The sequence below is a fragment of the Dysidea avara genome, chromosome 7, assembly GCF_963678975.1.
Source record: "Dysidea avara chromosome 7, odDysAvar1.4, whole genome shotgun sequence".
Taxonomy (NCBI): domain Eukaryota; kingdom Metazoa; phylum Porifera; class Demospongiae; order Dictyoceratida; family Dysideidae; genus Dysidea; species Dysidea avara.
Genome location: NC_089278.1, coordinates 38,327,761 through 38,443,703, shown reverse-complemented (window position 1 = coordinate 38,443,703; position 115,943 = coordinate 38,327,761). Strand labels below are relative to the sequence as shown.

Genomic DNA, 115,943 nt, shown 5'->3' with positions numbered 1-115,943 from the left:
GTACTGTAGGTATATGTATATGTATGTTTGTTTTTTGTAGGCGGACACCTTGTACAGGCTTTGCCTTTTGTGTATGCCTTCCTTTTTGGTAAATTGATAATAATAATAGCTAATAATTATATTGGATGATATGTGACCTGAAACATTTCTAGTGCTTACAAACATATCTGAAACTGTATTTTGATGGAATCTGAAACTAATTCTGTATTTTGTGCCCTTTGTGTAACCTTGGTTACCGGGGAGTGACAGTTGGCCTCGCAGTTGGCCACATCACTTGTTGACACAGACTCTAAAACATTCAATTACTACCATCAATAACATGTGATCCTCTGACAATTGCTACTGACCACACATTTACCACTAACCCCTTCAGGTGATATACAACAAAGATGTTGTAGCTAGTACACTAGGAATGATCGTGACATCCACAAATGCAAAGAAGTGTCAGGCATGCACCAAGTTGGCTGTACACAAATAGTACAGGATGAAAACAGCAATTGACCACGGGCAACAAACTTATGGTCACATTGCTACCAACCGCCAAACAAGGAATAATCTGACTCAGAGCACTATACTGAGTTAGCTAAGGCCACTCCAATTGGTAATTATGTTTCTGGTCCTTTGAAAATCAGTTGTAGGTGCAGGCGGGTGGAATTCAGCAACAAAGCAACAATGAAGTGACTGATCAATTAGAGTATTGCCAATATATGAAGTACTATTGTGACTAATTACTTATAATATAATTAATTTTGTTTTTGTAGTGAGTCACTGGCAGCACTTGCCAGTGGCTTTCAGTATAATTTTATGTACTGAAAAACAATAATAAATAAATAAAATTTTTGTGATTTACTGACTGTTCTATTAGAGCATATCGATCCGTACTATGCACTCTGCCCATTTCTTGCAGGTTTTCACTGATAAAATACAAATTATGACACTTACTAGTAGATAGTTAGACTTAGCATACTTGTTGCAGCTCAATGTTTGTTTCTGAAATCCAGGCCGGTTTTTCAAAAAGCTGATGCGGGCATTTTACTCATGTAGCTATTTCTGAAATTTCACATTCTCCAAAAAAGGATGTGGGCGGTGGACCAGAAACATAATTACCAATTGGAGTGGCCTAACCCGCACCCGGCATACTTTTCAGTGGCTTGAGAAAACTCTTTCAGGTGATTGTAGCTACAATGCTGAAGGTTTAAGTTTTGTAGATATTCCTTATGGCCATAGCTGCTCTGCCATAGATACTATAGCCTTTAGCTCTGCCCCTTCTATGTTGGACTGATGTAACGTATGCACTCTTTAAATTTGCACAAACTACACTGATGAGCTACCAGCTACTGTGTTGTATACAGTATTAAATACTTGGAACAATATCTATTTAATAAAGCTTCCAAGAACTGAATCAAGGACGAGATCAAGGATCTAGCAATCAGTTTCTTGCAAGATAACACCTTTGATCAGTGTTTGATATCACGCGATGAACGTGTTACAATTTCCGGCCAGTGCCCATCCCATATTTGCAGACATTTTAACCATCCAACCAGAAAAGAAGATTTCATCGTCTCAAAATGGGTCAGGCCGAGACTAGGGCCCGAGATGGAAAAAAGCTGGGGAAACTTACCAAAGTAAGTTTATCGTATGTCACGTGATTCGGTGCATGCCTTAGAGAATAATTAATTGTAATGGAAATTTTGGATAGAGGCGTAAACCATTGATATAGCTACTTCTGACACCTGCAAATATGCTGCACAGTACAGGATGGATCAGTCCGTCTGTAACCAAACTATTCACTATGTAACTGTGTGTATCCTCAGTTGAGCTTGATGCTACCAGATTTATGCATATGGCCACTCCAAATACTATTTCCCGTCCTGCACTCAGACAAATTTGCATGCGGGCAGGCAGTTCATTTCCATTATAAGATTAGTAGCTTTTCAAGCCATTATCATTTAGTACGATAGTACTGTATAGTAAGGACCACAAAGGAGTAGGTGTGGCCCACAAAATAACATCACCCAAAAACCAGCCTCGATTTTTCCTGATGACGATGAGGCAGTATTGATTAGGTAAAACTAAGCCCAAACAAGGTTTCAAATCGACCCGAAACGCTTTCAATAAGTTGCTACAGAATTTTAAAAATAATTTATTTAATTAATGTAATTTTCTACTGACTGCCTGACTGACTGACTGATGCCTTCAGACAAGCATAACTCAATAGCAGCTAAGGCTACGGGCTTGATTTTTTCACTGTTTGACTTCGCTTCGGCCTGAGAGGTGCCTTTTGGCATACCCCAGTACATACAATGCATTCTTCATGGACTTACCAGTGTCCTCCTTTGTGTCCTATTCATCTTGGCTGACCGTAACTTATAATTACCAGAATAGAAATCAGAAACAAAACGGAATGAAACAAAATGAAACTGGTCTATAGCTCAGTCTATAGCTCAGTCTATAGCTCAGTCTATAGCTCAGTCTATAGCTCAGTCTATAGCTCAGTCTATAGCTCAGTCTATAGCATCTACCCCCACTGAAGTTGCACTTGTAGTTGTACATATTATGTCTCTGTAAGGGGAGAACGATTGCAGGCTTTGCCTTTTGTGTAACCCTTGTCTTTTTACAAAACCAATCAATAATCTTATCTAATGCACATGCAGACTCAGCCTCTGAATCTAAAATCATAATTGTATAGCTTACATCAGCACCACAGGGTCACTGATCATAACAATTTACATGAAGAAAATTTGTTCCCTGCATTTGTGGCAATCCATGAAAATTAAACCATGAAAATCTCTTGGTAGCTAGCTAGTTAAAGTAATCAAGGCCCCAAGCTACTGTCAAGCTATAATTTAAAAATCTTGATTTACAGATGGACTAGCTATTGGTAGTGATAATCAGTGACCCTGTCAGGCTTGGACCCTGTGGTGATGATGTAAGCAATACAATTATGGTTATAGATTCATTGTTACCTGAGGCTGGGTCTGTGCATTAGATTAGATTATCAATTGGTTTTATCAAAAGACAAGGGTTATACAAAGGACAAAGCCTGCGATCGTTCTCCCCTTACAGAGACATAATATGTACAACTACAAGTGCAACTTCAGTGGGGGTAGATGCTATAGACCGGTTTCGTTTTGTTCCATTTCGTTTCCAGTTTCTATTCCGGTAATTATAACTTGCCTTTGCTGACAGTGAAAAGTGTTGATTTGGCGATAGCAATGGAAATCGTCCATATTTTTCATAGTAATTGTTTTGATTGCAGAGGTGCTTTTCGAACAGTTCTCGATTCGTACTGCTATGTAACAGGTTGAACATAGCCAACAACAAAGCGTAATGGATACTTCACTTTTCAGACAATAATTGATATAGCTGGGGTGCACGGCGCCATTTCAGATGCGGTATGCGTGGGTTCACCAGTCATAATAATAATATTTACAAAAAAGTTGACAAACAAGTACACAGAAAAATTTGGAATTTTCAACTAGAGTAGGGACCATAGCACATTGATAAAAAGTATTGAAACAAGCTGGAGTAGCACACGATATTAAATCACAGTAAAACAATAAGAAGTGTTATATCCCTACTGTGCTCAAGATACCATAACAGTAGGGATATAACACTTCTTATTGTTTTACTGTGATTTAATATCATGCGCTACTCCAGCTTGTTTCAGTACTTTTTATCGATGAGCTATGGTCCCTACTCTAGTTGAAAATTCCAAAAAATTTTGTGTACTTGTTTATCTGGCACAACCATGGCAAGCTGATGGAGGTTCCCAGAAGCTTTATTTGTAGCCTCTTCCAGAGATGCATCTTAGTGTTATCCTGTCACATACTGCTGGCAACTGTATGTGGATGACTACATGACACTAAGCCATGCTGCCATGTCATAGTGGTGACTGTTCCATTAAAGTATTTGACTGACTGCTCCATTAGAGTATGTTTTGTTAGTATTTTTGAAAGGTGGGGTCGAAAGGGACACTGGTGCCCACAATGCGTACACGAATTAAAAACCACGTGCAAATGCAAAACAATGCAATGTTTAGAATTATATGTTTATATAATTCTAAACATTGCATTCTAATTCTGAACATTCTAGAACTTTATATGTGGATTGTACTAAGTTTCTGGGTCGCATTATTGGTGTTTCTCCAACTATTGCTCAATCGGTAGCTTCTGCTAACATGAAGCGACAAATTAAAAAATTTTTACAATCCATCGATAAGTGTTCTATTCGGGGAGAATATAAGATATGGATCTTAAAAAACTTTGTGTCTTCTGTTCTACATTTTCATTTAGCTGTTGAGAGGCTTACCGTGTCTTCTATTATTTCAGCACAGTCATCAGTATTGAAATTTGTGAAAAATTGGTTGAACCTCCCCAGAAATTGTACTCCTGGAACTGTTTTCCACCCGGATGTGTTGGATCTCCCCTTTTTACCACACCTGAAGTAATCAGCCAAGTTTTCATAAATTCTGGCTATTGAACGGTCAGTTGATCCACTGATTATAGAGCTGCGACATTCTATTTTAGCTAACAGATTCGATATCTCTTCCACTGTCCTTGACTGCATGTTTATCTGCTGCTAAGGCTTCAGTTGCCAACATTCACTCAGCAACTTTCAAGAACCATGCTCGCCACAACTTACGTTCTGCTCACATTGAATATTGGAAGTCAAAACTGGAACCATTAACTATTCAAAATAAATTTTTAGATATTGTAACTCTGGAGCAAGCTTGCCCTCTATGGAAGAGATTGATGTATAGCCTCCCTGAAAAACAACTGTCCTTCCTGCTACGTGCTGGTTGTGACACTCTACCATCCCCTATGAACCTGGCCAGATGGAACATCATTACTGATCCTAGATATGCTCTTTGTCAAGCTCCTCAACCCACAACAAACCATATTTTGACTGGCTGTCCTACTGCTCTAGATCAAGGCAGGTATACCTGGAGACATGATTCAGTTTTACAGGTCCTTGTTCATGGGCTCCAACAACATTTACCTGAAACATTCAAACTTTATGCTGACCTTCCAGGTTATCTAGCTAGTTCCAGCCCCCCTAGTACCATCCCAACCAATCTTTCCTCCACCTCAGCAGGCCTGACTTGGTATTGGTTTCTAATGATTCCATTTGTTTGTTCGAATTGACAGTACCAACTAATACCCAGCAACATCTTCTTGCTGCTAGAGTTAGAAAGGAAGATCGATATAGCTCCTTGCAATATGACCTCCAACTTTCTGGGTTAACTGTCAATCTTGTTCCCATTGAAATTGGTTGTTTAGGTCACTTTTTGTCAGAAACAATTGCTCAAATGGTTACTGCCTGTCAAGTGCCAAAGAAAACCATAAGATCCTTGTTTGAGCAGGCAGCTCACATTGCTGTGTCCTGTTCTTACAGAATTTTTAATTCTAGAGCCTCCCCAGGCTGGGATCTTTTAGACCACCTTAGGTAAACTTTAAGTATTACATATATGTAGATATAGATTTTTTTTTTTTGGTGTATTGTAATTTAATTTACTTTTAGTTAATGTAAGTCTTGCCAGGGCTCCTGTACTGATCCATCAGCACATGTGTCTAGGCCCCTGTATGCTTGTAATGTATATTTTGTCTTAATCATTAAGACGTTTATTCTCTCTCTCATTACTCGAATTTGTGCCACTTGAGTGTTAACAAAGCCTGTGGCCCTGATAATATTACTTCATTTCTACTGAAAAATGCTGCAGATTATATTTCCATTCCTCTTTGTCACTTATTCAACAAATCACTATCAACAGGTACTCTTCCCTTTGACTGGGTTTCAGGAAATATTGTTCCGATACACAAGCGTAATGACAAGCATAATCCTAGTAACTACAGACCAATCAGTCTCACTTCTGTTGTAATCAAAGTTTTTGAGCGTATTTTGCACCGACACTTAGTTTCTGCTTTGGAGCGTCACCAACTGCTTAGTCCTTCTCAATCTGGCTTCAGAAATAAAAGATCTACTGTAACTCTTCTGACTGAGGCTGTTGATGATTGGTCTCAATGTTTAGAACAACAAAGCACTGTACATTGTCTACTGCTTGACTTTGCGAAGGCTTTTGATTCTGTACCACATGAACGCCTTCTGATTAAGTTAAGCTATCTAGGAATTCATGGTAAAGTACTGTCATGGCTTAGATTTTTTCTAACTAAAAGAAAACAAAGAGTGGTAATCAATGGTACTTTTTCAGATTGGGCCATTGTTACTTCTGGGGTTCCACAGGGAACTGTCTTGGGTCCACTTTTGTTTTTGATTTACATAAATGATTTGGCTTCTGTTGTAAAACACTCCACTGTTAAAATGTTTGCTGATGATGTTTTACTTTATGCTCCAGCTAACACTCTCAAGGAATGTTCTTCCCTACAAAATGACCTCACTGCCATTTCTTCCTGGGCTAGTCGCTGGCAATTAAAGTTAAATCCCACCAAATGTGAAGCTTTGATGATAACTAACAAACGCAAACCAATTCCATTTACATACTCCATTAACCATCAACCTATTTCATGGAGTAATCCTGTGAAGTATCTTGGTGTGCAGGTAGATTCCAAGTTAAACTGGTCTAAGCATTGCAAGTATGTTGTCAGTAAGGGCACCAAATCTTTGAACTATTTACGTAGATCAATGTTTGGTTGCAGCCGTGCAGCTAAGTGTGCCGCATACAAAGCTATCATCTGGCCAACGCTAGAGTATGTTGCAGTCGTATGGAATCCCCATAATTTGGGAGATATCCAACTACTAGAGTCCCTACAAAAGCGGGCAGCTCGATGGATCTGTGGGAGTCGCTGGAGTCCATCTACCAGCTCTTGGACCATTTCTTCGAATGATTGTTGCTCCCAACTTCACCTTCCTTCTCTCCAGTCAAGACGAAGTTTCCTTTCGGTCAGTTTCCTCAATGACATATATCACCAGCAAACATCTATTACATTTAATAGTCACTGTTGATTTAATTCCATAGCATCTACCAGAAGTCACCATCTTTCACTAGTCCCTCCACAGTCCACCATTAATTCTAGGAGATATTCTTTTTTTGTCAATACAACTTTCTTCTGGAACACTGTGCCATTACATATCCTTGAAGACAGTAATCGAAAGTCTTTCCGGCATCACCTTTATAATTACTTATGTGTCAAGTAACTTCTTAATCACTGTTTTGTGTTTTGTTGTGTACTGTTTTGTTTGTAGTGTACTGTAGGTATATGTATATGTATGTTTGTTTTTTTGTAGGCGGACACCTTGTACAGGCTTTGCCTTTTGTGTATGCCTTCCTTTTTGGTAAATTGATAATAATAATAATAATTTCGCTTCCAGGACTCGTATTTCGTGGAGGGCAGTGCGTTTTGATCAAGGCGTTGAGCTAGTACTGACTGGGAAGCTGATAGTGGAGATTTCATTGGGGGAACCAGCTGCAGCAGGGCGGACCATCTGCAGCGACTTTACATGGTCCAGCCGGACTACTTGAGGCGCGGTAGTTAGTCCGGCTGGACCACTTGCGGCGAGGGGCCATCTGCAGCGTAACAGACCACACCCATCGCGAATGGCGTAGTAGAGTTTGGAATGTTGCTGGAGAGGCTGTAGAGGAAGAATCATTGCCTTATGAAGAGTTGTTTACTACTGTTGTACTTGAACAAGTTCTTGTAGCATCTGCTACATCATGTTTTCGTGTTTCCTCCAGCTGCCATTCTTGTTACAGACGAATTCTATTGCAAAACCGACGAACAAACCGGATGAATTCAATTGCAAAAGCAACGAACTCAATTGCAAACGGGACGAATTCAATTGCAAAGTCACCAAATTCAATTGCAAAAACCTGTAAGAAGTTATAAGTTTTGAGAAAAATGTAAATTTAGTTAGTTTCACTCAGCAGGTCACTAAATAGTACTGTTCTATACCATATGCGTATTTTGTACCGTACCATACGCGTACGGTATAGCCATATGCGTATGGTACGTACCATATGCGTATTGTGCCTTTTCTCAGTGTCTTCTAGCCTAGCTACAATGGGTCTACCTTTACAGGTATTTCTAGCTGAGTAAACTTAGAACACAACAAAATAATCTGCAACTAAAAATTTATTCATCAGCATGTTGCACACATGCATTTTATCCTTATACCTTGCCCATGCAGTTCCCACTATAGTCCTACTGATGTATCTAAATCTTATGTACATGATCACATGTTGTCTGCAGAACTTCACATGAATGGTGGTACTATGTATGCTACTTTAGCTATCAGATGGTCTCAATTATAAGTGTGGATAACTGACAATTTACAACACAATTGCGTAAATAAGCAAGGAGAGCAATTACAATGTGCATGGTAGCTAGTAAGTTCAAACTGAATTACACATAATTATACTGCTTCTGCAAAGCTAACAACTTAAAAAATGAACTTCAGAAGTGTCATCAGTTGTGCAACATGGCCCCTAACTGTCTTTGCATCTTTATCTATTATATACACTCTTCTTCTTTTGAGGATCCAATTTCTTGTTTACATACTTTTCTTTTTTACATACTGTAAATAGTACCACCACTCACATTCATCACAATGGACCTGCAGCACAAATTAATGTGGATGTTGTTAACTTTAAAGAGTACACTGACATTCAAATAAGAGTAGCTAAACACATTGTCTTCCTATCCACAAGCATGACAGTAACTGAGTATAGTGAGTGGCTACAACACACTTAACAATTAAACAATATACTAGATAATATACATTCATTACTGAATTATTCATTAGAACTCATAAACTCACCATAAAATCTCTGTCATGGTATGTTTTTCTACTTCATCTCAGTAGGCAATACCTCATTTATAGCAAAGATTCAGCAAACTACAGTTTTAAAAGAATTTATTGCACAATTAATTACCATACACATCATCAGTCTTAGAGTATCATGTCTAATAGTGCTATAAGTTACAGCCAGATTTACATTAAGTTGCAAACCGGAACATTGCTTTCTATACAATTAAATCTCTTTGCTATACCTCCCTCAATGTTATTGTATCAGCATTCTACAGATCTTCCTCTGTTTGAGCAATCATTTCATTGTACTTCTTGAGCTCATCTAATTGAAATTACACTCCTTTAGTATCACCAGGCATAAATATCCATTTTTTAAGTATAGGTGTACTAAAACAATAGATTATCTAGCAACAATAGAATAAAATATTAATGAATTAATATATACCTGAAAAAATTGGCTCGATTTGGATGCAAATTAATATGGTCGCTATGTTTTAGCCAATCAGAATGCAGTATTTTTAATGTGTATTTATATGGAATTGTGGATACTGAATTATATCAAAATCTATAATATGTTTATGTTGAGCTACAACGCTACCTCTACTGGCTTAGTGTTTATATCACTTAAAACCATGCATTCAATGACATTCATTGAAAAAATAATCATGAATATCAGTATGCTGGAAACAGTTCTACAGCCTTACAGAAATCAATGTCTTTTGTCCTCAAATAATGCTTTAGAAGATCAAACTTCAAGATTTCTGAGTAAGGCAAGGAGCATACTGTTCTGGTTTTATGTTGAAAGGATGATTGGGCACCATAAACACAAGCACATTATTTTTACAAAGTTCGTACAAGTATAGAGAAGCGCCTAGTAGAGTTTTTGGGTAATATCGCTCTATAGCTTTGTTGTACTAATCTTTGACTATCTTCAGGTATCAATTAAACAATGGGTCATGGATCCAATAGGAAGCAATATATGTGTAGCAATTGCAACCACAATTATGTACTGTGTGGAAGAAGGAACAAAAATTAAAATTTACCATACATTTTCAGTGTATGCAGTTGCTATGCAACAGCTAGATAATTTTAACTCAACTATTCTAAAGAACATGCATTATACCAGCTTGTGTAGTTTAAAAGCAATAGCATTTTCCACTGTGGAGAAATGAAGTCATTTATTATAAAAATGCAAGCTGGGAATTCATGGGTGTATGGTGGCACTATTGTATTGAATTAACTGCCAGATACTTCTCTGAAATGAAATACATTTGTTAAGCAGACAACGAGATACATTCGTTATAGATTACACCAATGACTATAGAAATCAAGACTTATGATATTTAATCTCCTTCCTTTGATATATACTTTTATTACTTACTGTACATAGGTGATATCATTTTTTTTGTGAAGTTTCCAACCCAGTTGATTATTATTATTTCATCTTTATTAATTTTCACTATGTAGAATTCTTATCAGATCCTACTAGATCAGCATGACTTAACACAATTCAAGACTGGATCTGCCAGAATTATTGTTTTTATCATATAGCTACCGAGACTGTGGAACAGTACACCAATAATTGATCTATCCCATCAAATAAATTTATATTGAAAAATTATTATTTGGAATGTTCCGTTAATAAATTTGCCAGCATTAAATTTTGTACTTAGTAGTCCCTGCTGCAAATTAATGCTTTGGCATGATTCCTGTTTATATGAACTATTTCATTATTTAACTATATAGGTTTCTTCCTATATACCCTTTAAATTTTTACCTACTAGTAATTTTATATGTCCAGCTCGAGGTGCAGCTACCAGTGCTAGACACTGGTGACACCGGTAGACCCGCAGTTCTGAAAGTATTATTCAATAGCTATTGTAATTAAACTTTTTGCACAATTCTGTAAAGCATTAATTTAAATAGCCATTTATCTTTGCATCAAATACATCATGATCAAGTCATTTGATGACTAGTAGAATGCTGCAGATGGTCTCAAGCAAATGTCTGGTCCAATTCATTCATTCGGCAGTAGCTATCAGTGCTTATGCTATGATTTGGCAGAAGTGCATGGTACCAGTACATGCTACCCTTGAGTCTAGACCCTTGCAGTTATGTTGTAGCTATATATTGTCCTAACAAAATAAGATGTCAGTTTCATCACTTATATCATGCCATCAATATTCTTTTATTTTAAATTGCATAATATAGCTACTGTAGGTATGCATCATACAGTAAAGAAAATCAATTAAGTTATATCTTAATCACAGTAAAGCAAAGTACATCTTAGCTCTATAGATTAGAATAATCAGATCAAAATATGACTGCTCTATTAGAGTATCTCGATCTTCACTGAACAGAAACCACTAAGCGAGTCTCGGAGACTAGCCCCTTCCCCCTCCCTAAAAGGAAATGAAAGCAGAGTGCCATCCAGCATAGTCAATAGGTATGGCAGTGCAAAACCCTTCTGCTTGATATTATATGCATAGCTACCATGTAGGTTAGCTATACTCACATGGTACGAATTGCTGTACCATACGCGTATGGTACATACCATATGGTATAGAACAGTACCACTGTAGCAGGCTAGTTGTTCCTCAAGTTATTTATGATCAGAAATTTTTAGTAGAGACTGTGGGCTAATAGGTTACCATATATGTACAAATTTTTGAGGTACGTAATTATTGTGGATTGACAAATGTCAGGATTTTTGCAGTTTTGTTTTCAAGGATCACACTGAGATCTATTGTAATTGTTAATTTTGAGAATAAAAATTTTGTGGAAAGCCGAGCAACCGCAAAATACCAAAAATTACGTCCTTGAAAATTTTGTACATTTACAGTATGGCAAAACTGAGTGATTGAGTTATTCAGTATAAAATACATTCAATGTTCATATTATCCAAGTCATTTGATCATGTGTACATTTCATGGTTCATATCACGTTGTTGAGGTGTATGTTTGAAGTAGTAATGAAAATAGTTTATAATAAGTACTCATGTTACCATGGTGATGTCATTGTAGGAGGAGAAGGATAAGATATGGACAGCAGCTAGTACTGGTGATGTTAGTGTTCTTCAACAGTTGTTCACCAGTGGGGTGAATGTCACTGGTGATCTTGATGAGGTGAGTGTAATCAGTATGTGTGTGTGTGTATTGGTATTGTATAGTTGATGTATAGAATTCCTGTCTGTAACAATTATATAACAGCTGGGCATTAAGTACAAATGTGTTGATTATAGTGTGGCATCTTAAAGTATACATTAACACGTTGCTACACCTTGGTACACTAGTACAAACAACACAACACACAGGTGGCGACACACACAGGTGGTGGCGACACACACAGGTGGTGGCGACACACACACTCAATGACACATCTGTGGTACAATGACCCACCATTCTGTAGTACTCAATGAAGACTTGAATTTTTTGTGTATTAAGGGAAATACTTGAATTGATTGTAATACCAGTATTAGTTAAACCAGTCTAGCCAGCACTTCTGTAGTTTGTCTTTAGTTACTGTGTGTGTACCTTACCCTCAAAATAGTTATGTGTGTACAAGACATGTGCCATATCCTGCTATGTAGCTGTATGTTATGTGTTAAGTTAATCTGCTACCCATTACACCATAAATTGTGTACTGAATTATTATCAATAGTGATATCACACAATTGTCCTAACACCCAATAGTTTACAGTATGTGTAATCCTACCATTATTATCATATGATAACATGTACAGTAAATAATTGATGTTGTTGAGTGAGCAGTGTTAGTGTGTTAGTGTAGTTGTGTCTTCCTACAGGATGGGTGGACTGGACTACATGTAGCAGCTGGTAATGGTCACTACAATGTGGCCTCAGCTCTCCTCAATTGGGGAGCTGAGGTGGATGCTGTTTATAAGGTGAGTCAATATGTGGTGTATAGGTTGTGTGTGGTAGTATGGCTTCCTTGTCCATATAAGGTGACATATTCACATGTTGTACAGTTTTTTTGTCATCTCATCAACTGGAACTAGTAGTTATTTACTGATTCTATAGTGACTCTGTTGTATGTGAATTAGAGTAGTCCAAATTTGTTGGGATCGATCATGTAATTTTGTTATGAAAATTACTGACAGTTGGCAAGAAATAACAGTCTATATATTATCCTGTTGGTGTAGTAGTTTGTGGTTGAAGTGTTATATTGTGTTGTTATACCAAATCACAATCCCACCAATAATAGGGAATTATGTGTTGTTTGTGTATGTACCGGTGAAGCCATATAATATCACTTGTATTATACAGGGGAACAAGTATACACCACTACACTATGCTGCTACTAATAACCATACTGATGTGACAGCCCTACTGGTAGATCATGGGGCTAATGTTAATATGAAGAATAAGGTGGGCTAGTGTGAATACAGTGTGATGATAAATGAATTATATGGCTTTGTAGAATCGGCTTGTATGGCTTCTGTCAATATATGTACGAATTATAGTTAATTAATACTGAAAATGGAGTAGTGTAATGAACAGTTTACTACTGTACATTACGTATATGTTAAAGCATAGCCGCGAGTATTACCGTATAGCGGGTTATTTTCAAAACAGAAATTTCCGCACAAGAAGCAAAAATCTGAATTTCGAAAGATTTTAATTTCGAAGAGTGCATATTTCGAAGTCCGGATGGATTTCAAATAAACGGAAATTCGTGTCACAAATTATGAAGATGAGTGAATGTTTGCCGAAAACTGACTTACTGATGGAATAATCCCCATTCCTGTGCACTGGAGAGAAGACTGAGGGAGTCTCGGGTGGAGTGAATTCACTGGCACGATCACGCTCGATCATAGCTAGCTATCCTACCATAGATTCTAGAGCAGACGGCATCAATTCCCATTCTGGATCACCTGTTTTCTGGTTATTGGTAGTCAGTAATGATACAGTTTACCCATTATCATCAGCAATACGGAGCTAAAACTCGAGGAATACACGAACGAATCGCCGAAAGTTGGACGGTTGCTTTCACTTGTGGGAATTTATTTTCGAAAAACAACCAGACGTGGGAATTTATTTTTGAAGAGAAGGGCCTCTTCGAAATATCCGAAAATAAAAACCTTTCGAAAATTACCAGCTATACGGTATATGAAAAATAAAGTACGAGGCGCATGGCCGAGATGCTAATAAAGCACAAGGCGAAGCAGAGTGCTTTATTAGCATCGAGGCCAAGCACCAAGTACTTATTATTATTATTATTATCAAATTTACCACAATGGAAGGCATACACAAAAGGCAAAGCCTGTACAAGGTGTCAGCCACAAAAAAGAACACTACAACTACAAAAATATACAACAAACAAATAATTACAAAACTGCACAACAATACAAAAACATCAATTAACACACATAATGGTATAATGAATGCCGGAAGGATTTTGTATTTGGATCATTGAGGATGGTTAATGGTACAGAATTCCACAGAAAGACAGTGTTAACAAAGAACGAATAACGACGAGAGTTGATGGTTGACTGTGGTGGGTTTATTGACAAGTGATGACTTCTAGTAGATGAAATTGAATTAAATTACTTTATTTTCATATAGCATGAGCAAGGCTATGCTTTAAATGATTTATGGAACTTTCTACTCATGTAGCTTCACCATACACTAGGACTCATAATTAACATGCATTGCACGAACTATTAGCAGCCTGAATGCACACAAACTAGTTTAACAAAGTAACTCATGTGTAGTTCACCATAGTTTGGCATGGTAGACGTTCATCACATCTTTTGGTAGGATTTGCTCGCAACCCACAATCAATTCTATTGTGAGTCACATGGTGAAGTATTTCCGTGATATCTCCAGGACTTGTCCGTTTACATTAACAAACGTAACAGCAACGTTACCTTCTCCCACCCATCATCGAAGCATTTAGGTATGTCTATAAAAGCAATCCAGTGGTAGAACTCTTATTAGCTAGGGTGATTGATCACTCAGCGCGGCGAGGCTATCAGCCTTCACTGGCCTGGGTGATTAGTTGTACTGGCGTGAGCCCCATAGGCTATTAGCCTACACTAAGGCACGTGGACAACTGTGCTTTATTGCCCACAAAGAGTGCTTTATTCTTTCGATGAAGCAGTTGGCTGAGAGTGTACTTTATGAAATTTAAAGTATACGTTTTCCTTTGATCTTGCCCACATAAAGTTCTATATTTAATAGTTATACCATGGCCACAAGGGATTTGCCTGATATATATGCCCAAGCCCGAGGGCGAGGGCATATATATCAGGAAAATCCTGAGTGGCCATGGTAGAAGTATTATACCACTCTGGCATGCTCACCTAATAGGTGAAGGAAGACAAACCTGCACTCACCACATTACTTTTATACAGAGGTTTGCAAAAATCGATTGTGGGTTTAAATTGTGGGCACAGAAAAGAAATGATTGTGGGTTTCACTGGTTGTAGTGATACCATTTTAAACCAAATAGCCACTTTGTGGATGAATAAAGTTACCTAAGGTGCTAAAATAAACACTTAGACATATAGGTTGTGAATGTTTGAGGCATCTTTTCATGCAGTTGAAATGTACTATGTAGAAAAACAATCCCCACATTGCAAAAATGATTATTTAGTGATGCTTAGTAACTGACTCAATTCTTTTTACTTCACAACAATGCCCCTAACTAAACCAACATGTTTAACTCAAACCCACAATGCAAAACTTTAAGCAGCTCTAACTCAAAACCACAATGCAAACCTTTAAGCATCTCTATATAAATAATCAAAGGGAACTGATGCTTTGTAGCTGCCTCAGCATCAAAGGCAGTTGTGGTCAGGGCTGTATCATGATATTGCCCTAACCACAGGGCAATATGTGATATATGTACCACTCTGCGTGGGCAGTTCAAAGGCACCGCCAGTGCCATAATTTGTATATTGCATTGCTGCAGACCGCAGCGAGTGCATTATAACTTATAACGCACTCGTTGCGGTTTTGTAGACCATAACGAGTGCATTATAAGTTATAATGCACCGACCGCAGTGCAATATACAGATATTGCACTGGCTGTGGTTTTGTGCAGCATAGCACAAGTGCCGGTGGCGAAGACCACTACGACACCTCACCTAATAGGTGAAAGACACTTCACAGATCACTCGAATTCTTTTATAGCCTGACATGTAAAGGTCGATTGTGGGCCATAACGTCACCAATACGTATAATGTTTACAAGCAGCCAACAGCGATCGAAAAAGCCAACACGTGTGGCCACAACTCTAGTCTACATATATATAAACGTTCTTATACACCTTACTAGTCTGGTGCCATCTTAGCCCAGATTAAACTGTAGTCCACTTCGACAATGACTCAATAAAACAAATATATTCTAAATAATACTAACCTTTACGTTCGATTGTGGGAACCAGTTTTGTCATGCCACCAGATTCGAGTTTAGCCAGTGTGAATAGTAAGAATTAGACTAGTATCGTTTTGTAGTTAGGTTTTGTTTACTTAAACCGTCTATTTAGCTGCTTTTTTTCGCTCGAGAGAATCACTATGGCGATTAGTCTGGCGCTTAGTCTATATGGCGATTGAGTGATCACGCTGGCATGCTGAGCACCATAGAGTCGAACAGCGAATGCAGGTTAGTGATATAATTATCCCATAGCGTACTAGCTTTCAATATCTCAGGTGGCTGCAGGGGGAACGTCATCGCAACGTCCAGCTTGGTTACCCACAATCGATGTTAGAAACCTGGCCTTTATAAGTGTTACAGCTGTCTTGTGAGACTCTCCCCACCTATTAGGTGAGTGGTACATAACAGTTATACAACGTGCACTCGTGCTCTGCCTGTATAAACGCACTTGCCTTCGGGCCTGACGGCCCTCAGGCTCGTGCGTTTATATCAGGCAGAGCACTCGTGGCCGTTGTATAACTATATAATAACCCTGTGGTTTCCTTTGATCTGAGATGTCAAAGTGATACATGCATAGGTAAGACATGCATTGCTAGGAGCCGAGGTGATTATTACATCATTCCTGAGGGGTGTTTATCCACTGAAGAATCCTAGCAATGCATGTCTTAGTAATTTAGACAATGGCCTGTGGTGACTGGAATTTTGTTATGAACCCACAAAGTATGCAATTTGTTTGTTGAAGTTTGTGGCTAGGTGTCTTACTAGGTTCCACCTGTTTACAGGTGTCTTACTAGAATAAAAACCCTGCATACTTTGCAAATATCAAAGCATTCTTGACATGCCATTGTCTAATATATGATATTATCCTGACACTATTAAACGCTTTGTAATAAGATGTGTTGTATCACTACATAATAGTACAGGGCCGGAGGAGGGAAAATTGAATTGGTCAGGCCATTGAATACAATGTTGAAATTGCTACTATATACATGCCAATGAGAGAGGAGCTGTTGCAGAGTGTGCAAAGCACGAACATTCTAGGGGGGTCTGGGGGCATGCCCCCACAGGAAATTTTTGAAAATTAGACACTCAGATATACAATTTTAGTAATATTTCACTGCTAGCTAGCTATGTAAACATGCTCAAGCCTATCTGTTGTTCTTCAGACTTTCTATACTATGTGTAATTGTAGACCTGACATACAGAGGACACAGCATGAAACTTGCTGTATGGTTCATTGGTGCAACCCCCAGGAGCTGCAGAATTTTTGCGATTTAAAGGCTTGAAAACGCCTTAAAGTTTAAAATTGGTGCTAAATTTTAAAGTAAAACTAGCTAGCAACTTGCAACTTCCCCCCCAAATTTCACAGGGAACCCATGCAGCATAACCCCTTTTAGCTAGGATATAATTACTATACAGTGAATTCACACAGCTACAATAAAAAGCTACACAGCTACAAAAATACAGTATACTGTTTGTATGAAGTGAACGGATCATCACGTAAATATACTGGTGGACAGTCACGCGACCAATCAGTATTCGAAAATGGCGCGATGTGGATGAGACTGAGAGTTTGCTCGGTATCTCGACAGGACGAGTGGGTAGTTGAAGAGGAGTGATTTCTACTCAACATCTCATCCAGATCAGTGGCCACCATGTAATGTATGGGTGTACAGCTTCTTGCCACGGAATGAGTCATCTGGTTTGTCACTGCCAGCCCTTTGCCCAGTAAAAGAAGCCAAGAGAGACAAGCCAAGGAATGCTAATGATTATTTTACGAAGATTGAATTGTGATATAAGTGTGCTGGTTTAGAATCAAAGAAGGCACCTGCCTTACACGTGATACGGAAATGCCAACTGTCAGCACACGTGATACTGTACGTAGAACCCACAATCATTTCTGTACAAAACGATACGAATGCTATGCTGTACTGTAAGGTAATTGGAGGTACTATACGTGTAGTTTTGTGCTTTAGTTAGGCTGAGAAACTAGGTAACTACTCGTGTCATGCATTTTCAATAACATCTGTAAATGTACGTAGCTACATGTAGATGTGATCGTCCTATGAGAGTAATGTAGTTCGAGCTGGTCAGCTAGTTGATTCAACTCCAGATTATTGGTCCGGCTCGGGCCTGACCAACCGGACCGTCTCCTCCGGCCTTGTAGTACTTGCCTGTAGTGGAAAACTTTAATAATTTAATAAAATGTGTAGAACATTAATAATAGTGGCTATGTGTACTGACCCACCCAAGTGTTTACTGTATCACATCATTGTATGTATTGTATCACTATAGTATGGGTGGATTCCACTGGCATATGCTGTGATCAACTCACATAGTTCTATAGTGTATTACTTCATCAGAGAGGTGGGGATGGACCCCACACAGTGTGATCAGGTATACTAACACACAATTACTGTACAGTGTGCTGCATTATAATCATACAAGTTCTCAGTATGAACCACAAATCATCAACCACAAATCTTGTGTATTAGTTACACATATTCAGCAATTAATATTCCAACATGTAGTGTAGTATAATAAGAGAATCATGAGGTTATCACATGATCCATTCTATGTGATGTTATGATTTCCTTAATTTCTTGAACAGCTCAAAGTTTATTACCTTCTTAGAAATTTTTGATGCAACTTCTGTTGGTTGTACTAATGTAAAAGTGCGCACTTTTAAAAAGATCACTTGTGATTTACCTTAGAGATTCGTGTGCTAGTATATAAACAAGAAGATATGTACTACATAGTTACCATTATGTAGGAGCTTTTGATAGCCATATATCAGGTACCCTGTATAGGAGGTTTATATAATAGATGAATTTCATAATAAGGAATTTTAAACTGTTGCCCCTAGCAACCTAAAATTTACATTATTTTGTAGGTGTGAATGTCAAAAGTAACATCTCCAATTTTTAAAAGGATAGCATATATAGGTGATGAGTTATGACATTTCAAAGTTTGCAGTTTTCCCATACATAATCTATGGGAGGGGGTAACAGTTGCCCCTTCTGGGCAATCACATGGGTAATGTATGGGAAAACCACAAATTTTAAAATGTCATATCTCATGATTTACATACTCTATCATTTTAAAATTTGGAGAGGTTAATTGTGAGATTCATACCTACAAATAATGTTAAATTGAGAGTTGACATGAATTGAATTTGTTGTTTTCCCACACATTATTTATGTGATTTCCCAGGAGGGGCAACTGTTGCCCCCTCTCATAGACAATGTATGGAAAAATGACAAACTGTGAAATGTTATATCTCGTTACCTATATATATGCTATCCTTTTAAAATTTGGAGATGTTACTATAGACATTTACCCCTACAAATATTGTAAAGCTCAGGTTGCTAGGGGCAACTTTTGTTATTATGAAATTCATCCAAGGGCTAAGACGATTATTGAAATTTACGTTTGAATATTCGCTAATAAAATGTTCAAACATTCGAAGCTTCGGTGTTAGCTTTCAAGTTCAGGTGAAGTTACAGGTTATCTTGTATTAAGGTGCATCCCTCTTAAGTTTTATCTTTCTAAACCTATTTAATAAGTTTGTAAGCTTTTGTAAAGTGCATAGCAGCAGTACTGAATGATGCAATCGATCGACTGTGTCCGCTATACTGCAATCATGCACAGGTAAACACCAAGTAATGGCTAAAAGGACATTTCCATGCATCATCTATCACTTTATAAGGTGTTTTAAGGCTGCAACTATGATAGCAAGCTGAACTGCAATGGTTTAAAAGTGGGCATGGCACACGAAGATCGACCACAAAGAGATGAACATTGATCACACAAGATGAATAAGCAGCTACAATAAAGATAACGACGTTTATTTGTTATTCTTTTGTAGACTATAAGTGCATTACGAAGCTTCAAAGGATACTTTTATAATTCAAAGTTTACTTGACCTTCGAGCCCACGAAGCATTCAAAATTTTGTCCCAGCCCTAATTAAGACTGAACCTTAATGTAACTTCAAGGGTGTGTGTGTAGTGTTTTACACTGGGAGATTAAATCTGATATTAAACCTGTGGACATTGTTGGCAGTTATGTGAACTATTTCTGAGTCATAGTTGTCACTCACAATTTTAGGAGTAAGTTAATATTTGGGGAATCTCCCCTTACCTGTCCTACAATAAATACTGGTTAATAATCATCTACTCTGCTCATGAGAAGTACCTATTACTCCCACTACATGGATGATAATGTACTCGTATAACATTTCTATACTTGAATCAACCAGGAATTTAGGGTCACCTCTCAGATTTTGACGAAACTTGGTGTGTTTGTAGTACCTGTGGTGCTTATCACTTGTGCAAATTTTTAGACCCATACACCGTGTATTTCTGATTTACAACCACAAATATATTGAATATTTCATGAAAAATTGGTCCGTCTGTAGACACTAAATCAATCGTAACTTCGCACTGTGTAAATATTTTAAACACAATTTTCACTGATGGAAGACTGTTGATTGACCTTTCCAGTAACCCCTAAATTATGGGATATCTACTTAATTATGGTTTGAAAGTACTTTATTAAAAATTTTAATCTTTTATATTTTAAAATTTACTGCTTAAAATTCTTCAAATTTTTTTATGAATAATGATTGGGTCATGATCTATGTTTGATGAAATTTTTGTGGTGGGACCACAATGGGCTCAAGAGATATAATGAATTATGTTGATGTTGTATGCAGTGGAATTTTGTAGTCTATTATTGCTGTATGGGAGTGTACACCTCCAATAACCACTCACAACAAGGCCGGACAAGTTTGTCTTACAGAGTGAAGGTGTCTAGGTACAGTGCAACCTGTATTAGTGACCACCTGTATTGAAAGACCATCTATGTGCTGCAGATATTAATGTATAGCACCAAAGCATCAACTTTTTCTAGCAAATCCAAAAATGGTCCTTATTAGACAGGTGGACTTTAAATTCACCATGTGTCCATATAACATAACATGTGAATGTTACATCATCTCTTTAGAAATACCTTCTTTATTAAGTTGATCCCACTGTAGTGAACTTAGCCCTATTTAAGTTGCGTATGTGGCTACATAGGTATGTGGCTGCATAGGTACAATAGAACTCCCCAAAAAAAGGATACCAGGACACCTTGATAACCAGGACACCTGTTTATAATCCCACTCTAGTGGTACAACAATACATATAGACCAAGTTACTTCTGTGGCTTCTGTGATATGAGCACTTTATTATTATGGTCCTAGGAATGGAGGGGCTTTACCTAGAAATGGAGGGGTTTTACCTAGGAATGGAGGGGTTTTACCTAGGAATGGAGGGGTTTTACCTAGAAATGGAGGGATTTTACCTAGAAATGGAGGGGTTTTACCTAGGAATGGAGGGGGTTTACCTAGAAATGGAGGGGTTTTACCTAGGAATGGAGGGGTTTTACCTAGGAATGGAGGGATTTTACCTAGAAATGGAGGGGGTTTTACTGTATACTGTACATGCATTACTTGCACCTCAATGTGTGAAATTAATTACTAAATTACTTTACATTTATAACCACTTTAAAGATCAAGTCATACATTCATGTACATGCTCATGCAGGAGGTAAACATGTTGACCACATTTCCATCTGTACTTAACATCTGCCTGTACTGATCTTCAAAGTGTGAATGCAAAATACTTTGAAAAACCATTTAGTAATGACAGTACTATAAATCACACATTGAGGTGCTTCATAATATAGAAACCTCTTGGTACAAGTAATGTATCTACTGTATACAGTGTATTCCTTGGACCACAGATAAAGTGTTACTTTTTGAGAAACCACAGACTTGTCTTGGGTCCAATTGTATGTAGAATTATAAAGTGAGATCATGAACACATAAGGTGTCCATGTATCCTTTTCGAGGAGGTCTGTTGTACCTATGCAGCCATGTACATAATTTGAATAGTGTGGAGTAAGGGTAAGTATGCAAGTGCACTATGGTGGCAGGGGCGTACCAAGGGGGGTTTCCAGGGATTTCCCCTTTGAATTTTACACACTACTTGAAACATTACAAAATTGAAATTTCAGGTTACCAGAATCTGGAATCTATTATGGAACAGGACACACTGTAAACTTTTATCAATAGTTTCTCACACGATAGCAACACTTATAGCTTATAATTTTGGTGAAAAGATCAAGATACTCTAATAAAGCAGTCAGACAATATAAACTACTCTAATATAACAGTCACTGAGCTCTAGTAGAAACCCCTTTTCCAAATTCCTGCGTATGCCCCTGGGTGGGATTTGACTTAATAAAGTATTTTCAATAGGATGGTACATCATTCACGTGTTTATGGATGTATGGTGATCTCATTTAAAGTCCACCTGTCTAATAAGGACCATTTTTGGATTTGCTAGAAAGGGTTAATGCTTTGGTGCTGCACATTAATATCCAATTAGATAAACTGCAGATAGGTGGTCTTTCAATACAGGTGGTCACTAATACAGGTTGCACTGTACCTAGACACCTTCACTCTGTAAAACAAATTTGTCATGGCCTTGTTGTGAGTGGTTATTGGAGGTATACACTCCCATACAGCAATAATAGACTACAAAATTCCACTGCATACAACATCAACATAATTCATTATATCTCTTGAGCCCATTGTGGTCCCACCACAAAAATTTCATCAAGCATAGATCATGACCCAATCATTATTCATAAAAAATTCAAAGAATTTCAAACAGCTTTTTTTGAAATATAAAGGATTAAAGTTTTCAATAAAGTACTTTCAAACCATAATTATTAAGTAGATATCCCATAATTTAGGGATCACTGGAAAGGTCAATCAATAGTCTTCCATCAGTGAAAATTGTGACTAAAAATATTTACACAGTGCGAAGTTACGATTGATTTTGTATCTACAGACGGACCAATCTTTCATGAAATATTTCAATTATTTGTGGTTGTAAATCAGAAACTATTTGGTGTATGGAGTTAAAATTTGCACAAGTGATAAGCACCACAGGTACTACAAACACACCAAGTTTCGTCAAAATCTGAGAGGTTACCCTAAATTCCTGACAGGGAATGACCCATGATGGTTCTATTAGAGTGTCTCAATTCTATGCAATTGTGCAAATTCTTACCGTTAATACTTTATAACCAGCATAGTGCCTGATTACCGTACATAACTGAAACAGTGTCATCATAACTGCCTAGTTACTTCATCTCTACTCAGATAACCTCACTGTTTTCATTGGAATGGTCGACTGCTCTATTAGAGTATCTTTACATACAGTTAACACCATATTTACTTGTTATACACTGCACCTTCAATAATAGTCACACTGGAGTGGTGCACTGATCGATTTTCATTTTTGAGCATTCGAGTGATGGTCAAATTTGAATAATCGCCACATCAACTTTTATAACTAAAGTAATAAACACCATTAACCAAGTAAATACAGTGTGTACCTGACACATATGATACAAATCACAAATATGGTATAGGACAGAGAAGAGGTGGCTTGTCTCATGAAATCAATGTTGAAATATTGTGGTATTATAAGTGCTATCTGTCATTCTATACATATTGATGTACTATAACTGGGGTGCTATGGTAATACTTAATGTAGTGGGTTCAACAGCAGTCTGTAAAGGAACTGATAGAGAAGGAGGAGAAGATTAGAGAGTCAGTAAAGAAGGAAAAACTCAAACAGAAAGGTATCACTATCTATCCATGATTTGTTATTACACAACATTACTCTTACATTTATTTGAGGATGACTCTATTATGTACAGTACATGTAATAGTTGTATCATGGGCCCGAGTGATTTGCCTGATATGTACACCCAAGCTTGAGGGCTGTTAGGCCCGAGAGCATGGGTGTATGTATCAGGCAAATCACGAGGGCACGTAATACAACTGATATGTACTATGCTAATTGCAGGCTAAGAGCCTGCGGGCGATTAATCACCCAAACCAACACAAGACCAACCAGTGAATTTATTATATCGACCAACTTGTGAAATTCAATTATGGGACAGCAGCAACTTAATTATTATTGTTATTATTAACACTTTACAGTGACCAGCACTGAAGGTCTACAGCAACATGTGCTGCAGCCTTAGGATTACCTAACCTAATTTCAAGCACTTAGACGTAATGACTTATAGCTGGAAAGGTGTAACAGAAAAGGCGCCAAAGTAAGGAAAAATTTGTTAACATGAACAGGCAAATCCTAAGGGTATCACAGAAAAGTTCAATTAAACAATTTTACAAGTATTTTAAAGCCATTGCATTGTTTTACAGACTATTTACAACATTTACTAAACATCTATACGGGTAAGCTTCACTGGAGAGTGTTTATCTCATATTACTCGAAAAGTGGGCATGTCCATATTCGAAAATGTGGCGAACCACTTGTATAACACTAGTTCAATGTTTCTCAACTCATAGGATGGCAAGGGTGACAAATTGCTTCCATTTGAGTGCTATAGGATGAAAATTCGGATGCATGGTTTTCAACATGTGACCAATAATAAATTCCCACAATCGATTTTGGCATGAGTTTTTATATAAAGAAATTGGGGGTACTGCTCCCACATCAAGGCCATGGTACATTTACATGTACCATGGCCAGCAAAGGTTTATAAGATATGTACCCTGAAATTTTCCTTTGAAGTTAGGTGGTTTCATGGCACATACATACATTAACATCTTATTATATTGGCTGTGCTTACCTAAACCCGGGTGCATGATTGGTATAATTTGGGAAATAATGGGCAGCCCAGAACGACAATGTGGCTAAGTGAAGTGCCTGACCAAGTTAGTACATGGCTTCTGCATTACACTTGTCATATTATGACCATGGCTATTATGTAACCAGCATCATGGTCAATCTACCTGGCCAAGCAGCTTCACTTCGCCCTTTTTTAGTTCTGGGTTACCAGGTGTATGCATGGGTGGGTGGGTGGGTGGGTATTTATGTTTTCGGCATGATAGCTTGATTTCTCCTGGATGATGAAGGATACAATACTTGTCTCTAATAATTTCATCAGCACAATGTGTGGTATGCACATGCGTACTGTACTAATAAACGATGCGTGGTGCATGTGACCCATTGTCCCCCCGCTACCCGTGTCTTATAATATTTTGTTAACTTTTATTTACTGAGTAAATAACATTACATACATACAGACAGACAGGAACATACACTCCTTTACACCTACTACATGTGCTCAATGCATATTATTATCATGTGAATCATGGTAATGTGAAGGTCTTGTCTTTATCTATTTTAGTAAACTCTACAAGAATTATCAACACCTGTCCTTGTAGGTATTATCCCATAAAGTGCACATGATCCACACTATGTTCACTGTTGTTGACGTACAAGTGTATTGTGTGCATTTTCTGCTTAAATTAACCAGACCAAATTCCATCTTTTGAATTTGTTTGTGTGTGTGTGTGTGTGTGTGTGTGTGTGTGTGTGTGTGTGTGTGTGTGTGTGTGTGTGTGTGTGTGTGTGTGTGTGTGTGTGTGTGCAGTGTGTGTGTGTGTGCAGTGTGTGTGTGTGTGCAGTGTGTGTGTGTGTGTGTGTATGTGTAGCGTGTAGTGTGTGTGTGTGTGTGTGTATGTGTAGCGTGTAGTGTGTGTGTGTGTGTGTGTGTGTGTGTGAAGCAGGAATGGTTTTTATTGTTTTTTCGAGGTTTTGGAGGTTAGCAGTGAAAATTTATCCTTGAAGCTTTTAGACCTCCATATGTGATTGTTTGCAAATCCGCTATTTGTGGAAAAGTAGTACTGAGGGTCAAAACTATTAGTACGATAGTGTAGCTATCCACTGGTAGTGTTAGTTTGATTTTACCTGATGTACAATTTGGATCAGTTTTACTCAAAGTACTCCAGGCTGATTTAAACAGACGTCTTTTCTGGGTGGCGGTTTCTGGCCTTATATGATTGGCAAGAATTAGTGGTTTATTGTTGGATGGCCTGACAATGTTGCCCAGGCATTTTTTTCTGTTGATTTTGCTACATATCAGCCACTAAGGAGCCGGCACAGCCCTGTAATCTCATGTCTGGACTCCAATCATGGTCTGGCTCCATTTTGAAGTCTATCTCTTGCCCACCCTACCCCCACTTTGTGAGCAGTCGTGATACTACTTTGCTTGTTCCAACTGCTCAGATTTTCTATCGTATTTGGCGGGAAACTCTACAAGCAGCTACAAGTACCAGAAGTGGTTTGAGAGGTAATAGACTGATGCATCTTTTGTGTACATTTCATACGTGTGCTTGTTATCCTTGGAGAGTTATGCTAACTCGACTTGTTTGAAACCTTTTATCTCAAAACTTTTAATGTGCGATTTGGAACGATTTTCCAAAAACCAGTCACATTTTTACATTGCTCAACCTCTATATCACCCCTCTAATTATTTAGGCTATACGCTATGTAACATTTTAACAGTACAGTGGAACCTTCCTAACCCGGTGACCTCCATACCAAAATTTCTTGGCTTTAATAGAAGGTGGCTGCATTAATTAAGTGAATGAGTTGTAAACTTATCATTTGGTAGATTTATAGTTGGCCTTTATAGAGAGGTAGCCTTTCTGTATAGTTGACCACAAAGACAAGTTACACTGTATTGAGGACATACAAACAGTGTTATTGATTACTCTATGTGCGAAACGTACATGACATTATACAGATTCATAACTTGTGTTTTGTGTAATTAATGTTATAAGTGATATAGTTATGCATAATCATACAGGATGATAGTACTGTATAGTAGGGATCACAAAAGTTTGGGCATGGTCCATGAAAAACATCACCCAAAACCCAGTCGCAATTTTCCCTGACGACGATGAGGCAGTATTGGTTAGGTAACAATAAGCCCAAACAAGCTTTCAGATTGACCCAAAACGCTTTCAACAAGACGCAACAGAATTTTCTACTGACTGATTGAGTGGAGTAACTGACTGATTGATGCCTTCAGACAAGCATAACTCAATAATGGCTAAGGCTACTGTCATAACTTGAACATTAATTAGAATATGTTGTAATTGTACGCATGCATATTTAGATTTGATTCGAACTTTTCCGTGACTAATGATTTGTACGTGATTGTACATGTTGTCTTTAATCCTTCCAATCTAAGTGAACTGTGTTGTTATCGGCTGGGTACGCGTTGGTATCACCTTATTTACTGAGTATATTACATATTGGCGACGAGGATAAAGACGATTTTCATTACTGATGGCAGCACATGGCAAGTTGGAAGAGTTTAATTCTCGACACGAAGACTGGGAATCTTACGAAGAGAGACTTCAACAGTATTTCGTAGCCAATGGCGTGGAAGATGCCGACAAACGCCGTGCAATTTTCTTGAGTGCGTGCGGACAACAGACTTACAAAGTGATTCGCAACCTTGTGGCACCAAAGAAACCGGCAGAATGTAAGTTTGAGGACATCATCCAACATTTGGCGAAATATTTCAGTCCTAAACCGTCGATGATAGTGCAACGGTTTAAGTTCAATTCGCGATGTCGTCAGCAGGGAGAAGGCATCGCTAAGTTTGTAGCGGAACTTCGAAACATTGCTCAACACTGTGGGTACGACGCGACCCTCGAAGACATGCTTCGTGATCGGCTAGTTTGTGGTGTGAACGACCCCCGAATTCAGCGAAGACTGTTGTCAGAACCTGAGCTAACCGTCAAAAAGGCCTACGAAATAGCACAGGCTATAGAAATGGCAGACAAGGACACAAAGGACCTGGCAGCAGCAACAGGTACGGGACAGCTTCCTGTGCACAGTGTACAAAAAGGTACATTTCAGAAGACTTGCTACCGCTGTAAGGGCCAGCATAACCCTAATAGTTGCCCTTTCAAGGACAGTACTTGTCATGGGTGTGGTAAGAAAGGCCACATCCTGAAAGCTTGCAGGACTTCAAAGTCAACACCACCTACTAACCCTCAGAGCAAGAGTTCCAAAACCTCCAAACCACAACATTCTCTACAAGCTGAAAGCAGCCCTTCTGTCACAGAATCAGCAGAAACACCCTACACATTGTTTCACATTGACAACCAGAATCATCCACCAATCACTGTCGACTTAACAATTAACAGTTGCCAAGTGAGAATGGAGCTAGACACTGGTGCAGCAATCTCTGTAATTAGTGAACAGACTTACAAGACAGTTCTTTTACAACAGCCTCCATTGCAAGTTTCCAATTTACAGTTACATACTTACACCGGAGAGAAGCTCACAGTCCTAGGGCAGATCAATGTCAGTGTACAATATGGTAATCAGTCATTTAACTTACCAGTGATTGTTGTGAGTGGTACTGGACCCAATTTGATGGGTAGAGATTGGCTGAAACACATAAAGTTGAATTGGGCTCAGGTATGTGCTGTGTCCGTGCCCACCCCACTCCAAGAAGTTTTGAATCGCCACCAAACAGTTTTCTGTGATGAACTGGGTGAGTTGAAGGGCACCCAAGCTAGTATTGTTATAGACTCTAATGTTCAGCCACGTTTTTACAAACCTCGATCCTTACCGTTTACACTCAAAGCCAAAGTTGAAACTGAACTTGACCGGCTACATACTGAAGGTGTTATCACTCCTGTACAATTTTCTTCATGGGCAGCACCAATTGTTCCCATTGTCAAAAGTGACGGCAACATCAGAATATGCGGTGACTATAAACTGACAGTCAACCAGGCAGCAAGAGTAGACAAGTACCCGTTGCCAAAAGCAGAAGAGTTGTTCACGTCACTGGCAGGAGGAACCAAGTTCAGTAAACTTGACCTTGCCCATGCATATCAGCAAGTTTGTCTTGACGAAGCTTCCAAACATCTTACGACTATTAACACACATCGTGGCCTGTTTATTTACAATCGTTTACCTTTTGGTGTTTCAACAGCACCAGCAATTTTTCAGAGAATTGTCGATTCATTGTTACAAGGTATTCCTAATGTAGTTGCTTATCTTGACGACATTCTGATCACAGGAAGAAATGATGAAGAGCATTTACAAAATCTAGAAAGAGTTTTGACGAAACTGGATGAGGCAGGTTTACGTTTGAAGATGTCAAAATGTTCATTCATGTCAGTTTCAGTAGAATATTTGGGCCATCGTATTGATGATCAAGGCCTTCACCCCACACAGGCCAAGGTACAAGCAGTGAAAGAGGCACCTGTCCCCACTGATGTCACTAAGTTGAAATCCTTTCTTGGACTAATCAACTATTACCGGAAATTTCTTCCGGATCTGTCATCAGTGTTGGCACCATTAAATGAACTGTTACAGAAAGGCCGTAAGTGGAACTGGACTGGTGCTCAGCAAGCAGGTTTTGAGAGAGCCAAAAACTTGTTACAGTCATCAGCTCTCTTAGTGCATTATGACCCTGCCAAGCAGTTGATTCTAGCATGCGATGCCTCACCATATGGTGTCGGTGCAGTATTGTCACAATGTCAAGAAGATGGCTGTGAAAGACCAGTGGCGTTTGCATCAAGATCTTTATCAGCTGCGGAGAAAAACTACTCTCAGCTTGAAAAGGAAGGGTTAGCTATTGTGTTTGGTGTAAAACGTTTCCACCAATACTTGTATGGTCGCCATTTCCTTATATTTTCAGATCATCAGCCCCTGAGACGTCTGTTTAGTGAAACCAAGGCTGTACCGCCTATGGCATCAGGGAGAATCCAGAGATGGGCCCTTACACTTAGCTCATATGAGTACGAACTAAGATACAGACGAGGCAAAGACCAAGGTAACTGTGATGCACTTAGTAGGCTACCATTACCAGATTGCCCCAAGATTGTTCCTATTCCAGGAGACATTTTGTTATTAACTGAACAGTTGTCATCGTCACCTGTTACCGCCAAAGAGATTAAAGTTATGACAGAAAAAGATCAAGTTTTATCCAAAGTTTTACATTTTGTGTTACATGGTTGGCCACAAACCAAAGTCGAGGAAGAATTGAGACCCTATTACACAAGAAGAAATGAGTTAAGCCATTTTGATGGTTGTCTGCTATGGGGATCCAGAGTGATTGTTCCCCCACAAGCCCAAGAGACTGTTCTCAAGATTCTCCACGAGGGCCATCCAGGTAGCACTAGGATGAAGCAATTGGCAAGAGGTTATGTGTGGTGGCCAAACCTGAACATTCAGTTAGAGAATACTGTAAGTTGTTGTGAGAAGTGTCAAGTAGTACAGTCAACACCTGCCAAGGCCCCACTTCATCCCTGGCAATGGCCGGAGCGACCGTGGTCTCGTATTCACATAGACTATGCTGGACCATTCTTGAACAAAATGTTCTTAGTGATAATTAACGCTCACTCAAAGTGGATGGAAGTGATACCTGTTTCAAATGCCACCACAGCTGTGACTGTTGAGAAATTGTTGAGTTTGTTTACTATCCATGGACTTCCGCATATGATAGTGCCTGATAATGGATCAGTTTTCACTAGCTCAGAATTTGCTGAATTTGTTAAACAGAATGGCATTGAACACATCCTCACGTCCCCATACCACCCAGCTTCAAACGGCCTTGCCGAAAGATCTGTGCAAACTTTTAAGAATGGACTCAAGCGAATATCAGATGGTCCGCTGGAGACTCGATTAAATCAATTCTTGTTTAAGTACCGCATAACCCCCCAGACCACTACAGGGTTATCCCCAGCAGAGATGTTATTTGGACGCAGACTCAGATCACACCTAGATCTACTAATGCCTACTGTAGCAAGTAGAGTTCAAGCTAACCAGCAAAAGCAGAAGGTTAATCATGATGGCAAACGTAGATTGCGTGAGTTTGATGTTGGTGATACAGTGTATGTTAAGAATTTTAGTGGAACTCCAGTTTGGATACCTGGTGTGATTGAGAAGTGTCGTGGTCCCTTGTCATACCTAGTTCAGTTACAAAACAACAAAGTTGTGCGTCGCCATGTAGACCATGTCAAAATTCGCTTGTCAAGCAATGACATTTCCGACTCTGATGATTTCCTGTTAATTGGAGACCAAGCAAGTTCCCCAGTGGTGGATCAGTCTAGTACTATTGAAGCTCCTAACACTGTTGAACTTCGTCGCTCTACAAGAGTACGACATCCTCCAGATCGTTGGTCCCCAGATGACCTTCCATCTTAAGGAGGGAGGAGATGTCATAACTTGAACATTAATTAGAATATGTTGTAATTGTACGCATGCGTATTTAGATTTGATTCGAACTTTTCCGTGACTAATGATTTGTACGTGATTGTACATGTTGTCTTTAATCCTTCCAATCTAAGTGAACTGTGTTGTTATCGGCTGGGTACGCGTTGGTATCACCTTATTTACTGAGTATATTACAGCTACATACAGGCTTAATTTTTCACTGTTCTACGTCGCTTCAGCTGGGAATGTGCCTTTTGGCATACTGCAGTACGTAAAATGCATTCTTCCTGGACTTACCAGTGTCCTCCTTTGTGTCCCATTCATCTTGGCTGGCAGTGAAAGGTGTCGATTTGCAGGTAGCACGTGATGGCTTCCCTTTGTAATGGAAATTGTCCATATTTTTCATAGTGGCTGCTTTGATTGCAGAGGTGTTTTTTGAATAGTTCTTGATTCGTAATGATGTGTAACGGGTTGAACATAGCTGACAATGAAACGTAATGGATACTTCACTTTTTAGATGATTATTGGTAGCTGGGGCATGTGGCGCCATTTCTTTCTTTAGAGTGGGTTCACCAGTCATAATAATTTTATTCACAAAAAAAGTTAACAAACAAGTGTAATTTTCAACTAGAGTAGGGACTATAGCACATCGATAAAAAGTACTGAAACAAGCTGGAGTAGTGCATGATATTAAATCACAGTAAAACAATAAATTATAGTTATACGGACACAATGTGGAGTCTATGAAATTTATAAACCCTCAGGCCCTTAGTAGTGCCCTCGCTTCGCTCGTGCGCTACAGCCCGGGCCTTCGGGTTTATAAATTTCATAGACTCCACATTGTGCCCGTATAACTGCTTTAGACTCTATTTCACATTACACTCAGATTATTTACCTTGTCCACGGCTGTTTCTACTGTTAGCTTGGCAAAAACGGCTGGTTTTCTTGCAATAATACTAGTGCCATGGCAACTATGCATTTTCACGTGACAAAATAATCGTGCTCGTTAAATCACTACACATGAACAATGCATAGTGATTGGACAAACCTAGATTTTGAACATATGTTATATTGTGCCCGAAGGCGTGGAGTATATTAGAAAACAAGGTGGAGTATATGAGATTTATTACCCACCCAAAACAGCCTAAATAGAGTCTAAGAGGTGTTATATCCCTACTGTGCTCAAGATACCATAATGGAAATGCGCAGTAGGGATATAACACTTCTTATTGTTTTACTGTGATTTAATATCGTGCACTACTCCAGCTTGTTTCAGTACTTTTTATCGTTGTGCTATGGTCCCTACTCTAGTTGAAAATTCCAAAAAATTTGTATGCTTGCGTCACTACGTGTCACTGAATGTATTATCAAACAGTACAAGTAGTACTGTTTAGGTAGGGATTACCCCAATAATGAACAGCTCCCGCCATAATGCCACCTACTGTATAAAAGCAACTCTAGAAATATCTTAAGTATCTTTATAGAACTTTGCGTGGGTGAGATCAAAGGGAAAAATGTACTTTAAATTTCATAAAGTACACTTTAGGGTAAACAGTGCTTTATTGCACCGCAAAGAGTACTTTATTACAAAAAAGCACTCTTTGTGGGAAATAAAGCACAGTTTCCCACATGCCTTAGCAAACAGGCTAATAGCCTGCAGCGCTCTCTTGCCAGTATGGCTAATCACCCAAGCCGGTTAGCCTCGCCGCGCTGAGTGATCAATTACCCCAGCTACCACTGGATTGCTTTTATGGATATACCTAAATGCTTCGATGGTGGGTGGGAGAAGGTAGCGTTGCTGTTACATTTGTTAATGTAAATGGACAAGTCCTGGAGATATCATGGCACCATGTGTCACAATAGAATCGATTGTGGGTTACGACCCAAACCTACCAAAATACGCGATTAACGTCTATCATGCCAAACTATGGTGAAATACACATGAGTTACTTTGTTAAACTAGTTTGTGTGCATTCAGGCTGCTAATAGTTCGTGCAACGCATGTTAATTATGAGTCCTAGCATATGGTGAAGCTACACGACTAGAAGTTCCATAAATCATTTAAAGCATTGGCTTGCTCGTGCTATATAAAAAATAAAGCACTCGGTGCTTGGCCTCGATGCTAATAAAGCACTCAGCCTCGCCTCGTGCTTTATTAGCATCTCACCCCATGCACCTTATACTTTATTTTTCATAGCACTCGTAGCAGTGCTTTAACATATATTTAGAGAAGAGTCTTACAGCCCGTTTACACTAGCCATCTAGTTTGAACTATCTCAGTGATTTTCAAGTCAGTGTCAACACGTACGGTATCAAACCGAACCGTGTCGAACCACTCTGAAATGGACCTGCTAGGGATGTTCGATCTAGTTGGCTCTACTCACCCAGTATAAACAGTTGAACCTGCAGTTCGATATGGCTCTAATAAGTGGAATAAGGTTTCGGAGAACTAAAGCTAAAATGGCGACTATAATGGCAAAATGAAGTAACAGCAAAGTATTTAGGGGACAATACAGAAGGACAACCTCAAGAACAGCTAAAGGACTCTGAAACAAACAGGTACGCGTGCGAATGAATAGTTAACCAACTCCACAGAAATTGAGAGGTTGTCGCCATCGCTGAAAACTCTATCATGCCTACTAAGGGTAAAAACTAGTAGTATGATAGTGTAGCTATCCACTGGTGGTGCTAGTTTGATTTGTGATTTGGATTGATTTTGTAAAACCTGGTCACAAACATCTGCTTCTTATTGGTGGCATGGTGCAAAGCAGAGCATGAAAGACCACACCATATAATCTGGCTAAGACAAACTTGAGATACTCTAATAAAGCAGTCACCCTAATACAACAGTCATGTTTGATAGAGAACAGTTATATATGTATATCATAGCTTACCTATAACAAAAAGATAAGCAAACTAGTGTATTTAAAATAAAACAAAGTAGGGATCCAAGTGATAAAAGGTAGTGGAACAAGAGATATGAATGATGATATTAAAAATTTAAAGCATAGCTCTGTGGGAAAATCCCTACTTTGGTATTGAATGAAAATAATTGTTATGACATGCCATGTAGGGATTTCCCACAGTGCTATAATTCCATCATTCATATCTTTTCTTATCACTCAGATCCCTACTTCATTTTAAAATAATTTTTAAATACACTGGTTTATATTACAGAAATGATGGCATTGGCATACCAGTTGGCTCTAAAACAAGGAACAGCATTTCCTAGAGACTTGGCAGTGTTACTGATAGGGACGGAAAACACCGGCAAGACTTCCCTTATTTCCACTTTCCTTGGTGAACAATTTGTAGAGAAACGACCAGCAACAGATGGTGCTGAGACACAAATTTGTAAAGTGTATGCCAAAGGTTGGAAAAGGATTACTCAATCAGATAAAACTGCCCACCTTTATGGTCAATTTATTCATGCAATTCGAGAAAATGCTAAATTACAGCCCACTTGTGGAGCTCCACCTAAGCCTACCATTGTCAGTGACTCCTCATTTTCTGAATCTTCTGATACATCACCTTCTGCCATATCTTCTACTACTGCAACACCTTCTACCAATTCTGTTACTCCCACTGAGGTTGCTTTGCCAACATTAAATACACAAGATTTAGAAGCAGTTTCCAGCAACACAGTTCAGTATGATCTTGACAGCATAAATGTTGTAGCGTGGGATTACACTGGCCAGGTTATATTTCACAACACCCACTCTGTTTTTATGTCAGAAAATGGAGTACCAATCATCACATTTAATGCCTCTATGAAGTTAGACGATGAGATCAAGCCAAGTGAAGGGTCCCCTCTTCCTCCAGAATTCCACACTAATTTATCAAGCTTACATTACTGGCTTCATACCATTAGCTCAATGCGTCCAGTGGTTGATCCTCCACAAGAACCAATGGCATTGTTGGCTGGTACTCACATTGACTTGCTTCACCATGACATCAAGGAAGCTCGCAAGTTGGCACAGAAGAGATTACTGCCACAGCTTGAAAGAGAGTTATGTAATAAACCATATCTTAAACAGTTGATTGGAAAGGAAGAAGGTATAATGGCTTACTTGGAAAAGTATTGCTTTTTTGTCAGTAACAAGATTCCAGACGAAGAAATAGAACACTTAAAATCCACTGTTATCAAAGTTGCTCCCTCCCTTAAACAGAAACAGCCAGTTGTTTACCTAAAAATTGAGCAGAGTCTATTGTTACACAAAGAGCAGGTAATATCACGATTACATTTACTGGACATCGCCATAAACTGTGGGTTCCCTGTATCTGAACATAGCAAGGAATTTGAAGGACTGATAAGTTACCTTCACAGTAAGAGAGTTATCCTGTACTTCAGCAACATCCCATCACTTAGAAATCTTGTCATCCTTTCTCCCCACTGGTTAGCCAAGCTGTTCAGCTATGTGATCACTGCTCACTCTTATGCCAAAGGTGGTAACCATGACAAGGCTTGGGAACGGCTTACTAACTATGGCATTCTTGGTGGAAATCTGTTTGGCCACATGGTACAGAAATTCCTTTCTGACTACCCCAGTGTTGTGAGGATCACCAAAGATCAGGTACTGGCTATTCTACTTTGTTTTCACTTGGTAGCTCGAGTCACTGCTAATACTTGGTTCACTGAGGAACGCTTACCACCACCAGACAACTTTGGCAACACTTTCATTGTTCCTTCATTTGTGCATCATGATGATGGGAGAAACCCTCCACACACAAAACAAGAAAAGATAATATTCTACCTTTTTGAAGGAGGTTTTGTTCCTACTAACCTTCTATATCAGCTGATAGTGGAATGTGTTCATCGTAATGAGGCAATGGGTAGTCGACTACTATGGTAAGTATTACATACATCATCAAGTTGTTATGTTGTTGTTGTAGGATGAGACATGGCAAGGTGGGGCTACGATTAGGTGCTAGTCAGAAATATTATATCAGTCGATATGAAGATGGACAAACACAAGGTGTTCAGTTGACAATCACTACAGTAGGAGATGATGTTAATAGTTTACAAGAAAGATGGGGGTTAATACAGTTTGTTGATCAGCAACTGAATAAGATCATGGAGGTGTTCATGCCAGCTGAGAAGAAACCATTTAAATACATCACCTGCCCACATTGTACCAACATTCACATCCTCTTTGACATGATTGGTACACCAATTTGTTGTCCATTCAAAGAAGATGAAGAGGTACCTGCTAATTATTACACTGATTTGTTACCAGCTGATAAATCAAGTGAGTTAATAAATATTCTTGCCCACAAGCCCTCCTGTTATAATGAGGTGTGTTGAGTGTCTCAAATTGCTATTGTAACTCATTTATATAATCAGTTGTAATGTGCCTATGTTGCACTTAGTAAAATTATTTTTGCTTTCTTTGTGCACAGATTACTATGGTGACTGCTTCACTGCTCTTGATAAGATCAGAGAGAAATATGACGTGTTGGCAAATTGTCCCGTTAATAAACTGCTCCCAAGCCTTTATGCTAAGAGAGTAATCACCCTTGATGACAAGAAGATAATGGAGGCTAAACCAGTAGAGAAGGACAGGATGATGTACCTCCTTGATGACGTGTTGATACGTAGTTTGAATATTGGCTATGGTTCCAAGTACAATGGATTCCTTAAAGTGTTGCAGGAAAGTGATGATGATGATGTAGTGGATGGTTTAACTAGGACACTTGGTGAGTTTAGCTCAGTAAGCTATGGATAAGGAATTGTTATTTTGGACAGTGACAATAATAGGTGTATTTCTATGGCATGCATTTTTGTTTGATGTATTTTTTCTCTCTCTTTTTGCTATAGCTCCTCCAGTGCTGATAATCAACAAGGATAATAAAAACAAGTGACGTGATAAGTGTTTTTCTCATTAAGGTATATCATTACCATCTTGTTATCATCACTGATATCTCATACTATAGGAATTACAGCAGAGAACAATATTAAGTTACTCAATGACTGTATAGTAATGTCCTTAACATATTCACATATAACTAGAATGGACCTTTTAGATAATATACTTGTGTTGTCTGCATATTTTACATGATTACTATGTTATGATGAATCAGCACTAAATACTTAAGCTACATCCTCATGTACTTGTAGGCAATTCTAAGAGGGGACCATCCCCTGAAAATATCTTTTTTTTAAATCTTGGGGGAAAGTTGCAGTATATATAGATTGGCATTTTCATGTTTTTAGCATAAATTTTAGGTTGTGTTTAAGCCTTCTAATTACAAAAACTGTGCAGCTTCTGGTTTTTTTGCACCCCCAGACCCCCTGAATAGGGATGCACTGGGTTGCACCCCCAGATTCTAAAATTCTACAGCCCATACAACAATAGTCATGCTGTTCCCTACTTGGACCCCCCTGTAGGTCAAATCTAGAATCGCCACTGCATGTACTATTTTATATTTAGTAGGGATATTTCCTAAATGTAAGCTACTACAAGTGACTATGTACCACATAAAATGAACATTCTTTAGCATTTTGCTGGTCTACTAGCTAGTTAGATTGCTTCTCATTTCCCTTTGTCCAAAGTGGTCTGGCCACACGAGACTACCTGCGTGAGGAGGAGAGAAGTGTGGTATAAGCAAAATTCAATTGGTTTTAGTCTCTCCCAAGAAGACATCTCTTGGCACAAAATAATTCTGGCTATTTGATATCTAAGATGTACTGAGTCACCTGTATACTATGCTCTGTAGTAGTGTTTTATTTGAAAATGACAAAAGATTTAAGCATGGTCAGTATATATATGATTAATGTATTTATATTGCCATAGCAGGGTTGGCACTAATGGGTTTCAAATCCTACATACCTAACATCACTTATTAAATAAATGCATCTCACACAGGCTATCACAATTCACTTATACTAATGCTACCCAATTGGTAAGGGAAGTTGTGAACAGTGTGGAGCAAAACACGGTATCAAACCATTACAGGAAGTGCTACAATTTGGGTAGCATTTTCTTGCCAGCATTATATAGGCAAGCTGATGTACTCTATCTTGCTATCAGTATTTAGCCACGTAGCTAAAACTGATAGACCAGGGAAGATGAGATACTCTGAAGAACCAAACACCTGTACTTCATCTCAGATATCCCTTTGTAAACCAAAGTTCTTATGATTCAACTAACACAAAGTTCAATGGTGTTGAGTAGACACAGTGCAGCTTTACTGTCACAATTGATCACAGCAGCAGTACTAGAGCTGTGTCAGAGACTATACAGTTTGTGAGAACGATGGACAATTGCTGCTTGATACCTTCAACGTCAATAACCTAACAACAGGAAAACATCAGTTGAAACTATTTCAAGTTACTCAATGTGTATTGCTTCACTAAAGAAGGTTGGACTTAGCTAAAACTTTTCCTGCAACTTTGGAGAATAAAATGTAGTCTGGACCACATACAGCTGTAAATTTACATTTAGTTAACAGGCAGGCCAGTTGTTTCAACTCCATGAAAAGTACAAGTAACTTTTTAGTATTTCCAGCAGCAGAGTATGGAGTCCTACTGTATACGTACAAATTTTCGAGGGAACGTAATTTTTACAGATGTCGCAGTTGCTAGGCTTTCTGCAAGATTTTTCATCCTTGAAAAAATTAACAATTATCAGGGTTAGCTCTATACTTTCTAATACATAATCTCAGTGAAGAACAAGTGATCCTCAGTGGAGAACAAGTGATCCTCAGTGAAGAACAAGTGATCCTCAGTGAAGAACAAGTGACCCTCGGTGAAGAACATGCGATCCTCGGTGAAGAACAAGTGATCCTCGGTGAAGAACATGTGATCCTCGGTGAAGAACATGTGATCCTCGGTGAAGAACATGTGATCCTCAGTGAAGAACATGTGATCCTAGAAAATAAAAACTGCGAAAATCCTGAAATTAGTCGATCCATGAAAATTATGGACCTCAAAAAATTTGTACATAATTAACACAGTACTGAGTAAAACTAGTAGCCAACCATCCATGCACATCTTATAAAGGCCAGAAGTTTCTTTAGCTTATTTTACAAACTATAAACACAATAGCTTGTTTACATGATAAAGAAGTGATTTGTAGTGATTATACTGACAAATGGTGACAGCAATCTATTGAGGAATGTCATTTTGTTCTTTGCATATGCCAGTGATCGTGAGAAATCTTAATTCCCCAAAAGGGATTTTTTGGGACTTGAGACTAATATACTGTAGAGCTTTTGAAATGATACCATATTTTCTTTTATACCATAATAAGCTTCATCTACCAGACTAATAACTTATGATACATAAACTACCACTCCAGGTGGTCCCTATGGTAATGAATCCATCTTTAATGAGAATAGTACACCTCTACCAATAGTGGGTGTTGATCTATTGATCATGTACAACCAGGATGATGATGATGATGTAACTAGTTTATAAAATAGTTCATGTATGATATGTCAGTCGTCATCATCATTATCATTATCATTATCACCATTATCATTATCACCATCATCATTGTTGTCATGGTGACCCTCCTGATCATCACCATCACTAGCAGTTCCACCATCTGTAGAAACATACAGTTTTAGTTTTAAAAAACATTTAACAATATTTGTGACCGGATCTGCAAGAATCCCATAATGTTAGCACAAGTCTAATTTTACAGTAGAATGTGATAAACACAATGGGTGGAGTATTTTTTAAAAAAAAGTAAATTTTAAAGTGTTTGTTTCATAATGAAGGAAGGTGGTAATGCCAAAAGCCTTGGTGGCATTGTGATCCCCAAAAAGCAAGAAGAATTCCAAAATCTTTGTTTCATGTCAGTACTCCCAAGGAGATGAGCATTAGTCTGCCTTGCATTGGATGAGTGGTTCACTATCGTTTTTTTTCCTCATGTTTTCGCCTTCACCCTGGTCATAGGAAGGATCTGGAAGACAAAACTTACCCAGCAATGGATTCACCTGTCATGGAGAATCTGATGGTGTAAATTGCATCTTACTGCGCTCATAAGTGCTGTAGTGTATTTTCCATATTGTCACCGTACAAATTGATATTTCTGTTGTTGCCACCTTGTAGCACTATAATTACAAAACTTCTTGTGGCTTTAGAGTTAAAACTTTGGTTGATAATCCCTTTGGCTATCTGGATAAAGAAAACGTAATAAAATGAAATTTTGAAAAATGCAGGTTCTTGCAGATCCAGTCACATTTAGACTACTTGTTGTATAGCAATTACAACACTACATGTAGCCACTGAACTAATTTCACAACCAGATTTTCCCAGCTTCAAATTACATGTCTGAGCAGTACTGAATATCTGAAACATGTTATGGTATTATGAAAATACTTTATAGGAGTTAAGATAGCAAGTATCAATATACATTCACAAGTACTCTTCAAATGTCTCAACATTATCTAGTGTCCTGTCCAAGTAATGTGTTACTACAGTTCAACCTATTATGTTTTGTAATAATAGTGCTGGCTGATAACAGCTAGTGGTCTGCAGAATTGGAATTTCTGTTCACCATATATTGGCACATCCACCAAAGTATAGTATTAGCCTTACACACACAAGTATGATAGCGTTTCAAATGAAGAAATAACAATGTATGTCTAACACATTGTAAACAAACACATGTGATACATGTGTTCATAGGACTACACAAATAAAACAAATATTTTCAAACTCTACATAAACAGGTGAATAAAATGGCGCATAAGTTTAATAATGGATTTGGGACTTGCTTCTGAGTAATGGCTCAATTTAATCTTGCATATTTAATCCTTAAACCCGTAGAGAACTTTTTGGAAATGTGTGTTTACACAATATGGGCATGCATGGGGACACTAGGTGGGGTAACTTTATTCTTACAGCCTACAAATACATTGATTAAAAGTGTGTTCACTGAGCTACTTGTAGAAAGTTAAATCAACGCTGTAACTACAGCGGCTTACTTGTTATGAAGTCATGAGTCTTGTCTCCGTATTTCAAAATTCTTGCCACGTGTATAATTTTGATTGTGGATTTATTCACATACATGGCCTGATAAAAAATTTAACGGTGAATCAAATGGAAGTTGTTGCAAGACGATAGGAGCAACTACCATTGAGTTATCAACCATTTTATTAAAGTATGTAGAGGGATTGCATGCTTCCTTACTGAAAATTTTTTTTTCACAGCTAATTTTGGCCTACGCTTCAAAAGTTACAGCGCTTTGTGCAAGGCATACGTATTTATTAAGCTTAAATCCAGTTTTCTGGATTACGCAGGTTTAAGGGTTAAGCACACATATTCCACCTATTTTTTAAACCAGGTGCATGCCCACAGCCAGGCATGTGCCTGGTTTACCGAAATGCTTTCCAAAAAATGTGTGTTTGCGCGTGTGTGTGTGTACTTGTAAGCATGCATGTTCGTTTGTATATTTTGTCTTTCTGCACTCACGTAAGCAAAATGGATTCTGCTAAAGGCAGCCTGTATGTGAGAAATGAAGGCTACACAGAACCAATATAAACATTCCTGGTAGAGGTAAGCTTTAGCTTTGAGGTGGTCTATTTGTGCCAGCTTGAAATGGGTAAAGCAAATTCCTCAAGACGTTATGAATGTCTTTTACAATGGGTATATGGGTATATGGGTATAAGGGTATAAAAGAACATATTTGGTTTAGTAGGCTACCAAAAATCACAAATTCCTTTGACAAGAAAGGGCCCAAAAGAAAATGAATTGAAGGGCAGCTTCAAGGCTTTCTCTATACAATTCGTGTGAGAAAACACGATAAAACAGTTGAGAAGGTAGTTTCGTGTGTAATTTAAAAGCAATTTGTTCAAGTTAAGCTTCCTTAGAAGTGCATGACAATGTAATTACCAAATTAGAAAATAATTCATAATTACAAACTACAGTATTTTTTACAAATCCAATTATCTACCTGAATTAACATACGTATTATATATATATATATCCACACAAAAACAGCCAAGCTGTGAAAAAATGGTGCGGCTTAAAAAACCTGGGTGAAAGGCGGTTAGAAGCTTCATTAAAAAGCGAGGTAATTCTTAGATGATGAGCGTTTCGTTTGGCACAAAACACGCTTCGATACATACATCGGCTTGCGAGAAAATCGTTGGACGCCATCAGAATTAAGGACGGACAGATGGCTTTTCAGCTTTATATATATAGATAATCGCACACCTACAGGTGTAGTGTACCAAAAAATTCTCTATGACAAGTTTTAGCCCCTTAAGCAAGTGTGGGTGTGAGTATACAGTCAATTAAGGTACATGGTCAACTAATTGTCATCACCTTGTTCAGCATCCTCCTCCCCCTCACTTGATTGGCTACTCTGAACACCACCACCTTCTGATCTCTCACTAACAACAACACAATAAACAAGTCATTCAGGTACTAACTACTAGCAGTATGTGCGTGTGCGTGTGTGTGTGTGTGTGTGTGTGTGTGTGTGTGTGTGTGTGTGTGTGTGTGTGTGTGTGTGTGTGTGTGTGTGTGTGTGTGTGTGTGTGTGTGTGTGTGTGTGTGTGTGTGTGTGTGTGTGTGTGTGTGTGTGTGTGTGTGTGTGTGTGTGTGTGTGTGTGTGTGTGTGTGTGTGTGTGTGTGTGTGTGTGTGTGTGTGTGTGTGCTGATAATCGAAATACTTGTTGTCCATATATATATTAAACTGGTTTAGTTATACAGTCAATACCTCTCCTCCTCTTCCTCCTCTTCCTCCACTTCATGGTCATCTTCAGCTGATGCTGAAGGTTTCTCAACTATCCCTTCATCAGACACATCAGAGTCAGAAATGAATGCACTAGACTTCACCCTCTTCTTTTTACCACCACCACCAGCTAACTGTGTCTTTGTTGACCTACTCCTATGGAACAGCTATCACATGGTCGTCACATGGGACTACTCACTTCTTTGTTTTCCCTCCATCTTCACCTGACTGTTGTTTCCTCTTCCTACGTCTACAAGCAATGATGTAATAGATGTGATGTCATTATTACATCACCTCTTAGGTTTGTTCTCTCCATCAGAGGCAGTCTCCCCAGCACTGTCAACAACTGAAGATGATGTAGCCTTCTTCTTTGTCCTGTAGGCATGTGAGAGCAGCTCATGCTGAACAAAGATGGGTTGACTTACTTTCGCTTCTTTTTCTGAGGAACAACTATTTCGTTGCCTTCTCCATCACTAATAATATCACCAGCTGCTCGCTATGCAGAATGCACACAGAGTGACATTTAAACTAAAATCATTCCCGAGGTTTGGATTATGTAAATTGTACTCCATAAATTATTCTGCTCAACAGTAGTGTAATTTGCTGTTCACTTACTTTCTGTTTCTTCTTCTCTGGTGGTTCTTCCTTAAATTGCAACAAATTTTGAGTCTTAAGTCGGAACTGCTGTCGTTGCTCCTCCATTTGTTGCAATTGCTGTTCCTTTTCTTTTGCCTTCTGTTCTGCCTCCATCTGCTGACGTTGGCGAAACACCTCCCGTTCCTGCTCTTGCTTTTCCCTCAACTGCCGTTCTTGTTCATCAATCTTCCTTGCTCGTGCGACATGATGTTGGGCCTGAGCTAACAGGTCAGAACATGTCCTGAAGGGATAAGAAACATTAGCAGTAGCCACTGAACATGTACAGGAAATTCTCAGCCAACTGGTCTCCCCTAACAGCTGTTCAATTAGAGCTGGTGTACGCTCTATTAGATGATGTTGGTTACATGGAACATTTGAATGGAGCTCTGTATATGTGTACTACAACCATACTTGGGTACTGGTAATTCAAATCAAATAATAACATTAGCTACTGTTAACCAAAACCCTGAATGACTTCTTTTGCACATAGTATTGCTAGCAGCTCCCATTGCCATGGTTACACACTACGCACCTTGCTTCATGCAACGCAAACTGGAGGTCAAACTTCATCCTGTCTCCATACTTGCTGAGGTAGATGAAGTAGCGATGAGCAGTTTCCAGCTCCCTCACTGCCCCCAATACATTACGCAGCACACAACGGTCTTCCTTTAACACTTGCATGGCCAACCGTTGTTGAACTAGTGCCAAGTTGAATAGCAACACTGTATCATTGGGAGCTATATGACGAGCCTACACAAAACAAGTGACCGCACTATGGGAGACACCTTATCCATATTCTTCATAATGTACATAACAAAAGATCTCAACCCAGTGTATGGTTGAATAGATGAATGTTATTTGATGGCTTAATGTTGTTCTCACAGATCCCTTTTACATTTTCCTAAGCTTGGTGCTCTAAGTCTCATACCACTATTGTTAATGAAGTTTATGGTGATGTTTCTAATGCTTCAAAGCAAAGAAAATGGAAGGATATTTCACATACTTCATGATACTAAAAGGGCAACTATTGGCAAACATGCAAGTAAGCATGGAGTAACAGTGTTGGAGGAAATCAAAATACAAAACAACTGGCATAGAGTAGCAACAAAATATGTGACCGAGTCTGACAAAATCAGACTTATAGCTGGAAAATACATGCGCTTGCTTAATATTGTGTATCTCCATTTCTGTGCAAACTATGACAAGTGATGAAAATGTTAAATAGTTATCATGTCCACAGAAAAAGTTATTGCATATTACACTTTGAAATATTATGCTCAAAATTTGATGGTCATATATGTACTATATGGTGTAAAAAAGGTAGGCATGGCTGTTACTATCATGGACAGTGTAGCCTTTAATAACCTGGTATCTTAAAGTGAATAATCTCACCATAGCTAGCCCCTCCCCCACACTTCTTTACAAATGAGATAACGTGCATCAGAAATTGCACTATTTTCTAGTTATTGACATAAACTCATATAAACATCTACACCCCTTGTGTGAAAATTAATACCACAACTTCATTTCAACTTTACATGTCTTACAAACTGCAAACTGACCTTCATTAACATCAGTTTACTCTCCTGCAGACGATCAGCCTTGAAATATGCTCTGGCAAGATACAACAGTAATTCTGTGTTGTGAAAATTGTAGAACTTCTTCAAACAGCTCTCGTACTAAAAGAAAGGTATATTGAAAAGAATTTAATTGCTTGATGAAACACAACATCAATTCTTACAGCAGATGAGAACACTATCAACTTAACACACATTTGATCACAAACACAATCAATCACCATTTGTATGGCACTAATGTACTGCTTCTGTTCCACATAGATGTGTGCCAGGTTGAGCCACACCTCTGGCACCTCTGATGTTGCTTCTCGTACCTGATGGGTAGCAGTAACAACCATGATATGGCCTCACAAAATATCAGAAATTTCACACACAATAGTTCAATCCATATGCTGCTATGCATACTACTACTACTACTACTACTACTACTACTACTACTACTACTACTACTACTACTACTCATTTGAAATACACCTTTATAACAAGGATAACATTTTCTACCCTTTGAAGAGGGAGAACTTCTTAATGGTGGGCCATACAAAAGTGTTCAATCGTGTCCATGTACATAGCTCACCTGAGCAAACACATCTCTGGCTTCCCTAATAAAACCTTTGTGAGCCAGGATGGTACCTGTCATAACAAGGAGATGATGTATACAATAATGATGTCATAACAAGGAGATGATGATGTATAACTAATTAAATGATTTACAAACACAGACATGGTTTTGAAAATCAGTCAGCATTTACAATGCTGTAATAAAACAGTTGGGAGTAATCTGAAGCCAAAAATATCATTCTAGGGCAAAGTTTATGACTAAACAGATTATACTTGTTGTGTAAGTAAAGATGGTCATATCAGCGTTGATTAATCACTCAATCATTTCTCAAGCACCTTCAAAATTAATTACTGTATTAGCAGTAACTTAAGAGACTGCATTGTTATGACTTCCCATGGTAATGACCTCATAAGCAGTTGCTATTCTACTTTGAAATCAGATACCTAGAACCGCCCCTGGTACAAAGTATATATGAAAGTTAAAGAACACTTCATTACCAGGGCTATCTCTATGGCTTCAATAATGACATCATTAAATGACATCTTTGCATCAGTCTGTGACTTTTACTGTGTAAAATGACGTGGCTTTAAAGTTATCTGAAATTATCCATCACATATCACTTGTGACCTTGTGTACTCTCCCTCTCACAGTACTGGACATTTGTGTACTCTCCCTCTCACAGTACTGGACATTTGTGTACTCTCCCTCTCACAGTACTGGACATTTGTGTACTCTCCCTCTCACAGTACTGGACATTTGTGTACTCTCCATCTCATAGTACTGGACATACACACATACACACAGGTATACACTAACACAGGGTTCTGCCCAGAAATTCCTGGGTGGTGGCCTAAAGTTAATGTGAACTGATAAGCTGTGTGTTATATTAGGGTATGTTGTATGTGCATCAGTAATATATGTATGAACTGTACTGGTCAGGGTACTGGTCGGCTTTTAGAGGTACTGGTCGCTTTGAACCACTGCTGACCAGTGTGGGCAGAACCCTGCTAACACAACACGGTGTACATTACCAATGCCATTAGCAGCATATAAGTTCTTGGGATCATTCTTGAGCACCTCCCGATAGATACCTAGTGCTCTGTCTTGATGTCTCTTGTCCTACAATAATCACAGGAAATGTGCAGTAAACTATGAACTCTATTACTTGTATTTGTCTGAGCAGACATAAAACTTGCTACGTGTGCAAGACACTACATATTATCCCTAAAATGGGCTTACACTGTAGCTCAACCATTAACCAGCTAATGTAAGTGCATAATGCAAGTTTCAAAATTTGGTGTTTCTCTGTCCACACAATTATGTACTAAAACTAGGAGTATAGTAGGTGAATGTTCTATTAGAGTATACACTTTAAACATGAAGTGTGCAAGAGTTATATCCTTCAGATATTAGCCAAGCAGCAAATACAAACATTGTCTAACTAGTAAAGAATTCATGTATCAGAACAACAAACAAATGGTTTTCAAGCTATCTTAAGAGTACGGACCAAAACACACACAGACAAGACAGGCACAGGAGACTCAATAACAGAGAGAAAAATTGTCTCCCAAGAGACAGACAAACCAATCACAGTGTGTAGTACTTTAGACTTGTCTCGGTTTGGTTGGTATAGACTCTCCAGCCACACGTTGCCTAGCGACAGCCGTGAGTACATGTCGTCATGTGTAGGAGCAAAGGACAAAACACGTTCAAATTTCTTCTGTCCAGGTCCCCACTCTTGTTTGGCAAAGTGTAGATTACCAATCAACACCCATGCATCAGCACATTCCTAATAACAGGAAGGAAAATAATACAAGCCATAAAAATTAACATAACAGTACCTGATTTATTTGCAGAGCTTCTTTAAACCAATCAGATGCTTCATATATCTGTTCCCTGTCTCTAGCCATGCAGCCCAACCTCAGATAGCCTGGCAACGACATAGTTAACTCTTTTGTTTCAATTCAACACAGTATACTTACAGTCAATATAACTGGTATGGTCCCTTAGGATGTCCTTGTACATTTGCTCTGCCTTGTCAAACTGACACTGTGCCTCATGTAGTCGAGCTATGTTGTATGTGGTTGTCACGGCGATGGAGTTATAGTAGGTGTCATCTTGGATACTCTCCTGACGACACCGATCCAGAGCTTGATCATAATATGACTAGCAGGGATAAACACTTTATTATAGCAACAGCTAGTGGCCTGTCTGAGGTCTTGCTGTAGCAATAGTTACCCACAATCACATAGTGATTTGTTACCTGGAGCCAACCAATCATATCTACTAGTACTACCAAGAGGTAACTCTTGGTAGTACACATACATAACAAATGGCCAACAGTCTTGTGTATGTGGTTGATGATAACAGGAAACTAGTTAGCTCCCTCAAGTACAGCACAGTGGCTTCAAGGCTGACAGTCATCAACCTTTAGCTTTACTGAACACTTGGTAACTATTTTCTATGAGCTTATTGCTGGTACCACACTGGTTGTGGAGTGTGGCTATAACTAGAAGAATTGACTTACATTACAAAACAGTAGGGATTGAATTGGCAGTGTACATATTAGGTGACCTCCCACACTACTCATCTACAGTACCTTTGCTTTCTCCATATCACCCAACTTGAAATAAAGTGTTCCAATGTTGTTTACAATCTCAGGAGGAATTTCAACTTTAACTTTCTCACTTAGCAACTGAGTAGCTTTCTGATAGGCTGAGAGTGATGCCTATAACAATGATGTCATTAACAACAATGCAATTATGATGTAATTTATTTATTAAGGCTTAGATAAAAATCCATGACTGGACCTGTACAGCCTAGCAACACCGTAATTATGATGTTTGGCTTAGTTTAAATTCAATGTTACGTTAGAAAGTTGTCAACAGCAAGCTTCATAGTTTATTATACAGATAGTAGGGACCACAAAGGAGTAGGTGTGGCCCACAAAAATCACATCACCCAAAAACTAGCCTCAATTTCCCCTGACGACAATGAGGCAGTATTGGTTAGGCCCAAACAAGCTTTCAGATCAACCCAAAACACTTTCAACAAGTTGCTACAGAATTTAATTAAAAAAAATTAAACGCTGACTGATTGACTGACTGATGCCTTCAGACAAGCATAACTCGATAACAGCTAAGGCTACAGGTTTGATTATTTCACTGCCCAATGTCACTTCGGCTTGAGAGGTGCCTTTTGGCATACCGCAGTACGTACAATGCATTATTCAAGGACTTTCAGGTACCAGTGTCCTCCTTTGTGTCCCATTCATTTTTGCTGACAGCAAAGGTGTCGATTTGGCAGTAGCATGTGATGGCTTCCCTTTGTAACGGAAATAGTCCGTATGTTTCATAGTGGCTACTTTGATTGCAGAGGTGCTTTTCAAACAGTTCTTGATTCGTAATGCTGTGTAATGAGTTGAAATAGCAGACAACGAAGCGTAATGGTCTTAATGGATACTTCACTTTTCAGACGATAATTAGTAGCTGGGGTGAGCTGTGCCATTTCTTTCTTTTTGTTTTTGATGTGGTATGCGTAGGTTCACCAGTCATTATAATTTTATTTTACAAAAAAAATTAACAAACGAGTACACAAAAATTTGGAATTTTCAACTAGAATAGGGACCATAGCACATCGATAAAAAGTACTGACTGAAACAAGCTGGAGTAGTGCACGATAATGTACCATGAAGCCACCTAACTTCAAGGTAAATTTCAGGATGCATATCTTATAAACCCTGGATGACCATGGTACATTTAAGTTAAACCATAGCCTTGATGTGGGAGCAGTACCGCCGAATTCTTTATATAGAAACTTTAGCCGAAATCGATTGTGGGAAATTATTATTTGTCACATGACGAAAACGATACTTTCGATTTTGCATCCTACAATACTCAGACCGAAGCGATTTGTCACCCTTGCCTTCCTATGAGTTGAGAAACGTTGGTTTAAGGTGAGAACTAGTGTTATAGCACATTCAGAAGCGATTTGCTGCATTTTGGAATGTGGACACACCCACTTTTTGAGTAACACGATATAAAAACTCTACAGTGAAGCTTACCCCTATAGATGTTTAGTAAATGTTGTAAACAGTCTATAAAACAATGCAGCAGCTTTAAATACTCGTAAAATCGCTAAATTGAACATTTCCAGGATACTCTTAGGAGTTGCCGTTCATGTTTACAACGTAGTCACAACATTTTGTACCACAATCAAATTTCACAAGTTGGTCTATATAATGAATTCAGTGTTTTGACTCGTACCTTGGGTAGTTAATCACCCATGGGCTATCAGCTTGCATTGGGCATGGTACATATCAGTTGTATCACGTGCCCTCGTGATTTGCCTGATATGTACACCCACACGCTCTCAGGCCTAACGGCCCTCGAGCTTGGGGTGTATATATCAGGCAAATCACTCGGGTACATGATACAACTATTACTTAAATCATAGTAAAACAATAAGAAGTGTTATATCCCTACTGTGCAGTTCCATTATGGCATTTTGAGCACAGTAGGGATATAACACTTCTTATTGTTTTACTGTGATTTAATATCATGGACTACTCCAACTTGTTTCAGTACTTTTTATCGATGTGCTATGGTCCCTACTCTAGTTGAAAATCCATTTTTATGTACTTTTACATATTCATGAAATCTACCCAGCGTTACAAACAAAGAATACTATGAGAAGGACCTCTTCACATTAATCCAGTCACAACAGAAAACTTGGACAATTCCTGTTACAAATACAGGTAGGGAGATATCAATTGTGCAGTGCTACCGCGAATCAACTTCTTGCACTGTCAGCAGAGATAAATGGGACAAAAAGGAGGACACAAGTAAATGAAACATGCATTGTATGTACTATGATATGCCAAAGGATGAAGTGATGTCAAACAGTGAGCCCACAGCCTTAGCCGTGCTTGTCTGAAGGCACCAGTCAGTCAGTAGAAATTCCACAAAATTATTTTATTCTAAAATTTGTAGCAACCTATTGGTCAGATTGTACTGAAGGCACTTTTGGGCTTGGTTAGACCTAAAAGGAGCCATGAAGGCATTGTGAGGCTAGCTGTGGTCCTCACCTTCACTATACAATACTATCACACTGTATGATAACACTTTCTCTTTAAAGTAGCAAAAATATTTTTATTTTATTTTTTAAGGCTTTAAAGCACAAGTGCTGGGACACCTGGTCCTATAGCCTGTTTAAAGTTTTTACATAAAAATCCATGGCTGGACCTGGGCAGCCTCAAACCTGCAGCCATCCGATTATTGCTTTGAAAAGCGAACAAACCCAAGCCAAACACTTTGCCCCTCAATGGCCTATACAGGAGCTCTATGTAGTAGCATTACTCCCATCATACACAACTCACAGAGATGTCAGTGGCCTCTAGTATGCTAGCCAGTTCAATCCAAGCCTCAACATCATCAGGATATTGGTGTGTCACCTTCTCCAGTAACTTCTTAGCTTCAACTAGCTGACTGGCCACTTTGCTGTTAGCATAAAGTGAACCAAGTATCTTCATCGTCTCATAGTTGTTTGGCTGAGATGCTAACACCTTCTCAAAACACTGGATAGCCTGAGGGTGTGAAATACATAATGGGTAAATAAAATGGTAGTCCAAGAAAAATAGCACAACAAAGAAAAATGCCCAAACTGCTAAACGACAAAGAATTGGTAGGTAGTTAGGATCGACAATGTAAGCCTTTCCATTAGCATTAGTTATATTTAGTACGATGCACACTACCATATATGGCCTAAACTAAAGCAGGCAGTATCACCCAACAGTTCACACCCTCATCAACACAAACTCCAACCACTCTAATAAGAAGGCCTTACTATTTTACACAACGCACCATATCAAGGACCTACAGATGTTCTTAACAAGACAGTTGCTTGTATTAATAAGGTACATACACGCACGCATGCATGCACACACAGTCTCATTGTAACAACACAAGTTGACAACTCACATTGATAGAGTCACCACGAGTGATGTACATCTGGCCCAGTCCAAAGTGAGGTAACACATATCCGCTACCAGCAAATTGAGTGGCCTGATAGTAATACTGAAATGCTTGGTCAAAATCTCCCTATATGAGATGTAATTGAGACAGTTATTCAATGTCACAGTGTACAAAATATCACTGGAAAGTAATAGATGAGTTTATAGTAGAGAGGCTAAGCTAAAAATCATTCACTTTTTGATAAAAGCACCAAACACTTGGTATTAGATATGGTGCCATTAAAATTACTGATAATATCAAAATTTGGTGCCTTTATCACAAAGTGAACAATTTCATCAAAATTCGTTGCTTAGCCACTCTACTACTAAGAGGAGCCACAAAAGAAGAATACAGCCATCAGAGCAAATTTGTCTACTTTGAATGTTTAATTACTAAAACCAGTGGGTACCAGAGAATTCCTGAAGTCTTTAAACATTTGTTTTCGGCTGTGTCCCCCCTCCACAGTGGTCACTTGGTGATACACATACATATCTACCCCACTAATATACTGCATATGTTCCATTGAAAAACATATTACAAAAGTTATGAATCACATGATCTAAATTAATGAAGTATCATTGTTAAATCAGTACACGTCACCGCATGGGCCCCCTTAAGTTATCAAAAAGGATGCAACCTACTTACAAATTCATGATAACACAAAAGTGTCTGATGATGGAGAACACAAGAAAATTATAACAACTACATACAGTAAGTTAGAGTTCAGACCACAGGGGTCTAAGTAATTTCGTAACCTTCAGGCCCTGTAGTAGCACCTTCGCTTCACTCAGTCACCACAACACAGGGCCATCGGGTTACTAAGTTACTTAGACCCCTTTGGTCTGAAGTCTAACTATTACTTAAAACTTGTATAAATAATATTTTGAGCTCTTTCCTAAACTATAACCAAAACAACTTCTTATTGACTCACGAATTAAATACAAATTTTGTTACATGTCATACATATCTTTTGTTACTAAGACAACAGGGGTAATACCCTACCTGTACATGGAAGGCTCTGGCCAGTTGATAACAGCTCTCAGCTTGCATGGACTCCACTTCAGTACTGTGGAAGGCGTGAAGTGCTAAGTGTTGTACTTTACCATAATCCTACAGTGAAGTAAGATGGAGGTCAGTAGCATATTGTATAGACTAGAACTAGCTCCATTATTTAAATATCTTAATAACAAAAGTGTTCAGATAGGTGAACTTGTTTGGGTAAGATTGATATACAGAGCTCTGTTCAATTACTCTAATAGAACACACACATGTTAACAGAATACTCTAATAGAACAGTCATCATTGCTGTTTGAATAGTTGAACGCTGCCATTCTACATACAAGGATACAATACACACAATGTCATAGTAGTATACAGTAGCTAACTGCCACTAACCACTACACATAATGTAACCATCACCAATGACATATGGCAGATTAATCTAATAACTTGTGTGATATTTGATACAATTTTGACTTCACTACAACTTGTTAGCATGCAGTGCTCTTAGTTATTGAAGCCTTCACCGTCTATAAGGTATCGGTTTCTGGGGTAAATGGATTACTGTGAAAAAGAGTTATGTAATTGCAGAAAATGTTAACTACTCTGCTAGTTGTTTGAGTTGTTAGTTGTATCCATTGGTAACAAGGAATGGCACTATACAGCAATGGATAATGTCTGTAGTAACTTGTCAGCTACTTTGGATATGGTACCAATGTTGATGTGGCTGTGCTAAGTCCCACTTTGTTGTAGCAATTCACAACTAAAGTTGGAATTATATCCGAGTTCAAAGCATACACTGGCCCTCAACTTCATAAACAATTAAATTTCTTCAGTAGCCTCTGGACCAGTGCTATCCCTGTTATCAACTGTTTTGTTGTAGAGAAACACAAGTGGTTTGTACATGATAAAGCAGCCAGTTGATTTGGCTATATCCATGTAGCCACAAGGGATCTGAAGTACACGCGTATAGCAATTTTCAACACATTTGTTTTATTTTACGAACACCATGAACAGGCCGTTATGGGCGAACCCTGACATTATCATGCAACTTCACTATTCATGTCCTATAAATACTGTAAAAAGCCAAAAATAAACTATGTCATCACTGCTTATTGTCATATCACACACTACAGGAGACAACTAACATACCTTTTTGAAGAAGAAATGATTGGCTAGATGATTAAGTACCATTGGATTAGTGGAGTCGATAGTGTATGCTCTGGAGAGCAGCTCCACCCCCTTCTTGATTGAGTCATGCTGCAGAAATTTCACATGATGTCACCACAATACACATCTCTAGGTAAAAAATGTATTAACCAGACCAGTTGGGGCCAAAACCTTTGTCCTTATTATGGAGGTTTTTCTATTGTGTCCTTAATTTGGAGAGTTTGTTAAGAGAGATTCCACTGTACAGAGTTACATATGTACACAACACATCCACACACTACCTGTTTACTATTCAACTCTAGTACAGCCAGTCCCACTAGAGCACCAACACACTGTGGGTCTAATTCTAGTGCTCTCTCAAATGCCAACCTGTAACAACACAATACAATACAACTAGACAGATGCTATCAGCACCATGGGATGAGCCTGTGTAGTTGTAATTGTGCTTTATATGATCTGGGATTGTTTCTGTTATGTACTGTAGATAGTGAAGCAGAGACAGTCATTACAGATATTGGAACATGTTCATACAGTAATGAATAACTACATCAATATTAAAACTGAACAATTCATTTATTTTTACCACTGCATATATTCATATAGTACATTAAAAATCAAGTAGGGATCTATGCAATAAAAAGTAGTGAAACAAGAGATGAATGATGGTATTACAGCATAGCTCGGTGGGAAAGTCCCTACGCTGACATATAACAATAATGACAAGTACAGATAAGGAAGTCCAGTAATCTATGCCGTTAATTTCATCCATGACATTGACGATGACCAACACTTCTTTGTATATTATCGCGTCCTTGTGTGACATTAAATAACTTGTAAGGTTTGTTTTTCGTATTTAATCATGAAGTTACTGTGTAATGAATGATGACTGACAGGTTTTCGTATCTGATCGTAAATTGCCATGTAATGGACGATGACTTACAGCTCTCTCGCTAGTGTGGGGCTTGCTCAGGCTCACCCCAATAAAACACAATAAAATACAATACAATATAATAGATACTATATAGACAATCCCAGGTTGATATGGCGTTGAACGTATTTTGTGTCTAAAGCACATCATGACTTACAATAACTGAAAAGTTTTGCTTTACTCTCAGCCAGTTACAAAGCATTACAAACTAACATATTTCCTTGTAAGAATAGACTACACAAGTACAATCTGTCTCTGTCAATGACTGATCTATTACTGAAATGTTCAAGTAGAACTTTATATTGACTTATCCCCAAACCCTTGATAAATTAAATGATGAAAACCAACTGTTCAGTACTGTGAGCAGGTGTACACCTGACACAGTATCTGAATAAGCTCTACATGTCACATACCTTACAACACACATGTAATGGGTTAGCTGACACTCATACAACAAAGTTTCTACCATACCAGCAACATACAGTATTTATCTTACACTACAAACCACACACAATGCTCACTTAGCCTTAGCAGTGTTTCCTAGTTTAATAAAGCAGTGTCCCATCCCCATACGTACTGCTCCTATAATGTGGGCATCACATGATCACACATTACATCACTATGATGTCACACCACACCCACCAGGACATCCAGGATTGGTACGCAGTGCCTTCTTGTAGAAGGCTAGAGCAGCTTTGTAGTCCTTCTTGTTGAATGCTATACAAGCTTTACCTGCAGGAATAAGGATGGATGGCAACTTTATAGGTTGTGTGTTTATAATGCGATACTTCACCAATTGTTTGATATTTGATTTCACACCTGTATACAAGGCCAACATTTATTAATCTGTTGTTTCCCATCACTTGCCCACTGCCACTATACCACATTAGTAACTGTAATTAAGATTTTAAAATATTGAGAAATACAAATACTTTTTGTGCTTAAAGATTTAGATACTCTAATAGAGCAGTCAGCAACTCTACTACAACAATCAAAACCATTAATTATTCGCTGGGAGGCATTTTACTAGTTTCAAACTCTTCTAAAAAGTGCTACTTTGCTACTAAATTTCTTGGAAAATGTTTTGTTGACACATATGAAAAGCCACAGTCCTTTGAAACATCTAGTAAAAACAAGTTGGTTGGTGGACAGTGTATTGTCATTTTGAAGGTTCACTAAAATAAAGAAATTTTTAATAATAACTGCCCAACCTCATTATCTGATCGCTCTCAAGGTGACGGGAAACAATGAATTTTATTATGTTGGCCTAACTAGTTAAAGGCTTAACATTGGCAGGATGATTTTTATCAGCCATGTGTGTATTGTACCCAAAAAGAATACAGTTTCTAAAACTTCATTTACAGAACATCTACACAATTTTACAGCACCGTAGTGTCTTCTTCATCAACCCTACATGTTAACAAGTTATCAACTACAATATTGTAACCATAGCAGCGTTTATAGGTTCACATCACATGACTCACCTAACAATGCTGGAATGTTTTCACCATTCTGTGAATAATATACACAATATTAACAGGTGAGCATATACTATACTGCGACAGTGAAGCTACCACCATGTAATAAACTGTATTGAGTAGTCCAGGGGTGTACTGTACAGTGGGGACCTACAGTACTACCATTATTCCCCCAAGAGATGTTAGCAATACAGGTGACTGCTTCACTGATAACAGCTAAATTACAGTCGCAGCTGACTAAACCATAACAGTAGAAATTCTCATCTTTTATATAACACACACACACACACACACACACACACAGCACACACATGCACGCACGCACGCACGCACGCACGCACGCACGCACACACACACACACACACACACTGACTTGCTGCAAGACATAGTTAAACTGAGCTTCTGCCTGGTCCATCTTATCTCCCTCCAGTAAACAGAAATATGCTCTACCCAAAATGTGATTTGTGTCGTACATGACAATCTTGTCAGCTGACGTATAGATGCTGGTTGCCTATAGCAACAACATCCACCCGTCAAACATAGGATACGACTAAATACACACACAGCACAGGGTACTTAATGTAAAAGTTGTATGTAGTTATAATATGTACAATGTCCTATATTTAGTGATGTTTTTTACTAGAGGATCCTTTAAGAGTTCCAGTGTACATGATGGACCCATACCTCAGTGAAGTACATCTTCTTTTTCTCCTTCACCTTCTCCTTACGAGCACACTGAACGTAGTAAGCAGCTAACGTGTCCAGTGATGTCATCTGGTCCTTCTCATTGTCTATAGATGTCTTGTCAAAATCTACAACACAAACAACTTCTAAGATGTGTAGTGACATCAAGTACAATCGATCCTAACATTATCTAAACACTTTATACATCAAATTGACTGCTCTATTAGAGTACTTTGTTTCTATAAAATAATTGATCAGAGCTCTTTGTATTAACCGACTAACATTGGGTACCTACTCTATGTACAGGACAATCACATTAACTACAATAACATGAATCAATGCATTGGGAATGAAGTATTAACCCTTAAAGCTGCACAAAACCTTACAAATGCATCGTATTCGCATAAGCCACTATAGTGGCTGTTGATACTGATTGATCGATAACTCGTATACGGAAGGTCACATGGACTTGCAATTAAGATTTTTGGAATGCTGACATCACAAAGAATAAAATGGTGTCCAAGTTTTACCGATTTTGGTTTTCCTTCACTGACGGCTTAAACACAGGGGTGTAAATTTGCGTAATGTTTTAGAGAAGAAGATATCTTTGAAGTTTGTAAACTCTGTGGACTCTACTTGTGTGGAAAGTGTTGCTGTCAATCTACAAGTTGATATGGTCCACTGTGGTACTGTTCAAGCAGCGTTGCTTTCAGCAAGCCCCTCAAGATTAGTCGTCTTGTTGTCATCTTCACAAGCGAAACATTTGAGTGAGCTGATGGCGATTCTTGACAATTGAATTCGGATTTTCTACTGAAACCAGCTAGACAAAGAAGACCACGAAACACGTGGAGAAATAGTACTAACTGATATCTGTAAGTATATAACACTTCTGTTATGAAAACAGTTATTAGTTAAACATCATACGTTTTCCGTGCATTTATTATATTGCCACTATAGTGGCTTATGCACCTGTAAGGGTTAAAGATCATGTCCTAAAGTAGCATGCATGGTGATAATGAACCTTATTCCACCATCATGCAAGCCTATTAGTTAAAATGATGTGAACATGTTAACTAAACAGCAGGATTGCATGTAAATGATGTAAGCTGAACTAACAATTATCAAGACATATGCAAATTATGTGGTGCTGTCCTACACTGTAATAACATGGTCAACAAAGAGTATTTAAAGCAGTACTATTTGTTGTAGCTATACTGCAAGCAAAAGTTTGAGTAATATTAGCTTAACACACAGGTGCACACTTCCTGGCTTAGCTAATTGTTGCTATAATTTAGGCAAGTAGTTAACATCACAAAGAATTGGAGTTGCAAAGAGAAGGCACTCACTCTAATGGAACACACGGGACAAACACACAGACAAACAAACATGGACCCAATTAGTCTGCTCATGCCTGCCCCATACCTATCAAATATGCTACTATATACTTTTCCAACAGTCCATAATATTATGCTGTGAAGCAATATCAGGATAACCACACGATGAACAGCAAAGCTGGTAAAGTGTTTCCCTGAGGTTTTTGCTGTGTAGGGTGAGGGATCAAATCCCACCAGTGACAATATATATAAGTGTATTTTTCATTTTATATATTCATTCGGTGCATACTTTTTCTAACTCGACCTTTTTTCTCGTAGTAGGTTCATAGCATGGAATGCAGCTGAAGCTTTCTCTACATCATGGCCTTCAATGTGCTATGTAGAAGCTTGCATAAACTTTAGATGGTGAGCGTTTCATTTCACATATGAAGCACTGATTGCTGAGTAAGCATCATGACATGAAAAAGTGTGTCGTGAAAAGGTGGCACTGGCAAGAAATATAAAGTTGCCATGGGCAGGAATCAAACCGCAGGAATTAAAACCGCAGGAATTAAAACCGCAGGAATCGATCCCTGGACCTTTGGGTTAATCAATTCTATGCACTAACACTTTGGCTGTGTTTATGGTTTTGACAGGAATGTAGCTCAAGTTTTCCTCTACACCAACACAATCAATGCTCTACAGAGAGCAGACGAAAGCACATAACGATTCGTAACAACAAACTTGGAGTTGCCAGATGAAGAGCACTTAATTTTGCCAAAGTTTGATACATGCCTTGGTTGTCAAGATAACGGCATCACGAGGAAAGAATGCAGACAGACAGACAACTTTATGTATATGTTAAAGCACAGCCGCGAGTGCTATATGAAAAATAAAGCACTCGGCGCTTGACCTCGATGCTAATAAAGCACTCAGTTTCACCTCGTGCTTTATTAGCATCTCGGCCGCACACCTCGTGCTTTATTTTTCATATAACTATGCTTTACATGATTTATGGAACTTTCTAGTCGTGTAGCTTCACCATACAATAAGACTCGTAATTAACATGTGTTGCACGAACTATTAGCAGCCTGAATGCACACAAACTAGTTTAACAAAGTAACTCACGCGTATTTCACCATAGTTTGGCATGATAGACGTTCATCGTGTATTTTGGCAGGATTGGGTCGTAACCCACAATCAATTCTATTGTGACACATGGTGAAGCATTTCCGTGATATCTCCAGGACTTGTCCATTTACATTAACAAACGTAACAGCAACATTACCTTCTCCCACCCACCATCAAAGCATTTAGGTATGTCTATAAAAGCAATCCAGTGGTGAAACTCGTATTGGCTGGGGTGATTGATCACTCAACGCGGCGGGGCTATCAGCCTTCACCGGCTTGGGTGATTAGCAGTGTTGGGCAAGTTACTTTTTAAAGTAACTAGTTACATATTACTTGCAACTGAACTATTTAGTTACAGTTACATATTACCCATAAAATAAAGTAACTATAATAATATTACATATTATATTACTTTGTGACCACAGCCTTAAGCTGTCACGTGTGAAACTACCACCTTATCAGGTGATATGATTGCGTTGTTGGACAATGCACAAATCTTGGTTATAAGTAAGAAGCTGGTGAATAAGCTTCATTCAGTAGGCTTCGTTACTTCGTTGTGGCTAGGCATTACTCGGTGGATCACTAACAAGATTAGTAACTTCATTACTTATAGAAATAATATTACGTAATATTAGATTCGTTACAGTAACTATATTACTTAGGTAACGCGTTACATTTGTAAGTAAAATAACTTGAGTTATATTACCTGTTTTTATAGCGTATTTCGTTATATTATTACTTAGTTACCACAAAAGTAATAATATTACATAACGCGTTACTTTTGTAACGCGTTACTCCCAACACTGGTGATTAGTCGTACTGGAGTGAGCCCCGCAGGCTATTAGCCTGCACTAAGGCATGTGGGCAACTGTGCTTTATTGCCCACAAGAGTTCTTTATTGTGCTGCAAAGAGTGCTTTATTGCAATAAAGCACTCTTTGCGGTGCAATAAAGCACTGTTTGCCCTAAAGTTACTTTATGAAATTTAAAGTACAATTTTTCCTTTAATCTCGCCCAAGCAAAGTTATATATATATATATATCAAGACGCACGGTAGTGTGTCGCGCGGCCAAGAAAGCCAGTGTACCACACTGTGAGTATATTGACAGAAAGAAAGAAAACAGCTTTTTCATACATGCATAGCTAAATGGCCCCTTCTCCAAAGCACAATATTTTTGCATTATAGCTGTCCGCCAGGTAGAGTAGGCCACACAGCAAATTTAATTAATTCGCAACAGCCATTTGCGAGATATGGACGTTCAAAATTTTGTATTAATTTCTTTGTTTTTTTCCCCTTCGTTTTTCTTCTTATACCATACGGGGGGCTACAGGGGCTTTGAAACATTTTCACACATTTTGAAAAAAATTGCTATAAAATGCAAAAGTTTAACTCAATTGCCTTGATCTTTCGCACAAATGAAGAGCATGTAACAGTGGATTCATGTACCAAGTTTGCTGTTGGCCAAGCTGTAACAAAATGGTACAGCCTTAAAAAGCCTGGGTGAAAAAAGTTGTGAAATCAAAGGTGACGGCCAAGAAATGGCTGCAATGATGCTAATGCTAAAAAATTTAATAATGGCAGTGTGTGCAGTGTTACCATTAACATCATTGTAGCCATTTCTTGGCCGCCACCTTTGATTTCACAACTTTTTCACCCAGGCTTTTTAAGGCCACACCATTTTTTCACAGTTTGGCTGTTTTTGTGTGGATATATATAGGTTATCTGAACAATTTCATGACAATTTTTGTCTAATTCTAGGAATAAAGGTTTGAATCAATTCATTTTAACAATATTGTACTACCTACTAAACATCAAAATTGATCAGAATTACTAGTATACTGACTGATAATAGTAGAGTAGTGATCAGGTGGCCTGGTGTTTCACTGTGTAGGCGTGAGCAAGTAACAATGGTCAGTTGTTGCTTTGCGTGTGTATTGCCTGTTAACTGTACTATGTAGGCAATATCATTATAGCTAGGAGGTGTCCATTACAGGTAGTGTCCATTAGTGGAGGCTACACTATACTTGCTGGTACTAGTTATGCCAGGATCGCAAACAGTGGTCGGAGCTATGTTCCAGTGCTGTCAATATTCTGGCACAAAAAAGAAGAGCAATCACTTTTTTCAACCGAGGGACTTTTTATTGTGCTTGTGGTAGTTGCTTTCAAAGACAAGGTGATGTAACAAGACGTTGCTAATTTTGTGGAGGTACCAACTAGTGACTAGTTCAAGAACCCTGCTATCACAGCACACACACACACGCACACATACACACACACGCACACACATACACACACACATACGCACACATACACACACACACACGCACCAGCATTAGCTGCCTTCAGTAAGGCCTCAAAGTCCATCAGCTTCCCTTGTTTGTAATAATGTAGCTGTATACAAGTTAAACAACAATTGCACAGTGAATATTAGTGAGGACTGATAATTAACTATCAGAAAAGAATGCTGTGAATCCTGAGACATGTCATTCACCTTTGCCTCCAAAGGGGTTGTACACAAAATGAATGTTACAGAAACACTTAACAACTGTTGCTGGTCAGCCATATGTGAGGCCAGTGAAGGCAGGTTTCAATGGCACAAAATGCCTGATCAGTACTAGCAGACAAGTGCAGTATTAATATTTGGTAGGTTAGCCATGAAGTTTACTATCTCTGTCTGACCAGCAACAGATTTTATAATGGACATTGCATATGTAAGACTTCTCTAGTGTACATCTGTGTTTTGATACACTAAACGAAACACTGAAAGTAACCAAATCAATTGCTATCCACTATCACAGATGTAGCTCCTTTGAATACTACAACTCACAATGAACAACAACACTTCACATGACAGTTTCCACATTAACAATATTCAGTTAGTCACTGAACAATAGGTTACACTACAAGTTTTTATGTTGATGACCAGACCACTATATCTGTGTACTCACCGCTAGAGCAATCCATATATGTAAAGGAGCCTTCTCATCCTTTAGAATACCCATCACCTCATCTCCATCTGGCAGCTGGTCAATGTCCAGCTCTATTACCTGCAGAGGGGTGGGGCTAATGTGTGCATGATGCAATGTATTTTGTAAAGGCTCCAGGGGACACAATTTATTACTTCGTGTTCATTTATATACTAAGAGTGTTACTGTCTTGTGTGTTCTTAGAGCCTTCATTAATTGTATGCCTGTTAGCCAGCCAATAAATCTATTTACACACAACAGCATATCCTCCTAGTACTCCAATAGAGCATACACCCTTAGGCCTTTCATACCAAAATTAGCTTCTCTGTGATCTAAACTATAGTACTAAACAATGTTCTAATAGCTAAGAAAGTATTAGATTTATATAATATGCAAAGATGCTTCTTTGCAAAGGAATTTACAGTAGATCTCACTCATTTTAGCTTCAGCAACTACATTACGTTTCCCCTACAGCATTTGAGGAGTTCTATTATATAATTGAACTTAACTAATTCCTCGTCAAGGTTGTATGCTAGTGGTAGAGCCTTACAAAGTAGTTATCACGAGCTAGGGAGCATTAGCACAAAGTGTAGTTGTAATTGTGAATTTTGGATAGAGGCATAGCCTGTACATCCAAATTAAGTAGCTATACCCATTAAAAATCATACATTATACTAATATAGTGTCTGTCCAGCAGATTCTTTAATTGATGGGAGTTGGAGTCAATCACTGATTGGGGTAAAGAATTCCAATCATTGGAATTACTGATTTAACTGTCTTGTAAATATTACGGTATTACTAACACACAGCAATGCATACCTCATCAGTGTCCCTTAAAGGGATTTCGATGGACGTGGCTCCTGGTAAATAGCTGGACGACATCGCAGCTTCACCACTCGACAACTCCGCCGGTAGAACAGCAGTGCGCTTTAAATACAATCAATCTAAAACGGGGAATTACGGAAAACCTTGGGGAAGCACCCTTGTACTGGCTGAGCCTTTGTTATTGTTATTAAAGTTTTACAGTGGCCAGCACTGAAGGTCTGACAGCAACATGTGCTGCAGCCTTAGGAATACCTAACCTAACAAACCGACTCAGGTGTTTGGGAAGCACCCTTATAGCTAGCTACAGGCTGAGCCTACCTAGTCTCGCGGAGCCAGACCCTTTTCTTTCTTTTGTGTGGGGGCGGGAAAGAAACACAAAAGAAAGAAAAGGGTCTGGCTCCGCGAGACTAATCTTTTGAGACAAATCAGATAAATATCAGTAAATAAATAATGAAGGCCTCATTTTTTGCAAGTGTAGCTAGCTGTGACAGGCTGGCTGGAGAGACTAACCTATTAGTGCTCATCTTACTAGCATGATGATTAAGCTTACAGTTTCCTCAGTGGAGTAGACTTGTTTAATATGTTTTTTTTATCAAAACTGCCTTAAAGCCCCAATGCATTTAATGTCACTGACTATATTAGCTAAATTCACTTCAGGAGACACACGATCAGGATCCAGCTATAACTGCAACACATAAGAAATACTAATGTTTCCAGCAGCAACTTCTATTTCAACAGACTCCCTCGTATATGGAACGTTTTACCAATAATAAATTACAATCTTAGCCTACCTACTATCAAGTACAAACTTACTGACAAACTTTCTATGGAATCATTTTGAACTAAATTTTTATCCTGACATTGCATGCACTTTTTCTTTTGTTTGTCCCTGTTGTAATTAGTCCCCCAAACCTCCCAACTTTGATCACCTGTAACCCTTGCTTTAAATGAGTTTTATATAATACTAGCATTGGTACCTGCCCTATGTGCAGGACCATCTCCACATTAAACATTTTAATGCCACGAAGAGGGACTAAGCATTAAACACCAGCACTGCTAATGTAGCTATGTAGGGTACATGGTGATGTCACATTTTTTAAAGAGCATGAGGTTTTCTTATGTCATTAATGATGCAAAACACTAAAGTTTATTGTTTGTGGTTTTGACAGGAATGTAGTTTAATTATTCAGTGCATCTTCCCTACCAGTGACTTCAACGTGCTGTATAGAACAAACGAAACTTTTGCTGCTTTACATGAGAACTAATGCAACAATAATTAATATATTGGGAACCAAGCATAAATATTAGTGTCCTATATTTGCTGTGTAGCATGTATGTCGATAGTGCTTTAAAGTACATGATCCTTATGCAGTACATAATAATTTATAGTGAAGCATGCATGCAAGGCTAGCTAATTAGTTAAACTGCATGTGAGCTAAGGCAATTGTATACAGTATACCCTACATTACATGCAGGTTGTGTACACACGGTACAGTTTCAGTTTCTACATTTTGATGTTTACCTTACCGACTGTCACAAAGAGAAATGAACTTGAGCATAATTTAAAGTCAACACAATTTGCAGTTATAGTTACTGCATGGCAAGCAAAAGTTCAGAACTTGTCCTATGCACTTTCAGTTCTGATGTTGCAGTGACACATATACCTCTTGCCATACAAAAACCCAGTTTTGAAACACCTGCAGTGTAATTGACCAATAAGGTAATGTATGAATCTTTAGAGTGAAAGCATGTAAGCAGGATAGTGAAACAGTTGTGCCAGGTCAGATGCAGTTCCTCGGTGTAAACTATGGATCTGCATGGTTCCAGTATTATCATTTTTCAGATGCACAGTAGTATTTGTTCAATCATGCAAGCTGCCTATTACTACAGCAGTATTGAGGTAAGTCTGAACAAACAGTTTTTCATGTCAGTGCACACCTATGTGCTTAAAACAAAGATGTAGATATTCTGGATACTGGTGAAAGAAGCTTTTACCTACTCTAATACAACACACTGGCCCAACACACAGATGGACAAATATGTTGGCAATTAGTCTGCCCTGTCCCAAAAGTGCTATAAGAGTCCCTATTATGTGAGGTAATTCAGTGCCAGTGCTGAAAAATTGATCATAAGAGTTTGTAGTTGAAGACTTGCATGGAACAGATAGAACAAAAAGGTGCATCAAAAAGGTCCCAAAAGTGAAAAAAAAAGTTATGACCTAGGCGGGGATTGAACCCTGGCTGGTTATAATAACTTGGGGTTAAGGGAGGTGCACAAATCGCCACAGTTGTTTATCAGTGGTTTTGACAGGAATGTAGCTCAACTTTTCAGTGATCCTTCCCTACACCAGTGCCTTCATCGCCCTATAAAGAGCGAACAAAAGCACGTATTGATTTGCTACAACAACACTCGAGTTGCCAGATGATGGGCGTTTAATTTCGCTAAAGTCCCGCCTCGATACGTACTTTGCATGCCAAGATATGATGAGCTAAAAGTCGTGTTTTAAAAAGGTGTTCACAAAAAGGTACTGAGTAGAAAGAAAAAAATCTGTCAACACGTGGATTTGAACCCACGACCTCTTGCACGCTAGTCAGGCGTTCTACCACTTGAACAGTATGTGCTGTGGTTTTCAAAGGAATGTTGCTCAAGTTTTCTCTATACCTTGGCCTTCTACGCGCTGTAGAGACCGAACGGAAGCACGCGTGAACTCGTGATAACAATCTTAGAGTAGGCGGATGATGAGCGCTTCATTATCAGCACAGACTATGTCGATTCGCGCCAAGTCTGGTGAGTAAGCAGCGTGACCGTCAGACAGACAGACAGACAGACATTTTCAGCTTTATATATATATATATATAAGATAAGTAACTATAACTAATCCTAATAACTACTTACTCCAGGCCACTGGCACTGGATGCCAGTGGACCCTCAGCATACACTAGATTTTAAGGACTACTAATGTTTATACTGTACGTATCTTGTTGTATGTATGTTGTAAAGCAAACAATAAATAAATAATAATAAATTAAATAACATACCCCATAATTGGCCACATATGTCCCGGAAGGCAACTGACTGCAAGAGCTACTTAGTGTAGTATATGTCATGTATTTGGTGCTAGATATGTTGTGGTATCTCTCAATATCAAAAAAAAATTCTAGATGTGGACAGGTGACCACCATCACAGTACATGCCATAATAGCTATGGTGACTCTGGCCGCAGATCATGAGATATACTATACATAGTGGGCCTATATTCTTGTAGTTGTTTATTGCAAATGAGCTGAAATAACATACCAGCAGGCCACTTTATAGGTACTTTGAAGTGCATGCTCAACTTCTTGGAATGCACCAGGGAGATCGGGCTTGGGTGTTTGCCTGCCATGTCTGGCAGGGTGTATAAACATGATGCCACACTAACTTGTCCTAGTAGTTAACCCTGCTTAACCCTGCTATTAAACTTAACTTAGTATCTGGCCCTGGTGCATGAATGCTATCCGACGATGGCTGGGTGAGCCAGAGCCTGAATATGGCCAGGAGTGAATCATGGTGGGTAGCTTGAGGACCCATAGTCAAATCAGACTTGAATGTAGAGTCCTGTGACCATCCCAGCAACAAACACTATAGGCAAGTTCTTAAGTTGAGCCACAACAGCTACTGACAAACATGGTGGAAACATAGCTATGTTATTTGTACAACTTTCTGTTTGTAGATGTTGGGTTAATAAACATTCCACCAGAGAGTTGTGTGGCATGAATATGAATGAAAAACAGAAACATATAGTGGCCGGTCACTGAATATAATTCAGTCATTTGACACAATTGAATCCTGCACCATATGGCTCAGGCTTGATTTATCAAAATTTGTGCACCTGCACTGGCCTGGTATTAGCAGTATAGTTATAGTTAGTGGGTGATTGGTAAAGCTACAGAATTATTGATTATAGCTACAATAGTGATAATAATTTATTTATTTATTTATTACTGTGTAGGACTCCATCAAGGAGTATAACACACACTGGATACAAAACAAAATCAAGTAAATTCAGATGGTTTAACAAAACGTCCTTAAAACAGTTTATAGATGGCTGATTAACCACAATAAGTTTTGCTATAGCAGTTGACTTGGGCTACTGTATTTTACTAATGACATAATTAGCTAAGCTATTTTTCTAGTCTGATCAATACATCTAATCCACTGGCCTTGTCACATTTCTTACTATGCAATGGTAGCTTCAAATATTACAATTATTAGCTAGTTACCAAATTAATAGAACTGCAGCTACCTATGATCACCTATCTTATAGTATGAACTCCAGGGGCGTACAGAGGGGGGTTTCCAGGGGTTTCAGGAAACCCCTTTGGATTTTACACCGTGACACTACTCGAAACATTAAGAAATTGAAACTTCAAGTTTCCAGAATCTGGAATCTATCATGGAACAGGACACATTTTAAACTTTTATCTTAGTTAAATAATAGTTTCTAACATGACAGCAATACTTATAGCATTCTTAATTATGATTTTGGTGAAATGATCGAGATACTCTAATAGATAAACTACTCTAATATAACAGTCATTCAGCTGTAGTGGAAACCCCTTTTCAAAATTCCTGCGTACGCCACTGAACTCCATTAATGGCACTAAACATTGATACAGTCGGGTACAATGCCTTTCATCACACCACCACTTAGAAGACAACTTTCTTTGAAATTTCTGCATGGCTGTATACCGCTTCCTTAAACAAGGAATATGTTTGCCAAAACTTTTAGCTAGTAACCTATTGTGATGCAATGTAGTATAGTGGCATAGCCCCCAAACTTGAAAATATTGTGCACTTTTTCATAGAACCATGAAGCTTTCCACACAAATAGTACTCCTCATGACATGTATTTAGATATAGTGCCATCACTGAGTTGACCTTTGGTGACCTTTACGGCCATTTTTGTACAGAAAGTTGATCATTTTTGTCTTTAACTCCCTAAAGTAGTAATTAACTTGTTAAAACATGGTACCAAACAAAAGATCTTGTTGATAGAAACAACTTGGTTTTTATTTGAAGTCAATAGGTCATTTCATTACAAAGGTATGATCATTTTTAAATTTACCTGCCCTCGAGGTGTGAATTACCTGTGGGCAGATAATTATATCAAATTTTGCAACTAGTAAAAATGATCATAACTTTGTAATGAAATCACCTACTGAAAACCAAACTATCAGCAAGATCTTTATTTTGGTACCATATTTTAACAAGTTAATTACTGCCTCAGGGAGTTAAAGACAAAAATGATCAATTTTCTGTACAAAAATGGCTGTAAAGGTCACCAAAGGTAAACTCAGCGATGGCACTATATCTAAAAATACATGTATTGAGTACTATTTATGTGGAAAGTTTCATGGCTTTATGAAAAAGCACATGATATTTTGGTTGTGCTGGGCCGCTATACTAATGAGTATGTGAATTAATTAGATATAGAACATTCTAGAATAGCACTAGCGGGTGTTGTAAACATTTTTGCTATTGCTGAACATTTGTTGTGCTGTTATGTTGACAGTCGTATTTATACAATACATATTAGTGAGCTAGCTCCATTTCAGTTGTAATATTATCATTTTTAATGTATACAGCGGATTTATAATCCAAAAATGTCAATTACAAATAAACAATTCTGAGTCAGTTGATATTTACAGATTTATATGATTGCAATAAAAATTTATAATGGCAAAAATAGCTATATTACATAGCAGAATAATTTACAAAGAGTTGGGAGAATGCTTGAACCATCCTTCCCTAATATGGTAGTCGAGGGGTATCCAGTTGTCATAATTCCCATTGCCATGGTAACAATGAGTAGTCAGCAGTATTAAACTGTAGAAAACAAACATGTGCAGCAAATGTCTATATTTTATAACAGGCAATTTAAAAGGTGATAATTAGTGTTGTTTTAGTTCTAAGGAACTAGAACTAAATCTAGTTTTAGTACAGCAATTTAATTCTAGTTCTAGTACACTAGAACTAAACTAAAATACTTTCAAGTTTTGGTTCAAAAACTAGAACTAAACCAAAACCTTTAAAACTTTTAGTTCAAGAACTAGAACTAACTAAAAGGTTTGTCAAGCAATCCTACATAAAGGGTGTTGTACACTATAACCACTTTACACTTTTCTTTGAAGATGGTGATGCCTGCAAATGCCTGCAAATGCTACCATAAACATTGTCAGAGGAGGTTGGACATGCACACATGAGTGCATACATTTTGTATTGAAAGTTTAACCAAGCATTCACAAAAGTTTTCACAAGTATCATTCGAGAGTGCACTTCAAGTTTAGTCTATTCTGCCGGTCAACCCCATTCAACCCCACTACTCCAGGCACGTAAATTGCTCTTGAAACCTACAGGATCACATGTGTAAGCATTCGCTGGGTGGAATCCATGTGTAATACTATAGGGACGCCCTATGTACATGTATTTAAACACAATGATTGTCGAAGAAAGCAATGTGCATGCTAACAAAGCCTCTCAGAGTATTGAAAAAGAAGAGCGGATGCTGCTAGTTTGGCCTTACAGAGAATCGAAAAGAGAATTAGAAACTCGCACACCCACCTTGCAATAAGAATTTGCTGTTCATCTTAAGAAGCACAAGGTAACATGTAGTGGGGATATTGCTAAGCATTTCTTCTATCACTTACTCCTCGTCATATATTAGAATTATGCAATAAACAGAAATAAATTTCAGAAGTGCTTGTACTGTGTCCAACCTCCTCTGAAACATTGCTATTCAGCATTAATTTTGCCTATTTAGGTTATTTAAGCTCAGTTCTATTAGAGCTTTTGTTCATTTGTGCACAATGGTAAGTGGAAATAGTGCTGAACATCAAAACACCAAATCTAAAGTTTCTGGAAGTCTAGGGGGTGCTACCAAGGTTAGTATAGGTGAAGATATCTAACACTAAAACTAACACTAACTAAAATGAAACTAATACTAACTAAAATTACAGAAATATGGGGTACCAGAACTAATACTAACTAAAACTATGGTGGAATTGGGGTACTAGAACTAGAACTAAACTAAAATGAATTTACTGTACTAAAACAACACTAGTGATAATCCTAATAAAATCACTGTTGTTGTATAAGAGGTCATTCAGTATAGAGGTGTGTATAGGGTTCACAGAAAGTGTCCTTATTAAGAGGTTACACCTATAACGTCAATTATTAATATTATATGCTCCATTGTGTACCAAACTAGCTATATGAGCAATGAGCAACCAATAACATCAAATACTTTTAGTTATGTTTTCAGGGATCTACAAGCTGGTGGGAAACTCTGAGATCAATGTAATATCAAAATGATTGTATGAAGCAGTAGCTATCACCATGTGATCTGAGGAGTTAGAAAAAAAGGACTTTCTGAGACTGACACTTTTTACATCTGAAGATTTTAAAAATTTATTCTGGCCCTAATGGCACTTTCATCCATCACACATTCTGTCTAGAAGAAAATCAACTAATACTGTTGAGAGGGGAGCCCCATCTTCAAATCCCAGACCATTACACCTCACCATAAGAAACACTACCAATAGTAGTCACTGTTCTATTAGAGCATCATAAATTATAATATGGAAGCTCGTGCGTGGTCTTGCTCCAACCAAAAGTTAGATAGGCAACTGCCTATCCAGTTCCTCTGATGCTAATTTTAACCTATTCATTGTGGTACTTTAAATGCAGACAGATATAGCTACAAGCACGGATAAACATGTTTGGTACATTAACAAAGTTCAGCCTTGCCATGAAAATTACCTCTAGAACATGATACACACTGGACAGTACATTACCTCAGTATTACTAGGATCAGTAGTAGTAGTATCCTCCATGTGTTAGATGGTCCGAGGAAGTGTGGACACTTTAGGGACTTGGAGGTAAACCATTGGCATGGTAACCACTGGGGTATGCTCCTCTCTAGCACTGACACTCTGGCTGATAACTTGTGCTACAGAGTGAAGTAGGTTATAATTTTGCACTACACAATCTGGGGGATCTCTAAATACTGCATTGGAATATCTATCATATACATGTCTCAGGTATTATATACACTACAGTTTAAATCCTTCTGGGACAGGACTACAGTAGCCCACAGGAGGCTGCACTGACCATGTCTTGTGAATAGCTATAGCTACATCATAACATACAAAGACACACACACACACGCACACACACACACACTACACACATTTAGTCTGGTCAGCTCCTGGATAGCTCCAATACTTTCCATCAAGATACGATCCTTCCTAACACATAAGAATCCCTCTAAATGATCACCATTAGGTAACTGGAGATTACCCTATACCATAAGGATCACATGACACTATCACATGACATTGCATGACTCACGTTACACTCGACAGCATCAGGGATGACCTGTTGTAGCTCTTGTGCTACAACACCAACATCACTGAGGTGATCATGTGATCCAGTCAAGGCTGTATACTCTGGTGTGTAGGAGAACTGACACACCCTCAACTGAGCAATGTTGTCTAACTGTTGAGCTGGGTCAATCTAATAACACGTTGAATTACATACAGTGCACAATATGTCGGTATGAGGTTATATGCTGAGCCATCTACACACAGATTTTGCTGGCTCATGAAATGCACAGTTTTATGACTTTTAATTTACTAGGATGAGGGCACAAGTTACGTCAAAAGAATAAATAATGAGCTGCAGGTTTGAGGCTGCTCAAAGTCCAGTCATGGATTCTTCTTCTCTTGCCATCAACTTTTCAGACAATTAGTACTTAACATATTTAACAAGCTGTTGGACCAGGTGCACTGCAGACCTTCAGTGTTTGTGCTGTGAAGCCTCTTAATAAATAAGTTTGCCAACTTGAATATTTACAGATCTATGATAGCCATTCAATTAATGCACATGTTCACAAGCTGTATGATTTGAACACTTCGCAAAATACTGGTGTACAACATTTGAAAGACATAAAAAATGAAGACATGAAATTTGTTTTCACACAAAAGGTCTAGGTATATAGACATCTGGAATATGCCACGTAAGCAAATCCAAAAATTAAGGTAGACACTACACCAACAAAAATGATACAATCTGCTCACTTGTATGATATCCTCCTTCACTCTACGATCTGATGGCTGGAGTAGTTTACCACTGACCTGTACACTGCCATGAACTGACAATGCCACTAGTGGCTTCTCTGTGTTGATACCAACTTTACCCTACAGCAGGCAAGTACCCTCAACACTTCACTGTTACACACATAATGTCTTGGACAAGATATAGCTTAACTACAAAATGTTTACTGGTTCAAAACATCCTATGTGTCACTCCATAGTACCCTTGTTTTAACCAGCCCACAATTTCTCTAGTAAGGACCACACAAACCCTATGGCCTTTCAGTAGCCAAAGCAAAATGTTACCATATATTAAAGGTTCACTGAAATGGAAAATTCACTTACCATTTAATTGTTGTTTGTATCACGCAATGCACAAAAGCACCTTTAAATGATTCAGTTATGTGATATTAGGTCACAAAGTCTAGTTATGTCATGCTGTGATGTAAGACAAAGAACCAGAAGTACTATTATTACATGGTAGATAAACAGTGAAAGTCTAATGCACAGGTGGCAATACCAACCTCTCTTTTCCAATAGTGTGAAGTACTACAGGCCAAGCTACAGGCAGCAACTCTGTTATTGTTTCCAGCAGTAATCTTGGAACACTACAAAGTTGAATTGAAGCTTACACTGTACTGAAGTCTAGGTTAGCAGTACCATGAAACAACAATGGTATCTGTGTCTATGTATGCATTCCTGAGTTGCTTCTCTGCCTGGTAGGGACACTATCTTGTGCATATCTAATATCTAGTGGTGCCATCTCGTGTTTTTCTATCTCCATCCTCTGTATTGGACTTTTTAACGTATTGAAAACACCAAGAAATAAATTTAGATGTGCTTCAACCACTGTGCTGTTGATTTATAGTCCCTTTAACAGACATTCTCAAGCGTTCTTCACCACAAGACCAGTGTAAATTCAATGACTATCTCCTGTAGGCTTGTAACTGGAAAGTTCTTACCATGTTTCAAGTTGCTGTACATGGACACTTGTGGCACCTCTTGCGTTTCTTTGTCTGATATGTCACAATACGCTAAAACGTATTATATCTACAAAACAAATCTGACTACATCACATGCACCAACCTGTCCCAATAGTAGCAAGGATTGATACAGTAATAAGTGTATTTTACCATTTCATTAAACTAACATACTGAATGATCTCTAATGGTTACCCCTAACAACTGTTAACACAGTTACCATAGCTACACTCACCATGTAACAGATACTGTTAGCACTGGCAGCTCTACCCCATAACATGTCAGTGTCATTGTCAAATGTACCCGGGTTGGAGGCCTAGTAGTACGTGATGTCACAATGAAGCCATATATGACGTATGGTACTTACTCGGACAATGATTCTCTCAGATACATGGGCAACAACAGGATAAGTGGCCCCATTGGCTGTATGTGCTATTAGTGCTACCACCAGAGAGAAGTACCTGTATACAAACAGGTTGAGTAATAAAACAAGCAGACATGGTTGAGTCTGATTACTTTTGGTCAGGGTTTGGTTTTCCTTTCTTCCTCATGTTAAACTGTGTAGTCTCACTACAGGAGGTGATAACACAATGATGTACTGGAACTACAAAGCTAATACAGTAATCATTTATATTATGTGAACAAATAATGAACATACGTACAACAGGAAAACCAATTACCGTCATGTGATCATCTGCTACAAATGATTTTGTACTTGATATACAACAAGTGTCTATACCAGCTGTGACCTTTATTTCTTTGTGTACACCAGGTCAGTGAGGTGGTGGTAAGCATGCTGCTTAAATAGTTGACTTACAGTTTGGAATCTTCACTTGAAACACAAGGTGGTGCTAGTTTAACACACAAGTTTGTAGCACTGCGCTGTACATTCAGGATATTAATAAACTGTTACTATCGGCTATACAGTTTGTTTGCTACGTATGACCATCAAAACTTTTCTGAAGTAAAACATCATTAAGACATCTTGTAGGGTTGAGGCTGTACATCTCAGCCCTAACAACTATTAACATGCAATTTTCAACCTTTTAAAAACTATACATTCATTAGCTACATAATACAAAATACGTACTCCATTCAGGTACACACAAACGCACGTACGCACTCACACACTACACACACACGCATACACTACACACACACACTACACACACTACAACACTACACACGCATACACTACACACACGCACACACACTACATACACTCATGTACACACAGACACTGCACTGGAGACACATACATATAAACTTGTGCCCAATTGTACTGTGTGGGAGTGGGAAGGTCTGCTGGACCTCCATAGCTATACAACTTCCAGGGAGAGCTGATCAGTAATGATATTACAAACAATTGTCAGCATTCTCAGAAGAGTTATTACCATCTGGTTTAACAGCAGATTAATTTTAAACATAATAAGCACCTGGGCACACAATTATGCCACACAAACACTTCACACGCACTACACTACAGAGACATACCTGAAGTGCAGTCTACCGATTGTCTTACACACTGACACATCACAGGTCAGTTCAATCCTGTAGTGCTAGTGTGACAAGTGAATACCATACCACCTCAACACTCACTCAATATCACAAAGCTTCTTCTTGCTACGGTCAACCAGAGATTGATCCAGTAGAATAATTGACATCTCTGATTCTAGCTTGATGCCATGGAGATCTAGTATGAACCGTTTGATTGGCTGGAGTCCACCATCCTGTGTAGAGGAAGAGGATGTGGCTGATTACATCACATGATCCATACCTTCATCTTAATGAAACGTGGCGTCCCATCAACTTGACATGTGACGGTCACCTGTAAAGATGATGTAACCAGATTTAAAATGAATTTGTAAAACACCACATGGTAAAATGGTTGAGCATTTAAAATGTTCTACACATTACAAATCATACAGTGACTATTTTGTTACAGTACACACTTGAAAATGATTCTTCTTCTGACACACGAAGCACTCATCAACAGGAGAATATGTGAACCCTTTGTTGGCTTCAACACGAAATGATATTGCTGGTCTGCAGGATGACATCATAATGTGGTGATGTAGTAATACTCTTGGTAATAGTAGTAGTAGCTCACATGTCCTGTAGGGTAGCATCACACATCTCATACCAGGAGTCCACCTTGTGGGCCCTCCAACTAAGGCTCTGTTGAGGAGCTGATGATCCACTGATGACGCCATTACTGCTGCTGCCAGCACCACCAGCGTCCATGAAGTCTGACTCATCTCCATCAGCTACTGAAGCTGTCTTGTCTTCTGAGTCTATAACATGAGGGGAAGTAAGGGGAGGGGAAGTAAGGGGAGGGGAAGTAAGGGGAGGGGAAGTAAGGGGAGGGGAAGTAAGGGGAGGGGAAGTAAGGGGAGGGGAAGTAAGGGGGTGAGAAGTCACTATATGATAGAGAGTTGGGCGGAACTGGAAAGCAAATATTATTTGTATAAAAGTGTTAAAACATACTGTACATCCATATAAACAACATTAGGCCATCATTACATGTTTCCTATCACTGCCCACATCAATTTTAAGTAACTGCAGCAAATTTGTCACTAGTTTGACTGGCCCAGGTTTACCAACTACGGGCATACCTACTTTACAGAACGGGACAGGACAATTCTGGAAAATGTCACACTATTATTCAGGACATGAATACAGAAGGAGGAAGTGCTCACTGATCAAAATGCATTAACTGTACACATAAAGGGTCACTAAGTGGTTGGCCACTCTTGTTACATCTTTCATATTGAATAGAGCAACCATATGCCCTAGTATGATTAATCATTTCCAACTCACATCTGTTTTTGCTGAACCTAGGGACAATATAATGATGGTCTTAGTATATTGGGCTAAAGTAACAAGTGATCTGAAATTGGTGAGCAGTTTCATGTCAATACTAACAATCTCACCATCAACATCTCCTGCAGCTTCTGACCTGTTGAGAAGAGACTCCTCACACTTTCTTTTAGCCGCCGCTGCTCGGTACACATTACTGGCTGAGCCAGTGTTGCCAGCTAAGATGGACACTTCTCGAGACGGTTGTGACTTCAGCTGGAGATTAGCAGGAGAGGAGACAGGCTGTGTCAGCTGCTGCTTTAAAGACCAAGTGGCAGATGACAGTGCTGAGGTAGTGCCTTGAATTCCACCACCACCACCAGCTGGAGGATGAACTACACTAATTTGGTTGGATGGATGGACTGCTTTAGTAGCGGCAGCAGCGGCCATGTTGGAAGCAAATGCTAGAGGTAGTGATGGGGAGGATTGCTGCCACATCAACGTTGGTGAAGATGATTGGAAGGATAATGAAGGGCTGAGCAGGTTAGGGGTCATGTATGAAGGATCATGTGATGCAGTGGGTGTGGCTTGATGATTATTGTCTGTTGATGAGGTAATCACCTTGATCACCCTGTTTCCATGGTTACCAGATGATGTCTGTCCACTGCTAGTAGTCACTGCAATAGTAAAATATGTAGTTTGTGCTTGACTTGATCAATGTAAAGTCATGAAGTGCACCTTAGCTATGTTAGGGACCTACTTGACATGGTCACTATAATGAGGTGGTCTTATTAATGAGGTCATGAAGTGCACCTTAGCTATGTTAGGGACCTACTTGAAATGGTCACTATAATGAGGTGGTCTTATTAATGAGGTCATGAAGTACACCTTAGCTATGTTTGGGACCTACTTGACATGGTCACTATAATGAGGTGGTCTTATTAATGAGGTCATAAAATATACCTTAGTTATGTTTGGGACCTACTTGACATGGTCACTATAATGAGGTGGTCTTATTAATGAGGTCATGAAGTACATCTTTACTACGAAAAGGATAAGGTCTTGCAAAGTTAATTATATGTTTCTGGTCTCCCAAAATTGACCAAGTGACTAGACTGATTTTTTCTTTTTTTGCAACTTTTTGACGTGGTACACTACATTTGACATAGCAGTACATGGAATAATAGGGAAAACAAAAAGTTAATGTACCGTATAGTGGGAATAAAGTTTGGCGAATCTCTCCATCAAAAGTAAATGGCAAAAAAAAGTTTGATGTGAATCGGCGCTGCTTCACTAATTAATTTTATTTCTTGAGCCGCATTCCAGCATTCTTCATCATGGTGACGCCACTGCGTGGACTAGCACGCTGTGAGGATGAGCAGACATAGCTTTGTTGTACAGACGATGTGATCCATGGATTCCATACTATACAAGGTGATCGTTCTTGGTAAAGAGTTGGGTACTGCATGAGAGAGCTAGAAACTGCATGGAAATGGACATGACCCGCTAGCAGTAGCTGTAGTGAATTCCTTCCATGGAGAAATACGGCAGACGCTTGCAGCGCTGACCTTTTCATCGAGCTTTTCATTTACTGCAGCAATGGTGGGCGACGGTAGCTATCACTTTACATAATGGTCCATTGGGATCCATCTCAGTCGTATAGGCTGCCTGCCTTCTGTGCAAACCCTCCAGTACCCAACTGGTAGACTTGAATAATAATAATCCAGTATAGGTTAGATTCTTTTGATGGAGTTGACTGCTCGGTTTGCCCTAGTTCTTAACAACTTGTACTTCAAGCCGATTCCCAGGACGCGTGTTTATTCCAATTCACATGATATTAAAAGTGGACAAGTGGGAAAGTTTGGGTGGTTTTAGTTTGGCGAATAGCTGGTCATTCGCCAAATTCGCCAAACTTTATCCCCGCCAAACTTTCCCGCTATACGGTATTATGAGACAAGAGTGTTTACAAGGCATGAAAACCTTAAATATAAACAACATACAATTATGATGATTGCATAATTCATTCGGCAAAAAATGACCAGGAGGGAACCAGAAACATATAATTAACTTTTCATGGCCTAATCAAAGATTATCCATTTTGTATTCTGAATGGAAAATTAAATTTCCAATTAATTTTCAATCGCCAAATGTAAAATCAAATCAATTTTTGCTAATTCTTTGATTTCGGGAAGTGAAAATGCGAACATAAGCATAGAGGACTTCTAGCATCACACTGCATGGATGTTCCAGTGTTTAGGGCAGATGTGACCATGTACATTAGGACATCCAAAGGCTTGTGTGCATGTGAAACTTAACTAGTTTTAAGGATCAACTATCACAGCATGTTTTGTTATAACTAGCACTTAATTGTAATTGTATTTGTGTGTTTATACTCCCTGTGAGGTAATAATAATGTGCAAGTTTGTGTTTTAAACTAGTGGTTGTATATCAAACAGTACAGCAGTACCATTTAAATAGGGATCCCCCAAAAATTATGCGCGCTGCCTAAAATGCCACCTTCAAAAATCATTCTAGAAACATTGAAAATCACCTTTACAGAATAATAATAGTCCATCATATATTATAAAACAAGAAACACTGATAGGCGGTCAGATATATATATTTTTTTAAATTGCTAAAATTCAAATTTTAGACTGACTGCCAGCCAGCCTATCTGACCACAGTCGCAAGCCTAGAGGCCAAATGAAGCAGCCCATAGCCACCATTTTATGCTACAATAACAAACTCACCAGTGGGATGTGCCTTTTGGGGTTCTAACGAGTTAGTGCCCTCTGCGCCTTGTCTTTTCTTTTATCTTCAATCAGGCTCATCGTCTTCTTGTTGCAATGAAACCACATCAAGGCATTAATTTTCCCTATCAACACTTTCCTTGAGCAGCATATTTAGATGTTGCATACTTAATTAAGCGCTTACACTCATTAGATACCTGTAACTTCATGATAGGTTTAATTAATGCCACAATTAGTTAACACAATCTTGGTTGATTAATAACGATCGAGTACCAAGACCATATCTCTTAACAATCTATCATGATGACACAGACAGCCTGTTATTATTGGCCTAGCTGTATTTCATAATGCTAGCACAACAAAAACATGAAATAGTGGCACACCCCCTGGCTGATTTGAGATACTCTAATACAGCAGTCACCCTAATAGAATATATATAGAATGTACAAGTTGAGCTGGATCCTGAAAAACAGCTAAAATTGAAAAGTGCATTTTTGTTCAAGAGAGTTAACATTTCAGCCAATCAGATGATTATGCACTTGTCAATTTCATGTCCCACCCCCACCCCTGGGGGTGCAGGGGTGGAGGGAATACAGGGGATTTGACAAATCGTGGTGTCAAATTCCCCACTACTGGGGCAAAATTGGCTATCAAATCCCCACTATGTCCCCACCCCCTAGTAGGGGATTTGACAACACCTCAAGGATAAACGCATATTTCATGCATGCGACTAATAATTAACCTGGTATACACCTGTAGCTAGTAAAATTATAGTGAGTACGATTTAATTGTTTAGAAATGTAACTACCGAAAATCGGTCAGTGAATTGGAGAACTGTCAATTGCCCCAGGAGTGGGGGACAAGAAGCAATGTCAAATCCCCACTTGGGGTGTGGGGACGCCCGGGGGTGGGGGGGGGGGGGGGGGGCATGAAATTGACAAGTGCATTAGTGGTGACAACAAAGTTGTCAACAACAGACACGTATGCAACAGACACGTATTGTGGCCATTTTTATACTTTTATGCCTTCCCCATAGGAAATGTATGGTGAAAATTTGATTGGCTGTAAATATTATGTCAGATTTTGAACGAAAAGATTTTAGCGGCTCAAGTGGTACTAAAAATGAGCCAAATTTCAAGATCATGTGTAATTGCATCATCCATGAGTTATTAAATGTTTTTGAGGATTCAGCTCAATGTGTACATACTATATATAGCTGTAGGCTATACCAAAAAACGACACAAACTAGTATATTAAAAATTATTAATGTAAAAATGAAGTAGGGATCCAAGCATAGTGAAACAAGAGATGAATAATAGTATTACAGCATAGCTCGGTGGGAAAATCCCTACTTTGGCATTAAACAAAATGATTGTTATAATGAGCCTTACCCGAAATTACATCACAGACATAAAAATGGCTGCTGTGTAGTGTAGGGACGTTCGGAGAAAATTTTTGAACGGTGATATCTCAGCCAAGACGGAAGATATCGAGCTCTAACCAGCAGGTATGGCGATAAACCAGCTGAAAGAATAGGAATGTAGCGTTGTTTTGAAAATCAACCGAAAATCATTTTATGTACTGTACTCATTGTAATGTCTTATAGCCATACCTGCTAGTTGGAGTTTGATATCTTCCTTCTTGGCTGAGATATCACCGTTCAAAAATTTTCATCCCATAGTCGCCCATACAAATTTTACAAATGTCCCCACACTACAGTGGCCATTTTTATGTCTGTGACATAATTTCGGATAAAGCTCATATATATGCCAATGTAGAGATTTTCCCACCAAGATATGCTGTAATACCATCATTTATCTCTTGTTTCCAGGGGCGGAGGAAACACCTTTATTTAAGGGGGGCTGGGGGACTAGTTTGGTGATGCTGTAAGTCGAAGACAAAAAAAAAAGAAGCAAAAAAAAGGAAAGGTAACTACTACCTGCTGACGATAGCTGCCCTCCACCAACTATATCTCCTTATTTATAACTACATACGTAGCTTGCTACACTGTTCCTCTAAAGAATAGTATGACTGCTCTATTAGAGTATCTCAATCTTCACTACTCTATTAGAGTATCTTGAATTATTGATGGTATTGAGCTAGGCTCTCAATGACAGCTACAGAAAATTTTAGGGCTCTCCATAATCTTTTTGACAGGGGCGACAGCCCCCCCCCCCCCCCCCCCCCCTCTCCGCCGCCCCTGCTTATTTCATTACTTTTTATCACTTGGATCACAACTTCATTTTTAAATTAATAATTTTTATATACTAGTTTTTAGTATAGTGTAGTCAGGACCACATAAACACCACAGAACTATACTGTACAGTTCCACACTCACCTCCTCCTTCATTGTTAAACTGTTCCTTCACTTGCTGATGGTACATCTTAGTACTTGTCACTAACTACTTCTCTATATAATGCCTCTCATGACAACACCTATAGCTACATTATGACCACATAACACATTATGGTGGACACTACACACAATGCCAAAACAGGATTACCTCTACTAAGTAAGTAACTGTCACTCTGATGTATATCTTTGTATATCTCTGCCATATATCTATATTTAGACATAACAAGGTATTAACTCTACGAGCCAAAAAAACCAAAAAGATGATACCAAAGTATCGAAAATACCAAATATAGTACGTCAAGGAATTACTGTAGATTTTAGTGGCAACAAATTATTCTGCATGTTTACAGTATAGGGTAGCTGAGCCAATTTACTCAATACCTTTCCTATATTGAATTTTTGTACATTGTTCATTCAAGGGGAATACCTATATTTAGTAACAGAGGTATTACACTTAAAATAAGGTTCTTGCAGAGCTCTACCTAGGATAGATGACCTGTATTTTATACCACCGTCAGAATTATCAAGCTACATACAACCGTCAGAATTATCAAGCTACATACAACAGGTAGGTGGTGTCTACATTAAAGTGTATTACATCACACATGTAACCTTGCTATACAGGTGACCACAAAAACACACAAAAAACATTTCAACTGTTTGTTTCAACAAACCCTGTATGCAATACTGTATAAGACTCATTAACAAGACCACCTCATTATAGTGAACAAGTACCAAACATAGCTAAGGTGTATTTTATGACCTCATTACTAAGACCACCTCATTATAGTGACCATGTCAAGTAGGTCCCAAACATAGCTAACGTGTATTTTATGACCTCATTACTAAGACCACCTCATTATAGTGACCATGTCAAGTAGGTCCCAAACATAGCTAACGTGTATTTTATGACCTCATTACTAAGACCACCTCATTATAGTGACCATGTCAAGTAGGTCCCAAACATAGCTAACGTGTATTTTATGACCTCATTACTAAGACCACCTCATTATAGTGACCATGTCAAGTAGGTCCCAAACATAGCCAGGGTGTACTTCATGACCTCATTAATAAGACCACCTCATTATAGTGACCATGTCAAGTAGGTCCCAAACATAGCTAGGGTGTACTTCATGACCTCATTAATAAGACCACCTCATTATAGTGACCATGTCAAGTAGGTCCCAAACATAGCTAAGGTGTACTTCATGACCTCATTAATAAGACCACCTCATTATAGTGACCATGTCAAGTAGGTCCCAAACATAGCTAAGGTGTACTTCATGACCTCATTAATAAGACCACCTCATTATAGTGACCATGTCAAATAGGTCCCAAACATAGCTAAGGTGTACTTCATGACCTCATTAATAAGACCACCTCATTATAGTGACCATGTCAAGTAGGTCCCAAACATAGCTAAGGTGTACTTCATGACCTCATTAATAAGACCACCTCATTATAGTGACCATGTCAAATAGGTCCCAAACATAGCTAAGGTGTACTTCATGACCTCATTAATAAGACCACCTCATTATAGTGACCATGTCAAATAGGTCCCAAACATAGCTAAGGTGTACTTCATGACCTCATTAATAAGACCACCTCATTATAGTGACCATGTCAAATAGGTCCCAAACATAGCTAAGGTGTATTTCATGACCTCATTAATAAGACCACCTCATTATAGTGACCATGTCAAGTAGGTCCCAAACATAGCTAAGGTGTACTTCATGACCTCATTAATAAGACCACCTCATTATAGTGACCATGTCAAGTAGGTCCCAAACATAGCTAAGGTGTATTTCATGACCTCATTAATAAGACCACCTCATTATAGTGACCATGTCAAGTAGGTCCCAAACATAGCTAAGGTGTATTTCGTGACCTCATTAATAAGACCACCTCATTATAGTGACCATGTCAAATAGGTCCCAAACATAGCTAAGGTGTACTTCATGACCTCATTAATAAGACCACCTCATTATAGTGACTATGTCCAGTAGGTCCCAAACATAGCTAAGGTGTACTTCATGACCTCATTAATAAGACCCCCTCATTATAGTGACCCTGTCAAGTACAGCAGATCTCAAACACGAACATGCTTGGTCCTATCATCGTTAAACCATGCCTACTCCCAAGTTTACCAGTGGGTGGGAGAATTCTCAATCAAACTCATCTCTAAGGTAGAGGTATTTATTTACACAATTTGCAAGTGTAGAAATCGTTGCTAACAACTTCTGAGCCACTGCAAACACTATGGACTGTACTATAGGGACAATAGAATGCATAATCCCAATCTCTGCATAAGTGGAACCATAGACACTTATGCACCCTCTCTAGGTGGTGAGTGTATAACATGTATATTTTAGTGTTCATGAATTATAGTCCCCCATCCCCATTACCTGATTGTATTACATAGTACACACACTGGAGGGAGGGAGAGGGAGGCACACCGATCTACTATGTTAGTCTAAAGGCTAAGGACACTCTTTGGTAATATTTTTTTACAGTGCATCGTGCGAGTGGGCGGGTCATTACATAGCACATAGCTAGATATAGGCTTTTTTCATACCTCAACTCTCTGTATAATTAGCTAACTTGGATAACTCCACATATAATGCGGTATCCTAACAACCATATAGCTACAATTCTGGTCTACTTCAGATGTATACCTACATATGGTCATCCTTTGTGACAGTTCACTGAGTTCAAGTCAAAGTTTCAATTTCTTAATAGTAAAATACACTGGTGTGTTCACTGCATACTTCTCTTGGCTACAAAAAACTGAACTGCACAATCTCAAGATTTGGTTAATCAGATCAAATAGTGAGTAATTTTTAATAACGGGAGGGGGGAGGGTGTACATGCAGGCACTGATGAAAAACAGAAAGTGGCCTAATGGTGTGTACATTTTTTTCCTACAGCTTGTGTAAGACATGCCAATGGTCCATTGTGTACTGTTGGTGGCTGCCCTTTTACTTGTGTATTGTATCAGATGAGAACCCATACAGGTAGCTATGATAGTAATGTACAGTCCAAAGTGTTCCCCAGTGTTGGTAGGGTTGCTGGTGACACTTCACAGCCATTAAGCTAACAACTAACAGACACCCAGATGCTAGCTAGAGTAGAGGTGTGTACTCTTCCCGCCTTATCTCATGTATCTGGAGAAGGGTCTACGACAATACATGGTTAGCCGCTAGGCGGCTCGTACGTAGGCTGGCCAACGTGTGAACTAGCCCGTGAAACACGATATGTTTAGTGATCATCACGAAATACTAACTTGCACACTCAACACATACACACTCATACTACACAATACAGTAACGTTCTCACTTTAGCTGATGCTACGTACAACGCGACATTTCCTCAATGCTAGACTATAAAACTCAATACCACAATAGATTATAACTTGATAGATTAGCTCAGTACCACAATCGATTGTATTCTCAGTATCCTCTTACGAGCTCTTCAATAATCTGAGAGTGTCGGTGTGAAAAATCTTCTTTTTTTTTCAGTGTGAAACTCAATTTTTATTTTATTTATGCTATTGATAGAGTAGTTATGAGACATAACTTTATGATGCATACTGTTCCAAAGGGAAATAGCTAGTTTCAGCCTTCAAAATTTAAGGCACACATAATGTATCTATCCTGATATCTATGTGTGGTATTTAATCTCAATCATCATCTGAGCGGAATAATACACAGTAGCTAGCTAGCTAGAGCATGGCATGCCGGGTCAATGACCCAATTATTGGATTTTGGCCGGGATGGGTTATGAGACACACATTTATCATTTGTAAATGCAAAAGGAAGTCACCCAAAGCATTGAAACTTGAGATGTAGTTACAGTCACTACTGCTCTATCTCAGAGATGCCAACCTCACAACAATTTTAGGAGTGAGACCTCAAACACTACCCCGGCAGCAATGTGGGCTAGCAGTTCCAGGATTTTGGTAGTGAAGACCAAAAAAAAAAGAAAAAGGTCGCTGCATGCTCAAAGTACATAAATAAGCACAGGGCTGTCCAATTTTAAGCACAGGGCTAGTTATGAAGCAGATCAGACACTGTCAGGCGTGAGAAATGCGTGAGAACTAAGCTGAAAGAGTGAGAAACAGAGGGTTAGGTGTGAGAGCGCTAGCCAAAGAGTGAGACTCACGCCTAATGTGTGAGAGTTGGCATGTCTGCTATCTACTGGTGGCTGTATTAATTTTTAAAAATCATTTTACTGTAGCAAGTAATGCAGAAAAATAAAGACATGCTCAATTAGCCAATCAGTATGGGACAGTAATTATGAGCCACTACACAGTAGTTTACTGCATCAAATAAGGAAGAAAACAAAATTTTCAACTCACTCAGGCTGATGATATTTAAAATTTCTAAATGTCTAAGCCACGCCCCTTTAATGCAAATCTTTGCTGCCAACAGAAGTTTGTGAGGTTAATTCCAACTAATCAAATATTTGAAATTTAATTTAATAATGGCATTTCTTACATTTACAGGTTGCCATCATGTTCACATGATGACTAATGTGCATATAACAGTGGATATGTGCTGCTTTAAATTCGTCTAATTTTTCAGCTAGGCCCATTTTTGCAATAAACTCTGCGTACTGCAGAATGCATTATAGCCCATAATTCACAGCATGTTCACTACATAAACAAGCGTAACGACATGAAATCGTGACAATCAAGGTGCCCCACATTACCTGCCATCTCATAATATCAGCTACATTCTGCTAACTGGCCGGCCAAGCTTTGTTTACTGTTCCTCAAGTGTGGCCACACCTTCAATAGTGGCCACACTTGAGTAGTGCCACAATTAATGTAATGTTTTCAAACATTAAGTTGTGGTCAACTTTGAATAGTTGTTGCAATCAATTTTTTGAACACGTCGTGGTATTATTGTGGTATTATTGGACATCACATAATCATCTAACTTCTCAAAATAGCAATTTGGGCAGGTAGGTTTATTGTCTTATATTAACTAGGTAGCTGACTACTATATAGTAATTGCTCACATATATACATATGCAGGGACGTATCCAGACTTTTAAAAGGGGTTCTACCCTGGAACTTGGTAATTGCAAATTAAGTCTAACTACCACCTAGCTGTAGTGATGTAACACTAACACCCATGATTGCAGGTGACTGTGCATACAGACTTTCATGTAACACGTAGCTATATAACTAGTAGTGTTGTGTAACTTGTGTTGTGTTGAGTTGTATATCTGCTCATTCTGTTGTATGACTGTCCTGTGATTCACACTGAGATATTAAGAATATCAATATCACACCTCGCCCCTGCCCTGCAACGTGCAGTCTTTGATGGTTTGAAGCTGCATTTCTATATGATTTAATAGTGAGACATTGATGGAGAGTAATCATTTACAGCTTATCTATGACTCCATTAATTTTGCTAAACACACCTTCAAACAACTTAATGTAATGCAAAACCATGTTAACATAATTGTGACATGCATACCGGTAATCCACTTACCACTACATACTCAGCCACCTGATAAGAATATTCTCTAGTCTGATCCATACAAAAGGGAAATACGTGGAACAAGTATCAAAAGTAGTGTAATACACTGTATCCATATAGTCGAGCAACTTTTGATCCCTAGCAGCGTCCTCTGTGAAATAAACTCGCTGGCCATTCTCCAAGTGCATAGCTAGTTGTTGAACAAGAGGAAATCTCGGAACTCCAGGATACCTAGGTTGTCAATTTGCTCATTAGAAAAGCCAAGAGTGACAAGCCAAGAAATGCTGATGATGATTATTGAATTCTATTTAAGTGTGCTGGTTTAGAATCAAAGAAGGAACCCACAATACAACTGTCAGTACATGATACATAGAACCCACCATCATTACTAACTGTACAAATGATGCGAATGCTATATATGTGCTGTATAAAGGTAATTGCAAGTGTTGTATGTGTAGTTTTGTACTTTAGTTAGGCTGGGTAACTACTCATGCCATGTATTTTCAACAACATCTGTAAAATGTATTATGTAGATTATGATCATACACATGAATGATTGCATGGAAGTAATATAATAAATTATATATTATATAGTTCGAGCTGGTCAGCTAGTCGGCCTGACCAACTGGACCCCCTGTCAAAGTCTGTTGAGGTTTAATCTTGTGGCACAACAAATCATCAACAAAAACACCGCCTTTGTAAGGCTGCTCTGTCACAGCATTCTTGACTCCAAAGGCTCATTGTGTGTGCACATTACATCACAAATACAGCTACACCATCATCTATTTCTGTTACAGATAGACAACTACAAATAAATGTACAGAAAATTCAAAACTTCAAGATTACTTGTCTCGCACTAAGGCACTCGACAATTAATATCAAAGTTACCCAATACTACAAAGAACATCATCAGTTTGGATAGTCTGGGGCTGCCTTGTGAAGAACGGAGACAATGGTATTGAGATTACGGTTCCTATTTGACAACGAGCTGACTACAAGACAGCCGATAGCTTTACGATTTCATTTTGAGCATATCATTCATTAGTTTAACACCTTTAACCAATTACTCACATGTTCAATTATCATCTGAAGGTGTATGTATAATAGTATTACCATAATATGGGACCCATCACAACACTAATATGGGACCCATCACAACACTAATATGGGACCCATCACAACACTAATACTATTACAGATAATAACTTTACTATGAGACATTTTGTGACTCAAGACAATATTGGCATTAAATGTTTGATTGCTTTCAGCCCATAGTGTTAGCATAATGGACCAATGGAAGCCATTTCAGTCACACAGGTAAACTAGATACTTAACTATGGTAATTAGGGATGAGCAATAATTCGGCCATCATGATAATCACTCGGTCGATTATGCCAGCATAGCATAATAGGTAACCAAAAGCATCAAGCATGATGCTAGCATAATAGAGACGATATTTGAAAATTTAATTAACACATGCAATACGTGCACCTGAAAGATCACTGCCAATATGACACGTAAAATAACTTAATTAACCATTTCTTGCAATTGGTTGGCTATTTACACTATAATATCAAGATACTCTAATAGAGCAGTCACTTACTCTAATACAGCAGTCAGGAACCTATTAAAATAGTCATTTCTCTAGCATAACCTTGATTTTGATCACAATAGGCTTGATTTTTGAGCACTGCTCAATAGCATAATAGGTACAATTTTGAGCATAGTAGCTATAGGCCAGGTGATTATTTGTTGGAGATAATCGACATCATCTAATCACAGTTTTCATGCAATAATCATCATTCACCAAATTTTTTTATCATTTAGAGAGTTTGTAAAATCAAAATACTCTACAGTACAGTTAGCCACTCTAATAAAGCAGTCATGCACTCTTGATCAGATAAATAAAATCCAGTCAAAACTCAGTATCAGAAGGATGATTTCGAGGCTACTTTCTCTGGTGAACATGCCAGCCCTCAGACCCACATGCATGCTACACACACACACACCATGCAAATTATTTCATAGTTAGCTATACCACTTTCTTAACTCCCTCACTTTAAATCTGTTGCTACGCCCCTGGTATAATTGAGTAGTGTGAAAGGTGTGGAATGTACATGACGTATCAAGATAAAAATACACTTACTTGGTTTCCTCAATTTTCTTCCATCTTTGGTCCTAGTCTCAGCATTTCTCTTAGGCAATACCATAAACTTGACAATGAATTGCTTGATAAGATTTTACTTGATGATTCCTGGTCTGTTGTTTTTTATGTTGATGATATTAATGTTTGTACTGAAGCATTTGCTATTGTTTTGAAATACTTTCTAGATGTATTGGTACCACTACCCACTACGTAGATTGAGAGTGAAGTGTTGGAACCATTCTCGAGAGATAATTTCTGCAAGGTGACAAAGGGGCTGGTTGCATCGTCAGGCAATAAATCTGGTGATCCTAGTGTTTGGTCTAGCTATAGACGTTGTCGCAATAAAGTAACTGCCATGACTGGCTCAGCGAAGCGACAATATATATCTAATTTGGTATCAGATTTTAAGCATAACTCTTCAAAGTTTTTGGAAGCATTTTAACCATTTGTCTTCTCATCAAAAAAGTCAACACCTGACTAATTCAGATGTAACCAGTGAAGATATTAATCAGCATTTTCTCTCTGTTGCTCAGAAAACTGTTAGTGATTTACCATTTTCTGATATCTCTGTCACCTCATATATTAACAGAAACACTGATGTGTCACCTTTAAAATTGTCTGAGGTTGATGTTCAAGAAGTAGTCGAGTGTATCTCTCGTCTGGATGGTCATAAGGCGGTTGGGGTTGATGGCATTCCGACAAAGTTTGTTAAGGCCTCCCCTGTCTGTATGGTTATGCTTTTGGCCAAGTTAATTAACAGGAGTATTACGTCGGCCACCTTTCCAGATTGCTGGAAATCTGCTATTGTAATGCCAATTCCAAAATCTCGCACTGGTTCCTTGCTGTCCAACTTTTGCCCCATGTCTGTGCTACCAGTCTTTTCTAAGATATTGGAAAGGGTTATTTTTGATCAGATAATTGCTTATTTCAACAAGCATGATTTGTTTTCACAAAGGTTTTCGTTCTGGGCATTTAACGCAAGATGTTCTCTTGCACGTTTCTAACTCTTTCTCTAGTGCTATTGATCGTGGTGAATATGTTGGTGCCATATTTCTGGACCTGGCTAAAGCATTTGATTGTGTGGACCATTCTATTTTATTGCAGAAGTTGGCTTGCTATGGCTTTAGTGATAGTGTCCACTCATGGTTAAGGAGTTTTCTACGTAATAGAATGCAGCAAGTTACTTTTCAAGGTTGTTTGTCATCTAGTGGGCCTATCAAAGTTGGAGTTCCTCAAGGTTCAATTCTGGGGCCCTTGCTTTTTTCTATTTGTGTTAATGATTTGCCAGGTGCTATTACTTTTTCTGATATCAATATGTATGCAGATGACACTGAGCTTCACTTCAGCCATAGTGACCTTTCTGTTGTTGAAAAAACTCTTCAGGCTGAAGTAGAAAATATTTTTACTTGGCTGGTTGTAAACAGATTGAGGTTGAGTGTATCTAAATCATTGTGTATGCTTATTGGTTCTCATCAGAGAACTAGAGATTTGAATCTTACATTAACATTGGATGGTGATATTTTAAGGCAAGTCTCCTCTACCAAGTATCTGGGCGTATATTTGGATCAACATCTTACTTGGCAAGCTCATGTAGATTATGTTCTTAGTAGAGTTAGAAGGAAACTTTTTGCTGTAAATCGAGTCAAGCCCGCTTCCTCTAATGTTCTACAGTTATTGTATCGAGCTTATATTCTACCCATTTTAGAATACTGTGATACTGTGTGGTCACCATCAAATTTTGCTGGTACTCATCGTTTAGAGAGACTTCATTCTAAATTTACATCATCACTACCATCTTCTGAAAACTTTAATTTACGATTGTCTCTAACTGAAAGGTTTACTTTTCATACCACTCTTCAAGTTTACAAGATTGTCAACACTGAGGATTTCTCCTCCTTATTTACTTGGAGTTTTTTCGTTTGCTGTAGATGTCACTGGTCACTCTGGTAGAAACGTACACAGGTTATATGTTCCCAGTGTTCGAACTAATTTTGGCAAACGGTCATTGGCCTACAGGGGCACAGCCATCTGGAACAGATTACCGCCAACACTTTATGGTGCTAAAACTGTCAGAATTTAAGAAATTGTATTGCATGTTGTAACTTCGTTTTATGTATGTATGTATGTATGTATATACTGTAAGTTACTCATATTGTATTTGTGTTCTCAGGGCATAGCTGAATAACAGCCTTTTTGGCTGATGCTATTTTCCCTGATTAAATTTAAAAAATTAAATTTTTTAAAAAGCTTGGCCCATTTCGTGTGATCATCAAACACTGTACAGATCTGGCGCGTTCATCCTCTAAATTGCACAAATGCGAGACAAATGAGATCGGCCCCGCCCCCTGACTACTTCCACAATCGAATTGAATTGAATTCGGTTTTAAACTCCTATATTCGATTAATCGATCACAACGAGTATAATAATAATGTACAGCAGCAGACTGTGGTCCGTTGTTAGGCGTTTCTCAACTGGTGAGTGTTCTCTACTACTGTAGTAATGTACAGTAGTTTAATTAATGCGCATGATTATTTTTGTAGTCAGCAGTCAAATTCCCACCCTATCACCTGCGGTGAGGGCGCTTATTGACAAGAACCACCTTGATCCATCTAAAATAACGCCCACTGGTCCTGGAGGGAGGATACTAAAGGGGTGAGTGATAATGCACTTATCAGTGTTACCTCGACCCAGTAGTCGTGTGGCCATGCAGACCTCTCTTTTGTCATCGGGTAGGAAGGTCTGGTCCAGTTGGAATCCTGGCTAATTTCAGGTGCTACGAGTAACTGGCAGGTTAAACTTTGGTGAATTTATAGCAAATCGCCAAAGTTTTCCCTGCTAAGGTTTCCCTCTATAATACAGTAGAGTATAAGCACATGAGACATAACCATGTGATGTGTCAAGACAATTGTTATAGATTGAGCTTGAATTTGCAAAGTTTATTTGCCAAATGCAATGTAGTTGCTATTCACCAAAGTTTCCCTCTACGGTAAAACAACAATAAAGCCATGTAAACTTAATTATTAGTTTTTCATTCCCATCTGAATCATCTGAATCATCGTTTTTCTTACCTCACCAAGTCTACTGGTGGCTAAGGGAGGCCAATTAGCACCTTTTATCATTGGTGTCTTGCTAGAGCAGTCCAAGTCATTTTAGCTAGCTAATTCAACTAATTAGTTAAAAAATAAAAATTTGTCCTCCCTCACTGCTATTTTTGAGTACAGGAAGATAATAATTAAGTTCATGTGGATGACTATTATTTGAAAATACATCATGTGTCTTTGGTTTAAGCACTACCCAATTATCTGGGTAGTGTCAAGACGATTGTGGGATTCGAACCGGACCAGACCCTTTCTCCCTACCCAATGACAAAAAGAAAGAAAAGCAGTCTGGCCACGTGATACTACCGACCCAGTATGTGAGGGATTTGCAATTGACAATTTGCAAGAGCAAAAATCTCTACTACTGGGGGCGTAAGGGTTTGTCTAGTCCCTGTTATAGTTGAGGGACGATTCATGTCATTATGTGTTTGTGTGAGCTGTGCTCTGCACACAATCCCGTGTGATTCGTTAAATTAATCTCCAAGTCAAAAGCACAGTACTGGGGTTGTAAATCTCCCTACTATAATTAGATCATACTGCTTAAATATAATTCTGCCTTCTGTGGTACCCTCCAGTACCCTCCAGTACCCAAGGTGATGGTAGACAAAGATTTTAATTTACCCTTTGCACAGTAGTCTACAGAGCCATTATTCTCTCCGATCTCTTAATAAATAAATAAATAGTCACCTTTAGTTGGACTGTATTTGTCAATAAACTCCCAACCAGACTGTCAGTGTAGCTGGTAAGGATCCAAAAGTAATTCCACTAAGGTTGTGTACTTACTAATTTAGTTAACAGAAAGGGAATGTAGTTTTTTATTTATTTTATTTTAATTATACTGGACAGCCAGTAATTACTGATACGTCCCGGGGGACCAGCCCCAAGAAAAATCAAATACGCAAGTACAGATTAGCTAACTACTTACATAATTGCAATTACATTAACTACAAATAAAATCAACTGATTCCAACTCAAGTAAATGGTGAGGTAATTGATTCCATTCATCAATTGTTCTTGGGAAATAAGTAAATTTATATGAATTAGTGTTTATAAATGGTATTGAGAAGTGTAAATGATGACAAGATCTAGTTGATTGCACTAAAGTTTCTTGATTATAATGATCCAGGATTTTCAATCCTGATGTATGATGAACTGCCTTAAAAAATAATTTAAGCCTTGATATAGTTGAGACTATTGTAACTGAAGTGAAATGAGACATGGACGAGGGTGACTAATGATCTGTTATATGAGGTCACTTCATTTTCACTGTTATTTGTATTCGTGCAAAGTAGACGAACAATGTGATGGTGTTGAAGGATCACTGCTCCCTTGTAATGTTAGCTTGTTAGTGACATTTATACTTGTGTCAGTGTGGTTCTCCATATCATAAAATCTACAAGTTAGGTTACAATTGTTAACTGATGCTTGGATGTGGAGCTGACCTGACGTGCTTACTCAGCAGGTCTAATGTAGAGTGGTACAATTCAATACAATTGCACTGATCTGAAAACTATTCCAGTCCACATCACCAGTGATAATGCTAGCAAAGACCTGGATCCTTTCATATAAAATTTGTCACTTCTTGTAGTGATGTAATTCATTACCTGGAGCAAGGGGGATCACATGATGTAGCAGCCCCACCCACAACTACAATGATAAAATGGCAGACACCTCCTACAGCCAATGAAATGTGGGGTGTATGGTTGGGTGAAACGGTATGGCCAGCATTTGTGTTCTAACTTGTTAGTGCAATTGTAGGTACCTCGAGGATTTGTATACTCACACGCTAAGGAATTTACAGGTAATTGTAGTGGTGTTGAAATACATAAAATATTTAAATACTTATAGATCAACAGTTGGATGCCATGGTTGTCAAGGCTACCGTGTTAACATCAAAGGTGAATACATGTAGTTGCTCATAATGGGATAGGACTAGCCCATGTGAGCTGATTATATTACACATTTTACTGTGCCATACTCAACATGTTTCCAATGGTTACAAACTGATGGAAGAACTGGCCTATTATGAAACCTACTTGGGCTTGTAGAAATTTCTGCTAGATTTAGAATACTGATTTTTTATATTTCCATATAAAAATGTTTCATGTAAACCAGGTCTCCATCGTCATTTTGACATAGTAACCAAAGAGTAGTTTTTTCAATGAAATATAAAATTATACGATAGTTATATTTTCTGCAGGAGACTTATTTGACAGCTTGCACACAATACCTGTTACCACATGATATCAACCTGTTATAAACCAAATGATGTGTGTAGTGTATGGCATGTTGTAGTTAGTCCATTGTAGCCACTACCTGAGACAGCTTTTGTTGGTTTTCATTTGAGAACTTTAATAGAGTAATCACTCTTGTGAGATGATTATTTCATTAACACGGTTATATTATCAAGTGGCCAGCTTATAATAGTTGATGATGATCTTGTAGGACTTGCCACAAGTTAATGTGAGGTGGGATAGTCAACAAATGATTGCTGTACCCCAGAATTCATTCAACCTGTCAGTTGTCATGGCAACAGGTGGACTACTAACAACCAGTGTGATATCATGTGATCCAGTAACCAGTGATAAGTCACTAGAGGATGTGTCTGACTTGTTAATGGTGAGTGGGTGGATGTTACTGTGAAGTGTTGAGGTGTAGCTACTAGGATATTAAATTTTTGTGGTTGCAGTATTTAACACATGGAAATTTATGGTGGATGCATGGTGACATGTGATGTGCATGGTGACATGTGATGTGCATACTTGTACAGCATCTTGTGAGTTGTACACAAGCGTTTCTGTATTAATAAACCCAAAACATGTTGGGTATTACTCTGATAACTACCAGACCCAAAGTTTTACTGAAGAGTGTCATATGTAACTATTGTCCTAACGCATGTGTATGTAGATAAGATCCCATCCAAAACAGCTTATAGCTGTAAAAAAAAAGTGCGCGTCCAAGTAAAGCAGAGTTAACTGTGATAAAAAGTAGTGATATACCATAGTGCAGCCATGTGTGAGGCAATATGCAAGTTGTAAATAATCAGATAGTTCAAGTCCTGTGAGCATCTTCATAAATGCCACTCAAATTTGATTCTCAATAAAGCAAAGTGTATAGATTCTCTGATAGCAATAAATAGTTTGAGTTTGACTGCCTTTCCTTTGTTCATAGCATATTGCCATATACAGAAAGGCCACAACAATTTAATTTCTTTAAGCCATGCCCTTAGAGAGCAAATTACATGAGGGTGACTAAATTCAAATTTCAAGCTAGCCATTCTCGAAAACGTATGTAACAATCTCAGTGAAACTTTTAGAACAGCTTAAAGACACATTTCCCTACATGCCAAGCAAGTATTGAGGAAAACAACAATATGGGTTTTGTATTTGGCCTCTAGGGCAACTGAGGACAACTGAACTTTGTTTGGTGCTGAGATTATGACTGTAGGGTAATGATGTATGGCAAAATCGATGATGTGAATCTTGAGGTGATAGAGAGATTATGGAAGTGATGGTAGGGAAATCAATGTTCAGAATGCACAAATGAACCGCAAGGCATGCACCTGCGGTTGCATCTAACCGCATGCAATAAAAAGAAACTTCCCCTTTGATGTTGGCAATCTTGATCTCGAAACAGTCGACATAGATTTGCTTCACTGTTTGTGTAGTAGTTACTAGTGACACGATGAGTTAAAGTCTAGAATTTCAGAGGGATAACGTAAATGACAGGTGAGTTACAGGCAGGCCGAATTTGACAATGTTTGTTCCTGTAAAATCCTCATGTGTAGTGGTTATGTCATTTATTATCTGCAGCGTGCATTTTTACTTTACTGGCCGTGCGACTCACTACCGTGAGTCTTGATATTCTACAATTGTTGTAATTCAAATTCAATTTGTGATTTGTCATAGCTAGTGATGGCTGAGTGTGGTTGCAGTCTTGTTCTGCACAACATGTGTGATATTCAATGTTACAAAATTTTCATGGGTGCTCTAACCCATTAAAAATAATAATCCTGCTAAACATTTTAAATGTATATAATCATAACACAAAAATTTCCTGACTTAAATACGGTATGTGTATAGTGTGTGCATGTGTGGCAGCCTACTAACTGGTTGCCTGGCAACCAGCTTCAATTCTCAGTTATGCACAGTTGCTGTTTCTTTGAGTATTGTCATGCACCAGAGGAAATATATCGATACATATACACACTGTATTGTTGCATCTCTAGTACCTGGTATTAACTGGGGAAGCAAATGCCGACTGTCCATGTTTCACACAGCAGGTGAAGGTCCAGGTAGGAGGGACTTCAGGTACCCACTGTGGGACATGGTACAGCCTCCTGTGGGTTACTAGTCCTGCCACAGGAGGATTTTCCTGTGCTGACCCATAACACCTAAGTGGCACACAGGTGTCCCAGTGGTGGTTCATGACCATGGTAGCATGGTAGCTAACTTTGTTTTGCTTCATTGTGTGTAGTGTAGTGCATGTGTGTGTTGTGTTTAGCAAACTTACATTTCATGTTTCATGTTATAGCAATCCCAACAACAACCACACAATGATGTTCTCCAATCCAATCCACCATCAGTATGGTATGTACTAGACCAGATTGTGTGCAATAATGTTTGATCTTTGTACAAGAGGTCACAGGCTATCATCACTTGTGAAAGTTGCTATAATTTTGTTCCTCATAATTTTTCACCTATACAGTACAATTATCACAGATGATGTGTTATATCTTTCAGTGTTTGTACCAGACCTGGTCATCTCAGCTTTGTTGACCTGTCATCACAGCTCATTCCTATGGCTTCCCTCTTACTGGTCATCAGACAACAAGCTGGTGATCACATGATTTCAACTGCTGTATCACATGACCTCAGAGTTATCAACCAATCACAAGCTGAACAGTGGCTACAGAAATTTCTGACCTTTCTCCATCATTGAACAATATCTATGTGTGGTGTTTTATGTTAATGGAAGTGTCAATATGCTAAACAATATTGAACAACTTTGGTATAGATGGTGTTCCAGTTTTATACATTTTACTATTGTTTTTACTTTCCAAAGTATAACATCGTTAATTGTATAATTTCCTCTAAAGCTGTTGTATTATAGAGTTCCACCCAATCCCTCATTCCCCAATGATCTGTTATCACCAACTATTATCTGAATAATGAAAAGCAATTCAAGTATCTATCTGGCTTTATCAGTCAGTAGTACATTGTGCAATATGTCAATTTGTGTCCAGCACCAAAAAGACTTGACTAAAAGAATTATTGCGTCTTTTAAAGAAATTATTGAATTGGAGGGAGGAACTAATCAGAATTGGGGGGGAGGGGGGGGGCATAATCCCACAAGCCTAGCTACATAAACTGTACTGCACTTCAGACATTATTCAGGGGGTGTAGTATCCAAGATTTTTCCAAGGTGGTTTCTACATTTCATGACTGCTCTATTAGAGTGTATCTCTATCTCAATGTTTTGCCTTGTGGTTAAATTCAAACTCTTGTTCTCCCTTATAGCTTAATGCCTTTTTGAGTAGGTTTTTCCCAATACACTGTAGCTATACTGCTCTCCTCCATTCCATATTTTCTGTATGTTTGTGCAGCAAAACTGAGATGGCCTGCTACAAGCCCACAAGTTCAAATTTGGAAGGGGGTTTCTGGAACCTCAAGAAACCCCCTAAGTATGCCCCTGTGTTTACATGATGATTGTAGTTAGTATCCACAAAATAAGGTCTGCTGGTACATGTTGCAATTTCTCATAACTACAGCCTAACATCATAACTACATCCTAACATCATAACTACAGCCTAACATCATAACTACATTACACCTCATGCAAAAAAAAACAACTGAACTGTATCAAGATGACCAAGAGTAAAATTTTACAGTCTATTGTTACAGCTGTACATTTGCTCACAGAATCCAACATAGTCTTGAGCCAATCATGCTCTTAAAATAGCCTTTTGAGTAGTGCTCAAAAATTCAGCATATTAGTATTATGTAATAGGACAGATGGCTGTGGTATTTGGGATTAATAGTGCAAGCATTGTAAACAGGGAGGAGTAAAATAGTGCGAGGCAAAGCCAAGCACTATTTTACTCCTGTTTACAATGTGAGAACTATTAATCCCAAATACCACAACCATCTGTCCTATTACAAATTAATCTGACAAGTCAAGGGATCTTGACAAACAAGTGTAATACTAATTTTATTGGCTAATCGCTTGACGTATTTCAATATAATATGTCAAACTGCTATTGAGAGTATTATATTCTAACACATTCACTTGTTGGATTAAACTGTTTTATTAGAGTATATCAGCCTTTCCTGGCTGCTGTATCAGTAATTGAATACTCTATTAGAGTATATTATTTCCATAAAGTGTGAACAATATCTCACATTTTTTCTTGATATGTAGCATGCTCATGCTTTTCTGTGTATTTTTGGTGCGCACATGAGAAAATCATTCTATTACATGTATCATTAACACTCACAATGACCAGCAGCATAGGATAATATAGTCATAGATAATATAGTACAAGTACTTGTATTATCTATGCCAGCAGTCCCAGGCCGTAGCCAGGAGGCATTCAGAAGAACCACCCTCTTGTAAAAAAGGGGTCCACCATTTTATTTTTAATGCAGGCAAAGCCTGCTTGCATTAAAGGTCTGTGGGCAATTAGTGTCCACAGCCAGAAAATGTATACGTAGAACTTACATTACAATTGGATGTATAAAATTACAATCAAAGTTAGCTAAACTTATTAGCTACATTTTACGTTTGATATGTACTTAAACTATCCTATAATTGTAAAAAAATTACAAACAAATTTAATAATAAACTTACATAAGTACCTATTTTAAAAGCGAGAGCAAGAAGAAAAAAAATTACTAATTATTGCTGAAGTTTGGTGGGTGGGGAGGTACTACAAGGGCAAACAAAGTGCAAACTGTGAGGATTGTCAGAGTCAAAATAAAATGCTGCCAGAAGATCTTGAGTAACTGTGATTTAATGGCGGGAAAAGGTTGATTTAAGTCAAGTACTGATAGACTGTTGTAGGTTCTTGGTAATCTGTTGAAGTAGAAGTTACTTTGTTTGTTGGATGAAGTATAATTGTGTTGAAGCTTGTTGCTGGTGGAGGATCTGGTAGGATTGTGACAAAAGTTGACATAGTTACTGATATTGAAATGATTAGATGGATGCTGGATTGATTTTATGAAAAGAGTATGACAAAGATGTACATCAGTGGTAGCATGTTAAGTTTGATGAGACATGTTTTGTAATCGGTTACATAGTCATTTAGAATAAAGTTGGTTGCCCGGTGTTGGATTCTTTCTAAAGTAGAGATGTTGCAAATAAGGTAGGGGTGCCATAAAGGAGAACATTAAAGTAGTTTTCTTGGTTGGAATGTCAATTGAGTGGCTGAAGGTATGTCTCAGTAGTCCAAGGGTTCTGTAGGCTTTAGCTGATAATATGGTTATTAGCTGATATGATATATAGTTGATAAAATGACACTGAGGTCATAGTGAGTACTACTAGTTTTGAACTCTGTCAATATAGCTTTTGCAAAGTCTAAGTATATTACATCTGTTTGAATTTTACAGTGTTCATGCGGAATACTGTTTAAAAATATAATGTAAAGTAGAACAGCCTTTCATAAATCCGAATTGACACATAGAGATGGCACTGGAAATGGAGGCTATATCATCTTTGTACATTATTCGTTCAAGTGCTTTTGATGCAACACAGAGCAAAGATACAGGTCTGTAGCTGGTGGCACTGTTTTGTCACCAGATTTAAAGATAGGAGTAATTAGTGAATTAGCCATTCAGAGGGTATATAGTGAGTAGTAGTGGATAGCATATGAAAATAAATAGTGCAGAGGTTTGACTAGAACAGAGGCACAGTGTTTTAGAATTGCTGGACTGATTCCAACAATAGTCATGCTGTTCCCTATACTTGGCCCTCCCTTGTGCTGTACATGCAGATCTAAGATTGTGTTGTATTAGCTCTATTTTTATTTTATTTATTTCTGTTTTTCAGTAGCTGTGTAAAATTATACTGAAAGCCACTGGCAATGAAGTGTTGCCAGTGACTTACTATAATATATTATATTATATACTAGCAGTTTAATTTACTGTCAGTCTATTATAACTCTCAGGTTAGCATTGGTTGACTGCTCAGGTATTCACAGTTCACACAATACTTTGATGGAATAGGTAGATATGTTTTAGCGTAATCTTCATGAACTCACTGGCATTTGATTAAATCACATGGCTATACAAGCCTGCAATACATTAGCTGTATAATAGAATGTCTTTATCTGAAGTAGAAAGTTATATATATACAATGCATCATCAGCATAATAATAGTTAGATGTTTGGTAATATAGGCAGATCATTATTAATTTATGTACGATATATGTAGCACATAATACCATGTGCATGGCATGTACACCCAATAAAATCTGCTGGCATGGCAAACGTTGCTGGTGTCACCATTCCATTCATTGATTGGCAAGATGAAAACTCTGAATCCAATTAAGAATACTGTTGCGTATCTTGTAATAGGGACAATTTGGTAACTATGTGGACAGTATCAAGGCTTTGGGCATGTCGAGGAAGGTATATAGCAACCTCATGGCCATGGTTCAGCACAATTGCAAAGACATAACTCATTAATCAGTGGTGATTCACAAGATCTTTTGTGAAGCCATGTTTAGTGTCATGCAAAATGTACTTGAGATGATAATGCATTGTAAACTTCTTCTTCAGAAATGTAAATTGAGTCAAGGGACACACTTGTTGGGACGTATTTTCAAAATTAGGAAGGGAATAAATACTTTGAGAGAAAACTGAGTAGAAACATTTGTTAAATAAATTAGCTTTGTCAAAGTCTTGAGAGGAAGAAGTGTTGTCATAAAATTTTGTAGAAGGTAAGGTTTCTCACATACTGGAATATTTTAGAGTCATTGCTAAAAGCAAAAGTGTTCACCAGTTTTGCTTCAATATTGGCCTTAGCTTGTTGAATGCTACTTTGAAAGGTTTGTTCAGCTGTTTTAATATGGAGCAGATTGTATTCAGTAGGACGAGACTTGTACTTCTTTCTTAAAGTGCGAAGACACTTAATCTGGTGTTGTATGTTGGATGTATACCATTTAGGAGACTGTGAGGACTTTAATTTGAATTTCGATACAAATATGTGCATTCCTCTAATGATACTGTTCTTAATAAAAAGCCATATGGAATCAATGTCTGGCAAGTGTTCACAAATAGAGAAACCAAAATGTGACAAGAAGTTAATAAGTCCAGGGTAATTAGCTTTGGAGTAATCAAAAATAACTTGTGTAGTATTAGGAGAGTTAATATGTTCCATAGGTAACAAAATAGTCAATGAAATAACGGAATGGTCAGTTGGTATAGGTTCGAAATGTTGAGGGTGAACATTCAAATTATCAATGATATCTTCATTGTTGGTGATTATCAAGTCAAGTATGTTATGAGTTTCATTTACTATCTGGTTGAGATTAAGTTGAAACAACAGGTAGGTCACAGAATTTGTTGGATCTTGAGGAAGAGCCACTTAGGGTGGTCCAATCAACATCAGGAAATTGAAATTTCCTAACAAAAATACCGGTATTGGGTTTGTGTTGTTGTTTACCAAGTCAGTAAGGTAGCTGTATAGTAATTCATGATAGGTGTGATTCGAGTTTAGTGGAATGTAGACTACACAAATGATAAATGGGTTATGAGAGGAAATGAAAACTGTGACAACTTCTACATCAGATGGTGATGGCAATTTACTGTTAGTAATGTTATCTTGAGAATGCCCCCACCACTAGAATCTCTGTCATTACGATAGATACAATAACAATTAGGAAGAGTTTCATTGTCAAAAATGTCACTGGATAACCAAGTTTATAGAATACTGTAACTAGAGGAATAGACAAATCCTTGGAATTTTGATAGTTTATGTAGCAGACTTCTGGTGTTCAAAAGACAGACATGTAGGCCATGGGTTGTACATGGTTATAATATCATAGTATGAGTCCAAATTTTCAGTAGCAAAAGTCCATTAGCTACAGTTTACTAAATACCACTAATAAGTAGCAATATGAAGCTTGAGATCAAGCTAAATGAAGTGCTTCGAGTAGCTTATTTAGTGCTTGAAATGGAAGTTCTAATAAAGCAGTCAATCACTCTAATAGAACAGTCACGTTTATACATTTCTTTAAAAGTTGTATGTAACTACTTCATTTATTACAAGAAGACATAGTGAGATTGTCTAAACTAGACCTTTCATTAGAATATGAAAAAAATTGGGGCTTGACCCCATCAATAACATCCATGCGATGTGTGAATTTCATTGTCTCAAAGCACTCTTTTTGGCCTGTTCTATTGTCCCTGCTAAGACGCTTTCTCATCCATATTCACTGTGACATTCCAATACATGACACAGATGGTATAATTACAGTAGCTGAGTGGAGATACTTTGCCAGATGGTCTTGTATTTATGCCCCCAGACCCCCTAGTTTCAGCATGTTTTACACACCCTGACATATTAATCCCATGCAAAAAGGTACACCTTTTCTTCTAAAAGAACCTACCCAGATAGAAGTCTGGTTATGGCCCTGCAGGATTATGCTGGCATAATTTGCACAAGCCTAATCCAACACCATGCAAGACATCACCTACTCAGTGACCACAGATAGGATGTAGTTTATGTTCACTTCATCACAACAACCCCACCCCCATATTATGTACTGCTCAACAACTGCACTAGTATATCAACAAGTTATACAGGTCACACTACACACACATTAATGTACACACATATTCAACAATATAAATTAGAATTGAAATATTAATATTTACAATGTAATAAGTTTAATGCAGTCAAAAATAAGATGCAGGGGGTCATGTGATGCTGGTCGGTGGGGCTCCTCCTGCATAGATGTCAGGTGAACTGGAATGTTTGTGGTACTTGTGTGATTGTGAACTGGTAACCTCCTTGTGCCTCTATCCTCTCTGATTCTATAAAAAGTAAGGAGTATGATGGTATTAGTAAAGGGATCCTCTTACAGCTATGTATACACTAGTTAAAGCACTACCGTGTGTGCAATATGGAAAAAATAACATGAGAAAGCATGGGCGAGAGGCTAATACAGCATGAGGCGAAGCCGAGTGCTGTATATTCGGCTTAAGACCACACCAGAGTGCTACTTTTCCCATACTGCCGGGTGTGACGGTGCTTTAACAGCTTTCTGGTAGTCTTTGTTTGGAGTGTTCATTTTGTAGACTTAAACCACGTTGGTTTTCAGCCATCAGATAATTGTTAAGTGTCTGTCTATGTAATACAAATTTGGTCATACAACAAACAGATAACATTGTGTTGGCTACTTCTGGTAATTTAAAATACGTGATCGTTCCATACGCAGTGTTGTATTGAAATAATAGCACTCTTTATTAGTTTGATCTTCGCCCACACAAGTGATATTATGACTTTAGCATTCACACATCCACTTCCTTTGCCTGACACTAATGCATTCAACAAAAGTGACCAGATTTGTATACAATTGTGCAAGACTAAATTTACAGTAGAAAGCATTCAATACAATGGGTGAAATACTTAAAAATTCCATAAAGTTTTAAAACATCTTACTCTTAGTGAAGAAAGGACCTAACAACAAAAAACCTGGATATTATCTTATTTGCCTACTCAAAAGGAGTTTAAAAAGCTTCGTTTTGTTGCAGTAGACCCAAGTTATGGGCGTCCAAGTCAAAACGATAGTACACAATCGACTTTCCGTACTTATTTTCCCTTGGTATGTAGTGAAGGTGATACAAGGAAAAACACACCCAACAATTGATTCCCCTATTCATGGCAAACACGATGGTGTAAATTCAAATCCGTATGTCATTTTGCTCGTCAGTTACAACTGTTTTAGTAAGCCCCTGTAATTTATTTTCCCTTATGCTTGCTGTACAAATCAATTTTTCTGCTATTGCTACTTTATAGGGCTGTAACTCACAAAGTTATGAGGCTATACACTTGGCTACGTAGATTATAAATATTTGGAATTTGAAAAATGCTCAATTGTGTCTAGATCCGGTCACAATTAAAAACCAAGCAGTATTGTGACCACCCCTTAGCAATCTATTATAATTATAGGACCACAAACTGAACTCAAGATACCCTACAAATATTCTAATACAACAGTCAGGTACATTCTAATAGAACAGTCACCAATGTGGAATGTCACTTTGCACACAAATGACACATTTGAGGATTTTCAAAGTTGGTCGGTTTAGACAAGTGACCTCATTAAACAGGTCACCCACTCACCAGCCTGTGCTCTCCTCTGGGCAGCATACACTATCAGTGTCTGTAGGGACTCCACTTGATTGGGTGTTAGTTTACCAGTGATTAGCTGGTACCAGTTGGCATCATTAGCTGATATTGCTGTAGTAAAGTGAGCATTAATAAGAATGTTATTCATAAGCAATACACCAAAAGTAGAGGCTATAATACAATATAGTGTTAACATTGAAATGGGTAAACATTATTTTCCCTAATTGTATTCATCACAGTCACCTTCCACATGACACTCAACCCATACACCCTGCTAGATCCTATTCTGTGATGAGACTATCAGGGCCCAGAAGCAATGCACAAATTGACATGTGCTAAATTGCTGATGGGGCCTACCCACACAATAAAAAGAACTGAAGTGGAAATCATGTACATTAGCCTACTCATCAAACTCCAGCAAAGTGACTGTGCAACACTTGGAAGTGCAGTGATAATCAGGAGTAATAAGGGTCTGGTTTGTGCTACTACTAATACTACGCACACTCACTCTCAAGGGTAGTCTTGAAGGTATAGAATTCATCAGTTGCAGTGTCCACACTGTCAATAGCAGTGGCATACTCCAGTTCTAGTGTGGTACGTACACTACTCAAGTCATCATCATCATCATCATCAGACTCCTCCTCTTCCTGTTCTTCTTGTACTAACACATCTGCTGATGTTGTCGCTGCTGACTGTACCTTACTAGCAGCAGTTTCCACTTGCTACAGGAGATATGACATTATGTGGGAGGGGCTGATATGTAACACCAGGAGCTTGTAAATGTGAAGGATTGACTAAGCCTGGGACAAAGTCCTATAAGTGTTATGCTCTTTTGTGCCCATCTGGTGCTTATATATCAACACTATCCTCAATAAGAACACTAGTTAGAGTCCTTTGTAAACATTAAGGCAGTAGCTTTCCAAAGTATGCTTTACAACACATACTGTATTATCTTACTTGTTGTTTCTTCTTCAAACTCTTCATATATTTCAAAGCCTCTTCATCAACATGGTCCTCATCACTGCTCAACTCCTCAACTGTGCATAATAGGGGTGGGGCTATGAGATCATGTGATATGGCTGTGGGTATGACTCACCATCTGCTACCTCATCTTCATCACTTTCTTCCTCGTCTGAATTCTCTACCTTCGCTATATCTGAGGATGGGATAGACAGTAGTATCGACAGGTGTGAATGTTATTATGGAATCATACAGCACTGTACATGAAGTTTTGGGCTTTTCTGGCCAAAAATAATACCACAAGCCTCAAAATATTTCTCTTACCTAAAATTACTTTCAGTATGACCTGAAATGCTTCCAATTAAGTTGCTTTATAGAACTTTGTGTGTGGCGAGATCAAAGGAAAAAGTGTACTTTAAATTTCATAAAGTACACTTTAGGGCAAACAGTGCTTTATTGCCCACAAAGCAGAGGAGGTCGGCAGCGATTAAGAGCCTTTAGAAATTAATTACGCAAAAAGTCGATATTCTGGGATGAAATAAAATGTGTGGAATTATGTAACAAAGTGTGGCATCATTGTGTTGTTCTTTTACAAAACAAATTACATGTTCGTTACCTTAGTGCTTATACAAAGCGCAATCCATATATCGATCAACCCCCTGTCAACCTGTGGTGTAATTGCTGTGCATTATTAAGAATCAGAAGTGATCACATGCCGCTGCCTCGTGTTCGTAGTCGAGTCGTCGGAGATAGATTTAATGGCTTGTTATTAAATCAACTACATGGTCCTTCAAGCCGGAGTAAGAATACTAGTGACAGCCGACGTATTGACGAATCAGAAGAGAGGTCCACCGAGTACCGTCACTAGCCAGACGTTTCTTAACCACAAACGCGAACATCTTGGTACCGGGTTATATGGTACCACCTCAGGCTAGTGAATTGTGCAAAAGATTTTGCATCGGTGTGTGACCTGCCGTAAGCTTGAAGGACCCCACTATCAAGCAGTACCCCCTCCCCCACTGCCAGAATACCGTGTAAGAGAGGCACCCCCATTTGCTTACAGTGGTGTTGATTTTGCTGGCCCCCTCTATGTCAAGGCATCAGATGGATCAGAGAACAGCAAAGTGTGGGTCACCTTGTACACTTGTTGTGTTACTCGTGCAGTACATTTAGAGTTGGTCCCAGACATGACTGCGCAGACATTTCTTCGATCATTCAAGCGATTTACTTCCAGAAGAGGTGTACCAATACAAATGGTATCGGACAATGCGAAAACCTTCGTGTCTGCTGCACAGCTAATTGACAATGTATTGATGAGTCCAGATGTACAGCAGTACACTGCAGGCATGAAAATCAAGTGGGTATTCAACCTTGAGAAGGCACCGTGGTGGGGCGGCTTCTTCGAAAGAATGGTGCAGTCTGTGAAGCGATGTCTCAAGAAAGCAGTTGGCAAGGCCAAGCTGACTTATGATGAATTGTTGACCGCATTGACAGAAGTGGAGGCTATTGTTAATTCAAGACCTATTTCTTATTTCTCCAGTGAAGACCTTGAAGAGCCTCTCACACCCTCCCACCTGTTGAATGGACACCGTATTTTAGGACTACCAGATGGATCAGTTGCTGTTGACAATGATGATTTAGACTTTACAATTGATCAACAAGACTTTCAGACTCGAGTGAGTACTCTTAAGCAAGCTCTAGCAGAATTCTGGGATAGATGGCACAATGAATACCTTCTCCAACTGAGGGAGAGATACCTGCACACAGACACTGGTGGTGTTCCCAGAGCACCCATTCCGGGTGAAGTGGTATTGATTCAGGATGAAAATCAGCCACGTACTCTGTAGAGACTTGGTAGAGTTAATGATGTCATTGTAGGATCAGATGGACACACACGAGGAGCTACTCTCACAACTGTCATGAACGGCAAACAATCTACCCTTAGACGTCCTATTTCCTGTTTGTATCCGCTAGAAGTTGATCCGAAAGTTAACTTACAGAAGACAATCCCTGATGCGGAAGCTACCCCAGCTGAACAGAGTCAGGAAAGTGCTGGACATACTCGACCCGTTAGAGCAGCTGCTGTGAAGGCTAGACAGTGTGTAGGTAACTGGATATCAGAACTAACTGACAGTATATAAAGTATTCATTATATTATGTTGTACTTAGCAATTTATTAGCTAGTAGCTACCCCTTAAGTTGACTGATGGTCAATGGGGGGAGTGTGGTGTAATTGCTGTGCATTATTAAGAATCAGAAGTGATCACGTGCCGCTGCCTCGTGTTCGTAGTCGAGTCGTCGGAGATAGATTTAATGGCTTGTTATTAAATCGACTACACAATCCCACCGTTTACTAGTTTTTGTATTGCAACTATTAATGCTCACGTGAAATTCAAGCCAAAATAAGCAATTAAGGTAATATTTCAAAGTAGCCCTTAAATCGCTGCCGACCTCCTCTGCCCACAAAGAGTGCTGTATTCGTGCAATAAAGCACTCCGTGGGCAATAAAGCAGTTGCCCATGTGCTTTAGTGCAGGCTAATAGCCCGCGGCACTCACGCCAGTACAACTAATCACCCAAGCCAGTGAAGCTAAGGGTGATAGCCCTCGCCACGCTGAGTGGTCAATCACCCCGAGTTCTACTACTGGATTGCTTTTATAGACATACCTGAATGCTTCAATAATGGGTGGGAAAAGGTAACGTTGCTGTTATGTTTTAGGGATGCCACGACATCAATATGTGGTAGCGACATGTGATGGCTTCCCTACGTTTGTAACAGGAATAGTTTGAGATTTCCATTGTGACTAGATATCAATTGCAGAGGTTCTTCTTGTAATGTTCTTTGTTTGTAATGTGGGCTGAACCTAGCTGAAAATAGAGCTGGGCGATATACCGGTACGTAAGTTATTATAATGATATCGTTACCATACCGGATGACTTTAGAAAATATCACCATACCGTCTAGAGTTGATTCATAACATCATCGTGAAGATACTTTACCAATGTAGAATATAACCCATTTAAGCATGTTTCATCAACCTTCTATCATCTTTTCCAAAAGAAAGTTCATTTGACTTTATTCATTAAAAATACAATCCATACCGTAGCATGTATTTGTACTGTGATGTTTTCTAAAACACCATACCAGCTTTGACAAATTTCATACTGCCCAGCTCTAACAACAAAGCGTATATGGCCACTTTGCTATTTCAGAAATTGATAGATGGGGCACACACTTGCACGAAAACAATAAGCCTGGCACAATTCTTTCTTCTAATGTGGTATGCACAGGTTCACCAGTCATAATAATGTTTTTAAAAGTAACAAACAAGTATAAGGAATTTTAGGGATCATAGAAATAAAAAGTAGTGAAACAAGAGAGGTGGCCTACACCTGAATATATACTAGACTACTAGTGGACATTTAATCCCTAATTCAGCCATGGGTGGAGAGATTTAATGCTCACTGTAGGCAACTTCCCTTATTTCATTTCTATAATCAAACTTAAAAATTCCTAATAAGTGTAATTATAGAAACACAGTTCATCCACACACACTATCCACACACACTACACACGCACATTACCTTCATAAGCTTGCACTAATGCATTTAGCTGTACAATTATTGCAGGTACAAAATGGTGGGCTCTCTCTAGAATAGTCTTTGGTCTACGAGAACACTGCAACAGGGAACAGAAGCCAAGTACCGACAACCTCTTGTCATGAAACCTAATATAAAGAAACACAATATCAAGTGTGACGGAGCACACCACTCCTAAAAGGACATCTCCAAATTATAGACAACTAGTATAATATATGTTTCTTCGTATTAGGTATTGGGGGTACTCAGCCAAAGATGCGTAGCAAGAGCCACATTCGATAAAAGAACTCTTTATTTTTTAAAAAATAAGGACAGCAGTGGGGAGAATTGTGCAATGTTAAATAAATTTGCTAATTAGCAAAATCATATCTACTAGGGCACTTGTCCTCTACAATAACTCCCAACAAAACTTTTCTTTAAAACCTTAGTCACCAGTTTGCTCTCGCTGTTCTATTAGATGTTCTATTATGGTATGGGCTATACAAATTATTTAAAACAGAACCTTCTATAGGGTATACTTTTGTGTAATTCTCCTACCAATAATTATTACTTACCCTTGAAACTGATCAGCATCCTTCACCCACTGGTTGATGAACTGATCTGTGATTGGTTCTTTTGAGTTAGGGAAGTGTATGGTTTCCAACAGGTCCATCACTAGAGTGGCACTAGTGTATAGTGCTGCTACCACCTGTTGTTGTCATGGTGATGGGAAAACAATAACTACAATACAATACATACACACTGTTGTATACTTTAAATTATATACCAATATGTGATCAGCCCTACTGAAACTGGGCATGTGATCCACCAAGGTGTGACTTCTCTGCTATCACATTTATACAGGAATCATCCACAGTAGCTGGACTGGTTGCAGAGACACTTCTTGTATTGTTCTTTATTTGTAATACTGTGTAACCAGCTCATATGCTACAGCTGAAAATGAAATACTTTGCTATTTCAATGATTGATAGTTAAGGTACGTGATCATATGTAAAATTACTTTTATGCACCATTCTTTGTTATGTACAAGTTCATGAATCATAATGTGTTTATACAAAAATAGCAAACAAACAAGTACAAGGAAAAATTTGGAATGCTCTAGGGATCATAGACTATATCTTCAGGGGTAGGTGACCTACCTTATTTCACTACTTAAACTTCTTACTACTTGTACAGCAGTATTTCCTAGTACACAAATAACACCATAAAAAGTATTGGAGGACATAACCTTAGAATAATAACTGAGATACAACTATACACACATCTTACCACTTGTATGCAGAACGTTTTTAGTTCTGGTGTTTCTAATGATTTGGTGAGTCGGTCCAGTGCACACTGTATTATACTGGGAATCCACTGCAGGAAAGGGTGTGTAGCTGATCACATGAGCTATACCACACACTATACCTGGTCCAACTTGCCAGGATGTTCTAGTACTAATATCTCAAGCATTTTACAGGCGTGTCTCTGAGCATCTTCATCAATGTGACTCTGCAGTGTCTACAAGTGGGTGTGGCTGAGTTAAAGCTAGTAGGTGTGGCTCTAACTCACTGCACTGCACATTGACACTATCATCTCCACATGCTTAGGATCAGACAAGAAGGTGTCTCCACCCACTCTGACATAGTTACTCAATACCGGCATTATCTCTGTAAGGAACAAGTACACAGATTTGTCTTTATAAATGAAATGAGTTTATTAGTACACACTACACAGTGTTTACAAGTACACAGGACAAGTCCTCTGGTGCAAATCACCAAGTGGCTGTACTACAAAACAAGTGCTATTAAATAAAATATATATTATATAGGTTTACAAAATGATACCAGTATTAAACAGTACAGTTGTACCATTAAGTAGGGTTCCCCCTTAAAGTTACGTACGTCATTCAATTTGTTAACATGCTATTCGAATATTCTTTAGTACTGTAGTAAGCTGTGATCAGATGAATAAAGTCAACCTAGAAGCTTGAGATTGTGAACAAACTGGTATATTCATACTGAAAATTCCATTTTTAGAAGAGATAGCTCTCAGGCTTTACCTTACTGCCCAACAAAGATACCAGTATTCATTCATGATAATAAAGAAAATCAGTCATTTTGTTCACAACTATTCGAATAGTAAAAATTGCTGTTCGTTTTAGCACTAGTGTTGATGAATGTCTGCCTTCTGTGATTTGTTTATTTATTTATTAAAAACTTTACAGTGTAACAATACATTAGTGCATGTTGTACAAGGTGACAGATTGTATGTGTAGATTACACTTATGGAATACTGGCATCCCGTGCCAGTACCCAAGACTACATTACTTATAATTACTTAACTTAAATTCAAAATTTAGATTACCCTTAACCCTTTATTACCGAAGTTTTTTTTTACAAAACCGCAAGTGTGAAAACTTTTATGGCTTGTGTGAACTGTGTGCGGTACGAGTGGACCCCACCCATTAATTAACACATCAAGCTATATACCGTTTGATAGCCATCTCTCTCTTCTACCAACACAGCTAGAATACTTACAGATCACACACACAACTCACATGCTATGAAGCGAAGAAAGCGTATCTTCTCCGTATCGCCATGGCATTGAAAGATGGGCGCCGCCATCTTACTAATCAATGCGATGACAGCATACTATTTATTTTTAGAATCCGTATCACGTGGGGAATGGAGTAATTTCAACTAAAGCCTCCTAGTAGCAGGGAGAAGGCGAACATGGAGTTTTAAACAGGTATTATTGTTTTGTATACGCTATTTTATATTGCCAAGTGCCATAACTTTCCCATCTTCTTCCTATCACCGAACGGTAAACTTCATTAGACGCGCCCGGTCCTTCTGAGCAGTTTGGTAGCAATTTCAGCTTCGTAGCCCCTAGGAAAAAGGAGTTATGGCTCCGTCTATAAAGGGCACTCGTTATGGAAATATATTAGCCATTCGATAATAAAGGGTTAACTACTAATAGATAGTGTTAGTTGCCATTCCTTTTATCTTCAATTAATGGTCCTCTTCTTCATGGAAACCATACCAAGGTGTTGATTTTCCCTATTGACACCTTCCTTGGATGAGATGCCACGAAACTATTTGAGGTGCTCAATGGGCTGTACCGTAGGACAGGAAATTTTGATGAAAGGAAAATTTGACAAATTTGACGAATTTTTGGTTTAGTCAATATTTAATTCGTCAAACTTTACTAAATAAGCGCTTCCAGGCTATATTAATTTTTGGATGTTGTGCGCGTATTTAGCAGTGATCGAAGCTTGGATCAAAGTGTGAAAGGTTGTTGAAAGGAGGCACTCAGCCCGTTAACTGTACTACGGATAATGTCGATTCTACAGTACTTTACAGTTACCAAGAAGTCGAGGAGCAGTGATCAACTTTGTTCGACTTTACCAGATCCACGTGGTCCCCTTTCAGATAAAGTGCCGACAGATGCTATTACATCTGCTAACGCTGCTGTTGCAAAGGCCATTACGAAGAGTAAAACTTCACGAAAACAGAAGGGGCCGTATTTATACTTGACGGACGCGCAACGTTGCGAAGTGGGGAAAAAGGCTTTCGCCATTGGAACAGCTGACACATTGCGGTACTACGCTCATAAGTTTCCCGAACTTGGGTTGACAGAGCCCACAGTTAGACGACTTAAGGATGAATATAATGATTTCGTGAAGGATCTCCCTCAAGACAAAATAAAAGAACTTAAAGAATTACCTTGCAAAAAGAAGCAGGGCAGACCACTTTTGTTGGGCAATGAGTTGGACATGCAGGTGCGAGAGTACATCAAGTACCTTCGTGAACGAGGGACTGCCGTTAATACTGCAGTGGTAATGGCATCGGCGGAAGGGATTGTGAAAAGCAAAGATGCAAATTTACTAAAAGGAAGTGGCAGATTTGGAGGCATTGAAATCACTAAGGGCTGGGCTCAAAGTTTGTTGAGCCGCATGGGGATGGTGAAACGTAAGGCTTGTAGTAAGAATAAGGTTTCACCAGAACACTTTGACAGTGTCAAAGAACAGTTTTTGTTGAATATCAAGCAACTGGTTGATTTAGAAGATATTCCACCTGCCTTGATTATTAACTGGGACCAGACTGCCATAAATTATGTTCCACCAGCATCGTGGACAATGGAAGTTGAAGGAAGTAAAAGGGTAGACTTGGCTGGAAAAGATGATAAAAGGCAGATCACTGCTTGCTTTGCTGGCACAATGGAGGGTGACTTTTTACCACCCCAGTTAGTGTACGAAGGTAAAACACCTCGCTGTCTACCACAGGTTGATTTTCCCAATGACTGGCATATAACATATTCTGGTAGTCACTGGTGCAATGAGAGCACTATGCAAGAGTACATAGATGTAATCATTTTACCCTACATTAATATGAAGAAGGAGATGAAGCTGCCATCAAATCATCCTGCACTGCTGCTGTTTGATAATTTTAAAGCACAGTGTACAGAGACACTGCTAACACACATAGATGCACATAATGTGTACGTGGTTCTTATCCCTGCTAGCTGCACAGATAGGTTGCAGCCATTGGATATCAGCGTCAATAAGCCTGCAAAAGACTTCTTGAGAACAGTTTCAAGAATGGTATTCAACCAAAATCTGCCGCCAATTTCAGGGAGTGGATCCTAAGGAACCTGTTGACCTCAGATTAACTATCATGAAGCCACTGGGAGCCATGTGGATGATTTCTTTGTACAGGCATTTCAAAAGCAACCCTACAATAATTAAGAATGGATTCAGCTTCATAGCTAAGTACTTAAAGCAGTCATGATACTTTTTGTACATTGAACTTTATTATACAACAGCAATCATCAAAGTTATTTCAAATAGTACTAATTTCAAACACACTAAAGAATTTCTATATTATGTACATAGCTAGCATTGTACAACTGCATGCGCGATATATATATATATTATTTCCTTTTATGTTAGATTAGATTAGATAATATGCAATGTCAATATTATTATCTACAACACAGGAAAAAGTGAAAACAATTCTTTGTTGAAACAATTTACCAAGTGGGCTCTCATTCTGTCCTGTTGGAAATGAACTTTACTTGGATTTAATCCAAAAGCAACTGCAACAGCGATGCCAATAGCAAAAAACACCACAGTCATTCGAACCTTTTTGCTTCTGTGAAGGACTTAATCTTACCCTTGGTTTATTATCGCCAGAAGAAAATAGCTTCATAGTGGTACGCAGTGATTCCTTGTCAAGAGAATTAAAAATAGAGTCATAAACCTTTACTTCACCAGTCTCACATCTGATGGTTGTGGCAAGTATCCAGTGGCTTCGATCTTTGCAAAAGACTATTTGAAGTTTATTTTCATTGATTTGGTGATCTACAGTGTATGGCTTGCATTGAAGCAATGTCGATTGAAGTCCATTGATCCTTGGAAATTGCGCCTTCAGAATTCTTTGTGCAAAATTTATCTCAACATCTGATAACTTGTCTCCCATGATGATAGCTTCTTCATTAAATTTCTTTGCTCGTTTTTTAGGTGGAGAACAAACAACTTCCTTTACCATGTTATTATGTACACTATGTGGTACTACCGTGGATGGTGTTGAAGTTGTGATCTGGCTTTTCTCATCACATACTGGCACAATATGTGTCCCATCATCATTACTATCTGAGCGGGGTACTGATAGAGATAAAGATGGTGACTCTGATTCACTTAGGCTCTTGCAGCTTTCTTCCATCTTAACATCTACAGCCATGTCTTGGTCTGCGATCATGGAAGTTGACTTTTCTAAAGAAAACGTAGCAGTCGTTGATAATGCGGTAGACACTGAAATCTCAGTCTTTTTACAAAATTCCTGGGATGAATTGATTGCGAACCGCAACTTGCAAGGAACTTCTAGTCCACCTTGGATCAAATCAACGTTGTATCTTCTATTGCCAATTACGGTGCACTGAATGATGCCGCCACGCCTAATGAAAGCACTGCAAGAGGCAGATATTCTTTGAGAAACATGCCCAATAATTGTGTTGTGTCCATCGATTCGTTTTAGGACAGCTACAGCGAGAGGGTCGTGTGAATTGCCTATTTCAGCTCTTCTCCGATTGTTGGATTCTCCCAGATATCTTTATATACATGGTGTCCTTGAATAGCTGAACAGATAATAAATTCAAACATCGCGTCGCGGTAGGGTCGTCACAAGCACCTTCGGTCACAAGTATGCACGTGTTCAATCAGCACGCACGAAGTATTTTTAGAGGCGCTTAACCACTGCAAGCTTTCGTCAAAATTTCCTGTCATACGGTAGCAGCTAAGCTGTACAATTGTTATGCTCCCTTCAATGATCAGAACGTGCCACAACAATGATCTAGCTCCGTAGGAAAACAAGCCACACCCATTAGCTTGTTCTACTGCATAGCTAAGTGGTGAGATCGAGATGCAGTCACAGCCACACGTGAATTGCATAGCTATGCTCTAACAAAAGTTAACAATATATGAATACAAGACATAATATATATAGCTTTATTACAAGCTCCTGGAGCAGGCCAGATTAGTGGCTTCATTGGTAATGGGAGCATGATATGTGGAATGTGATCCACGCAGACACATTATAGCCGATCTGAGCAGAGAGAAATATAACTTGCATCTCAACCAATACAGTACCCGATTATATGGTTCCCTTCTTTTACCTTTGTTCTATTTATTACAGTGAATTTACAACACAAGTGTAGTCACTCGTAGCTAGCAGAAGCAAAATGGTGTCAAAAGAAAGCTGGATTATTATGTATGTTTGAAGAGATAGCTGCAACATCTACTTGATACTCCACTGGACCCAGTTCATTCCTAAGCTTGTTAGCCTGGTGAGCCACTGCCAAACTGGCAATATAAAGCTCCTTACAACACAATGTTCACTAAGCTGAAGTGCAATGGAATTAACTGAACCACCTCGTGGGTGCATGGTGCCATGTAACAACAGTGAATTTGCTAATTTAGTCTATCACTAAAGAACATTAGCCATTTTAATTTTCATCAATGTAGCCAACAAAAAAAAA

The 115,943-nt window shown here is 38.5% G+C and overlaps 5 protein-coding genes across 7 annotated transcripts in view; 2 read left to right on the top strand and 3 right to left on the bottom strand.

Moving 5' to 3' along the window:
- The first annotated feature begins 1,518 nt into the window (after window positions 1-1,518).
- On the top strand, window positions 1,519-37,370 carry LOC136261435 (uncharacterized). The gene is made up of 11 exons (XM_066055443.1): window positions 1,519-1,625; window positions 11,790-11,891; window positions 12,572-12,670; window positions 13,053-13,154; window positions 18,462-18,563; window positions 23,782-23,869; window positions 34,471-36,142; window positions 36,187-36,542; window positions 36,694-36,990; window positions 37,112-37,180; window positions 37,228-37,370. The coding sequence occupies exons 1-10, from the start codon at window positions 1,569-1,571 to the stop codon at window positions 37,153-37,155; spliced, it is 2,919 nt and encodes a 972-aa protein (XP_065911515.1). The 5' UTR covers window positions 1,519-1,568; the 3' UTR covers window positions 37,156-37,180; window positions 37,228-37,370.
- A 2,231-nt stretch (window positions 37,371-39,601) lies between these two features.
- On the bottom strand, window positions 39,602-63,391 carry LOC136260399 (RNA polymerase-associated protein CTR9 homolog). Its single transcript, XM_066054111.1, has 29 exons — window positions 63,255-63,391; window positions 62,418-62,516; window positions 61,797-61,860; window positions 57,026-57,153; window positions 56,715-56,852; window positions 56,348-56,375; window positions 55,506-55,595; window positions 55,385-55,445; window positions 54,217-54,304; window positions 53,918-54,025; window positions 52,769-52,876; window positions 51,734-51,853; window positions 51,133-51,339; window positions 48,355-48,483; window positions 47,738-47,921; window positions 47,597-47,685; window positions 47,359-47,544; window positions 46,787-46,874; window positions 45,771-45,826; window positions 45,418-45,510; window positions 45,182-45,298; window positions 44,152-44,369; window positions 43,599-43,860; window positions 43,409-43,479; window positions 43,278-43,358; window positions 43,183-43,233; window positions 42,969-43,139; window positions 42,572-42,639; window positions 39,602-39,842 (listed from the first exon to the last, which is right to left on the bottom strand). The coding sequence occupies exons 1-29, from the start codon at window positions 63,315-63,317 to the stop codon at window positions 39,733-39,735; spliced, it is 3,276 nt and encodes a 1,091-aa protein (XP_065910183.1). The 5' UTR covers window positions 63,318-63,391; the 3' UTR covers window positions 39,602-39,732.
- Window positions 63,392-68,853: 5,462 nt separating this feature from the next.
- On the bottom strand, window positions 68,854-84,696 carry LOC136261280 (myelin regulatory factor-like). Of its 3 annotated transcripts, XM_066055255.1 has the most exons (17): window positions 84,616-84,696; window positions 81,428-81,486; window positions 81,262-81,365; window positions 76,308-76,850; window positions 75,485-75,668; window positions 75,327-75,420; window positions 75,152-75,202; window positions 74,974-75,104; window positions 74,869-74,925; window positions 73,891-73,944; window positions 73,742-73,835; window positions 73,610-73,690; window positions 72,380-72,499; window positions 71,652-71,816; window positions 71,491-71,601; window positions 71,096-71,250; window positions 68,854-69,128 (listed from the first exon to the last, which is right to left on the bottom strand). In XM_066055255.1, the coding sequence occupies exons 3-17, from the start codon at window positions 81,305-81,307 to the stop codon at window positions 69,014-69,016; spliced, it is 2,001 nt and encodes a 666-aa protein (XP_065911327.1). In that variant the 5' UTR covers window positions 81,308-81,365; window positions 81,428-81,486; window positions 84,616-84,696; the 3' UTR covers window positions 68,854-69,013. The 3 variants fall into 3 exon arrangements, with proteins under 3 accessions (XP_065911327.1, XP_065911328.1, XP_065911329.1); XM_066055256.1 differs by lacking the exon at window positions 81,428-81,486 and having other exon boundaries at window positions 84,616-84,688; XM_066055257.1 differs by lacking the exons at window positions 81,262-81,365; window positions 81,428-81,486; window positions 84,616-84,696 and having other exon boundaries at window positions 76,334-76,533.
- Window positions 84,697-91,257: 6,561 nt separating this feature from the next.
- On the top strand, window positions 91,258-97,110 carry LOC136261421 (dihydrolipoyllysine-residue acetyltransferase component of pyruvate dehydrogenase complex-like). The gene is made up of 8 exons (XM_066055425.1): window positions 91,258-91,389; window positions 91,456-91,567; window positions 93,602-93,728; window positions 93,772-93,814; window positions 93,862-93,911; window positions 94,459-94,632; window positions 96,547-96,602; window positions 96,756-97,110. The coding sequence occupies exons 1-8, from the start codon at window positions 91,344-91,346 to the stop codon at window positions 96,952-96,954; spliced, it is 807 nt and encodes a 268-aa protein (XP_065911497.1). The 5' UTR covers window positions 91,258-91,343; the 3' UTR covers window positions 96,955-97,110.
- A 5,672-nt stretch (window positions 97,111-102,782) lies between these two features.
- The window catches only part of LOC136262261 (importin-7-like), a 36,788-nt gene continuing 23,627 nt past the window's right edge, over window positions 102,783-115,943 (bottom strand). The window contains exons 17-26 of the mRNA XM_066056475.1: window positions 110,478-110,575; window positions 110,334-110,426; window positions 110,196-110,282; window positions 109,481-109,614; window positions 108,912-109,054; window positions 105,464-105,523; window positions 105,325-105,404; window positions 104,876-105,089; window positions 104,362-104,478; window positions 102,783-103,049 (exon numbers count right to left, since the gene is read on the bottom strand). Coding sequence (XP_065912547.1) covers window positions 102,973-103,049; window positions 104,362-104,478; window positions 104,876-105,089; window positions 105,325-105,404; window positions 105,464-105,523; window positions 108,912-109,054; window positions 109,481-109,614; window positions 110,196-110,282; window positions 110,334-110,426; window positions 110,478-110,575 — 1,103 coding nt within the window. The 3' untranslated portion in view covers window positions 102,783-102,972. The remainder of the gene's footprint in view (window positions 103,050-104,361; window positions 104,479-104,875; window positions 105,090-105,324; window positions 105,405-105,463; window positions 105,524-108,911; window positions 109,055-109,480; window positions 109,615-110,195; window positions 110,283-110,333; window positions 110,427-110,477; window positions 110,576-115,943) is intronic.

What these genes read in the sequence shown, in the direction of transcription:
- LOC136260399 (XM_066054111.1), bottom strand. Translation starts at nt 63,317, where the DNA reads ATGTCGTCCAGCTATTTACCAGGAGCCACGTCCATCGAAATCCCTTTA. An exon ending in AAACATTCCAGCATTGTTAG is followed by an intron (nt 55,596 to 56,347) that starts GTGAGTCATGTG and finishes TTATTCCTGCAG; the next exon opens with GTAAAGCTTGTATAGCATTC. An exon ending in GGAGAGAACAAACCTAAGAG is followed by an intron (nt 43,234 to 43,277) that starts GTGATGTAATAA and finishes CATTGCTTGTAG; the next exon opens with ACGTAGGAAGAGGAAACAAC.
- LOC136261280 (XM_066055255.1), bottom strand. Translation starts at nt 81,307, where the DNA reads ATGTACCATCAGCAAGTGAAGGAACAGTTTAACAATGAAGGAGGAG. An exon ending in CACGTTTCATTAAGATGAAG is followed by an intron (nt 75,105 to 75,151) that starts GTATGGATCATG and finishes TCCTCTACACAG; the next exon opens with GATGGTGGACTCCAGCCAAT. An exon ending in CTGATGCTGTCGAGTGTAAC is followed by an intron (nt 71,602 to 71,651) that starts GTGAGTCATGCA and finishes CTTATGGTATAG; the next exon opens with GGTAATCTCCAGTTACCTAA.
- LOC136261421 (XM_066055425.1), top strand. Translation starts at nt 91,344, where the DNA reads ATGTACAGCAGCAGACTGTGGTCCGTTGTTAGGCGTTTCTCAACTG. An exon ending in GGAGGGAGGATACTAAAGGG is followed by an intron (nt 91,568 to 93,601) that starts GTGAGTGATAAT and finishes CACTTCTTGTAG; the next exon opens with TGATGTAATTCATTACCTGG. An exon ending in ATGTGTCTGACTTGTTAATG is followed by an intron (nt 94,633 to 96,546) that starts GTGAGTGGGTGG and finishes TTCATGTTATAG; the next exon opens with CAATCCCAACAACAACCACA.
- LOC136261435 (XM_066055443.1), top strand. Translation starts at nt 1,569, where the DNA reads ATGGGTCAGGCCGAGACTAGGGCCCGAGATGGAAAAAAGCTGGGGAAA. An exon ending in AGCTGGGGAAACTTACCAAA is followed by an intron (nt 1,626 to 11,789) that starts GTAAGTTTATCG and finishes ATGTCATTGTAG; the next exon opens with GAGGAGAAGGATAAGATATG. An exon ending in ACCCCACACAGTGTGATCAG is followed by an intron (nt 18,564 to 23,781) that starts GTATACTAACAC and finishes TACTTAATGTAG; the next exon opens with TGGGTTCAACAGCAGTCTGT.